This window comes from Eriocheir sinensis, unplaced genomic scaffold (genome assembly GCF_024679095.1).
Source record: "Eriocheir sinensis breed Jianghai 21 unplaced genomic scaffold, ASM2467909v1 Scaffold240, whole genome shotgun sequence".
Lineage (NCBI taxonomy): Eukaryota > Metazoa > Arthropoda > Malacostraca > Decapoda > Varunidae > Eriocheir > Eriocheir sinensis.
In genome coordinates, this window is record NW_026111544.1 from 47,655 (window position 1) to 191,833 (window position 144,179).

Genomic DNA, 144,179 nt, shown 5'->3' on the forward strand with positions numbered 1-144,179 from the left:
ATATTTATATTTATACAAATACACATTCTTCTATTGGTATTTTATTTATTTACTTTGATACGAATTTACATTATTTTATGTGTGTTTGTATACATTTTTTTATACGTATTTACTTAATTTTCTGTGTATTTTGTATATATATTTTTATAGAAATCTACGTTATTTTATATGTATTCGTATATATATTTTGAAACAAATTTACATTGTTTTATATGTATTTTGCATATCGATTTCAATACAAATCTTCCATATTGCATGTGCATTTTGTATATTTATTTTAACACAAATTCAAATATTTTATGTGTATATTGTTATATATATTTAAAAAAAATGCGTTATTTTATGGGTATTTTGCATCTTTATTTTCACAGAAATTTACATTATTTTATTAATTTTCTGTGTATTTATTTTGATACGATTTTACATTATTCTATTTGTGTTTTGTATATATATTTTTTATGCGTATTTACATTATTTAATATGTATTTTTTATATATATTTTTTACAAATTTACGTTATTTTAAGTGTATTTGTTTATATATTTTCATTCAAAATTACATTTTTTTATGTGTTTTGTATATGTATTTCAATACAAATTAACCTAATTTTATCTGTATTTTGTATATTTATTTTCATACAAATTTAAATTATTTTTGTGTATTTTTGTATATAGTTTTATACAAATTTATGTTATTTTATTTGTATTTTGTATATCTATTTTCATACAAATACACTTTCTTTTATCGATATTTTGTTTATTTATTTTGACACGAATTTACATTATTTAATGTGTATTTTGTATATATATTTTTATACGTATTTACATAATTTCATGTGTATTTTGGTTATGTATTTCTATAGAAATCTACGTTATTTTATGTATATTATATGTGTATTTTGTATATCTATTTTCATACAAATTGAAATTATTTTTGTGTATTTTTGTATATATTTTTATACAAATTTTCGTTATTTTATGTGTATTTTGTATATTTATTTTCTTCCAAATATACGTTCTTTTATCGGAATTTTGTTTATTTATTTTGATACAAATCTACATTATTTAAGGTGTATTTGGAATATATATATATTTATACTTATTTACATCATTTCATATGTATTTTGTATGTATATTTTCATAGAAATTTACTCTATTTTATGTGTATTCGTATATATATTTTGATACAAATTTACGTTATTGATGTGTATTTTGCATATCTATTTTAATACAAATTTACTTTATTGTATGTGCATTTTGTATATTTATTTTAATACAAATTTAATTATTTTATATGTATTTTTTTATATATTTTTTTATACGTATTTAATTCATTTTATGTGTATTTTGTATATATCTTTTTATAGAAATCTACGTTATTTTATGTGTATTCGTATATATATTTTGAAACAAATTTACGTTCTTTTAAATATATTTTGCATATCTATTTCAACACAAATTTACCTTATTGTATGAGCATTTTGTAAATTTATTTTAATACAAATTCAAATATTTTATGTGTGTCGTGGTATATATATTTTAAAAAAAAAGCGATATTTTATGGGTATTTTGCATCTTAATTTTCATACACATTTACACTATTTCATTAATATTCTGTGTATTTATTTTGATACGATTTTACATTATTCTATTTGTGCTTTGTATATATATATTTTTTTATACATATTTACATTATTTAATGTGTATTTTGTATATATATTTTATACAAATTTACGTTATTTTAGGTGTATTTGTTTATATATTTTCATTCAAATTTACATTATTTTATGTTTTGTTTGTATATGTATTTCAACACAAATTTACCTAATTTTATGTGTATTTTATATATTAATTTTCATACAAATTTAAATTATTTTTGTGTATTTTTTTATATAGTTTTTTACAAATTTAGGTTATTTTATGTGTATTTTGTATATCTATTTTCATACAAATACACATTCTTTTATTAATATTTTGTTTATTTATTTTGACGCTAATTTACTAATTTAATGTGTATTTTGTATATACATTTTTATACGTATTTACATCATTTCATGTATATTATATTTTTATTCGCATATATATTTTGATACAAATTTACATTATTGATGTGTATTTTGCATATCTATTTCAATACAAATTTACTTTATTTTGTGCATTTTGTATATTTATTTTAATATAGATTTAATTATTTTATGTATACTTTTGTATATATATTTTTTCCAATTTTACGTTATTTTATATTTATATTTTCATACAAATTTATATTATTTTATGTGTGTTTTGTATATGTATTTTAATACAAATTTGACTAATTTTATGTGTATTTTGCATATCTATTTTCAAACAAATTTAAATTATTTTTTGTGTATTTTTGTATATACTTTTATACAAATTTTAGTTATTTTATTTGTATTTTGTATATATATTTTCCTACAAATATACATCCTTTTATTGAGATTTTGTTTATTTATTTTGGTACGAATTTACATTATTTTATGTGTATTTTGTATATATATTTTTCTACGTATTTACATTATTTTATGTGTATTTTGTATACATATTTTCATAAAAATTTACGTTATTTTATTGTGTGTATTCGTATATAATATGATACAAATTTTATACAAATTCATATTATTTTATGTGTATTTGTATATATATTTTCATACAAATTTACATTATTTTATGTGTATTTTGTACATATATTTCATTTCAAATTTACCTTATTTTATGTTTATTTTGTATATTTATTTCATTCAATTTTAAATTATTTTATGTGAATATTTGTATTTGTATTTAGGTTATTTTATGTGTATTTTCTATATACATTTCTCTCCAAAATGACATTATTTTATTGGTATTTTGTTAATTTAATTCAATACGAGTTTAAATTATTTCATAGGTATTTTTTATACTTATTTTTATACGCATTTACATTATTTAATGTGTGTTTTGTATATATATTTTTATGCAAATTTACTTTATTTTATGTGCATTTTTGTACATATATTTTTATAGAAATATCCGTTATTTTCTGTTTATTTGTATATGTTTTCTCATACAAAATTTACATTATTTTATTGGTATTTTATTTATTTATTTTGATACGAAATACATGATTATATGTGTATTTTGTACATATTTTTTATACGTATTTACATTACTTCATTTGTATTTTGCTTATATATATTTAAACAAATTTGCGTTAGTATATGTATTTGTACAAATATTTTCATACAAATTTACATTATTTTATGTATTTTGTATATACATTTCAATTCAAATTTAGCTTATTTTATGTGTATTTTGTATATCTATTTTCATGCAAATTTAATTACTTCTGTGTATTTTTGTATATAGTTTTATACAAATATACGTTATTTTATGTGTATTGTTATATTTATATTTATACAAATACACATTCTTTTATTGGTATTTTGTTTATTTATTTTGATAAGAGTTTACATTATTTTATGTGTATTTTGAAGACATTTTTTTATACGCATTAACTTCATTTTATATGTATTTTGTATATATGTTTATAGAAATCTACGTTATTTTATGTGTATTCGTATATATATTTTGAAACAAGTTTACATTGTTTTATATGTATTTTGCATATCTATTTCAATACAAATTTACCCTATTTTATGTGCATTTTGTTTATTTATTTTAATAACAAATTTAATATTTTATGTGTATTTTGGTATATATATTTAAAAAAAAAGCGTTATTTTAAGGGTATTTTGCATCTTTATTTCATACAAATTTACATTATCTTATTAATATTCTGGGTATTTATTTTGATACTATTTTACATTATTCTATTTGTGTTTTGTATATATTTTTTTTTACATATTTACATTATTGATTGTGTATTTTGTATATATATATTTCAAACAAATTTACGTTATTTTATGTGTATTTTGTATATGTTTTTCAATACAAATTTACGTAATTTTATTTGTATTTTGTATATTTATTTTCGTACAAATTTAAATTATTTTTTGTCTATTTTTGTATAGAGTTTTAGACAAATTTACAATATTTTATGTGTATTTTGTATATCTATTTTCTTACAAATACACATTCTTTTATAGATATTTTGTTTATTTATTTTGACACGAATTTACATTATTTAATGTGTATTGTGTATATATATTTTTATACGTATATACATCATTTCATGTGTATTTTGTTTATACATTTCTTTAGAAATCTACGTTATTTTATGTGCATTCGTATATATATTTTGAAACAAATTTACATTGTTTTATGTGTATTTTGCATATTTTTCCAATACAAATTTACCTTATTGTATGTGCATTTTGTATATTAATTTTAATAAAAATTTAATTATTCTATGTGTATTTTTGTATATGTATTTTTATAAAAATATGCTTTGTTTTATGGGTATTTTGCATCTTTATTTTCATACAAATTTACATTATTTTATTGATATTCTGTGTATTTATTTTGATACGAAAATATATAAACAAATACACTTAAAAAAACGTAAATTTCTATGAAATATATATATAAAATACACATTAAATAATGTAAATATGTATAAAAAAATACATACAAAAGACAAATAGAATAATGTAAAATAGTATCAAAATAAATACACAGAATATTAATAAAATAGTGTAAATTTGTATGAAAATAAAGATGCAAAATACCCATAAAACAACGCATTTTTTATGAAAATATATATACCAAAATACACATAAAATATTTAAATTTTTATTACAATAGATATACAAAATGAACATACAATAAGGTAAATTTGTATTGAAAGAGATATGCAAGATACATATAAAACAATGTAAATTTCTTTCAAAATATATATACGAATACACATAAAATAACGTAGATTTCTATAAAAATATATATACAAAATACACATAACATGAAGTAAATACGTATAAGAAAATGTATGCAAAATACACATAAAATAATGTAGATTCGTATCAAAATAAATAAACTAAATGCCAATAAAAGAATGTGCACTTGTATAAATATAAATATACAAAATACACATGAAATAACGTAAAATTGTATAAAACTATATACAAAAAAAAAAAAATTGTATGAAAACAAATATACAAAAGACACTTAAAATAAGCTAAATTTGAATTGAAATAAATGTAGAAAATTCATAAAATAATGTAAATTTGTATCAAAATATATATTCAAATACACATATAAAACGTAAATTTGTATAAATATATATAAACAAAATAGACATTAAATAATGTAAATACGTATAAAAGATATGTACGTAATGTAAAAATTTATAAAATTAAAGATGCAATATACCCATAAAATAACTCATATTAAAAAGAAAATATATACAAAAATACACATAAAATAATTAAATTTGTATTAAAATAAATATACAAAATACACATACAATTAGGTAGATTTTTATTGAAATATATATGCAAAAAACATAAAATAAAGTAAATTTGTATCAAAATATATACGAATACACACAATAAAATAACGTAAATTTTATGAAAATATATATACAAAATACACATTAAATAATGTAAACACATAGAAAAATATATATACAAAATACACATAAAATAATGTAAATTCGTATCAAAATAAATAAACAAAATTTCCTCTAAAAGAATGTATATTTGTAGGAAAATATATATACAAAATACAAATAAAATAACAAAATTTGTATAAAAATATATACAAAAATACACAATTTTTTTTTTATTTGTTTGAAAATAGATATGCAAAGTACATATGAAATTAGGCAAATTTTTATTGAAATACATATACAAAATATACATAAAATAATGTAAATTTGTATGAAACTATATAAACAAATACACATAAGATAACGTAAATTTCCTTAAAATATATGTACAAAATAAACATTAAATAATGTAAATATGTCTAAAAATATGTATACAAAATACACAGAATAACGTAAAATCGTATCAAAATAAATAAACAGACTATCAATAAAATAATGTAAATCTGTATGAAAATAAAGATGCAAAATACCCATATAATAACGCATATTTGTTTAAAAATATATATACAAAAATACACATAAAATATTTAAATTTGTATCAAAATAAATATACAAAAGGCACATACAATAAAGAAAATTTGTATTGAAACAGATATGCGAAATACATATAAATAATGTAAATTTGTATCAAAATATATATACGAATACACATAAAATAGAGTAAATTTCTATAAAAATATATATTTAAAATACATATAAAATTATGTAAATAAGTATAAAAATATATATATATATATATATATATATATATATATATATATATATATATATATATATATATATATATATATATATATATATATATATATATATATATATATATATATATATATATATATATATATATATATATATATATATATATCAAATACACCTAAAATAATGAAAATTCGTATCAAAATCAATAAACAAAATTCCGATAAAAGAACGTACAAATTTACATTATTTTATGTGTATTTTGTACATGTATTTATATATTTTGAAACAAATTTACATTGTTTATATGTATTTTGCATATCTATTTTTGTGTATTGTGTATTTATTTTTGTTATATATAGAATAATGTAAAATCGTATCAAAATAAGTACACAGAATATCAATAAAATAATTTAAATTTGTATGAAAATAAAGATGCAAAATACCCATAAAATAAAGCATATTTTTTTTTAAAATACATATACAAAAATACACTTAGAATAATTAAATTCGTATTAAAATTAATATACAAAATGCACATACAATAAGGTAAATTTGTATTGAAAAAAAAAAACGCAAAATACACATAAAACAGTGTAAATTTGTTTCAAAATATATATACGAATACACATAAAATAACGTTGATATCTTCAGGAATATATATACAAAATACACATGAAATGATGTAAATACGTATAAAAATATATATACAAAATACACATTAAATACTCTAAATTCGCGTCAAAATAAATAAACAAAATATCAATAAAAGAATGTGTATTTGTATGAAAATAGATATACAAAATACACATAAAATAACCTAAATTTGTATCAAACTATATACAAAAATACACAAAAATATTTTAAATTTGTATGAAAATAAATATACAAAATACACATAAAATTAGGTAAATTTGTATTGAAATACATATACAAAATACACATAAAATAATGTAAATTTGAATGAAAAGACATAAACAAATACACTTAAAATAACGTATATTTGTATAAAAAAATATATACAAAACACAAATAGAATAATGTAAAATCGTATCAAAATAAATACACAGAATATTAATAAAATAATGTAAATTTGTATGAAAATAAAGAGGCAAAATACCCATAAAATAACGCATTTTTATTTATTTATAAAAATATATATACAAAAATACACATAAAAAAATTAAATTTGTATTAAAATAAATATATAAAAACACATACAATAAGGTAAATTTGTATTGAAATAGATATGCAAAATACATATAAAACAATGTAAATTTGTTTCAAAATATATATACGAATACACATAAAATAACGTAGATTTCTACAAAAATATATACAAAATACATAAAATGAAGTAAATACGTATAAAAATGTATACAAAATACACATAAAATAATGTAAATTCGTATCAAAATAAATATACATCATACCAATAAAAGAATGTGTATTTGTATAAATATAAATATACAAAATACATAAAATAACGTAAATTTATATAAAGCTATATACAAAAATACACAAGTATTTTAATTTGTATGAAAATAGATATACAAAATAAGTAAATTCTTTTCAAATTCAATAAACAAAATTCAGATAAAGAACGTATATTTGTAGAAAAATAAATATACAAAATACACATAAAATAACGAAAATTTGTATGAAAATATATAAAAAAATAAACAAAAATAATTTCAATTTGTATGAAAATAAATATACAAAATACACATGTATTTTGTATATCTATTTTCACACAAATTTAATTACTTCTGTGTATTTTTGCATATAGTTTTATATAAATTTACGTTATTTTATTTGTATTTTTTATATTTATATTTATACAATACACATTCTTTTATTAGTATTTTGTTTATTTATTTTGATACGAGTTTACATTATTTTATGTGTATTTTGTATTCCTTTTTTTTATACGTATTTACTTCATTTTATGTGTATTTTGTATATTTATTTTCATAGAAATCTACGTTATTTTATGTGTATTCGTATATATATTTTGAAAAAAACTTACATGGTTTTATACGTATTTTGCATATCTATTTCAATACAAATTTACCTTATTGTATGTGCATTTTGTATATTTATTTTAATACAAATTCAAATATTTTATGTGTATATATATTTTGAAACAAATTTACATTGTTTTATATGTATTTTGCATATCTATTTCAATACAGATTTTTTTTTTTTTTTTTTTTTTTTTTTAACAGCAAAGGAGACAGTTCAAGGGCACACAAAAAGCAAATATTAATAAAAAAAAAGCCCGCTACTCACTGCTCCTAAAAAGAATCCAAAGAGGTGGCCGAAAGATAGGTCAGTTTCGGGAGGAGAGATGTCCTAATACCCTCCTCTTGAAAGAGTTTAAGTCGTAGGCAGGAGGAAATACAGATGAAGGAAGATTGTTCCAGAGTTTACCAGCGTGAGGGATGAAAGAGTGAAGATGCTGGTTAACTCTTGCATAAGGGGTTTGGACAGTATAGGGATGAGCATGAGTAGAAAGTCGAGTGCAGCGGGGCCGCGGGAGGGGGGGAGGCATGCAGTTAGCAAGTTCAGAAGAGCAGTCAGCGTGGAAATATCGATAGAAGATATAAAGAGAGGCAACATTGCGGTGGAATTTAAGAGGTAGAAGACTATCAGTATGAGGAGGAGAGCTGATGAGACGAAGAGCCTTAGCCTCCACTCTGTCCAGAAGAGCTGTGTGAGTGGAGCCCCCCCACACGAGATGCATACTCCATACGAGGGCGGACAAGGCCCCTGTATATGGACAGCAACTGTGCAGGGGAGAAGAACTGGCGGAGACGGTACAGAACGCCCAGCCTCGAGGAAGCTGATTTAGTAAGAGATGAGATATGAAGTTTCCAGTTGAGATTTTGAGTTAAGGATAGACCGAGAATGTTTAGTGTTGAGGAAGGTGATAGCTGAGTGTTGTCAAAGAATAGGGGATAGTTGTTTGGAAGATTGTGTCGAGTGGATAGGTGGAGAAACTGTGTTTTTGAGTCGTTGAAGGACACCAGGTTCTTCTTGCCCCAATCGGAAATAATAGTAAGGTCTGAGGCTAAGCGTTCTGCAGTCTCCAGCCTTGAGTCGTTAAGTTCCTGAAGGGTGGGTCTTCTATTAAAAGAAGTTGAATAATGCAGAGTGGAATCATCGGCGTAGGAATGGATAGGACAGTTCGTTTTGGAAAGAAGATCATCAAAAGAGTGGGAGATAGGACAGAGCCCTGTGGGACACCACTGTTAATAGATTTAGGGGAAGAACAGTGACCGTCTACCACGGCAGAAATAGAACGGTCAGAAAGGAAACTGGAGATAAAGGTGCAGAGAGAAGGATACCTTATTGTATGTGTATTTTGTATATTTATTTTAATACAAATTAATTTTTTTATGTGTATTTTGGTATATATATTTTTATAAAAAAAATGCGTTATTTTATGGGTATTTTGCTTCTTTATTTTCATACAAATTTACATTATTTTATTAATATTCTGTGTATTTATTTTGATATGATTTTACATTATTCTATTTGTGTTTTGTATATATTTTTTTAATACAAATTTACGTTATTTTAAGTGTATTTGTTTATGTATTTTCATTCAAATTCACATTATTTTATGTGTATTTTGTATATGTATTTCAATACAAATTTACCTAATTTTATGTGTATTTTGTATATTTATTTTCATACAAATTTAAATTATTTTTGTGTATTTTTGTATATAATTTTATACAAATTTATGTTATTTTATGTGAATTTTGTATATTTATTTTCATACAAATACACATTCTTTTATTGATATTTTGTTTATTTATTTTGACGCGAATTTACATTATTTAATGTGTATTTTGTATATATATATTTATACGTATTTACATCCTTTCATGTGTATTTTGTATATTTATAAAAAATGCGTTATTTTATGGGTATTTTGCATCTTTATTTTCATACAAATTTACATTATTTTATTTACATTCTGTGTATTTATTATGATACGATTTTACATTATTCTATTTGTGTTTTGTATATATATTTTTTATACATATTTACATTATTTAATGAGTATTTTGTATATATATTTTATACAAATTTACGTTAAGTGTATTTGTTTATATATTTTCATTCAAATTTACATTATTTTATGTGTATTTTGTATATGTATTTCTATACAAATTTACCTAATTTTATGTGTATTTTGTATATTTATTTTCATACAAAGTTAATTTATTTTTGTATTTATATATGTAGTTTTATACAAATTTACGTTATTTTATGTGCATTTTGTATATGTATCTTCATACAAATACACATTCTTTTATTGATATTTTCCTTATTTATTTTGACACGAATTTACATTATTTAATGTGTATTTTGTATATATATTTTTATACGTATTTACATCATTTCATGTGTATTTTGTATATATATTTCTATAGAAATCTACGTTATTTTATGTGTATTCGTATATATATTTTGAAACAAATTTACATTGTTTTATATGTATTTTGCATATCTATTTCAATACAAATTTACCTTATTGTATGTGTTTTTTATATATTTATTTTAATTCAAATTTAATTTTTTATGTGTATTTTGGTATATATATTTTTATAAATGAAAAAAATGCGTTATTTTATGGGTATTTTGCCTCTTTATTTTCAAAAAAAATTACATTATTTTATTAATATTCTGTGTATTTATTTTGATACGTTTTTACATTATTCTATTTGTGTTTTGTACATTTTTTTTTTATACAAAACTACGTAATTTTAAGTGTATTTGTTTATGTATTTTCACTCAAATTTACATTATTTTATGTGTATTTTGTATATTTATTTCCATACAAATTAAAAATATTTTTTGTGTATTTTTGTATATAGTTTGATACAAATTTAGATTATTTTATGTGTATTTTGTATATCTATTTTCATACAAAAACACATTCTTTTATTGATATTTTGTTTATTTATTTTGACGCGAATGATGTAAATACGTATAAAAATATATATACAAAATACACATTAAATAATGTAAGTTCGCGTCAAAATAAATAAACAAAATATCAATAAAAGAATGTGTATTTGAATGAAAATAGATATACAAAATACACATAAAATAACCTAAATTTGTATCAAACTATATACAAAAATACACAAAAATATTTTAAATTTGTATGGAAATAAATATACAAAATACACATAAAATTAGGTAAATTTGTATTGAAATACATCCATAAAATACACATAAAATAATGTAAATATTTTTATACGATTTTATATTATACTATTTGTGTTTTGTATATATTTTTTTATACATATTTTTATATATATTTTATACAAATTAACGTTATTTTAAGTGTATTTGTTTATATAATTTCATTCAAATTTACATTATTTTAAGTGTTTTTTGTATATGTATTTAAATACAAATTTACCTAATTTTATGTGTATTTTGTATATTTATTTTCATACAAATTTAAATTATTTTTTGTGTTTTTTTGTATAAATATATAGAGTAAATTTCTATGAAAATATATATTCAAAATACATATAAAATTATGTAAATAAGTATAAAAAAAAAATATATATATATATATATATATATATATATATATATATATATATATATATATATATATATATATATATATGTCAAATACACCTAAAAAAATGAAAATTCGTATCAAAATAAATAAACAAAATTCCGATAAAAGAACGTATATTTGTAGGAAAATAAATATACAAAATACACATAAAATTGCGAAAATTTGGATAAAAATATATACAAAAAAACAAAAAAATAAATTTCAATTTGTATGAAAATAGATATACAAAATACATATATAATTAGTTAAATTTGTAATTAAATACATGTACAAAATACTCATAAAATAATGTAAATTTGTATGAAATGAAAACAAATTCATATAAAATAACGTACATTTGTATAAATAGATATACAAAATATACATAGAATAATGTAAAATCGTATCAAAATAAATACACAGAATATCAATAAAATAATAATAATTTTGTAAGAAAACAAAGATGCAAAATACCCATAAAATAAAGCATATTTTTTTAAAAATACATATACAAAAACACACATAGAATAGTTAAATTTGTATTAAAATTAATATACAAAATGCACGTACAATAAGGTAAATTTGTATTGAAAAAATATACAAAATGCACATAAAAGTGTAAATTTGTTTAAAAATCTATATACGAATACACATAAAATAACGTAGATTTCTATAAAAATATATCTACAAAATACACATAAAATTAAGTAAATACGAATAAAAATATATATACAAAATACACATAGAATAATGTAAAATTGTTTAAAAAAAAAAAACAGAATATAAATAAAATAATGTAAATTTGTATGAAAATAAAAATGCAAAATACCCATAAAATAAAGCATATTTTAAAAAAAAATACATATACAAAAATACACATAGCATAATTAAATTTGTATTAAAATTAATAGACAAAATGCATATACAATAAGGTAAATTTGTATTGAAAAAATAAGCAAAATACACATAAAACAGTGTAAATTTATTTCAAAATCTATATACGAATACTAATAAATCAACGTAGATTTCTATAGAAATATATATACAAAATACACATCAAATGATGTAAGCACGTATAAAAATATATATATAAAATACACATTATATAATGTAAATTCGCGTCAAAATAAATAAACAAAATATCAATAAAAGAATGTGTATTTGTATGAAAATAGATATACAATATACACATAAAATCACCTAAATTTGTATAAAACTATATACAAAAATACACAAAAATAATTTTAATTTGTATGAAAATAAATATACAAAATACACATAAAATTAGGTAAATTTGTATTGAAATACATTTACAAAATACGCATAAAATAATGTAAATTTGAATGAAAATATAAAGAAATACACTTAAAATAACGTAAAATTGAATAAAATATATATAAAAAATACACATTAAATAATGTAAATATGTATCAAAAAATATATACACAACACAAATAGAATAATATAAAATCGTATCAAAATAAATACACAGAATATTAATAAAATAATGTAAATTTGCATAAAAATTAAGATGCAAAATACCCATAAAATAACACATTTTTTATAAAAATATTTATACCAAGACACACATAAAATATTTGAATTTGTAATAAAATAAATATACAAAATGCACATACAATAAGGTAAATTTGTATTGAAATAGATATGCAAAATACATATAAAACCATGTAAATTTTTTTCAAAATATATATACGAATACACATAAAATAACGTAGATTTCTATGAAAATAAATATACAAAATACACATAAAATGAAGTAAATACGTATAAAAAAAGGTATACAAAATACACAAAAAATAATGTAAACTCGTATCAAAATAAATAAACAAAATACTAATAAAAGAATGTGTATTGTATACATATAAATATTCAAAATACAAATAAAATAACGTAAATTTTTATAAAACTATATGCAAAAATACACAAAAGTAATTAAATTTGTGTGAAAATAGATATACAAAATACATGTGTATTTTGTATATTTATTTTCATACAAATTGAAATTATTTTCGTTTATTTTTTTATATATTTTCATACAAATTTTTGTAAAATACACATTAAATAATTTAAATTCTTGTCAAAATAAATAAACAAAATATCAATAAAAGAATGTGTATTTGTATGAAAATAGATATACCAAATACTCATAAAATAACCTAAGTTTGTATAAAACTATATACAAAAATACACAAAAATAATTTAAATTTGTATGAAAATAAATATACAAAATACACAAAAAATTAGGTAAATTTGTATTGAAATCCATATACAAAATACACATAAAATAATGGAAGTTTGAATGAAAATATATAAACATATACACTTAGAATAACGTAAATTTTTATCAAATATATATACAAAATACTAATTAAATAATGTAAATATGTATAAAAAAATATATACAAAACACAAATAGAATAATGTAAAATCGTATCAAAATAAATACACAGAATATTAATAAAATTATGTAAATTTGTATGAAAATAAAGATGCAAAATAGCCATAAAATAACGCATTTTTTTAAAAAAATATATATACCAAAATACACATAAAATATTAAAATTTGTATTAAAATAAATAAAAAAAATGCACATACTGTAAGGTAAATTTGTATTGAAATAGATATGCAAAATACATATAAAACAATGTAAATTTGTTTCAAAATATATATACGAATACACATAAAATAACGTTGGTTTCTATAAAAATATATACAAAATACACATAAAATGAAGTAAATACGTATAAAAAAATGAATACAAAATACACATAAAAATCGTATCAAAATAAATAAATAAAATACCAGTAAAAGAAAGTGTATTTGTGTAAATATAAATATACAAAATACACATAAAATATCGTAAATTTGTATAAAACTATATACAAAAATACACAGAAGTTATTAAATTTGTATGAAAATATATATACAAAATACAGCTAAAATAAGCTAAATTTGAATTGAAATGTACATACAAAATACATAAAATAGTGTAAATCTGTATCAAAATATTTATACAAATACATATAATAACGTAGATTTGTTTAAAAATATATAAACAAAATTCACATTAAGTAATGTAAATACGTATAAAAAATATGTACAAAATACACATATAATCATGTAATTCGTATCAAAATAAATAAACAAAATAGCAATAAAATAATATAAATTTGTATGAAAAAACATATACAAATAACGCAAATTTCTATAAAAATATATGTACAAAAATGCACACAAAATAAAGTAAATTTGCATAAAAATATATATACAAAACACACACTAAATAATGTAAAAGCGTACATAAAATAACCTAAATTTGTATAAAACTATATACAAAAATACACAAAAATAATTTAAATTTGTTTGAAAAGAAATATACAAAATACACATAAAATTAGGTAAATTTGTATTGAAATACATATACAAAATACACATCAAATAATGTAAATTTGAATGAAAATATATAAACAAATACACTTAAAATAACGTAAATTTGTATAAAATATATATGCAAGATACACATTAAATAATGTAAATGTATAAAATATATACAAAAAACAAATAGAATAATGTAAAATCGTATCAAAATAAATACACAGAATATCAATAAAATAATGTAAATTTGTATGAAAATAAAGATGTAAAATTCCCAAAAATTATCGCATTTTTTATAAAAATATATATACCAAAATACACATAAAATATTTAAATTTGTATTGAAATAAATATACAAGATGCATATACAGTAAGGTAAATTTGTATTAAAAGAGATATTCAAAAATACATATAAAACAATGTAAATTTGTTTCAAAATATATATACGAATACACATAAAATAAAGTAGATTTCAATAGAAATATATAAACAAAATACATATGAAATTATGTAAATACGTATAAAAACATATATACAAAATACATATCAAGTAATGTAAATTCCTGTCAAAATAATTAAACAAAATATCATGAAAAGAATGTGTATTTGTATGAAAATAGATAATAGATAATAAATTTGTATAAAATATATATGCAAGATACACATTAAATAATGGAAATATGTATAAAAAAGTATATACAAAAAACAAATAGAATAATGTAAAATCGTATCAAAATAAATACACCGAATATTAATAAAATAATGTAAATTTGTATGAAAATAAAGATCCAAAATTCCCTTAAAATAGCGCATTTCTTATATAAATATATATACCAAAATACACATAAAATATCTAAATTTGTATTGAAATAAATATGCAAAATGCACATACAATAAGGTAAATTTGTATTGAAAGAGATATGCAAAAATACATATAAAACAATGTAAATTTGTTTTAAAATATATATACGAATACAAATAAAAAAACGTAGATTTTTATAAAGATATATATACGAATACACATAAAATAACGTAGATTTCTATGAAAATAAATATACTAAATACACATAAAATGAAGTAAATACGTATAAAAAAAGGTATACAAAATACACATAAAATAATGTAAACTCGTATCAAAATAAATAAACAAAATACTAATAAAAGAATGTGTATTGTATAAATATAAATATACAAAATACAAATAAAATAACGTAAATTTATATAAAACTATATGTAAAAATACACAAAAGTAATTAAATTTGTGTGAAAATAGATATACAAAATACATGTGTATTTTGTATATTTATTTTCATACAAATTGAAATTATTTTTGTTTATTCTTATATATATTTTCATACAAATTTTCGTTATTTTATGTTTATTTTGTATATTTATTTTTTCTACAAATATACGTTCTTTTATCTAAATTTTGTTTATTGAATTTGAAACGAATTTACCTTATTTTGTATATCTATTTTCATTCAAATTAAAATACTTCTGTGTATTTTTGTATATAGTTTTATATAAATTTACGTTATTTTATGTGTATTTTGTATATTTATATTTATACAAATACACATTCTTTTATTGGTATTTTGTATATTTTTTTGATACGAATTTACATTATTTTATGTGTATTTTGTATAGATTTTTTTATACGTATCTAATTCATTTTATGTGTATTTTGTATATATATTTTTATAGAAATCTACGTTATTTTATGTGTATTCGTATATATATTTTGAAACAAATTTACATTGTTTTATATGTATTTTGCATATCTATTTCAATACAAATTTACCTTATTGTACGTGTTTTTTATATATTTATTTTAAATCAAATTTTTTTTTTATGTGTATTTTCGTATATATATTTTTATAAATAAAAAAAAAACGTTATTTTATGGGTATTTTGTCTCTTTATTTTCATACAAATTTACATTATTTTATTAATATTCTGTGTATTTATTTTGATACGATTTTACATTATTCTATTTGTGTTTTGTATACATTTTTTTATACAAATTTACGTTATTTTAATTGTATTTTTTTATGTCTTTTCATTCAAATTTACATTATTTTATGTGTATTTTGTATATGTATTTCAATACAAATTTACATAATTTTATGTGTATTTTTTATATTTATTTTCATTCAAATTTAAAATATTTTTGTGTATTTTTGTATATAGTTTGATACAAATTTAGGTTATTTTATGTGTATTTTGTATATCTATTTTCATTCAAATACACATTCTTTTATTGATATTTTGTTTATTTATTTTGACGCGAATTTACATTATTTAATGTGTATTTTGTATATATATTTTTATTCGTATTTACATCATTTCATGTGTATTTTGTATAGTTTTAAACAAATTTATATTATTTAATGTGTATTTTGTATATATATATTCATACAAATACACATTCTTTTATTGGTATTTTGTTTATTTATTTTGATACTAATTTACATTATTTTATGTGTATTTTGTATACATTTTTTTATACGTATTTACTTAATTTTATGTGTATTTTGTATATATATTTTTATAGAAATCTACCTTATTTCATGTGTGTTCGTATATATATTTTGAAACAAATTTACATTGTTTATATGTATAATTAAATTTGCATTAAAATTAATATACAAAATGCGTATATAATAAGGTAAATTTGTATTGAAAAAATACGTTAAACACGTTGCAACATACTCATCTAAATTTATATTATTTTATTGGTATTTTGTTTATTTATTTTGATACGAATTACATGATTATATGTGTATTTTGTACATATTTTTTTATACGTATTTACATTATTTAATGTGTATTTTGTTTATATATTTTCATACAAATTTACGTTATTATATGTGTATTTGAATAAATATTTTGATACAAATTTACTTTATTTCATGTATTTTGTATATATATTTCAATTCAAATTTAGCTTATTTTGTGTGCATTTTGTATATATTTTAATACAAATTTAATTACTTCTGTGCAATTTTGTATATAGTTTTATATAAATTTACGTTATTTTATGTGTATTTTGTATATTTATATTTATACAAATACACAATCTTTAATTGGTATTTTTGTTTATTTATTTTGATACGAATTTACATTATTTTATGTGTATTTTGTATACATTTTTTTATACGTATTTACTTCATTTCATGTGTATTTTGTATATATAATTTTATAGAAATCTACGTTATTTTATGTGTATTCGTATATATATTTTGAAACAAATTTACATTGTTTTATATGTATTTTGCATATCTATTTCAATACAAATTTACCTTATTGTATGTGTTTTTTGTATATTTATTTTAAAAGAAATTAAATTTTTTTTATGTGTATTTTGGTATATATATTTAAAAAAAAAAATGCGTTATTTTATGGGTATTTTGCTTCTTTATTTTCATACAAATCTACATATTTTTAGACATATTTACATTATTTAATGTATATTATGTACATATATTTTATGGAAATTTACGTTATGTTATGTGTATTTGTTTATATAGTTTCATACAAATTTACAATATTTTATGTGTATTTTGTATATGTATTTCAATAAAAATTTGCCTAATTTCATGTGTACTTTGCATATCTATTTTCAAACAGATTTAATTTTTTTTTGTGTATTTTTGTATATATTTTTATACAAATTTTGTTATTTTATTTGTATTTTGTATATGTATTTTCCTACAAATATACATTCTTTTAGAGGAAATTTTGTTTATTTATTTTGATACGAATTTACATTATTTTATGTGTATTTTGTATATATATTTTTCTATGTATTTACATTATTTAATGTGTATTTTGTATATATATTTTCATAAAATTTACGTTATTTTATTGTGTGTATTCGTATATATTTTGATACAAATTTACTTTATTTTAAGTTTTTTGCATATCTATTTCAATAAAAATCAACCTTATTGTATGTGTATTTTGTATATTTATTTTAATACAAATTTAATTATTTTATGTGAATTTTTTTATATATATATATTTTTTGATATGAGTTATTTTATGGGTATATTGCATCTTTAATTTTAAATTTTTTTACATTACGTACATATCTTTTATACGTATTTACATTATTTAATGTGTATTTTGTTTATATATTTTTATACAAATTTACGTTATTATATGTGTATTTGAATATATATTTTGATACAAATTTACATTATTTTATGTATTTTCTATGTTTATTTCAATTCAAATTTAGCTTATTTTAGTAAGTGTCTTTTGTTTATCTATTTTCATACAATTTATTTATTTTTTTGTATATAGTTTTATACAATTTTACGTTATTTTATGTGGATTTTGTATATTTATATTTATACAAGTGCACATTCTTTTATTGGCATTTAGTTTATTTATTTTGATACGAATTTACATTATTTTATGTGTATTTTGCATACAATTTCTTATACGTATTTACTTCATGTTATGTGTATTTTGTATATATATTTTTATAGAAATCTACGTTATTTTATGTGTATTCGTATATATATTTTGAAAGAAATTTACATTGTTTTATATATATTTTGCATATCTCTTTCAATACAAATTTCCCTTATTGTATGTTCGTTTTGTATATCTATTGTAATACAAATTTAAATATTTTATGTGTATTTTGGTATATATATTTTCATAAAAAATGCGTTGTTTTATGGGTATTTTGCATATTTTTTTTCATACAAATTTAAATTATTTTATTAATATTCTGTGTATTTATTTTGATACTATTTTACATTATTATATTTGTCTTTTGTATATATTTTTTTATACATATTTACATTATTTAATGTGTATTTTATATATATATATATATATATATATATATATATATATATATATATATATATATATATATATATATATATATATATATATATATATATATATATATTTCATACAAATTTACGTTTTTTTAAGTGTATTTGTTTATATATTTTCATTCAAATTTACATTATTTTATGTGTATTTTGAATGTATTTCAATACAAATTTACCTAATTTGATGTGTATTTTGTATGCAATTAGGTAAATTTATATTGAAATAGATATGCAAAATACATATAAAACAATGTAAAATTTGTTTCAAGATATATATACGAATACACCTAAAATAACGTAGATTTCTATAAAAATATATATACAAAATACACATAAAATGAAGTAAATATGTATCAAAAAATGTATACAAAATACACATAAAATAATGTAAATTCGTATCAAAATAAATAAACAAAATACCAATAAAAAAATATGTATTTGTATAAAAATAAATATACAAAATACACATAAAATATCGTAAATTTATATAAAACTATATACAAAAATACACAAAAGTAGTTAAATTTGTATGAAAATAGATATACAAAATACACATAAAATAAACTAAATTTGCGTATTTTTGTATATACTTTTATATCAATTTACGTTATTTTATGTGTATTTAGTATATTTATATTTATACAAAAACACATTGTTTTATTAGTATTTTGTTTATTTATTTCGATACGAGTTTACATTATTTTATGTGTAATTTGTACACATTTTTTTATACGTATTTACTTCATTTTATGTGTATTTTGTATATATATCTTTATAAAATATGCGTTATTTTATGTGTATTCGTATATATATTTTGAAACAAATTTACATTGTTTTATATGTATTTTGCATATCTATTTCAATACAAATTTACCTTATTGTGTGTGCATTTCGTATATTTATTTTAATACAAATTCAAATATTTTATGTGTGTTTTGGTATATATATTTAAAAAAAAAAAAGCGCTATTTTGGGGGTATTTTGCATCTTAATTTTCATACAAATTTACATTATTTTATTAATATTCTGTTTATTTATTTTGATACGATTTTACATTATTCTATTTGTGTTTTGTATATATTTTTGTATACATATTTACATTATTTAATGTGATTTTATATATATATTTTATACAAATTTAAGTGTATTTGTATATATATTTTAATTCAAATTTACACTATTTGATGTGTATTTTGTAAATGTATTTAAATACATTGTTTATATTTTTTCATATAGATTTACATTATTTTATGAGTGTTTTGTATATGTATTTCAATCCAAATTTGCCTAATTTTATGTGTATTTTGCCTATCTATTTTCAAACAAATTTAAATTATTTTTATACAAATTTTAGTTATTTTATTTGTATTTTGTATATATATTTTCCTACATATATACATTCTATTAATGCAATTTTGTTTATTTATTTTGATACGAATTTCCATTACTTTATGTGTATTTTGTATTTATATGTTTCTACGCATTTACATTATTTTATGTGTATTTTGGTTATATATTTTCATAAAAATTTACGTTATTTTATTGTGTGCTCTCGTATATGTTTTGATACAAATTTTATACAAATTCATGTTATTTTATGTGTATTTGAATACATATTTTCATACAAATTTAAATTATTTTATGTGTATTTTAACATATATTTCATTACAAATTTACCTTATTTTATGTTTGTTTCATATATTCATTTCATGCAATTTTAAATTATTTAATGTGTATATTTGTATTTGTATTTAGGTTATTTTATTTGTATTTTCTATATACATTTTCATCCAAAACTACATTATTTTATTGGTATTTTGTTAATTTAATTCGATACGAATTTAGATTATTTCAAAGGTATTTTTTATACATTTTTTAATACGCATTTACATTATTTAATGTGTGTTTTGTATATATATTTTGATGCAAATTTACTTTATTTGATGTGCATTTTTGTACATATATTTTTAAAGAAATTAGAGTTATTTTATATGTATTTTGTATATGTTTTCTCATACAAATTTACATTATATTATTGGTATTTTGTTTATTTATTTTGATACGAATTACATGATTATATGAGTATTTTCTACATATTTTTTATACGTATTTACATTATTTAATGTGTATTTTGTTTATGTGTTTTTATACAAATTTACGTTATTATATGTGTATTTGTATAAATATTTTGATACAAATTTACATTATTTGATGTATTTTGTATATATATATATATATATATATATATATATATATAAATATATATATATATAGATATATATATATATATATATATATATATATATATATATATATATATATATAGATATATATATATATATATATATATATTTCAATTCAAATTTAGTTTATTTTATGTGTATTTTGTATATCTATTTTCATACAAATTTAACTACTTTTGTGTATTTTTGTATATAGTTTTATATAAATTTACGATATTTTATGTGTATTTTGTATATTTATTTTTACACAAATACACATTTTTTATTGGTATTTTGTTTATTTATTTTGATACGAATTTACATTATTTTATGTGTATTTTGTGTACATTTTTTTATACGTATTTACTTCATTTTATGTGTATTTTGTATATATATTTTTATAGAAATCTACGTTATTTTATGTGTTTTCGCATATATATTTTGAAACAAATTTTACATTGTTTTATATGTATTTTGCATATCAATATAAATTTACCTTATTGTATGTGCATTTTGTATATTTATTTTAATAGAAATTTTAGTTTTTTATATGTCTTTTGGTATATATATTAAAAAAAAAAAAGCGTTATTTTATGGATATTTTGCTCCTTTATTTTCATACAAATTTACATTATTTTATTAATATTCTGTGTATTTATTTTGTTACGATTTTACATTATTCTATTTGGGTTTTGTATATATTTTTTTATACATATTTACATTACTTAATGTGTATTTTGTATATGTATTTTATACAAATTTACGTTATTTTAAGGGTATTTGTTTATATATTTTCATTCAAATTTACATTATTTTATGTGTATTTTGTAAATGTATTTCAATACAAATTTACCTAATTTTTTGTGTATTTTGTATACTTTTTTTCAAACAAATTTAAATTATTTCTGTGTATTTTTGTATATAGTTTTATACAAATTTACGTTATTTTATGTGTATTTTGTATATCTATTTTCATACAAATACAAATTCTTTTATTGATATTTTGTTTATTTATTTTGACACGAATTTACATTATTTAATGTCTATTTTGTATATATATTTTTATACGTATTTACAGCATCTCAAGTGTATTTTGTATATATATTTCTATAGAAATCTGCGTTATTTTATGTGTATTCGTATATATATTTTGAAACAAATTTACATTGTTTTATGTGTATTTTGCATATTTTTTAAATAAAAATTTACCTTATTGTATGTGCATTTTGTATATTAATTTTACTACAAATTTAATTATTGAATGTGTATTTATGTATATGTATTTTTATAAAAATATGCTTTATTTTTTTGGTATTTTGCATCTTTATTTTCATGCAAATTTACATTATTTTATTGATATTTTGTGTATTTATTTTGATACGATTTTACATTATTTTCTATGTGTATTTTGTATATATATTTAATACAAATGTACGTTATTTTATGTGTATTTGTTTTCATTTGATACAAATTTTCATTATTTTATGTGTATTTTGTACATGTACAAATTTGTACAAATTTAACTATTATATGTGTATTTTGTATATCAATTTTCATAAAAATTGAAATTATTTTTGTTTTTTTTTGTATATATTTTTATACAAATTTTCGTTATTTTATGTGTATTTTGTATATTTATTTTCCTACAAATATACGTTCTTTAACGGAATTTTGTTTGTTTATTTTGATACGAATTTACATTATTTTAGGTTTATTTGGTATATATATTTTTGTACTATTTCCATCATTTTATATGTATTTTGTATGTATATTTTCATAGAAATTTACTCTATTTTATGTGTATTCGTATATATATTTTTATACAAATTTACATTATTGATGTGTATTATGCATATGTATTTCAATACAAATTTACTTTATTGTATATGCATTTTGTATATTTATTTCAATACAAATTTAATTATTTCATGTGTATTTTTGTATATATATTTTTATGCATATATGCATTATTATATGGGTATTTTGCATCTTTATTTTCATACAAATTTAAATTATTTTATTGATATTCTGTTTATTTATTTTGATACGATTTAACATTATTCTATGTGTATTTTGTATAACTATTTTCATACATATTTACATTATTTAATGTATATTTTGTATATATATTTTATCCAAATTTACGTTATCTTATGTGTATTTGTTTATATATTTTCATACAAATTTACATTATTTTATGTGTATTTTGTATATGTATTTCAATACAACTTTGCCTAAATTTATGTGTATTTTGTATATCTATTTTCAAACAAATTTAAATTATTTTTGTGTATATATAGTATATATATATATATATATATATATATATATATATATATATATATATATATATATATATATATATATATATATATATATATATATATATATATATATATATATATATATATATATATATATATATATATATATATATATATATATATATATATATATATATAATATATATAAAAATATATACAAAATACACTTATAATCAGGTAATTCGTATCAAAATAAATAAACAAAATACCAATAAAATAATGTAAATTTTTATGAGAAAACATATACAAAATACACATAAAATAAGTAAATTTCTATAAAAATATATGTTCAAAAATGGACATAAAATAAATTTGCATTAAAAAATATATCCAAAACACACATTACATAATGTAAATGAGTATAAACATATGTATACAAAATACCTATGAAAAAATATAAATTCTTATCGAGTTAAATAAAGAAAATACCAATAAAATAATGTAATTTTTGATGAAAATATATATAGAAAATACACATAAAATTACGTAAATACAAATACAAATATACACTTAAAATAATTTAAAATTGAATGAAATAAATATACAAAATAATCATAAAATAAGGTAAATTTGTAATTCTTTTTAGGAGCAGCGAGTAGCGGGCTTTTTTTTTTTTTTTATTAATGTTTACTTTTTTGTGCCCTTGAGCTGTCTCCTTGCTGTAAAAAAAAAAAAAAAAAAAAAAAATATGTAAAAATACCCGTAAAATAATAAAAATTTGTATGAAAATATATATACAAATACACATAAAATAACATGAATTTGTATAAAATTTTTATCAAAATAAATAGGAATACACACAATAAAATAATGTAAATTTTTATTAAAATATCTATAAAAAATACACATAAAATAATGTAAATACGTAGAAAAATATATATATATATACAAAATACACATAAAATAATGTAAACTCGTATCAAAATAAATAAACAAAATTAAAATAAAAGATTGTATATTTGTAGGAAAATATATATACAAAATACAAATAAAATAACAAAAATTTGTATAAAAATATATACAAAAATATACAAAGATTTTTTAATTTTGTTTGAAAATAGATATGCAAAATACACATGAAATTAGGTAAATTTTTATTGAAATACATATACAAAATACACATAAAATAATGTAAATTTGTATGAAACTATATAAACAAATACACATAAGATAACGTAAATTTCCATAAAATATATGTACAAAATATACATTAAATAATGTAAATATGTCTAAAAATATGTATACAAAATACACAGAATAACGTAAAATCGTATCCAAATAAATAAACAGACTATCAATAAAATAATGTAAATTTGTATGAAAATAAAGATGCAAAATACCCATATAATAACGCATATTTGTTTAAAAATATATATACAAAAATACACATAAAATAATTAAATTTGTATAAAAAAAATATACAAAAGGCACATATAATAAAGAAAATTTGTATTGAAATAGATATGCGAAATACACATAAATAATGTAAATTTGTATCAAAATATATATACGAATACACAAAAAATAGAGTAAATTTCTATGAAAATATATATATAAAAAATACATATAAAATTATGTAAATAAGTATAAATATATATATATATATATATATATATATATATATATATATATATATATATATACATATATATATATATATATATATATATATATATATATATATATATATTTATAATATATATATATTTATATATATTACTACAAAAATTCCGATAAAGAACGTACAAATTTACATTATTTTATGTGTATTTTGTACATGTATTTAAATATAAATTTAACTAATTTTATGTGTATTTTGTATATCTATTTTCATACAAATTGAAATTTTTTAGGTTTATATGTATATATATTTTTATACTTATTTACATAATTTTATATGTATTTTGAATATATATTTTCATAGAAATTTACTCTATATTTATATACAAAAAATATACAAAAAACACAATTTTTTTTATTTTGTATAAATATATATACAAATACACATATAAATATTTGAATTTGTATGAAAATAAAGATGCAAAATGCACATACAATAACGTAAATTTGTATTGAAATAGATATGCAAATACATATAAATCAATGTAAATTTGTTTCAAAATATATATACGAATACACATAAAATAACGTAGATTTCTATAAAAATATATACAAAATACACATAAAATTAAGTAAATACGTATAAAATGTATACATACAAATAAAATAAATAAAATCGTATAAATATAAATAAACAAAATACCAATAAGGGAATGTGTATTTGTATAAATATAAATATACAAATGCACATAAAATAACGTAAATTTGTAAAACTATATACAAAATACACAGAAGTATTAATTTGTATGAAAATAGATATACAAAATACACACAAAATAAGCTAAATTTGAATTGAAATATATATACAAAATCCTTATTTCATGTGTATTCGTAAATATATTTTGAAACAAATTTTCATTGTTTATATGTATTTTGCATATCTATTTTTGTGTATTCTGTATTTATTTTTGTTATACATAGAATAATGTAAAATCGTATCAAAATAAGTACACAGAATATCAATAAAATAATTTAAATTTGTATGTAAATAAAGATGCAAAATACCCATAAAATAAAGCAATTTTTTTTAAATACATATACAAAAATACACATAGAATAATTAAATTTGTATTAAAATTAATATACAAAATGCACATACAATAAGGTAAGTTTGTATTGAAAAAAAAAAACGCAAAATACACATAGTGTAAATTTGCTTCAAAATATACAGACGAATACTCATAAAATAACGTTGATTTCTAAAGGAATATATATACAAAATACACATGAAATGATGTAAATACGTATAAAAAAATATATATATACAAAATACACATTAAATACTGTAAACTCACGTCAAAATAAATAAACAAAATATCAATAAAAGAATGTGTATTTGTATGAAAATAGATATACAAAATACACATCAAATAACCAAAATTTGTATCAAAATATATACAAAAATACACAAAAATATTTTAAATTTGTATGAAATTAAATATACAAAATACACATAAAATTAGGTAAAATTGTATTGAAATACATATACAAAATACACATAAAATAATGTAAATATGAATGAAAAGACATAAACAAATACACTTAAAATAACGTAAATTTGTATAAAAAATATATACAAAACACAAATAAAATAATGTAAAATCGTATCAAAATAAATACACAGAATATTAATAAAATAATGTAAATTTGTATGAAAATAAAGAGGCAAAATACCCATAAAATAACGCATTTTTTTTTATTTATAAAAATATATATTCCAAAATAAACATAAAAAAATTAAATTTGAATTAAAATAAATATATAAAAAACACATACAATAAGGTAAATTTGTATTGAAATAGATATGCAAAATACATATAAAACAATGTAAATTTGTTTCAAAATATATATACGAATACACATAAAATAACGTAGATTTCTATAAAAATATATATACAAAATACACATAAAATGAAGTAAATACGTATAAAAAAATGTATACAAAATACATATAAAATAATGTGAACTCGTATCAAAATAAATATACAAAATACCAATAAATGAATGTGTATTTGTATAAATATAAATATACAAAATACACATAAAATAACGTAAATTTATATAAGACTATATACAAAAATACACAGAAGTATTTTAATTTGTATGAAAATAGATATATAAAATAAGGTAAATTCGTTTCAAATTCAATAAACAAATTTCAGATATAAGAACGTATATTTGTAGAAAAAATAAATATACAAAATACACATAAAATAACGAAAATTTGTATGAAAATATATAAAAAAATAAACAAAAATAATTTCAATTTGTATGAAAATAAATATACAAAATACACATGTATTTTGTATATCTATTTTCACACAAATTTAATTACTTTTGTGTATTCTTGCATATAGTTTTATATAAATTTACGTTATTTTATTTGTATTTTGTACGTTTATATTTATACAATACACATTCTTTTATTAGTATTTTGTTTATTTATTTTCATACGAGTTTACATTATTCTATGTGTATTTTGTATACCTTTTTTTATACGTATTTACTTCATTTTATGTGTATTTTGTATATTTATTTTCATAGAAATCTACGTTATTTTATGTGTATTCGTATATATATTTTGAAAAAAAATTACATGGTTTTATATGTATTTTGCATATCTATTTCAATCCAAATTTACCTTATTGTATGTGCATTTTGTATATTTATTTTAATACAAATTCAAATATTTTATGTGTCTTGGTATATATATTTTTATAAAAAATACGTTATTTTATGGGTGTTTTGCATCTTAATTTTCATACAAATTTACATTATTTTATTAATATTCTGTGTATTTATTTTGATACGATTTTATATTATTCTATTTGTGTTTTGTATATATTTTTTTATACATATTTACATTCTTTAATGTGTATTTTTTATATATATTTTATACAAATTAACGTTATTTTAAGTGTATTTCTTTATATATTTTCATTCAAATTTACATTATTTTATGTGTATTTTGTAAATGTATTTCAATACAAATTTACCTAATTTTATGTGTATTTTGTATATTTATTTTCATACAAATTAAAATTATTTTTGTGTATTTTTGTATATAGTTTTATACAAATTTAGGTGATTTTATGTGTATATTGTATATCTATTTTCATACAAATACACAGTCTTTTATTGATATTGTGTTTATTTATTTTGACGCGAATTCACATTATTTAATGTGTATTTTAAAAAATATTTTTATACGTGTTTACATCATTTGATGTGTATTTTGTATATATATTTCTATAGAAATCTACGTTGATTTATGAGTATTCGTATATAGATTTTGAAATAAATTTACACTGTTTTATGTGTGTTTTGCATATTTTTTCAATACAAATTTACCTTATTGTATATGCATTTTGTCTATTAATTTTAATACAAATTTAATTATGCTATGTGTATTTTTGTATATGTATTTTTATAAAAATATGCTTTATTTTATGGGTATTTTGCATTTTTATTTTCATACAAATTTACATTATTTTATTTATATTCTGTTTATTTTTTTAAACAATTTTACATTATTCTATGTGTATTTTGTATATCTATTTTTATACGTATTTACTTAATTTTATGTGTATTTTGTATATATATTTTTATAGAAATCTACGTTATTTTATGTGTATTCGTATATATATTTTGAAACAAATTTACATTTTTTATATGTATTTTTGCATATCTCTTTCAATACAAATTTACCTTATTGTATGTGCATTTTGTATATTTATTTCAATACAAATTTAAATATTTTATGTATATTTTGGTATATATATATTGTTATAAGAAATGCGCTATTTGATGGGAATTTTGCATCTTTATTTTCATACAAATTTACATAATTTTATTAATATTCGGTGTATTTATTTTGTTACGATTTCACATTATTCTATTTGTTTTTTGTTTATATTTTTTTTATACATATTTACATTATTTAATGTGTATCTTGCATATATATTTCATACAAATTTATTATCTATTATTTATTTTCATGCAAATACACATTCTTTTCATGATATTTTGTTTATTTATTTTGACGCGAGTTTACCTAAATATGTATTTTGTATATATATTTTTATACGTATTTACATAATTTCATGTGTATTTTGTATATATATTTCTATAGAAATCTACGTTATTTTATGTGTATTCGTATATATATTTTGAAACAAATTAACTTTGTTTTATATGTATTTTTGAATATCTCTTTCAATACATATTTACCTTACTGTATATGCATTTTGTATATTTATTTCAATACAAATTTAAATATTTTATGTGTATTTTGGTATATATATTTTTATAAAAAATGCGCTATTTTATGGGAATTTTGCATCTTTCTTTTCATACAAATTTACATTATTTTAATGATATTCTTTGTATTTATATTGATAGGATTTTACATTATTCTATTTCTTTTTTATATATATTTTTTTATACACATTTACATTATTTAATGTGTATCTTGCATATATATTTTATACAAATTTACGTTATTTTAAGTGTATTTGTCTATATATTTTCATTCAAATTTACATTATTTTATGTGTATTTTGTATATGTATTTCAATACAAATTTACCTAATTTTATGTGTATTTTGTATATATCTTTTCATACAAATTTTAAATATTTTTGTGTATTTTTGTATATAGTTTTATACAAATTTAGGTTATTTTATGTACGCATTTACATTATTTAATGTGTATCTTGCATATATATTTTATACAAATTTACGTTATTTTAAGTGTATTTGTCTATATATTTTCATTCAAATTTACATTATTTTATGTGTATTTTGTATATGTATTTCAATACAAATTTACCTAATTTTATGTGTATTTTGTATATATCTTTTCATACAAATTTTAAATATTTTTGTGTATTTTTGTATATAGTTTTATACAAATCTAGGTTTTGTATATATATTTTTATGCAAATTTACTTTATTTTATGTGCATTTTTGTACATATATTTTTTTAGAAATTTGCGTTATTTTATGTGTATTTGTATATGTTTTCTCATACAAATTTACATTATTTTATTGCTATTTTGTTTATTTATTTTGATACGAATGAAAATAGATATACAAAATATACATAAAATAAACTAAATTTGTATTGAAATATATATACAAAATACACAAAATAATGTAAATTTGTATCAAAATATTTTAACAGATGCGCATAAAATAACGTAAATTTGTTTTAAAATATACAAAATACACATTAAATAATGTAAATATGTATAAAAAAATATATACAAAACACAAATAGAATAATGTAAAATCGTATCAAAATAAATACACAGAATATTATTAAAACAATGTAAATTTGTATGAAAATAAAGATGCAAAATACCCATTAAATAACGCATTTTTTTTAAATATATATACCAAATACACATGAAAAAATTAATTTGTATTAAAATAAATATAGAAAAGACACATACAATAAGGTAAATCTGTATTGAAATAGATATGCAAAATACATATAAAACATTGTAAATTTGTTTCAAACGTAGATTTGTATAAAAATATATATACAAAATACATGTGCATTTTGTATATTAATTTTAATACAAATTTGATTAATCTATGTGTATTTTTGTGTATGTATTTTTATAAAAATATGCTTTATTTTATGGGTATTTTGCATCTTTATTTTCATACAAATTTACATTATTTTATTGATATTCTGTGTATTTATTTTGATATGATTTTACATTATTCTATGTGTATTTTGTATATATATTTTATATAAAATGTATTTGTTTTCATTTCATACAAATCTACATTATTGTATGTGTTTTTTGTACATGTATTTAAATACAAATTTAACTAGTTATATGTGTATTTTGTATATCTATTTTGTATGTATATTTTCATAGAAATTTACTCTATTTTATGAGCATTCGTATATATATTTTGATACAAATTTACATTATTAATGTGTATTTTGCATATCTATTTCAATACAAATTTACTTTATTGTACGTGCATTTTGTATATTTATTTTAATACAAATTTAATTATTTTATATGTATTTTTGTATATATATTTTTATGCAAATATGCGTTATTATATGGATATTTTGCATCTTTATTTTCACACAAATTTACATTATTTTATTGATATTCTCTTTATTTTTTTTGATACGATTTAACATTATTCTATGTGTTTTTTGTATATATTTTTTTTATATATATTTACATTATTTAATGTTCATTTTGTATATATATTTTTTCCAAATTTACGTTATTTTATGTGTATTTGTTTATATATTTTCATACATATTTACATTATTTTATGTGTTTTTTGTATATATATTTTTCTACGTATTTAAATTATTTTATGTGTATTTCGTATATACATTTTCATAAAAAAATTACGTTATTTTATTGTGTATATAAGTATATATTTTGATACAAATTCATACATTTATACAAATTCATGTTATTTAATGTGTATTTGTATATATATTTTCATACAAATTTATATTATTTTATGTGTATTTTTTCATATATTTCATTACAAATTTACCTTATTTTATGTTTATTTTGTATATTTATTTCATTCAATTTTAAATTATTTTATGTGTATATTTGTATTTGTATTTAGGCTATTTTATGTGTATTTTGTATATATATTTTCATCCAAAATTACATTATTTTATTGGTATTTCTTAATTTAATTCGATACGAATTTAGATTATTTCATAGGTATTTTGTATACATATTTTTATACTCATTTACATTATCTAATGTGTGTTTTGTATATATATTTTTATGCAAATTTATCTAATGTTCATTTTTGTACATATATTTTTATTGAAATTTGCGTTATTTTATGTATATAGTTTTATATAAATTTTCGTTATTTTATGTGCATTTTGTATATTTATATTTATACAAATACACATTCTTTTATTGGTATATTGTTTATTTACATTTATACGAATTTACATTATTTTATGAGTATTTTGTATACATTTTTTTATACGTATTTAACTAATTTTATGTGTATTTTGTATATGTATTTTTATAGAAATCTACGTTATTTTATGTGTATTCGTATATATATTTTGAAACAAATTTATATTATTTTATATGTATTTTGCATATCTATTTCAATACAAATTTACCTTATTGTACGTGCATTTTGTATATTTATTTTAATACAAGTTCAAATATTTTATGTGTATTTTGGATCAATAATTTTATAAAAAATGCGTTATTTTATAGGTATTTTGCATCTTAATTTTCATTTTATATGTACTTTGTATATATATTTTTATACGCTCTTACATTATTTAATATTTATTTTGAACATATATTTTTATACAAATTCATGGTATTTTATGTGTATTTGTATATATATTTTCATATAAATTTACATTATTGTATGTGTATTTTGTACATATATTTTATTACAAATCTACCTTATTTTAAGTTTATTTTGTATGTGTATTTTGTATGTTTATATTTATCCAAATACACATTCTTTTATTGGTATTTTGTTTATTTATTTTAATTCGAATTTACATTATTTTATGTGTATTTTGTATACATTATTTTATACGTATTTACTTAATTTTATGTGTATTTTGTATATATATTTTTATAGAAATCTACGTTTTTTTATTTGTATTCGTATATATATTTTGAAACAAATTTACATTGTTTTATATGCATTTTTGCATATCTCTTTCAATACAAATTTACCTTATTGTATGTGCATTTTGTATATTTATTTCAATACAAATTTAAAAATTTTATGTGTATTTTGGTATATATAGTTTTATAAGAAATGCGCTATTTTATGGGAATTTTGCATCTTTATTTTCATAAAAAATTACATATTTTTTTAATATTCGGTTTTTTTATTTTGATACGATTTTACATTATTCTATTTGTTTTTTGTATATACTTTTTTTATACATATTTACATTATTTAATGTGTATCTTGCATATATATTTTATACAAATTTATTATCTATTATCTATTTTCATACAAATACACATTCTTTTCATGATATTTTGTTTATTTATTTTGACACGAATTTACATTATTTCATATGTATTTTGTATATATATTTTTATACGTATTTACATAATTTCATATGTATTTTGTATATATATTTAATAGATATTCAAAATACACATAAGATAACCTAAAATTGTATCAAACTATATACAAAAATACACAAAAATATTTTAAATTTGTATGAAAATAAATATACAAAATACACATAAAATTAGGTAAATTTGTATGGAAATACATATACAAAATTCACATAAAATAATGTAAATTTGATTGAAAATACATAAACAAATACACTTAAAATAACGTAAATTTGTATAAAAAAATACATACAAAACACAAATAGAATAATGTAAAATCGTATCAAAATAAATACACAGAATATTAATAAAATAACGTAAATTTGTATGAAAATAAAGAGGCAAAATACCCATAAAATAACGCATTTTTTTTATTTATAAAAATATATATACCAAAATACACATAAAAAATTTGATTTGTATTAAAATAAATATATAAAAAACACATACAATAAGGTAAATTTGTATTGAAATAGATATGCAAAATACATATAAAGCAATGTAAATTTGTTTCAAAATATGTATACGAATACACATAAAATAACGTAGATTTCTATAAATATATATATACAAAATACATAAATGAAGTAAATACGTATAAAAAATGTATACAAAATACATAAAATAATGTAAACTCGTATCAAAATAAATAAACAAAATACCAATAAAAGAATGTGTATTTGTATAAATATAAATATACAAAATACACATAAAATAACGTAAATTTATATAAAACTATATACAAAAATACACAGAAGTAATTAAATTTGTATGAAAATATATACAAAATACACACAAAATAAGTTAAATTTGAATGGAAATATATATACAAAATACATGAAATAAAGTAAATTTGTATCAAAATATTTATACAAATACACATATAATAACGTAAATTTGTATGAAAATATATAAACAAAATACACATTAAATAATGTAAATACGTATAAAAAAATGTGTACAAAATACGCATATAATCATGTAATTCGTATCAAAATAAATAAACAAAATACCAATAAAATAATTTAAATTTGTATGAGTAAACGTGTATGTTGCATATTTTTTCAATACAAATTTATCTTATTATATACGCATTTTGTATATTAATTTTAATACAAATTTAATTATTCGATATGTATTTTTGTATCTATTTTTATAAACATTTGCTTTATTTTTTGGTTATTTTGCATCTTTATTTTCATACAAATTTACATTATTTTATTGATATTTTGTTCATTCATTTTGATACGAATTGACATTATTCTATGTGTATTTTGGATATATTTTTCATACAAATTTACGTTATTTTATGTGTATTTGTTTATATATTTTGACACAAATTTACAATATTTTATGGCTATTTTGTATATACATTTCAAAAGAAATTTACCTAGTTCTATGTGTATTTTGTATATCTATTTTCATACAAACTCAAATTATTTCTATGTATTTTTGTATATATCTTAATACAAATTTTAGTTATGTTATGTGTATTTTGTAAATTTATTTTCATTCAAATATATATTATTTTATTGGTGTTTTGTTGATTTATATTGATACGAATTTACATTATTTTATATGTACTTTGTATATATATTTTTATACGCTTTTATATTATTTAGTATTTATTTTGAATATATATTTTTACACAAATTCATGGTATTTTATGTGTATTTGTATATATATTTTCATATAAATTTACATTATTTTATGTGTATTTTGTACATATATTTTATTACAAATCTACCTTATTTTATGTTTATTTTGTATATGTATTTTGTATATTTATATTTATCCAAACACACATTCTTTTATTGGTATTTTGTTTATTTATTTTAAATCGAATTTACATTAGTTTATGTGTATTTTGTATACATTTTTTTATACGTATTTACTTAATTTTATGTGTATTTTGTATATATATTTTTATAGAAATCTACGTTTTTTTATTTGTATTCGTATATATATTTTGAAACAAATTTACATTGATTTATATGTATTTTTGCATATCTCTTTCAATACAAATTTACCTTATTGTATGTGCCTTTTGTATATTTATTTCAATACAAATTTAAATATTTTATGTGTATTTTGGTATATATATTTTTATAAGAAATGCGCTATTTTATGGGAATTTTGCATCTTTATTTTCATACAAATTTACATTATTTTAATAATATTCGGTGTATTTATTTTGATACGATTTTACATTATTCTATTTGTTTTTTGTATATACTTTTTTATACATATTTACATTATTTAATGTGTATCTTGCATATATATTTTATACAAATTTATTATCTATTATCTATTTTCATACAAATACACATTCTTTTCATGATATTTTGTTAATTTATTTTGACACGAATTTACATTATTTGATATGTATTTTGTATATATTTTTATACGTATTTACATAATTTCATATGTATTTTGTATATATATTTCAATAGAAATCTACTTTATTTTATGTGTATTCGTATATATATTTAGAAACAAATTTACATTGTTTTATATGTATTTTTGAATATCTCTTTTAATACAAATTTACCTTACTGTATATGCATTTTGTATATTTATTTCAATACAAATTTAAATATTTTATGTGTATTTTGGTATATATATTTTTATAAAAAATGCGATAACTTTTGGGAATTTTGCATCTTTATTTTCATACAAATTTACATTATTTTATTGACATTCTGTGTATTTATTTTGATACGATTTTACATTATTCTATTTGTTTTTTGTATATATTTTTTTTATACACATTTACATTATTTAATGTGTATCTTGCATATATATTTTATACAAATTTACGTTATTTTAAGTGTATTTGTTTATATATTTTCATTCAAATTTACACTTATTTTAATTCGAAATTACATTATTTTATGTGTATTTTGTATACATTTTTTTATACGTACTTACTTAATTTTATGTGTATTTTGTATATATATTTTTATAGAAATCTACGTTTTTTTATTTGTATTCGTATATATATTTTGAAACAAATTTACATTGTTTTATATGTATTTTTGCATATCTCTTTCAATACAAATTTACCTTATTGTATGTGCATTTTGTATATTTATTTCAATGCAAATTTAAATATTTTATGTGTATTTTGGTATATGTATTTTTATAAGAAATGCGCTATTTTATGGGAATTTTGCATCTTTATTTTCATACAAATTTACATTATTTTATTAATATTCGGTGTATTTATTTTGATACGATGTTACATTATTCTCTTTGTTTTTTGTATATACTTTTTTATACATATTTACATTATTTAATGTGTATCTTGCATATATATTTCATACAAATTTATTATGTATTATCTATTTTCATACAAATACACATTCTTTTCATTATATTTTGTTTATTTATTTTGACACGAATTTACATTATTTGATATGTATTTTGTATATATATTTTTATACGTATTTACATAATTTCATATGTATTTTGTATATATATTTCTATAGAAATCTACTTTATTTTATGTGTATTCGTATATATATTTTGAAACAAATTTACATTGTTTTATATGTATTTTTGAATATCTCTTTCAATACAAATTTACCTTACTGTATATGCATTTTGCATATTTATTTCAATACAAATTTAAATATTTTATGTGTATTTTGGTAAATATATTTTATAAAAAAATGCGATAATTTTTGGGAATTTTGCATCCCTATTTTCATACAAATTTACATTATTTTATTGATATTCTGTGTATTTATTTTGATACGATTTTACATTATTCTATTTGTTTTTTGTATATATATTTTTTATACACATTTACATTATTTAGTTTGTATCTTGCTTATATATTTTATACAAATTTACGTTATTTTAAGTGTATTTGTTTATATATTTTCATTCAAATTTACATTATTTGACGTGTATTCAGTATATGTATTTCAATACAAATTTACCTAATTTTATGTGTATTTTGTATATTTCCTTTCAAACAAATTTAAATTATTTTTATGTATTTATGTATATAGTTTTATACAAATTTAGGTTATTTTATGTACGCATTTACATTATTTAGTGTGTGTTTTGTATATATATTTTTTTGCAAATTTACTTTATTTGATGTGCATTTTTGTACATATATTTTTATAGAAATTTGCGTTATTTGTATATGTTTTCTCATACAAATTTACATTATTTTATTGCTATTTTGTTTATTTATTTTGATACGAATTACATGATTATATGTGTATTTTTTACATATTTTTTATACGTATTTACATTACTTAATGTTTATTTTGTTTATATATTTTTAAACAAATCTACGTTATTATATGTATTTGTATAAATATTTTGATACAGATTTACATTATTTCATGTATTTTGTATGTACATTTCAATTCAAATTTAGCTTATTTTAGCTGTATTTTGTATATATATTCTCATACAAATTTAATTACTTCTGTTTATTTTTGTATATAGTTTTATACAAATTTACGATATTTTATGTGTATTTTGTATATATATATATATATATATATATATATATATATATATATATATATATATATATATATATATATATATATATATATATATATATATAGATATATATATATATACAAATACACATTCTTTTACTGGTATTTTGTTTATTTATTTTGATACGATTTTTCTGTATATTTTGTATTCATTTTTTTATACGTATTTACTTCATTTTATGTGTATTTTGTATATATTTTTTATAGAAATCTACGTTATTTTATGTGTATTCGTATATATATTTTGAAACAAATTTACATTGTTTTATATGTATTTTGCATATCTATTTCAATACAAATTTACCTTATAGTATGTGCAATTTTTTTATTTATTTTAATACAAATTTTAATATTTTATGTGTATTTTGGAATATATATTTTTATAAAAAATGCGTTATTTTATGGCTATTTTACATCTTTATTTTCATACAAATTTACATTATTTTATTAATATTCTGTGTATTTATTGTTGATACGATTTTACATTATTTTATTTGTGTTTTGTATATATTTTTTTATACATATTTACATTATTTAATATGTATTTTGTATATATATTTGATACAAATTTCCGCTATTTTAAGTTTATATGTTTATATATTTTCATTCAAAATTCCATTATTTTATGTGTATTTTGTATATGTATTTCAATACAAATTTACTTAATTTTATGTGTATTTTGTATATTTATTTTCATACAAATTTAAATTATTTTTGTGTATTTTTGTATATAGTTTTATACAAACTTAGGGTATTTTATGAGTATTTAGTATATCTAATTTCATACAAATACACATTCTTTTATTGATATTTTGTTTATTTATTTTGACGAGAATTAAAATTATTTAATGTGTATTTTGTATATATATATTCTTATACGTATTTACATCATTTCATGTGTATTTTGTATATATATTTCTATAGAAATCTACGTTATTTTATGTGTATTCGTATATAGATTTTTAAACAAATTTACACTTTTATGTGCATTTTGTATATTTTTCAATACAAATTTACCTTATTGTACGTGCATTTTGTATATTAATTTTAATACACATTTAATTATTCTATGTGTATTTTTGTATATGTATTTTTAAAAAAATATGCTTTATTTTTTGGGTATTTTGCATCTTTATTTTCATACAAAATTACATTATTTTATTGATATTCTGTGTATTTATTTTGATACGATTTTACATTATTCTATGTACATTTTGTATATCTATTTTATACAAATGTACGTTATTTTATGTGAATGTGTTTTCATTTCATACAAATTTACATTATTTTATGTGTATTTTGTACATGTATTTAAATACAAATTTAACTAATTATATGTGTATTTTGTAAATCTATTTTCATACAAATTGAATTTTTTTTTTTTTTTTGAATATATTTTTATTTCAATTTTCGTAATTTTATGTGTATTTTGTATATTTATTTTCCTACAAATATACGTTCTTTTATCGGAATTTTGTTTATTTATTTTGATACGAATTTTATTTTTTTTAGGTGTATTTGATATATATTTTTTTATACTTATTTACATAATTTTATATGTATTTTGAATATATATTATCATAGAAATTTACTCTTTATGTTTTTACAAAAAAACACAAAAATAATTTAAATTTGTATGAAAATAAATATACAAAATACACATAAAATTAGGTAAATTTGTATTTAAATACATATACAAAATACACTCAAAATAATGTAAATTTGAATGAAATTATATAAACAAATACACTTAAAATAACGTTAATTTGTATAAAATATATACAAAAAATACACATTAAATAATAAAAATATGTATAAAAAAATATATACGAAACACAAATAGTATAATATAAAATCGTATAAAAATATATACACAGAATATTAATAAAATAATTTACATTTGTATGAAAATTAAGATGCAAAATACCTATAAAATATCGCATTTTTTATAAAATTATATATACCAAAATACACATAAAATATTTGAATTTGTATTAAAATAAATATACAAAATGCAAATACAATAAGGTAAATTTGTATTGAAATAGATATTCAAAATACGTATAAAACAATGTAAATTTGTTTCAAAATATATATACGAATACACATAAAATAACGTAGATTTCTATAAATATATATATACAAAATACAAATAAAATTAAGTAAATACGAATCAAAAATGTATACAAAATACAAATAAAATAATGTAAATTCGTATAAATATAAATAAACAAAATACCAATAAGAGAGTGTGTATTTGTATAAATATAGATATACAAAATGCGCATAAAATAACGTAAATTTATGTAAAACTATATACAAAAATACACAGAAGTAATTAAATTTGTATGAAAATAGATATACAAAATACACACAAAATAAGCTAAATTTGAATTGAAATATATATACAAAATACATAAAATAAAGTAAATTCGTTTCAAAATATTTTTAACAAATAGACATATAATAACGTAAATTTGAAAAAAAATATATAAACAAAATACACATTAAGTAATGTAAATACGTATAAAAAAAATATTTACAAAATACACAAATAATCAAGTCATTCGTATCAAAATAAATAAACAAAAAACTAATTAAATAATGTAAATTTGTATGAGAAAACATATACAAAATACACATAAAATAACGTTTTAAGTTTCTATAAAAATATGTACAAAAATGCACATAAAATTAGTTTGCATAAAAAAATATATACAAAACACACATTAGATAATGTAAATGAGTATAAAAATATGTATACAAAATACCTATGAAATAATCTAAATTCGTATCGAGTTAAATTAAGAAAATAACAATAAAATAATGTAATTTTGGATGAAAATATATATAGAAAACACACATAAAATAACCTAAATACAAATACAAATATACACATTAAATAATTTAAAATTGAATGAAATAAATATACAAAATAAACATAAAAAAATGCACATAAAATAACGTAAATTTATATAAAACTATATACATAAAATAACGCAAATTTCTATAAAAATATATGCACAAAAATGAGCATAAAATAAATTTGCATAAAAATATATATACAAAACACACATTAGATAATGTAAATGAGTATAAAAATATGTATAGAAAAACCTATGAAATAATCTAAATTCGTATCGAATTAAATTAAGAAAATACCAATAAAATAATGTAATTTTGGATAAAAATATATATACAAAATACACATAAAATAACCTAAATTCAAATACAAATATACACATAAAATATTGTATTTTGTATATACATTTCAATTCCAATTTAGCTTAATTTATCTGTATTTTGTATATCTATTTTCATACTAATTTAATTACTTCTGTGTATTTTTGTATATAGTTTTATACAAATTTACGTTATTTTATGTGTATTTTGTATATTTATATTTATACAAATACACATTCTTTTATTGGTATTTTGTTTATTTATTTTGATACGAATTTACATTATTTTATGTGTATTTTGTATACATTTTCTTATACGTATTTACTTCATTTTATGTGTATTTTGTATATATATTTTTATACAAATCTACTTTATTTTATGTGTATTCGTATATATATTTTGAAACAAATTTACATTGTTTTATATGTATTTTGCATATCTATTTCAATACAGATTTACCTTATGGTATGTGTATTTTGTATATTTATTTTGATACAAATTCATTTTTTCATGTGTATTTTGGTATATATATTTAAAAAAAAAATGCGTTATTTAATGGGTATTTTGCATCTTTATTTTCATACAAATTTACATTGTTTTATTAATATTCTGTGTATTTATTTTGATACGATTTTACATTATTCTATTTGTTTTTGTATATAATTTTTTATACATATTTAAATTATTTAATGTGTATTTTATATATTTTAAAACAAATTTACGTTATTTTATGCGCATCTGTTAAAATATTTTGATACAAATTTACATTATTTTATGTATTTTGTATATATATATTTCAATACAAATTTAGTTTATTTTATGAATATTTTGTATATCTATTTTCATTCGTATCAAAATAAATAAACAAAATAGCAATAAAATAATGTAAATTTGTATGAGAAAACATTTACAAATACATATTAAATAACGCAAATTTCTAAAAAAATAAATGTACAAAAATGCACTTAAAATAAAGTAAATTTGCATAAAAATACATATACAAAACACACATTAAATAATGTAAATGCGTATGGCTTATGGACCTGATGGAGTGCCTCCTATTGTCCTTAAAAACTGTGCCTCCGTGCTGTCACCCTGCCTGGTCAAACTCTTTCGCCTCTGCCTGTCAACATCTACCTTTCCTTCTTGCTGGAAGTATGCCTTCACACAGCCTGTACCTAAGAAGGGTGACCGCTCCAATCCCTCAAACTACCGTCCTATTGCTTTACTTTCTTGTCTATCTAAAGCTTTTGAATCAATCCTTAACCGTAAGATTCAAAAGCACCTTTCCACTTCTGACCTTCTATCTGATCGCCAGTATGGGTTCCGCAAGGGGCGTTCTACTGGTGATCTCCTAGCCTTCTTAACTGACTCTTGGTCATCCTCTCTTAGCCGTTTCGGTGAAACTTTTGCTATTGCGCTGGACATATCAAAAGCTTTTGATAGGGTCTGGCACAAATCTTTGCTTTCTAAACTACCCTCCTACGGTTTCTATCCTTCTCTCTGTACCTTTATCTCCAGTTTCCTTTCTGACCGTTCTATTTCTGCCGTGGTAGACGGTCACTGTTCTTCCCTAAATCTATTAACAGTGGTGTCCCACAGGGTTCTGTCCTATCTCCCACTCTTTTTCTGTTGTTCATTGATGATCTTCTTTCCAAAACGAACTGTCCTATCCATTCCTACGCCGATGATTCCACTCTGCATTATTCAACTTCTTTTAATAGAAGACCCACCCTTCAGGAACTTAACGACTCAAGGCTGGAGGCTGCAGAACGCTTAGCCTCAGACCTTACTATTATTTCCGATTGGGGCAAGAAGAACCTGGTGTCCTTCAACGCCACAAAAACACAGTTTCTCCACCTATCCACTCGACACAATCTTCCAAACAACTATCCCCTATTCTTTGACAACACCCAGCTATCCCCTTCCTCAACACTAAACATCCTCGGTCTATCCTTAACTCAAAATCTCAACTGGAAACTTCATATCTCATCTCTTACTAAATCAGCTTCCTCGAGGCTGGGCGTTCTGTACCGTCTCCGCCAGTTCTTCTCCCCTGCACAGTTGCTGTCCATATACAGGGGCCTTGTCCGCCCTCGTATGGAGTATGCATCTCATGTGTGGGGGGGCTCCACTCACACAGCTCTTCTGGACAGAGTGGAGGCAAAGGCTCTTCGTCTCATCAGCTCTCCTCCTCATACTGATAGTCTTCTACCTCTTAAATTCCGCCGCAATGTTGCCTCTCTTTCTATCTTCTATCGATATTTCCACGCTGACTGCTCTTCTGAACTTGCTAACTGCATGCCTCCCCCCCTCCCGCGGCCCCGCTGCACTCTACTTTCTACTCATGCTCATCCCTATACTGTCCAAACCCCTTATGCAAGAGTTAACCAGCATCTTCACTCTTTCATCCCTCACGCTGGTAAACTCTGGAACAATCTTCCTTCATCTGTATTTCCTCCTGCCTACGACTTGAACTCTTTCAAGAGGAGGGTATCAGGACACCTCTCCTCCCGAAACTGACTTATCTTTCGGCCACCTCTTTGGATTCTTTTTAGGAGCAGCGAGTAGCGGGCTTTTTTTTTTATTAATTTTTAATTTTTTTTGCCCTTGTGCTGTCTACTTTGGTGTAAAAAAAAAAAAAAAAAAAAAAAAAAAACATAAAATAACCTAAATTTGTATAAAACTATATACAAAAATACACAAAAATATTTAAAATTTGTATGAAAAGAAATATACAAAATACACATAAAATTAGGTAAATTTGTATTGAAATACATATACAAAATACACATAAAATAATGTAAATTTAAATGAAAACATATAAACAAATACACTTAAAATAACGTAAATTTGTATAAAATATATATGCAAGATACACATTAAATAATGTAAATGTGTATAAAAAAAATATATACAAAAATGAAATAGAATAATGTAAAATCCAATCAATATAAATACACAGAATATCAATAAAATAATGTAAATTTGTATGAAAAGAAAGATGCAAAATTCCCATGAAATATCGCATTTTTTATAAAAATATATTATAACAAAATACACATAAAATATTTAAATTTTTATTGAAATAAATATACAAAATGCATATACAGTAAGGTAAATATGTATTGAAAGAGATATTCAAAAATACATATCAAACAAAGTAAATTTGTTTCAAAATATATATACGAATACACATAAAATTACGTAGATTTCTATAGAAATATATATACAAAATACACATGAAATTATGTAAATACGTATAAAAATATATATACAAAATACATATCTTGGTAAATTCGTGTCAAAATAAATAAACAAAATATCATGAAAAGAATGTGTATTTGTATGAAAATAAATAATAGATAATAAATTTGTATGAAATATATATGCAAGATACACATTAAATAATGTAAATATGTATAAAAAAATATATAAAAAAACAAATAGAATAATGTGAAATCGTATCAAAATAAATACATGAATATTAATAAAATACATATTATACAAATACATTCTTTTATTGGTATTTTGTTTATTTATTTTGATACGAATTTACATTATTTATGTATTTTGTATATTTTTTATACGTATTTACTTCATTTTATGTGTATTTTGTATATATTTTATACAAATCTACGTTATTTTATGTGTATTCGTATATATATTTTGAAACAAATTTACATTGTTTTATATGTATTTTGCATATCTATTTCAATACAGATTTACCTTATTGTATGTGTATTTTGTATATTTATTTTAATACAAATTAATTTTTTCATGTGTATTTTGGTATATATATTTTTATAAAAAATGCGTTATTTAATGGGTATTTTGCATCTTTATTTTCATACAAATTTACATTGTTTTATTAATATTCTCTGTATTTATTTTGATTCGATTTTACATTATTTTATTTGTGTTTTGTATATATTTTTTTTATACATATTTACATTATTTAATGTGTATTTTGTATGTTTTAAAACAAATTTACGTTATTTTATGCGCATCTGTTAAAATATTTTGATACAAATTTACATTATTTTATGTATTTGTATATACATTTCAATACAAATTTAGTTTATTTTATGTATATTTTGTATATCTATTTTCATTCGTATCAAAATAAATAAACAAAATAGCAATAAAATAATGTAAATTTGTATGAGAAAACATATACAAATACACATAAATTAACACAAATTTCTAAAAAATATATGAACAAAAATGCACATAAAATAAAGTAAAATTGCATAAAAATATATATACAAAACACTCATTAAATAATGTAAATATGTACATAAAATAACGTAAATTTGTATAAAACTATATACAAAAATACACAAAAATATTTAAAATTTGTATGAAAAGAAATATACAAAATACAAATAAAATTAGGTAAATTTGTATTGAAATACATATACAAAATACACATAGAATAATGTAAATTTGAATGAAAATATATAAACAAATACACTTAAAATAACGTAAATTTGTATAAAATATATATGCAAGATACACATTAAATAATGTAAATGTGTATAAAAAAATATATACAAAAAACAAATAGAATAATGTAAAATCCTATCAATATAAATACACAGAATATCAATAAAATAATGTAAATTTGTATGAAAAGAAAGATGCAAAATTCCCATAAAATAGCGCATTTTTTTTAAATATATATATACAAAATACATATAAAATATTTAAATTTGTATTGAAATAAATATACAAAATGCATATACAGTAAGGTAAATATGTATTGAAAGAGATATTCAAAAATACATATAAAACAAAGTAAATTTGTTTCAAAATATATATACGAATACACATAAAATAACGTAGATTTCTATAGAAATATATATACAAAATACACATGAAATTATGTAAATACGTATAAAAATATATATACAAAATACATATCTAGGTAAATTCGTGTCAAAATAAATAAACAAAATATAATGAAAGAAATGTATTTGTATGAAAATAAATAATAGATAATAAATTTGTATGAAATATATATGCAAGATACACATTAAATAATGTAAATATGTATAAGAAAAATATATACAAAAAACAAATGGAATAATGTGAAATCGTATCAAAATAAATACACCGAATATTAATACAATAATGTAAATTTGTATGAAAATAAAGATGCAAAATTCCTATCAAATAGCGCATTTCTTATAAAAATACATATACAGAAATACACATAGCATAATCAAATTTGTATTAAAATTAATATACAAAATGCCAATACAATAACGTAAATTTGTATTGAAAAAATAAGCAAAATACACATAAAACAGTTTAAATTTATTTTAAAATCTATATACGAATATTCATAAATCAACGTAGATTTCTATAGAAATATATATACAAAATACACATCAAATGATGTAAACACGTATAAAAATATATATATAAAATACACATCAAATAATGTAAACTCGCGTCAAAATAAATAAACAAAATTTCAATAAAAGAATGTGTATTTGTATGAAAATAGATATACAATATACACATAAAATCACCTAAATTTGTATAAAACTATATACAAAAATTCACAAAAATAATTTTAATTTGTATGAAAATAAATATACAAAATACACATAAAATTAGGTAAATTTGTATTGAAATACATTTACAAAATACACATAAAATAATGTAAATTTGAATGAAAATATATAAACAAATACTCTTAAAATAACGTAAATTTGTATAAAATATATATAAAAAATACACATTAAATAATGTAAATATGTATAAAAAAATATATACAAAACACAAATAGAATAATATAAAATCGTATCAAAATAAATACACAGAATATTAATAAAATAATGTAAATTTGTATGAAAATAAAGATGCAAAATACCCATAAAATAACGCATTTTTTATAAAAATATATATACCAAGACACACATAAAATATTTGAATTTGTATTAAAATAAATATACAAAATGCACATACAATAAGGTAAACTTGTATTGAAATAGATATGCAAAATACATATAAAACCATGTAAATTTTTTTCAAAATATATATACGAATACACATAAAATAACGTAGATTTCTATGAAAATAAATATACAAAATACACATAAAATGAAGTAAATACGTATAAAAAAAGGTATACAAAATGCATATAAAATAATGTAAACTCGTTTGAAAATAAATAAACAAAATACTAATAAAAGAATGTGTATTGTATCAATATAAACGTACAAAATACAAATAAAATAACGTAAATTTATATAAAACTATATGCAAAAATACACAGAAGTAATTAAATTTGTGTGAAAATAGATATACAAAATACATATGTATTTTGTATATTTATTTTCATACAAATTGAAATTATTTTTGTTTATTTTTTTATATATTTTCATACAAATTTTCGTTATTTTATGTGTATTTTGTATATTTATTTTTTCTACAAATATACGTTCTTTTATCTGAATTTTGTTTATTGAATTTGAAACGAGTCTACCTTATTTTGTATATCTATTTTCATACAAATTAAAATACTTCTGTGTATTTTTGTATATAGTTTTATATAAATTTACGATATTTTATGTGTATTTTGTATATTTATATTTATACAAATACACATTCTTTTATTGGTATTTTGTATATTTATTTTGATACGAGTTTACATTATTTTATGTGTATTTTGTATACATTTTTTTATACGTGTTTACTTCATTTTATGTGTATTTTGTATATATATATTTATAGAAATCTACGTTATTTTATGTGTATTCGTATATATATTTTGAAACAAATTTACATTGTTTTATATGTATTTTGCATATCTATTTCAGTACAAATTTACCTTATTGTAAGTGCATTTTGTATATTTATTTTAATACAAATTCAAATATTTTATGTGTATTTTGGTATATATAATTTTATAAAAAATTCGTTATTTTATAGGTATTTTGCATCTTAGTTTTCATACAAATGTACATTATTTTATTAATATTCTGTGTATATATTTTGATACGATTTTATATTATACTATTTGTGTTTTGTATATATTTTTTTATACATATTTTCATTATTTAATGTGTTTTTTTATATATATTTTATACAAATTAACGTTATTTTAAGTGTATTTGTTTATATAATTTCATTCAAATTTACATTATTTTAAGTGTATTTTGTATATGTATTTCAATACAAATTTACCTAATTTTATGTGTATTTTGTATATTTATTTTCATACAAATTTAAATTATTTTTGTGTATTTTTGCATACACATATAGAGTAAATTTCTATGAAAATATATATTCAAAATACATATAAAATTATGTAAATAAGTATAAAAATATATTTATCAAATACACCTAAAAAAATGAAAATTCGTATCAAAATAAATAAACAAAATTCCGATAAAAGAACGCATATTTGTAGGAAAATAAATATACAAAATACACATAAAATTACGAAAATTTGAATAAAAATATATACAAAAAAACAAAAAAATATATTTCAATTTGTATGAAAATAGATATACAAAATACACATATAATTAGTTAAATTTATATTTAAATACAAGTACAAAATACATATAAAATAATTTAAATTTGTACGTTCTTTTATCGGAATTTTGTTTATTGATTTTCATACGAATTTTCATTATTTTAGGTGTATTTGATATATATATTTATATATATATATATATATATATATATATATATATATATATATATATATATATATATATATATATATATATATATATATATATATATATATATATATATATATATATATGTATATATTTTTATATATTTTTATATTTATTTTAATATATATTTTCATAGAAATTTACTCTATTTATGTGTATTCGTATATATTTTGATACAAATTTACATTATTTATGTGTATTTGCATATCTATTTCAATACAAATTTTCTTATTGTATGTGCCTTTGTATATTTATTTTGATACAAATTTAATTATTTTATGTGTATTTTTGTATATATATATTTTTAAACAAATATGCGTTATTATATGGGTATTTTGCATCTTTATTTTCATACAAATTTACATTATTTTATTGATAGTCTGTTTATTTATTTTGATACGATTTTACGTTATTCTGTGTATTTTGTATACATATTTTTAGACATATTTACATTATTTAATGTATATTTTGTACATATATTTTATGGAAATTTACGTTATCTTATGTGTATTTGTTTATATAGTTTCATACAAATTTACATTATTTTATGTGTATTTTGTATATGTATTTCAATAAAAATTTGCCTAATTTCATGTGTATTTTGCATATCTATTTTCAAACAAAATAAAAAAAAAATTGTGTATTTTTGTATATATTTTTATACAAATTTTTGTTATTTTATTTGTATTTTGTATATATATTTTCCTACAAATATACATTCTTTTAGAGGAAATTTTGTTTATTTATTTTGATACGAATTTACATTATTTTATATGTATTTTGTATATATATTTTTCTATATATTTACATTATTTAATGTGTATTTTGTATATATGTTTTCATAAAAATTTACGTTATTTTATTGTGTGTATTCGTATATATTTTGATACAAATTTGCTTTATTTTATGTGTTTTTTGCATATCTATTTCAATAAAAATCTACCTTATTGTATGTGTATTTTGTATATTTATTTTAATACAAATTTAATTATTTCATGTGTATTTTTGTTTATATTTTTTTTTAAATATGAGTTTTTTTTATGGTTATATTGCATCTTTAATTTTATAAATTTTTACATTACGTACATATCTTTTATACGTATTTACATTATTTAATGTGTATTTTGTTTATATATTTTTATACAAATTTACGTTATTATAATATTATGTGTATTTGAATATATATTTTGATACAAATTTACATTATTTTATGTATTTTCTATATTTATTTAAATTCAAATTTAGCTTATTTTATGTGTCTTTTGTATATCTATTTTCATAAAAAAAAAATTTTTTTGTTTATTTTTGTATATAGTTTTATAGAATTTTACGTTATTTTATGTGTATTTTGTATATTTATATTTATACAAGTGCACATTCTTTTATTGGCATTTAGTTTATTTATTTTGATACGAATTTACATTATTTTATGTGTATTTTGTATACATTTTCTCATACGTATTTACTTCATTTTATGTGTATTTTGTATATATATTTTTATAGAAATCTACGTTATTTTATGTGTATTCGTATATATATTTTGAAAGAAATTTACATTGTTTTATATGTATTTTGCATATCTATTTCAATACAAATTTACCTTATTTTATGTTCATTTTGTATATCTATTGTAATACAAATTTAAATATTTTATGTGTATTTTGGTATATATATTTTCATAAAAAATGCGTTGTTTTATGGGCATTTTGCATCTTTATTTTCATACAAATTTACATTATTTTATTAATATTCTGTGTATTTATTTTGATACTATTTTAAATTATTCTATTTAAACATAATTACATTATTTAATGTGTATTTTATATATATATTTCATACAAATTTACGTTTTTTTAAGTGTATTTGTTTATATATTTTCATTCAAATTTACATTATTTTATGTGTATTTTGTATATGTATTTCAATACAAATTTACCTAATTTTATGTGTATTTTGTATATTAATTTTCATATAAATTTAAATTTTTTGTGTATTTTTGTATAGAGTTTTATACAAATTTACAATATTTAATGTGTATTTTGTATATCTATTTTCATACAAATACACATTCTTTTATTGATATTTTGTTTATTTATTTTGACACGAATTTACATTATTTAATGTGTATTGTGTATATATATTTTTATAAGTATTTACGTCATTTCATCTATTTTTTGTATATATATTTCTATAGAAATCTACGTTATTTTATGTGTATTCGTATATATATTTTGAAACAAATATACATTGTTTTATGTGTATTTTGCATATTCTTTCAATACAATTTATATATATATATATATATATATATATATATATATATATATATATATATATATATATATATATATATATATATATATATATATATATATATATATATATATATATATATATATATATATATATATATATATATATATATATATATATATATATATATATATATATATATATATATATATATATACATTCTTTTATTGGAATTTTGATTATTTATTTTGATACGAATTTACATTATTTTATGTGTATTTTGTATATGTATTTTTCTACGTATTTACATTATTTTATGTGTATTTTGTATATATATTTTCATAAAAATTTACGTTATTTTATTGTGTGTATTTGTATCTATTTTGATACAAATTTACATTATTTTATGTGTATTTTGCATTTCTATTTCATTACAAATTTGCCTTATAGTATGTGTATTTTGTATATTTATTTTAATACAAATTTAATTATTTTATGTGTATTTTTGTATAATTTTTTTTTAAATATGAGTTATTTTATGTGTATTTTGTATATCTATTTTCATACAAATTTAATTACTTTTGTGTATTTTTGTATATACTTTTATATCAATTTACGTTATTTTATGTGTATTTTGTATATTTATAATTATATAAATACACATTCTTTTATTAGTATTTTCTTTATTTATTTCGATACGAGTTTACATTATTTTATGTGTATTTTGTACACATTTTTTTATACGTATTTACTTCATTTTATGTGTATTTTGTATATATATCTTTATAGAAATCTGCGTTATTTTATGTGTTTTCGTATATATATTTTGAAACAAATTTACATTGTTTTATATGTATTTTGCAAATCTATTTCAATACAAATTTACCTTATTGTGTGTGCATTTCGTATATTTATTTTAATACAAATTCAAATATTTATGTGTGTTTTGGTATATATATCTTTATAAAAAATGCGTTATTTTATGGGTATTTTGCATCTTTATTTTCATGCAAATTTATATTATTTTATTAATATTCTGTGTATTTATTTTGATACGATTTTACATTATTCTATTTGTGTTTTGTATATATTTTTTATACATATTTACATTATTTAATGTGTATTTTGTATATATATTTCATACAATTTTACGTTATTTTAAGTGTATTTGTTTATATATTTTCTTTCAAACTTACATTATTTTATGTGTATTTTGTATATGTATTTCAATACAAATTTGCCTAATTTTATGTGTATTTTGCATATCTATTTTCAAACAAATTTAAATAATTTTTATGTGTTTTTGTATATATTTTTATACAAATTTTAGTTATTTTATTTGTATTTTCTATATATATTTTCCTACAAATATACATTCTTTTATTGGAATTTTATATATTTATTCTGATACGAATTTACTTTATTTTATGTGTATTTTGTATATATATTTTTCTACGTATTTACATTATTTTATGTGTATTTTGTATATATATTTTAATAAAAATTTACATTATTTTATTGTGTGTATTCCTATTTATTTTGATAAAAATTTTATACAAATTCATGTTATTTTATGTGTATTTGTAAATATATTTTAATACAAATCTACATTATTTTATGTGCATTTTTATATATATTTCATTACAAATTTACATTATTTTATGTTTATTTTTGAATATTTATTTTCTTCAATTTTAAATTTATTTAGGTGTATATATGTATTTGTATTTAGGTTATTTTATGTGTATTTTCTATATATATTTTCATCAAAAATTACATTATTTTATTGGTATTTTGTTAGTTTAATTCGATACGAATTTAGATTATTTCATAGGTATTTTGTATACATATTTTTATACGCATTTACATTATTTAATGTGTGTTTTGTATATTTATTTTTATGCAAATCTACTTTATTTTATGTGTATTTGTATAAATATGAATATACAAAATGCACATAAAATAAGGTAAATTTATGTAAAACAATATATAAAGATACACAAAAGTAATTAAATTTGTATGAAAATAGATATACAAAATACACACAAAATAAGATTAATTTGAATTGAAATATATGTACAAAATACATAAAATAAAGTAAATTTGTATCAAAATATTTTTACAAATACACATATAATTACGTAAATTTTATATAAATATATATAAACAAAATACACATTAAATAATGTATTTACGTATAAAAAAATATATATACAAAATACACATATAATCATGTAATTCGTATCAAAATAAATAAACAAAATACCAATAAAATAATGTAAGTTTTTATGAGAAAACATATACAAAATACACATAAAATAAATAAATTTCTATAAAATATATGTACAAAATGGACATAAAATAAATTTGCATTAAAAAATATATACAAAACACATTACATAATGTAAATGAGTATAAACATATGTATACAAAATACCTATGAAAAAATCTAAATTCGTATCGAGTTAAATAAAGAAAAAAATAATGTAATTTTTGATGAAAATATATTGAAAATACACATAAAATTACGTAAATGCAAATACAAATATACACATAAAATAATTTAAAATTGAATGAAATAAATATACAAAATAATCATAAAATAAGGTAAATTTGTAATGAAAAATATGTAAAAATACACGTAAAATAATATAAATTTGTATGAAAATATATATACAAATACACATAAAATAACATGAATTTGTATAAAATTTTTATCAAAATAAATAGGAATACACGCAATAAAATAATGTAAATTTTTTATTAAAATATATTTACAAAATACACATAAAATAATGTAAATACGTAGAAAAATATATATACAAAATATATATACAAAATACACATAAAATAATATAAGATCGTATCAAAATAAATAAACAAAATTATAATAAAAGATTGTATATTTGTAGGAAAATATATATATACAAAATACAAATAAAATAACTAAAATTTGTATAAAAATAAATACAAAAATACACAAAAATAATTTAAATTTGTTTGAAAATAGATATGCAAAATACACATAAAGTTAGGCAAATTTGTATTGAAATACATATACAAAATACATAAAATAATGTAAATTTGTATGAAAATATATAAACAAATACACATAAAATAACGTAAATTTGGATAAAATATATATACAAAATATACATTAAATAATGTAAATATGTATAAAATATATATACAAAATACACATAGAATAATGTTAAATCGTATCAAAATAAATAAACAGAATATCAATAAAATAATTTAAATTTGTATGAAAATAAAGATGCAAAATACCCATATAATAACGCATATATGCATAAAAATATATATACAAAATACACATGAAATAATTAAATTTGTATTGAAATAAATATACAAAATGCATATACAATAAAGTATGTATTGAAATACATATGCAAAATACACATCAATAATGTAAATTTGTATCAAAATATATATACGAATACACATAAAATAGAGTAAATTTCTATGAAAATATACATACAAAATACATATAAAATGATGTAAATAGTATAAAAATATATATACCAAATACACCTAAAATAATGTAAATTCGTATCAAAATAAACAAACAAAATTCCGTTAAAGAACGTATATTTGTAGGAAAATAAATATACAAAATACACATAAAATAACGAAAATTTGTATAAAAATATATACAAAAAAAAAAAAAAATTTGAATTTTTATGAAAATTGATATACAAAATACACATATAATTAGTTAAATTTGTACAAATTTGTACATGTACAAAATACACAAAATAATGAAAATTTGTATGAAATGAAAACAAATACACATAAAATAACGTACATTTGTATTAAATATATATACAAAATACACATAGAAAATAATGTAAAATCGTATCAAAATAAATACACAAAATATCAATAAAATAATGTAAATTTGTATGAAAATAAAGATGCAAAATACCAATAAAATAAAGCATATTTTTATAAAAATACATATACATAAATACACATTCAATAATTAAATTTGTAGTAAAATTAATATACAAAATGCACATACAATAAGGTAAATTTTTATTAAAAAAATATGCAAAATACACATAAAACAATGTAAATTTGTTTCAAAATATATATACGAATACACATAAAATAACGCAGATTTCTATAGAAATATATATACAAAATACACTTGAGATGCTGTAAATACGTATAAAAATATATATACAAAATAGACATTAAATAATGTAAATTCGTGTCAAAATAAATAAACAAAATATCAATAAAAGAATGTGTATTTGTATGAAAATAGATATACAAAATACACATAAAATAACGTAAATTTGTATAAAACTATATAAAAAATACACAAAAATAATTTAAATTTGTTTGAAAATAAGTATACAAAATACACATAAAATTAGGTAAATTTGTATTGAAATACATTTACAAAATACACATAAAATAATGTAAATTTGAATGAAAATATATAAACAAATACACTTAAAATAACGTAAATTTGTATGAAATATATATATATATATATATATATATATATATATATATATATATATATATATATATATATATATATATATATATAAAATACACATTAAGTAATGTAAATATGTATAAAAAAATATATATACAAAACCCAAATAGAATAATGTAAAATCGTAACAAAATAAATAAACAGAATATTAATAAAATAATGTAAATTTGTATGAAAATAAAGGAGCAAAATACCCATAAAATAACGCTTTTTTTTAAATATATATACCAAAATACATATAAAAAATTTAAATTTGTATTAAAATAAATATACAAAATACACATACAATAAGGTAAATTTATATTGAAATAGATATGCAAAATACATATAAAACAATGTAAAATTTGTTTCAAAATATATATACGAATACACATAAAATAACGTAGATTTCTATAAAAATATATATACAAAATACACATAAAATGAAGTAAATACGTATAAAAAATGTATACAAAATACACATAAAATAATGTAAATTCGTATCAAAATAAATAAACAAAATTCCAATAAAAAAATGTGTATTTGTATAAAAATAAATATACAAAATACACATAAAATATCGTAAATTTATATAAAACTATATACAAAAATACACAAAAGTAGTTAAATTTGTATGAAAATAGATATACAAAATACACATAAAATAAACTAAATTTGAATTGAAATATATATATATATATATATATATATATATATATATATATATATATATATATATATATATATATATATATATATATATATATATATATATATATATAAATATATATATCTATATATATATATATATATATATATATATATATATATATATATATATATATATATATATATATATATATATATATATATATATATATACACATTAAATAATGTATATATATATGTATATATATATAATATATACAAAATACATATAAACATGTAATTCGTATCAAAATAAATAAACAAAATACCAATAATATAATGTAAATTTGTATGAGAAAACATATACAAAATACATATAAAATAACGCTAATTTCTTTAAAATATATGTTCAAAAATGCACATCAAATAAAGTAAATTTGCATCAAAATATATATACAAAACACACATTAAATAATGTAAATGCGTATAAAAAAATGTATAAAAAATACCTTTGAAATAATCTAAATTCGTATCGAATTAAATTAACAAAATACCAATAAAATAATGTAGTTTTGGATGAAAATGTATATAGAAAATACAAATAAAATAACCTAAATACAAATACAAATATACACATAAAATAATTTAAAATTGCATGAAATGAATATATGAAACAAACATAAAATAAGGTAAATTTGTAATGAAATATATGGAAAATACACATAAAATAATTTAAATTTGTATGAAAATATGTATTCAAATACACATAAAATAACATGAATTTGTATAAAATTTGTATCAAAATATATACGAGAGCACACAATAAAATAACGTAAATTTTTATGAAAATATATATCCAAAATACACATAAAGTAATGGAAATTCGTATCAAAATAAATAAACAAAATTGCAATAATAGAATGTATATATGTAGGAAAATATATATACAAAATACAAATAAAATAACTAAAATTTGTATAAAATCTATACAAAAATACGCAAAAATAATTTAAATTTGTTTGAAAATAGATAGGCAAAATACACATAAAATTAGGCAAATTTGGATTGAAATACATATACAAAACACTCATAAAATAATGTAAATCTGTATGAAAATATATAAACAATGTATTGAAATACATTTACAAAATACACATCAAATAGTGTAAATTTGAATTAAAATATATATACAAATACACTTAAATTAACGTAAATTTGTATAAAGTATATATATATATATATATATATATATATATATATATATATATATATATATATATATATATATATATATATATATATATATATATATATATATATATATATATATATGTATATATATATATAAAATCATATTAAATAATGTAAATATGTATACAAAAATATATACAAAACACAAATAGAATAATGTAAAATCGTATCAAAATAAATAAACAGAATATTAAAAAAATAATATAAATTTGTATGAAAATTAAGATACAAAATACCCCCAAAATAGCGCATTTTTTTTAAATATATATATACCAAAACACACATAAAATATTTGAATTTGTATTAAAATAAATATACGAAATGCACACACAATAAGGTAAATTTGTATTGAAATATATATGCAAAATACATATAAAACTTTGTAAATTTGTTTCAAAATATATATACGAATACACATAAAATAACACATATTTCTAAAAAAATATTTATACAAAATATATACAAATACACATATAATAACGTAAATTTGTATGACAATATATAAACAAAATACACATTAAATAATGTAAATACGTATAAAAAAATTGTACAAAATACACATATAATCATGTAATTCGTATCAAAATAAATAAACAAAATACCAATAAAATAATATAAATTTGTATGAGTAAACGTGTATGTTGCATATTTTTTTTAATACAAATTTACCTTATTATATACGCATTTTGTATATTAATTTTAATACAAATTTAATTATTCGATGTGTATTTTTGTATCTGTATTTTTATAAACATATGCTTTATTTTTTGGGTATTTTGCATCTTTATTTTCATACAAATTTACATTATTTTATTGATATTCTGCTCATTCATTTTGATACGAATTGACATTATTCTATGTGTATTTTGTATATATTTTCATAAAATTTACGTTATTTTATGTGTATTTGTTTATATATTTTGACACAAATTTACAATATTTTATGGGTATTTTGTATATATTTCAAAAGAAATTTACCTAGTTTTATGTATTTTGTATATCTATTTTCATACAAACTCAAATTGTTTCTATGTATTTTTTGTATATATTTTAATACAAATTTAGTTATGTTATGTGTATTTTGTAATTTATTTTCATTCAAATATATATTATTTTATTGGTGTTTTGTTGATTTATATTGATACAATTTACATTATTTTATATGTACTTTGTATATATATATATATATATATATATATATATATATATATATATATATATATATATATATATATATATATATATATATATATATATATTTTATATATATATTTTATATATATATTTATATAAATTTACATTATTTTATGTGTATTTGTATATATATTTTTATACAAATCTACATTATTTTATGTATTTGTATATATATTTTATTACAAATTTTATTTTATGTATTTTGTATATTTATATTTATATTTATCCAAATACACATTCTTTTATTGGTATTTTGTTTATTTATTTTAATTCAATTTACATTATTTTATGTATTTTGTATATTTTTTTATACGTATTTACTTAATTTTATGTGTATTTTGTATATATATTTTATAGAAATCTACGTTTTTTTATTTGTATTCGTATATATATTTTTGAAACAAATTTACATTGTTTATTTTATGTGCATTTTGTATATTTATTTATAAATTTAAATTTATTTATGTATTTTGTATATTTATTTTCATACAAATTTACATTATTTTATTAATATTCGGTGTATTTATTTTGATACGATTTTACATTATTCTATTTGTTTTTTGTATATACTTTTTTATACATATTTACATTATTTAATGTTTATCTTGCATATATATTTTATACAAATTTATTATCTATTATTATTTATTTTGACACGAATTTACATTATTTGATATGTATTTTGTATATATATTTTTATACGTATTTACATTATTTCATATGTATTTTGTATATATATATTTCTATAGAAATCTACTTTATTTTATGTGTATTCGTATATATATTTTGAAACAAATTTACATTGTTTTATATGTATTTTTGAATATCTCTTTCAATACAAATTTACCTTACTGTATATGCATTTTGTATATTTATTTCAATACAAATTTAAATATTTTATGTGTATTTTGGTAAATATATTTTTATAAAAAATGCGATAATTTTGGGGAATTTTGCATCTTTATTTTCATACAAATTTACATTATTTTATTGATATTCTGTGTATTTATATTGATAGGATTTTACATTATTCTATTTGTTTTTTGTATATATTTTTTTATACACATTTACATTATTTAATGTGTATCTTGCATATATATTTTATACAAATTTACGTTATTTTAAGTGTATTTGTTTATATATTTTCATTCAAATTTACATTATTTTATGTGTATTTTGTGTACATTTTCTTATACGTATTTACTTCATTTTATGTGTATTTTGTATATCTATTTTTATACAAATCTACGTTATTTTATGTGTATTCGTATATATATTTTGAAACAAATTTACACTGTTTTATATGTATTTTGCATATCTATTTCAATACAGATTTACCTTATTGTATGTGTATTTTGTATATTTATTATACAAATTAATTTTTCATGTGTATTTTGGTATGTATATTTTATAAAAATGCTTTTATTTAATGGGTATTTGCATCTTTTATTTTCATACAAATTTACATTGTTTTATTAATATTCTGTGTATTTATTTTGATACGATTTTACATTATTCTATTTGTGTTTTTTATATTTTAAAACAAATTTACGTTATTTTATGCGCATCTGTTAAAATATTTTGATACAAATTTACATTATTTTATGTATCGTGTATATATATGTCAATACAAATATAGTTTATTTTATGTATATTTTGTATATCTATTTTTCATTCATCAAAATAAATAAACAAAATAGCAATAAAATAATATAAATTTTATGAAAACTATACACATAAATTAACATAATTTCTAAAAAAAAATATATGCAAAATACACAATAAAATATTTAAATTTGCATAAACATATAAACAAAATGCATATACAGTAAGGTAAATATGTATTGAAAGAGATATTCAAAATACATATAAATAAGTAAAATTTGTATAAAACTATATACAAAAATACACAAAATATTTAAAATTTGTATGAAAAGAAATATACAAAATACACATAAAATAACGTAGATTTCTATAAAATATATATACAAAATACACATAAAATAATGTAAATTTGAATGAAAATATATAAACAAATACACTTAAAATAACGTAAATTTGTATAAAATATATATGCAAGATACACATTAAATAATGTAAATATGTATAAAAAAAATATATACAAAAAACAAATAGAATAATGTAGCATCGTATCAAAATAAATACACCGAATATTAATAAAATAATGTAAATTTGTATGAAAATAAAGATGCAAAATTCCCATCAAATAGCGCATTTCTTATAAAAAATATATATACCAAAATACACATAAAATATTTAAATTTGTATTGAAATAAATATACAAAATGCGCATAAAATAAGGTAAATTTGTATTGAAAGAGATATGTAAAAATACATATCAAACAATGTAATTTTTTTTCAAAATATATATACGAATACACATAAAATAACGTAGATTTCTATAAAAATATATATACAAAATACACCTAAAAATAATTCTATGTTATTTTATGTGTATTTTGTATAGCTATTTTCATACAAATACACATTCTTTTATTGATATTTTGTTTATTTATTTTGACGCGAATTTACATTATTTAATGTGTATTTTGTATATATATTTTCATACGTATTTACATCATTTCATGTGTATTTTGTATATATATTTCTATAGAAATCTACGTTATTTTATGTGTATTCGTATATATATTTTGAAACAAATTTACACTGTTTTATGTGTATTTTGCATATTTTTTCAATACAAATTGATCTTATTGTATCTGCATTTTGTATATTAATTTTAATACAAATTTAATTATTCTATGTGTATTTTTTTTTTTTTTTTTTTATAAAAATATGGTTAATTTTATGGTTATTTTGCATCTTTATTTTTATACAAATTTATATTATTTTATTGATATTCTGTGTATATATTTTGATGCGATTTTCCATTATTCTATGTGTATTTTGTTTATATATTTCATACAAATGTACGTTATTTTATGTGTATTTGTGTTCATTTCATATAAATTTTCATTATTTTATGTGTATTTTGTACATGTATTTAATTACAAATTTAACTAATTATATGTGTATTTTGTATATCTATTTTCATACAAATTGAAATTATTGTTGTGTTTTTTTTTTGTATATATTTTTATACAAATTTTCGGTATTTTATGTGTATTTTCTATATTTATTTTCCAAGACATATACGTTCTTTCATCGGAATTTTGCTTATTTATTTTGATACGAATTTAAATTATTTTAGGTGTATTTGGTATATATATTTTTTTACTTTTTTACATCATTTTATATGTATTTTTTACGTATATTTTCATAGAAATCTACTCTATTTTATGTGTATTCCTATATATATTTTGATACAAATTTACATTATTTATGTGTATTTTGCATATCTATTTCAATACAAATTTACCTTATTGTATATGCATTTTGTATATTAATTTTAATACAAATTTAATTATTCTATGTTTATTTTTGTATATGTATTTTTATTAAAATATCCTTTATTTTATATGTTTTTGCATCTTTATTTTCATACAAATTTACATTATTATATTGATATTCTGTTTATTTTTTTTTAAACGATTTTACATTATTCTATGTGTATTTTGTATGTTTATTTTATACAAATGTACTTTATTTTATGTTTATATGTTTTCTTTTCATAAAAATTTACATTATTTTATATGTATTTTGTACATGTATTTAAAGACAAATTTAACTAATTATATGTGTATTTTGTATATCTATTTTCAAACAAATTGAAATTATTATTTTTTTTTTAATTTTTATACAAATTTTCGTTATTTTATGTATAAAACAATGTAAAATTTGTTTCAAAATATAAATACGAATACATATAAAATAACGTAGATTTCTATAAAAATATATATACAAAGTACACATAAAATGAAGTAAATACGTATAAAAAAATGTATACAAAAAACACATAAAATAATGTAAATTCGTATCAAAATAAATAAACAAAATACCAATAAAAAAATGTGTATTTGTATAAAAATAAATATACAAAATACACATAATATATCGTAAATTTATATAAAACTATATACAAAAATACACTATAGTAGTTAAATTTGTATGAAAATAGATATACAAAATACACATAAAATAAACTAAATTTGTGTATTTTTGTATATACTTTTATATCAATTTACGTTATTTTATGTGTATTTTGTATATATATATTTATTCAGATACAAATTCTTTTATTAGTATTTTGTTATTTATCTCGATACGAGTTTACGTTATTTTATGTGTATTCGTATATATATTTTGAAACAAATTTTACATTGTTTTATATGTATTTTGCATATCTATTTCAATATAAATTTACCTTATTGTATACAAAAATACACAAAAATAATTTAAATTTGTATGAAAAGAAATATACAATATACACGTAAAATTAGGTAAATTTATATTGAAATACATATACAAAATACACATCAAATAATGTAAATTTGAATGAAAATATATAAACAAACACACTTAAAATAACGTAAATTTGTATTAAATATATATGCAAGATACACATTAAATAATGTAAATGTGTATAAAAAAAATATATACAAAAAACAAATAGAATAATGTAAAATCGTATGAAAATAAATACACAGAATATCAATAAAATAATGTAAATTTGTATGAAAATAAAGATGCAAAATTCCCAAAAAATATCGCATTTTTTTAAAAATATATATATAGCAAAATACACATAAAATATTTAAATTTGTATTGAAATAAATATACAAAATGCATATACAGTAAGGTAAATTTGTATTGAAAGAGATATTCAAAAATACATATAAAACAATGTAAATTTGTTTCAAAATATATATACGAATACACATAAAATAACGTAGATTTCTATAAAAAATATATACAAAATACACATAAAATGAAATAAATACGTATAAAAAAATGAATACAAAATACACATAAAAATCGTATCAAAATAAATAAACAAAATACCAGTAAAAGAATGTGTATTTGTATAAATATAAATATACAAAATACACATAAAATATCGTAAATTTGTATAAAACTATATACAAAAATACACAGAAGTTATTAAATTTGTATGAAAATATATATACAAAATACAGCTAAAATAAGCTAAATTTGAATTGAAATGTACATACAAAATACATAAAATAATGTAAATCTGTATCAAAATATTTATACAAATACATATAATAACGTTGATTTGTTTAAAAATATATAAACAAAATACACATTAAGTAATGTAAATACGTATAAAAAATATATACAAAATACACATATGATCATGTAATTCGTATAAAAATAAATAAACAAAATAGCAATAAAATAATGTAAATTTGTATGAGAAAACATATACAAATAACACAAATTTCTATATAAATATATGTACAAAAATGCACATAAAATGAAGTAAATTTCCATAAAAATATATATACAAAACACACACTAAATAATGTAAATGCTTACATAAAATAACCTAAATTTGTATAAAACTATATACAAAAATAAACATAAATAATTTAAATTTGTTTAAAAAGAAATATACAAAATACACATAAAATTAGGTAAATTTGTATTGAAATACATATACAAAATACACATCAAATAATGTAAATTTGAATGAAAATATATAAACAAATACACTTAAAATAACGTAAATTTGTATAAAATATATATGCAAGATACACATTAAATAATGTAAATGTGTATAAAAAAATATATACAAAAATCAAATAGAATAATGTAAAATCGTATCAAAATAAATACACAGAATATCAATAAAATAATGTAAATTTGTATGAAAATAAAGATGCAAAATTCCCAAATGCATATACAGTAAGGTAAATTTGCATTGAAAGAGATATTAAAAAAATACATATAAAACAATGTAAATTTGTTTCAAAATATATATACGAATACACATAAAATAAAGTAGATTTCTATAGAAATATATATACAAAATACATATGAAATTATGTAAATACGTATAAAAATATATATATACAAAATACATCTCAAATAATGTAAATTCGTGTCAAAATAAATAAACAAAATATCATGAAAAGAATGTGTATTTGTATGAAAATAGATAATAGATAATAAATTTGTATAAAATATATATGCAAGATACACATTAGATAATGTAAATATGTATAAGAAAGCATATACAAAAAACAAATAGAATAATGTAAAATCGTATCAAAATAAATACACCGAATATTATTAAAATAATGTAAATTTGTATGAAAATAAAGATGCAAAATTCCCATAAAATAGCGCATTTCTTATAAAAATATATATACCAAAAAACACATAAAATATTTAAATTTGCATTGAAATAAATATACAAAATGCACATACAATAAGGTAAATTTGTATTGAAAGAGATATGCAAAAATATATATAAAACAATGTAAATTTGTTTCAAAATATATATACGAATACAAAAAAAAAAAACACGTAGATTTCTATAAAAATATATATACAAAATACACATAAAATTAAGTAAATACGTATAAAAAAATGTATACAAAATACACATAAAATAATGTAAATTCGAATTAAAATAAATAAAAAATAAATATAAAGAATATATATTTGGATAAATATATATATATATATATATATATATATATATATATATATATATATATATATATATATATATATATATATATATATATATATATATATATATATATATACAAAATACACATAAAATAAATGTAAATTTGTAATAAAATATATGTACAAAATACACATTAAATAATGTAAATTATATATATATATATACAAATACATATATATATATATATATATATATATATATATATATATATATATATATATATATTTATATATATATATATATATATATATATATATATATATATATATATATATATATATATATATATATATATATATATATATATTTATATATATATATATATATATATATATATATATATATATATATATATATATATATATATATAAATATATATATATATATATATATATATATATAAACAATACAAAATAACATAAATTTATATATATCTGAAAAATATACAAAATACATATATAATATTAAATTTGTATCAAATATATACAAAATACAGATAAAACAACGTAAATTTGTATGAAAAATATATACAAAATACACATAGAATAATGTCAATTCGTATCAAAATGAATGAGCAGAATATCAATAAAATAATGTAAATTTGTATGAAAATAAAGATGCAAAATACACATAAAATAAAGCATATGTTTATAAAAGTATATACAAAAATACACATCGAATAATTAAATTTGTATTAAAATTAATATACAAAATGCGTATATAATAAGGTAAATTTGTATTGAAAAAATATGCAACATACACGTTTACTCATACAAATTTATATTATTTTATTGGTATTTTGTTTATTTATTTTGATACGAATTACATGATTATATGTGTATTTTGTACATATTTTTTTATACGTATTTACATTATTTAATGTGTATTTTGTTTATATATTTTCATACAAATTTACGTTATTATATGTGTATTTTGTATATATATCTTTATAGAAATATGTGTTATTTTATGTGTATTCGTATATATATTTTGAAACAAATTTACATTGTTTTATATGTATTTTGCATATATATTTCAATACAAATTTACCTTATTGTGTGTGCATTTCGTATATTTATTTTAATACAAATTCAAATATTTTATGTGTGTTTTGGTATATATATATTTTTATAAAAAATGCGCTATTTTTGTGGTATTTTATCTTAATTTTCATACAAATTTATATTATTTTATTAATATTCTGTTTATTTATTTTGATACGATTTTACATTATTCTATTTGTGTTTTGTATATATTTTGTATACATATTTACGTATATATATATATATATATATATATATATATATATATATATATATATATATATATATATATATATATATATATATATATATATATATATATATATATATATATATATATATATATATATATATACGTTAATTTATATATATATATATATTTTAATTCAAATACACTATTTGATGTGCATTTTTGTAAATGTATTTCAATACATTGTTTATATATTTTCATACAGATTTTCATTATTTTATGAGTGTTTTGTATATGTATTTCAATCCAAATTTGCCTAATTTTATGTGTATTTTGCCTATCTATTTTCAAACAAATTTAAATTATTTTTGCGTATTTTTTTATAAATTTTTATACAAGTTTTAGTTATTTTATGTGTATTTTGTATATATATTTTCCTACGTATATACATTCTATTACTGCAATTTTGTTTATTTATTTTGATACGAGTTTCCATTACTTTATGTGTATTTTGTATATATATGTTTCTACGTATTTACATTATTTTATGTGAATTTTGGATATATATTTTCATAAAAATTTAATTTATTTTATTGTGTGCTCTCGTATATATTTTGATACAAATTTTATACAAATTCATGTTATTTTATGTGTATTTGAATACATATTTTCAAACAAATTTAAATTATTTTATGTGTATTTTTACATATATTTCATTACAAATTTACCTTTTTTTATGTTTGTTTCATATATTCATTTCATGCAATTTTAAATTATTTTATGTGTATATTTGTATTTGTATTTAGGTTATTTTATTTGTATTTTCTATATACATTCTCTTCCAAAACTCCATTATTTTATTGGTATTTTGTTAATTTAATTCGATACGAATTTAGATTATTTCAAAGGTATTTTTTATACATTTTTTTATACGCATTTACATTATTTAATGTGTGTTTTGTCTATATATTTTGATGCAAATTTACTTTATTTGATGTGCATTTTTGTACATATATTTTTAAAGAAATTAGCGTTATTTTATATGTATTTTGTATATGTTTTCTCATACAAATTTACATTATATTATTGGTATTTTGTTTATTTATTTTGATACGAATTACATGATTATATGTGTATTTTGTATATATTTTTTATACGTATTTACATTATTTAATGTGTATTTTGTTTATGTGTTTTTATACAAATTTACGTTATTATATGTGTATTTGTATAAATATTTTGATACAAATTTACATTATTTCATGTATTTTGTATATATATATATATATATATATATATATATATATATATATATATATATATATATATATATATATATATATATATATATATATATATATATATATATATATATATATATATATATATATATATATATATATATATATATATATATATATATATATATATATATATATATATATATATATATATATATATATATATTTCAATTCAAATTTCTTTTATTTGATGTGGATTTTGTATATCTATTTTCATACAAATTGAACTACTTCTGTTTATTTTTGTATATAGCTTTATATAAATTTACGATATTTTATGTGTATTTTGTATATTTATTTTTATACAAATACACATTTTTTTATTGGAATTTTGTTTATTTATTTTGATACGAATTTACATTATTTTATGTGTATTTTGTATACATTTTTTTATACGTATTTACTTCATTTTATGTGTATTTTGTATATATATTTTTATAGAAATCTACGTTATTTTATGTGTATTCGTATATATATTTTGAAACAAATTTTACATTGTTTTATATGTATTTTGCATATCTATTTCAATATAAATTTACCTTATTGTATGTGCATTTTGTATATTTATTTTAATACAAATTTAAATTTTTTATATGTATTTTGGTATATATATTTAAAAAAAAGCGTTATTTTATGGGTATTTTGCTCCTTTATTTTCATACAAATTTACATTATTTTATTAATATTCTGTTTATTTATTTTGTTACGATTTTACATTATTCTATTTGGGTTTTGTATATATATTTTTTTATACATATTTACATTACTTAATGTGTATTTTATATATATATATATATATATATATATATATATATATATATATATATATATATATATATATATATATATATATATATATATATATATATATATATATATATATATATATATATATATATATATATATATATTATATATTTTCATTCAAATTTACATTATTTTATGTTTATTTTGTAAATGTATTTCAATACAAATTTACCTAATTTTATGTGTATTTTGTATACTTATTTTCAAACAAATTTAAACTATTTTTGTGTATTTTTTATATAGTTTTATACAAATTTACGTTATTTTATGTGTATTTTGTATATCTATTTTCATACAAATACACATTCTTTTATTGATATTTTGTTTATTTATTTTGACACGAATTTACATTATTTAATGTCTATTTTGTATATATATTTTTATACGTATTTACAGCATCTCAAGTGTATTTTGTATATATATTTCTATAGAAATCTGCGTTATTTTATGTGCATTCGTATATATATTTTGAAAGAAATTTACATTGTTTTATGTGTATTTTGCATATTTTTTTAATAAAAATTTACCTTATTGTATGTGCATTTTGTATATTAATTTTACTACAAATTTAATTATTGAATGTGTATTTATGTATATGTATTTTTATAAAAATATGCTTTATTTTATTGGTATTTTGCATCTTTATTTTCATACAAATTTACTTTATTTTATTGATATTTTGTGTATTTATTTTGATACGATTTTACATTATTTTCTATGTGTATTTTGTATATATATTTAATACAAATGTACGTTATTTTATGTGTATTTGTTTTCATTTCATACAAATTTTCATTATTTTGTGTATTCTGTACATGTACAAATTTGTACAAATTTAACTAATTATATGTGTATATTGTATATTAATTTTCATAAAAATTTAAATTATTTTTGTTTTTTTTGTATATATTTTTATACAAATTTTCGTTATTTTATGTGTATTTTGTATATTTATTTTCCTACAAATATACGTTCTTTTATCGGAATTTTGTTTGTTTATTTTGATACGAATTTACATTATTTTAGGTGTATTTGGTATATATATTTTTATACTATTTACATCAATTTATATGTATTTTATACGTATATTTTCATAGAAATTTACTCTATTTTATGTGTATTCGTATATATATTTTGATACAAATTTACATTATTGATCTGTATTTTGCATATGTATTTCAATAAAAATTTACTTTATTCTATATGCATTTTGTATATTTATTTCAATACAAATTTAATTATTTCATGTGTATTTTTGAATATATATTTTTATGCAAATATGCGTTATTATATGGGTATTTTGCATCTTTATTTTCATACAAATTTAAATTATTTTATTGATATTCTGTTTATTTATTTTGATACGATTTAACATTATTTTATGTGTATTTTGTATATATATTTTATACATATTTACATTATTTAATGTATATTTTGTATATATATTTTATCCAAATTTACGTTATTTTGTGTGTATTTGTTTATATATTTTCATACAAATTTACATTATTTGATGTGTATTTTGTATATGTATTTCAATACAAATTTGCATAATTTTATGTGTATTTTGCATATCTATTTTCAAACAAATTTAAACTATTTTTGTGTATTTTTGTATTTATTTTTATACAAATTTTAGTTATTTTATTTGTATTTTGTATATATATATTTTCCTACAAATATACAATCTTTTATTATAATTTTGTTTATTTATTTTGATACGAGTTTACATTATTTTATGTGTATTTTGTATATATATTTTTCTACGTATTTACATTATTTTATGTGTATTTTGTATATATATTTTTCTACGTATTTACATTATTTTATGTGTATTTTGTATATATATTTTAATAAAAATTTACATTATTTTATTGTGAGTATTCCTATTTATTTTGATACAAATTTTATACAAATTCATGTTATTTTATGTGTATTTGTATATATATTTTCATACAAATTTATATTATTTTACGTGTATTTTTACATATTTTTCATTACAAATTTACCTTATTTTATGATTATTTTGTATATTTATTTCATTCAATTTTAAATTATTTTATGTGTATATTTGTATTTGTATTTACGTAATTTTATGTGTATTTTCTCTATATATTTTCATCCAAAATTACATTATTTTATTGGTATTTTCTTTATTTAACTCGATACGAATTTAGATTTTTCATAGGTATTTTGTATACATATGTTTATACTCATTTACATTATGTAATGTGTGTTTTGTATATATTTTTTAATGCAAATTTATTTTATGTGCATTTTTGTACATATATTTTTATAGAAATTTATTTATTTTGTGTATTTTGTATGTTTTCTCATAAAAATTTACATTATTTTATTGGTATTTTGTTTATTTATATTGATACGAATTACATGATTATATATGTATTTTGTATATATTTTTTTATACGTAATTACATTATTTAATGTGTATTTTGTTTATATAATTTTATATAAAATTTACGTAATTATATGTGTATTTGTAAAAATATTTTGATACAAATTTACTTTATTTTATGTATTTTGTACATATATCTCAATTCAAATTAAGCTTATTTTGTGTGTATTTTGTATATCTATTTTCATACAAATTTAATTACTTTTGTGTATCTTTGTATATTGTTTTATATAAATTTACCTTATTTTATGTGCATTTTGTATATTTATATTTATACAAATACACATAAAATAAAGTATATTTGCATAAAAATAAATATACAAAACACACATTAAATAATGTAAATGCGTATAAAAATATGTATACAAAATACCTATGAAATAATTTAAATTCGTATCGAATTAAACTAACAAAATACCATTAAACAATGTAATTTTTGATGAAAATTTATATAGAAAATACACATAAAATAACCTAAATACAAATATATATATATATATATATATATATATATATATATATATATATATATATATATATATATATATATATATATATATATATATATATATATATATATATATACAGAAAAATTAAAATTGAAATAAGTATTCAAAATAAATATAAAATAAGGTAAATTTGTAATGAAATATATGTAAAAATGCACATAAAATAATGTAGATTTGTATGAAAATATATATACATATACACATAAAATAACATGAATTTGTCTAAAATTTGTATCAAATTATATACGAATACACACAATAAAATAAAGTAAATTTTTATGAAAATATATATCCAAAATACACATAAAATAATGTAAATACGTAGAAAAATATATATACAAAATACACATAAAATAAAGTAAACTCGTATCAGAATAAATAGATAAAATTCCAATAAAAAAATGTATATTTGTAAGAAAATATATATAGAAAATACAAATAAAATAACTAAAATTTGTATAAAAATATATACAAAAACACACAAAAACTATTTAAATTTGTTTGAAAATAGATATGCAAAATACACATAAAATTAGGCAAATTTGTATTGAAATACATATACAAAATACACATAAAATAATGCAAGTTTGAATGAAAATATATACAAATACACATAAAATAACGTAAATTATATGAAATATATATACAAAATACACATTAAATAATGTAAATATGTATAAAAAATATACAAAACAGAAATAGAATAATGTAAATCGTATCAAAATAAATACAGAATATTAATAAAATAATATAAATTTATGAAAATAAAGATACAAAATACCCATAAAATAACTTTTTTATAAAATATATATACAAAACACACATAAAATATTTGAATTTGTATTAAAATAAATATTTAAAAAACACATATAATAAGGTAAATTTGTATTGAAATAGATATGCAAAATACATATAAAACAATGTAAATTTGTTTAAATATAAATTATACAAAATACACATAAAATAATGTAAATTTATATAAAACTATATACAAAATACATATATATAAAATATATATATATATATATATATATATATATATATATATATATATATATATATATATATATATATATATATATTTATATATATATATATATATATATATATATATATATATATATATATACAAAATGCACATACAATAAGGTAAATTTGTATTGAAAGAATATGCAAAATACACATAAAACAATGTATATTTGTTTCAAAATATATATACGAATACATAGGTAAATTCGTGTCAAAATAAATAAACAAAATATCATGAAAAGAATGTGTATTTGTATGAAAATAAATAATAGATAATAAATTTGTATAAAATATATATGCAAGATACACATTAAATAATGTAAATATGTATAAAAAAAATATATACAAAAAACAAATAGAATAATGTGAAATCGTATCAAAATAAATACACCGAATATTAATAAAATAATGTAAATTTGTATGAAAATAAAGATGCAAAATTCCCATCAAATAGCGCATTTCTTATAAAAATATATATACCAAAATACACATTTCTTATAAAAATATATATACCAAAATACATATAAAATATTTAAATTTGTATTGAAATAAATATACTAAATGCACATACAATAAGGTAAATTTGTATTGAAAGAGATATGCAAAAATACATATAAAACAATGTAAATTTGTTTCAAAATATATATACGAATACACATAAAATCACGTAGATTTCTATAAAAATATATATATATACAAAATACACATAAAATTAAGTAAATTAAAGTAAATTAAATTAAGTAAATACACATAGAATAATGTAAAATTGTTTTAATAAAAAATAAACAGAATATAAATTATTTAATGTGTTTTTTGTATATATATTTGATACATATTTACGTTATTTTAAGTTATTTTATATGTATTTGTTTATATATTTTGACACAAATTTACATTGTTTTATATGTATTTTGCATATCTATTTCAATACAGATTTACCTTATTGTATGTGTATTTTGTATATTTATTTTAATACAAATTAATTTTTTCATGTGTATTTTGGTATATATATTTTTATAAAAAATGCGTTATTTAATGGGTATTTTGCATCTTTATTTTCATACAAAACAAAAAACTCATAAAATTAGGTAAATTTGTATTGAAATACATACACAAAATACACATAAAATAATGTAAATTTGAATGAAAATACATAAACAAATACACTTAAAATAACGTAAATTTGTATAAAAAATATGTACAAGACACGAATAGAATAATGTAAAATCGTATCAAAATAAATACACAGAATATTAATAAAATAATGTAAATTAGTATGAAAATAAAGAAGCAAAATACCCATAAAATAACGCATTTTTTTTATTTATAAAAATATATATATAAAAATACACTTCAAAAAATTAAATTTGTATTAAAATAAATATACAAAAAACACATACAATAAGGTAAATTTGTATTGAAATAGATATGCAAAATACATATAAAACATTGTAAATTTGTTTCAAAATATATATGCGAATACACATAAAATAACGTTAATTTCTATAAAATATATATACAAAATACACATAAAATGAAGTAAATACGTATAAAAAAAATGTATACAAAATACACATAAAATAATGTAAATTCGTATCAAAATAAATAAACAAAATACCAATAAAAGAATGTGTAAATATTAATATACAAAATAACGTAAATTTACATAAAACTATATACAAAAATACACAGAAGTAGTTAAATTTGTATGAAAATATATACAAAATACACACAAAATAAGCTAAATTTGAATTGAAATATATATAAAATACATGAAATAAAGTAAATTTGTATCAAAATATTTATACAAATACACATATAATAACGTAAATTTGTATGAAAATATATAAACAAAATACACATTAAATAATGTAAATACGTATAAAAAATATGTACAAAATACACATATAATCATGTAATTCGTATCAAAATAAATAAACAAAATACCAATAAAATAATATAAATTTGTATGAGTAAACGTGTATGTTGCATATTTTTTCAATACAAATTTAACTTATTATATACGCATTTGGTATATTAATTTTAATACAAATTTAATTATTCGATGTGTATTTTTTATCTACTTTATAAACATATGCTTTATTTTTTGGGTATTTTGCATCTTTATTTTCATACAAATTTACATTATTTTATTGATATTCTGCTCATTCATTTTGATACGAATTGACATTATTCTATGTGTATTTTGTATATATTTTTCATACAAATTTACAATATTTTATGCGTATTTTGTATATACATTTCAAAAAAAATTCACCTAGTTTTATGTGTATTTTGTATATCTATTTTCATACAAACTTTCTATGTATATGTATTTTTGTATATATTTTAATGCAAATTTTAGTTATGTTATGTGTATTTTGTAAATTTATTTTCATTCAAATATATATTAATTTAATTTAAATTTGCATGAAAAGAAATACCCATAATACACATAAAATAAAGTAAATTTGATAGAAAATATATAAACAAATACACATATAATAACGTAAATTTGTATGATATATATATATATCTATATATATATATATATATATATATATATATATAGATATATATATATATATATATATATATATATATATATATATATATATATATATATATATATATATATATATATATATATATATATATATATATATATATATATATATATATATATATATATATATATATATATATATATATATATATATATATATATATATATATAATGTATAATAATGTGTATATAAGTAAAAAAATATATAAAAACACAAAATAGAATAATGTAAAATCGTATCAAAATATATACACAGAATATTAATAAAATAATGTAAATTTGTATGAAAATTAAGATGCAAAATACTTATAAAATAACGCATTTTTTAAAAATTATTGATACCAAAATACACATAAAATATTTGAATTTGTATTAAAATAAATATACAAAATGCACATACAATAAGGTAAATTTGTATTGAAATAGATACGCAAAATACATATAAAATAATGTAAATTTGTTTCAAAATATATATACGAATACACATAAAAAACGTAGATTTCTATAAAAATACATATACAAAATACATAATATTAAGTAAATACGAATAAAAAAAATGTATACAAAATACACATAAAATAATGTAAATTCGTATAAATGTAAATAAACAATATACCATTAAAAGAATGTGTATTTGTATAAATATAAATATACAAAATGCACATAAAATAACGTAAATTTATATAAAACTATATACATAAAATGAACATAAAATAAATTTGCATAAAAAAATATATACAAAACACACTTTAGATAATGTAAATGAGTATAAAAATATGTATACAAAATACCTATGAAATAATCTAAATTCGTATCGAATTAAATTAAGAAAATACCAATAAAATAATGTAATTTTGGATGAAAATATATATGCAAAATACACATAAAATAACCTAAATACAAATACAAGTATACACATAAAATAATTTAAAATTGAATGAAATAAATATACAAAATAAACAAAAAAAAAGGTAACCTAAAGATAACCTAAGATAACCTAAATACAAATGCAAAAATACACATTAAATAATTTAAAATTGAATGAAATAAATATACAAAATAAACATAAAATAAGGTAAATTTGTAATAAAATATATGTAAGAATACATATAAAATAATATAAAGTTGTTTGAAAATATATATACAAATACACATAAAATAACATGAATTTGTATAAAATTTGTTTCAAAATATATACGAATACACACAATAAAATAACGTAAATTTTTATGAAAATGTATATATAAAATACACATAAAATAATTTTAATACGTAGAAAAATATATATACAAAATACACATAAAATAATGTAAATTCGTAAAAAATTAAATACACAAAATTCTAATAAAAGAATGTATATTTGTAGGAAAATATATATACAAAAAACAAATAAAATAACTAAAATTTGTATAAAAATATATACAAAAATACACAAAAATAATTTAAATTTGTTTGAAAATAGATATGCAAAATACACATAAAGTTAGGCAAATTTGTATTGAAATACATATACAAAACTCACATAAAATAATGTAAATTTGTATGAAAATATATAAACAAATACATATAAAATAACGTAAATTTGGATAAAATATATATACAAAATATAAAAATATATTATATTATATATATTTTAATTGATATTTGCGTTATTTATGTATTTTGTATATATTTTCTCATAGAAATTTACATTATTTTATATTATTGTCTATTTATTTTGATACGAATTACATGATTATTGTGTATTTTGTACATTTTTATACGTATTTACATTATTTAATGTGTATTTGTTTATATATTTTATACAAATTACGTTATTATATGTGTATTTGTATAAGTATTTTGATACAAATTTACATTATTTTATGTATTTTGTATATATATTTCAATTCAAATTTAGCTTATTTTAAGTGTATTTTGTATATCTATTTATTTTAATACAAAATCAAATATTTAATGTTTTTTCGTATATATATTTTTATAAAAAATGCGTTATTTTATGGGTATTTTGCATCTTAATTTTCATACAAATTTACATTATTTTATTAATATTTTCTGTATTTATTTTGATACGATTTTACATTATTTTATTTGTGTTTTGTATGTATTTTTTATACATATTTACATTATTTAATGTGTTTTTTGTATATATATTTGATACATATTTACGTTATTTTAAGTTATTTTATGTGTATTTGTTTATATATTTTGACACAAATTTACAATATTTTATGGGTATTTTGTATATATATTTCAAAAGAAATTTACCTAGTTTTATGTGTATTTTGAATATCTATTTTCATACAGACTCAAATTATTTTTATGTATTTTTGTATATATTTCAATACAAATTTTAGTTATGTTATGTGTATTTTGTAAATCTCTTTTCATTCAAATATATATTATTTTATTGGTATTTTGTTGATTTATATTGATACGAATTTATTTTATTTTATATGTACTTTGTATATATATTTTTATACGCATTTACATTATTTAATATTTATTTTGAATATATAATTTTATACAAATTCATGGTATTTTATGTGTATTTGTATATATATTTTCATATAAATTTACATTATTTTATGTGTATTTTGTATATATATTTCATTACAAATTTACCTTATTTTATGTTTATTTTGTATGTGTATTTTGTACATTTATATTTATACAAATACACATTCTTTTATTGGTATTTTGTTTATTTATTTTGTTTCGAATTTACATTATTTTATGTGTATTTTGTTTACATTTTTTTATACGTATTTACTTAATACTATATGTATTTTGTATATATATTTTTATAGAAATCTACGTTATTTTATGTGTATTCGTATATATATTTTGAAACAAATTTACATTGTTTTATATGTATTTTTGCATATCTCTTTCAAATAACGTAGATTTCTATAGAAATATATATACAAAATATACATGAAATTATGTAAATACATATAAAAATATATATACAAAATACATATCTAGGTAAATTCGTGTCAAAATAAATAAACAAAATATCATGAAAAGAATGTGTATTTGCATGAAAATAAATAATAGATAATAAATTTGAATGAAATATATATGCAAGATACACTTTAAATAATGTAAATATGTATAAAAAAAATATATACAAAAAACAAATAGAATAATATGAAATCGTAACAAAATAAATACACCGAATATTAATAAAATAATGTAAATTTGTATTGAAATAAATATACAAAATGCGCATACAATAAGGTAAACTTGTATTGAAAGAGATATGTAAAAATACATATAAAACAATGTAAATTTGTTTCAAAATATATATACGAATACACTTAAAATAACGCAGATTTCTATAAATATATATATATATATATATATATATATATATATATATATATATATATATATATATATATATATATATATATATATATATATATATATATATATATATATATATATATATATATATACAAAATACACATAAAATTAAGTAAATACGTATAAAAATAGATATACAAAAAACACATAGAATAATGTAAAATTGTTTTAAAAAAATAAACAGAATATAAATAAAATAATGTAAATTTGTATGAAAATAAAAATGCAAAATACCAATAAAATAAAGCATATTTTTAAAAAAATACATACGGTATACAAAAATACACATAGAATAATTAAATTTGTATTAAAATTAATATACAAAATGCATAACAATAAGGTAAATTTGTATTGAAAAAATATGTAAAATACACATAAAACAGTGTAAATTTATTTCAAAATTTATATACGAATACTCATAAATCAACGTAGATTTCTATAGAAATATATATACAAAATACACATCAAATGATGTAAACACGTATAAAAAAAAAATATATATATATCTATATATATATATATATATATATATATATATATATATATATATATATATATATATATATATATATATATATATATATACACATTAAATAATGTAAATTCGCGTCAAAATAAATAAACAAAATATCAATAAAAGAATGTGTATTTGTATGAAAATAGATAAACAATATACACATAAAATCACCTAAATTTGTATAAAACTACAGAAATACACAAAAATAATTTTAATTTGTATGAAAATAAATATACAAAATACACATAAAATTAGGTAGATTTGTATTGAAACACATTTTCAAAATACACATAAAATAATGTAAATTTGAATAAAAATATATAAACAAATACACTCAAAATAACGTAAATTTGTATAAAATATATATAAAAAATACACATTAAATAATGTAAATATGTATACAAAAATATATACAAAACACAAATAGAATAATATAAAATCGTATCAAAATAAATACACAGAATATTAATAAAATAATGTAAATTTGCATGAAAATTAAGATGCAAAATACCCATAAAATAACGCATTTTTTTATAAAAATATATATACCAAGACACACATAAGATATTTGATTTTGTATTAAAATTAATATACAAAATGCACATACAATAAGGTAAATTTGTATTGAAATAGATATGCAAAATATGTATAAAACCATGTAAATTTTTTTCAAAATATATATACGAATACACATAAAATAGCATAGTTTTTTTATGAAAATAAATATACAAAATACACATAAAATGATGTAAATACGTATAAATAAAGGTATACAAAATACACATAAAATATTGTAAACTCGTATCAAAATAAATAAACAAAATACTAATAAAAGAATGTGTATTGTATAAATATAAATATACAAAATACAAATAAAATAACGTAAATTTATATAATTTTTGTGAAAATAGATATACAAAATACATGTTTGTTTTCCATATTTATTTTCATACAAATTGAAATTATTTTTGTTTATTTTTTTATATATTTTCATACAAATTTTCGTTATTTTATGTGTATTTTGTATATTTATTTTTTCTACAAATATACGTTCTTTTATCTGAATTTTGTTTATTGAATTTGAAACGAATTTACCTTATTTTGTATATCTATTTTCATACAAATTAAAATACTTCTGTGTATTTTTGTATATAGTTTTATATAAATTTACGTTATTTTATGTGTATTTTGTATATTTATATTTATACAAATACATTCTTTTATTGGTATTTTGTATATTTATTTTCATACAATTTACATTATTTATGTGTATTTTGTATACATTTTTTTTATACGTATTTACTTCATTTATGTGTATTTTGTATATATATTTATAGAAATCTACGTTATTTTATGTATTCGTATATATTTTGAAACAAATTTACATTGTTTTATATGTATTTTGCATATCTATTTCAATACAAATTTACCTTATTGTATGTGTTTTTTGTATATTTATTTTAATACAAATTTAATTTTTTGATGTGTATTTTGGTATATATATTTTTATAAAAAAAATGCGTTATTTTATGGGTATTTTTATAAATATTTTGATACAAATCTACATTATTTTATGTATTTTGTATATACATTTCAATTCAAATTTAGCTTATTTTATCTGTATTTTGTATAACTATTTTCATACGAATTTAATTACTTCTGTGGATTTTTGAATATAGTTTTATACAAATTTACGTTATTTTATGTGTATTTTGTATATTTATATTTATACAAATACACATTCTTTTATTGGTATTTTGTTTATTTATTTTGATACGAATTTACATTATTTTATGTGTATTTTGTATACATTTTCTTATACGTATTTACTTCATTTTATGTGTATTTTGTATATATATTTTTATACAAATCTACGTTATTTTATGTGTATTCATATATATATTTTGAAACAAATTTACCTTGTTTTATATGTATTTTGCATATCTATTTCAATACAGATTTACCTTATTGTATGTGTATTTTGTATATTTATTTTAATACAAATTAATTTTTTCATGTTTATTTTGGTATATATATTTTTATAAAAAATGCGTTATTTAATGGGTATTTTGCATCTTTATTTTCATACAAATTTACATTGTTTTATTAATATTCTGTGTATTTATTTTGATACGATTTTACATTATTGTATTTGTGTTTTGTATATATTTTTTTATACATATTTACATTATTTAATGTGTATTTTGTATATTTTAAAACAAATTTACGTTATTATATGCGGATCTGTTAAAATATGTTGATACAAATATACATTACATTTTGTATATATATTTCAATACAAATTTAGTTTATTTTATGTATATTTTGTATATCTATTCTCATTTGTATCAAAATAAATAAACAAAATAGCAATAAAATAATGTAAATTTGTATGAGAAAACATATACAAATACACATAAAATAACGTAGATTTCTATAAAAATATATATACACATAAAATAACGTAGATTTCTATAAAAATATATATACAAAATACACATAAAATTAAATAAATACGTATAAAAAAATGTAAACAAAATACACATAAAATAATGTAAATTTGAAACAAAATAAATAAACAAAATACCAATAAAAGAATGTATATCTATTTATTTTAATACAAAATCAAATATTTTATGTTTTTTTGTATATATATTTTTATAAAAAATGCGTTATTTTATGGGTATTTTGCATCTTAATTTTCATATAAATTTACATTATTTTATTAATATTTTCTGTATTTATTTTGATACGATTTTACATTATTTTTTTTGTGTTTTGTATATATATTTTTTATACATATTTGCATTATTTAATGTGTTTTTTGTATATATATTTGATACATATTTACGTTATTTTAAGTTATTTTATGTGTATTTGTTTATATATTTTGACACAAATTTACAATATCTTATGGGTATTTTGTATATATATTTCAAAAGAAATTTACCTAGTTTTATATGTATTTTGAATATGTATTTTCATACAAACTCAAATTATTTTTATGTATTTTTGTATATATTTCAATACAAATTTTAGTTATGTTATGTGTATTTTGTAAATCTTTTTTCATTCAAATATATATTACTTTATTGGTATTTTGTTGATTTATATTGATACTAATTTACATTATTTAATATGTACTTTGTATATATATTTTTATACGCATTTACATTATTTAATATTTATTTTGAATATATAATTTTATACAAATTCATGGTATTTTATGTGTATCTGTATATATATTTTCATATAAATTTACATTATTTGATGTGTATTTTGTACATATTTTTCATTACAAATTTACCTTATTTTATGTTTATTTTGTATGTGTATTTTGTACATTTATATTTATACAAATACAAATTCTTTTATTGGTATTTTGTTTATTTATTTTGTTTCGAATTTACATTTTTTTATTATAAATATTTTGATACAAATTTACATTATTTTATGTATTTTGTACAAACATTTCAATTCAAATTCAGTTTATTTTAGCTGTATTTTATATATCTATTTTCCTACAAATTTAATTACTTCTCTGTATTTTTGTATATAGTTTTATACAAATTTACGATATTTTATTTGTATTTTGTATATTTATATTTATACAAATACACATTCTTTTATTGGTATTTTGTTTATTTATTTTGATACGATTTTACATTATTTTATGTGTATTTTTTATTCATTTTTTTATACGTGTTTATTTCATTTTATGTGTATTTTGTATATATTTTTATAGAAATCTACGTTATTTTATGTGTATTCGTTATATATTTTGAAACAAATTTACATTGTTTTATATGTATTTTGCATATCTATTTCAATACAAACTTACAAAAATGCACATAAAATAAAGTAAATTTGCATAAAAATATATATACAAAACACACATTAAATAATGTAAATGCGTACATAAAATAACCTAAATTTGTATAAAACTATACACAAAAATACATAAAAATAATTAAAATTTGTATGAAAAGAAATATACAAAATACACATAAAATTAGGTAAATTTGTATTGAAATACATATACAAAATACACATAAAATAATGTAAATTTGAATGAAAATATATAAATAAATGCACTTAAATAACGTAAATTTGTATAAAATATATATGCAAGATACACATTAAATAATGTAAATGTATATAAAAAAATATATGCAAAAAGGAAATAGAATAATGTAAAATCGTATCAAAATAAATACAGAGAATATCAACAAAATAATGTAAATTTGTTTGAAAAGAAAGATGCAAAATTCCCATAAAATAGCGCATTTTTTCTAAAAAATATATATACCAAAATACACATAAAATAATTGAATTTGTATTGAAATAAATATACAAAATGCATATACAATAAGGTAAACTTATATTGAAAGAGATATGCAAAAATACATATAAAACAATGTAAATTTGTTTCAAAATATATATACGAATACACATAAAATAACGTAGATTTCTATAAAAATATATATACAAAATACACATAAAATTAAGTAAATACGTATAAAAAAATGTAAACAAAATACACATAAAATAATGTAAATTTGAAACAAAATAAATAAACAAAATGCCAATAAAAGAATGTATATCTATTTATTTTAATACAAAATCAAATATTTTATGTTTTTTTGTATATTTATTTTTATAAAAAATGCGTTATTTTATGGGTATTTTGCATCTTAATTTTCATACAAATTTACATTATTTTATTAATATTTTCTGTATTTATTTTGATACGATTTTACATTATTTTTTTGTGTTTTGTATATATTTTTTTATACATATTTACATTATTTAATGTGTTTTTTGTATATATATTTGAAACATATTTACGTTATTTTAAGTTATTTTATGTGTATTTGTTTATATATTTTGACACAAATTTACAATATTTTATGGGTATTTTGTATATATATTTCAAAAGAAATTTACCTAGTTTTATATGTATTTTGAATATCTATTTTCATACAAACTCAAATTATTTTTATGTATTTTTGTATATATTTCAATACAAATTTTAGTTATGTTATGTGTATTTTGTAAATCTATTTTCATTCAAATATATATTATTTTATTGGTATTTTGTTGATTTATATTGATACGAATTTACATTATTTTATATGTACTTTGTATATATTTTTATACGCATTTACATTATTTAATATTTATTTTGAATATATAATTTTATACAAATTCATGGTATTTTATTTGTATCTGTATATATATTTTCATATAAATTTACATTATTTGATGTGTATTTTGTATATATATTTCATTACAAATTTACCTTATTTTATGTTTATTTTGTATGTGTATTTTGTACATTTATATTTATACAAATACAAATTCTTTTATTAGTATTTTGTTTATTTATTTTGTTTCGAATTTACATTATTTTATTATAAATATTTTGATACAAATTTACATTATTTTATGTATTTTGTACAAACATTTCAATTCAAATTCAGTTTATTTTAGCTGTATTTTATATATCTATTTTCCTACAAATTTAATTACTTCTCTGTATTTTTGTATATAGTTTTATACAAATTTACGATATTTTATTTGTATTTTGTATATTTATATTTATACAAATACACATTCTTTTATTGGTATTTTGTTTATTTATTTTGATACCATTTTACATTATTTTATGTGTATTTTGTATTCATTTTTTTATACGTGTTTATTTCATTTTATGTGTGTTTTGTATATATTTTTATAGAAATCTACGTTATTTTATGTGTATTCGTTATATATTTTGAAACAAATTTACATTGTTTTATATGTATTTTGCATATCTATTTCAATACAAACTTACAAAAATGCACATAAAATAAAGTAAATTTGCATAAAAATATATATACAAAACACACATTAAATAATGTAAATGCGTACATAAAATAAATTAAATTTGTATAAAACTATACACAAAAATACATAAAAATAATTAAAATTTTTATGAAAAGAAATATACAAAATACACATAAAATTAGGTAAATTTGTATTGAAATACATATACAAAATACACATAAAATAATGTAAATTTGAATGAAAATATATAAACAAATGCACTTAAATAACGTAAATTTGTATAAAATATATATGCAAGATACACATTAAATAATGTAAATGTGTATAAAAAAAATATATGCAAAAAGGAAATAGAATAATGTAAAATCGTATCAAAATAAATACAGAGAATATCAACAAAATAATGTAAATTTGTTTGAAAAGAAAGATGCAAAATTCCCATAAAATAGCGCATTTTTTCTAAAAAATATATATACCAAAATACACATAAAATAATTGAATTTGTATTGAAATAAATATACAAAATGCATATACAGTAAGGTAAATTTGTATTGAAAGAGATATTCAAAAATACATATAAAACAAAGTAAATTTGTTTCAAAATATATATACGAATACACATAAAATAACGTAGATTTCTATAGAAATATATATATATATATATATATATATATATATATATATATATATATATAGATATATATATATATATATATATATATATATATATATATACAAAATACACATGAAATTATGTAAATACGTATAAAAATATATATACAAAATACATATTAAGTAATGTAAATTCTTGTCAAAATAAATAAACAAAATATCATGAAAAGAATGTGTATTTGTATGAAAATAAATTTGTATGAAATATATATGCAACATACACATTAAATAATGTAAATATGTATAAAAAAATATAAACAAAAAATAAATAGAATAATGTATAATCGTATCAAAATAAATACACCATATATTAATAAAATAATGTAAATTTATATGAAAATAAAGATGCAAAATTCCCATCAAATAGCGCATTTCTTATAAAAATATATATACCAAAATACACATAAAATATTTAAATTTGTATTGAAATTAATATACAAAATGCACATACAATAAGGTAAACTTCTATTGAAAGAGATATGCAAAAATACATATAAAACAATGTAAATTTGTTTCAAAATATATATACGAATACACATAAAATAACGTAGATTTCTATGAAAATAAATATACAAAACACACATAAAATGAAGTAAATACGTATAAAAAAAAGGTATACAAAATACACATAAAATAATGTAAACTCGTATGAAAAAAAAAATAAAGAAAATACTAATAAAAGAATGTGTATTGTATAAATATAGATATAAAATAACGTAAATTTATATAAAACTATATGCAAAAATACACAAAAGTAATTAAATTTGTGTGAAAATAGATATACAAAATACATGTGTATTTTGTATATTTATTTTCATACAAATTGAAATTATTTTTTGTTTATTTTTTTATATATTTTCATACAAATTTTCGTTATCTTATGTGTATTTTGTATATTTATTTTTTCTACAAATATACGTTCTTTTATCTGAATTTCGTTTATTGAATTTGAAACGAATTTACCTTATTTTGTATATCTATTTTCATACAAATTAAAATACTTTTGTGTATTTTTGTATATAGTTTTATGTAAATTTACGTTATTTTATGTGTATTTTGTATATTTATATTTATACAAATACACATTCTTTTATTGTTTTTTTTATACGAATTTACATTATTTTATGTGTATTTTGTATACATTTTTTTATACGTATTTACTTCATTTTATGTGTATTTTGTATATATATTTTTATAGAAATCTACGTTATTTTATGTGTATTCGTATATATATTTTGAAACAAATTTACATTGTTTTATATGTATTTTGCATATCTATTTCAATACAAATTTACCTTATTGTATGTGTTTTTTATATATTTATTTTAATACAAATTTAATTTTTTTATGTGTATTTTGGTATATATGGTAAGGTAAATTTGTATTAAAAGAGATATTCAAAAATACATATAAAACAATGTAAATTTGTTTCAAAATATATATACGAATACACATAAAATAACGTAGATTTCTATAAATATATATACAAAATACACATAAAATGAAGTAAATACGTATAAAAAAATGAATACAAAATACACATAAAAATCGTATCAAAATAAATAAACAAAATACCAGTAAAAGAATGTGTATTTGTATAATTATAAATATACAGAATACACAAAAAATATCGTAAATTTGTATAAAACTATATACAAAAATACACAGAAGTTATTAAATTTGTATTGAAAATATATATAGAAAATACAGCTAAAATAAGCTAAATTTGAATTGAAATGTACATACAAAATATATAAAATAATGTAAATCTGTATCAAAATATTTATTCAAATACATATAATAACGTAGATTTGTTTAAAAATATATAAACAAAATACACATTAAGTAATGTAAATATGTATAAAAATTATGTACAAAATACACATATAATCATGTAATTCATATTAAAATAAATAAACAAAATAGCAATAAAATAATGTAAATTTGTATGAGAAAGCATATACAAATAACGCAAATTTCTATAAAAATATATATACAAAACACACACTAAATAATGTAAATCCGTACATAAAATAACCTAAATTTGTATAAAACTATATACAAAAATACACAAAAATAATTTAAATTTGTTTGAAAAGAAATATATAAAATACACATAAAATTTGGTAAATTTGTATTGAAATACATATACAAAATACACATCAAATAATGTAAATTTGAATAAAAATATATAAACAAATACACTTAAAATTTGTATGAAATATATATGCAAGATACACATTAAATAATGTAAATGTGTGTAAAAAAAAATATACAAAAAACAAATAGAATAATGTAAAATCGTTTCAAAATAAATACACAGAATATCAATAAAATAATGTAAACTTGTATGAAAATATATATACAAAACACACATTAAATAATGTAAATGCGTACATAAAATAACCTAAATTTGTATTAAACCATATACAAAAATACACAAAAATATTTAAAATTTGTATGAAAAGAAATATACAAAATACTCATAAAATTAGGTAAATTTGTATTGAAATAAATATACAAAATACACATAAAATAATGTAAATTTGAATGAAAATATATAAATAAATACACTTAAAATAACGTAAATGTTTATAAAATATATATGCAAGATACACATTAAATAATGTAAATGTGTATAAAAAAAATATATACAAAAAAGAAATAGAATAATGTTAAATCCTATCAATATAAATACACAGAATATCAATAAAATAATGTAAATTTGTAAATTTGCATTTTTTATGAAAATATATATACGAAAATACACATAAAATATTTAAATTTGTATTGAAATAAATATACAAAATGCATATACAGTAAGGTAAATATGTATTGAAAGAGATATTCAAAAATACATATAAAACAATGTAAATTTGTTTAAAAATATATATACGAATACACATAAAATAAAGTAGATTTCTATAGAAATATATATACAAAATACATATGAAATTATGTAAATACGTATAAAATATATATACAAAATACATATCAAATAATGTAAATTCGTGCCAAAATAAATAAACAAAATATCATGAAAAGAATGTGTATTTGTATGAAAATAGATAATAGATAATAAATCTGTATAAAATATATATGCAAGATACACATTAAATAATGTAAATATGTATAAAAAAGTATATACAAAAAACAAATGGAATAATGTAACATCGTATCAAAATAAATACACCGAATATTAATAAAATAATGTAAATTTGTATGAAAATAAAGATGCAAAATACATATAAAATAGCGCATTTCTTATAAAAATATATATACCAAAATACACATAAAATATTTAAATTTGCATTGAAATAAATATACAAAATGCACATACAATAAGGTAAATTTGTATTAAAAGAGATATGCAAAACTACATATAAAACAATGTAAATTTGTTTCAAAATATATATACGAATACAAATAAAAAAACCTAGATTTCTATAAAAAATACATAAAAATACACATAAAATTAAGTAAATACGTATAAAAAAATGTATACAAAATACACATAAATTAATGTAAATTCGAATTAAAATAAATAAACAAAATACCAATAAAAGAATGTGTATTTGGATAAATATAAATATACAAAATACACATACAAAATAAACATAAAATAAGGTAGATTTGTAATCAAATATATGTACAAAATACACATAAAATAATGTATGTTAATGTGTATTCGCATATATATTTTGAAACAAATTTAGATTATTTTATATGTATTTTGCATATCTATTTCAATACAAATTTACCTTATTGTATGTGCATTGTGTATATTTATTTTGATACAGATTCAAATATTTTATGTGTATTTTGGTTTCAATAATTTTATAAAAAATGCAATATTTTATAGGTATTTTGCATCTTAGTTTTCATACAAATTTACATTATTTTATTAATATTCTGTGTATATATTTTGATACGATTTTACATTATTCTATTTATGTTTTGCATATATTTTTTTAAACATATTTACATTATTTAATGTGTATTTTGTTTATATATTTCATTCAAATTTACGTTATTATATGTGTATTTCTTTATATATTTTTTTTCAAATATACATTATTTTATGTGTATTTTGTATATGTATTTCAATAGAAATTAACCTAATTTTATGTGTATTTTGTTTATTTCTTTTCATACAAATTTAAATTATTTTTGTGTAATTTTGTATATAGTTTTATACAAATTTAGGTTATTTTATGTACGCATTTACATTATTTAATGTGTGTTTTGTATATATATTTTTATCCAAAGTTACTTTATTTTACGTTCAATTTTGGACATATATTTTTATAGAAATTAGCTTTATTTTATATGTATTTCTGTGTGTTATCTCATACAAATTTACATTATTTTATTGCTATTTTGTTTATTTAGTTTGATACGAATTACATGATTATATGTGTATTTTGTACATATTTTTTATACGTATTTACATTACTTAAAGTGTCTTTTGTTTATATATTTTTAAACAAATTTACTTTATTATATATATTTTTATAAATATTTTGATACATATTTACATTATTTTATGTATTTTGTATATACATTTCAATTCAAATTTAGCTTATTTTATCTGTATTTTTTATAACTATTTTCATACGAATTTAATTATTTTTGTGTATTTTTGTATATAGTTTTATACAAATTTACGTTATTTTATATGTATTTTCTATATTTATATTTATACAAATACACATTCTTTTATTGGTATTTTGTTTATTTATTTTGATACGAATTTACATTATTTTATGTGTATTTTGTATACATTTTTTATACATATTTACTTCATTTTATGTGTATTTTGTATATATATTTTTATACAAATCTACGTTATTTTATTTGTATTCGTATATATATTTTGAAACAAATTTACATTGTTTTATATGTATTTTGCATATCAATTTCAATACAGATTTACCTTATTGTATGTGTATTTTGTATATTTATTTTAATACAAATAAAAAAAATTATGTGTATTTTTGTATATATATTTTTATAAAAAAAATGCGTTATTTTATGGGTATTTTGCTTCTTTATTTTCATACAAATTTACATTATTTTATTAATATTCTGTGTATTTATTTTGATACGATTTTACATTATTCTATTTGTGTTTTGTATATATTTTTTTATACAAATTTACATTATTTTAAGTGTATTAGTTTATGTATTTTCATTAAAATTTACTGTATTTTACGTGTATTTTGTATATGTATTTCAATACAAAATTACCTAATTTTATGTGTATTTTGTATTTTTATTTTCATACAAATTTAAATTATTTTTGTGTATTTTTGTATAAAGTTTTATACTAATTTATGTTATCTTATGTGTATTTTGTATATTTATTTTCATACAAATACACATTCTTTTATTGATATTTTGTTTATTTATTTTGACGCGAATTAACATGATTTAATGTGTATTTTGCATATATATTTTTGTACGTATTTACATCCTTTCATGTGTATTTTGTATATTTATAAAAAAATGCGTTATTTTATGGGTATTTTGCATCTTTGTTTTCATACAAATTTACATTATTTTATTTCCATTATGTGTATTTATTTTGATACGATTTTACATTATTCTATTTGTGTTTTGTATATATATATTTTATACATATTTACATTATTTAATGAGTATTTTGTATGTATATTTTATACAAATTTACGTTAATTTAAGTGTATTTGTTTATATATTTTCATTCAAATTTACATTATTTTATGTGTATTTTGTATATGTATTTCTATACAAATTTACCTAATTTTATGTGTATTTTGTATATTTATTTATTTTCATACAAATTTAATTTAATTTTGTGTATTTTTATATAGTTTTATACAAATTTACATTATTTTATGTGTATTTTGTATTTTCATACAAATACAAATTATTTTATTGATATTTTAATTATTTATTTTGACACGAATTTACATTATTTAATGTGTATTTTGTATATATATTTTTAATACGTATTTACATAATTTCATGTGTATTTTGTATATATATTTTTATAGAAATCTACGTTATTTTATGTGTATTCGTATATATATTTTGAAACAAATCTACATTATTTTATATGTATTTTGTATATATATTTCATTACAAATTTGCCTTATTTTATGTTTATTTTTATATCTATTTTCATTCAAATTCAAATCATTTTATGTGTATATATTTATTTGTATTTACGTTATTTTATGTGAGTTTTCTATATATATTTTCATTCAAAATTACATTATTTTATCGGTATTTTGTTCATTTATTTCGATTCGAATTTAGATTATTTCATGTGTATTTTCTATACATATACATATAGAGTAAATTTCTATGAAAATATATATTCAAAATACATATAAAATTATGTAAATAAGTATAAAAATATATATATCATATACACCTAAAAAAAATGAAAATTCGTATCAAAATAAATATATAAAATTCCGATAAAAGAACGTATATTTGAAGGAAAATAAATATACAAAATACACATAAAATTACGAAAATTTGAATAAAAATATATACAAAAATACACAAAATTAATTTCAATTTGTATGAAAATAGATATACAAAATACACATATAATTAGTTAAATTTGTATTTAAATACATGTACAAAAAAAAACATAAAATAATGTAAATTTGTATGAAATGAAAACAAATTCACATAAAATAACGTTCATTTGTATGAAATATATATACAAAATATACATAGAATAATGTAAAATCGTATCAAAATAAATACACAGAATATCAATAAAATAATGTAAATTTGTATGAAAATAAAGATGCAAAATAACCATAAAATAAAGCATTTTTTTATGAAAAAACATATACAAAAATACACATAGAATAATTAAATTTGTATCAAAACTACTATACAAAATGCACGTACAATAAGGTAAATTTATATTGAAAAAATATGCAAAATGCACATAAAACAATGTATATTTGTTTCAAAATATATATACGAATACACATAAAATAACATATATTTCTATAGAAATATATATACAAAATACCCATGAAATGACGTAAATACGTATAAAAATATATATACACAATACACTTTAAATAATGTGAATTCGCGTCAAAATAAATAAGCAAAATATGAATAAAAAATGTATATTTGTATGAAAATGGATATACAAAATACACATAAAATATTTTAAATATATATAAAACTCTTTTTATAAAAATATATATACCAAAATAATAAAATATTTAAATTTGTATTACAATAAATATACAAAATGCACATACAATAAGGTAGATTTGTATTGAAATATATATGCTAAATACATATAAAACAATGTAAATTTGCTTCAAAATATATATACGAATACACATAAAATAACGTAGATTTCTATAAAAATATATATACAAAATACACATAAAATTAAGTAAATACGAATAGAAAAAGTACACAAAATACACATAAAATAATGTAAATTCGTATAAATATAAATAAACAAAATACCAATAAAAGAATGTGTTTTTGTATAAATATAAATATACAAAATCCACATAAAATAACGTAAATTTGAATACAACTATATACAAAAATACACAGAAGTAATTAAATTTGTATGAAAATAGATATACAAAATACACACAAAATAAGCTAAATTTGAATTGAAATATATATACAAAATACATAAAATAAAGTAAATTTGTTTCAAAATATTTTTAAGAAATACACATATAATAACGTAAATTTGTATAAAAATATATAAACAAAATACACATTAAGTAATGTAAATACGTATAAAAAAAAATATGTACAAAATACACAAATAATCATGTCATTCGTATCAAAATAAATAAACAAAAAACTAATTAAATAATGTAAATTTGTATGAGAAAACATATACAAAATACACATAAAATAACACAAATTTCTATAAAAAACATATGTACAAAAATGGACATAAGATTAATTTGCATGAAAAATATATACAAAACACACATTAGATAATGTAAATGAGTATAAAAATATGTATACAAAATACCCATGAAATAATCTAAACTCGTATCGAGTTAAATTAAGAAAATAACAATAAATTAATGTAATTCTGGATGAAAATATATATAGAAAACACACATAAAATAACCTAAATACAAATACAAATAAACACATTAAATAATTTAAAATTGAATGAAATAAATATTCAAAATAAACATAAAATAAGGTAAATTTGTAATAAAATATATGTAAAAATACACAAAAAATAATATAAATTTGTATGAAAATATATATACAAATACACATATAATAACATGAATTTGTATAAAATTTGTTTCAAAATATATGCGAATACACACAATAAAATAACGTAAATTTTTATGAAAATGTATCTATAAAATACACATAAAATAATTTAAATACGTAGAAAAATATATATACAAAATACACATAAAATAATGTAAACTCGTAACAAAATAAATACACAAAATTCCAATAAAAGAATGTATTTTTGTAGGAAAATATATATACAAAAAACAAATAAAATAACTAAGATTTGTATAAAAATATATACAAAAATACACAAAAATATTTTAAATTTCTTTGAAAATAGATATGCAAAATACACATGAAGTTAGGCATATTTGTATTGAAATACATATACAAAACTCACATAAAATAATGTAAATTTGTATAAAAATATATATACAAATACACATTAAATAGCGTAAATTTGGATAAAATATATACAAAAGATACATTAAATATTTTAAATATGTATAAAAATATATTATATTATATATATTTTTATTGACATTTGCGTTATTTATGTGTATTTTGTATATGTTTTCTCATAGAAATTTACATTATTTTATTGGTATTTTGTCTATTTATTTTGATACGAATTACATGATTGTTTGTGTATTTTGTACATTTTTTTTATACGTATTTACATTATTTAATGTGTATTTTGTTTATATATTTTTATACAAATTTACGTTATTATATGTGTATTTTTATAAGTATTTTGATAAAAATTTACATTATTTTATGTATTGTGTATATATATTTCAATTCAAATTTAGCTTATTTTATGTGTATTTTGAATATATATTTTAATACAAATTTAATTACTTCTATGTATTTTTGTATATAGTTTTATATAAATTTACGTTATTTTATGTGTATTTTGTATATTTATATTTATACAAACACACAATCTTTTATTAGTATTTTGTTTATTTATTTTGATACGAGTTTATATTATTTTATGTGTATTTTGTATACATTTTTTATACGTATTTACTTAATTATATGTGTAATTTGTATATATATATATATATATATATATATATATATATATATATATATATATATATATATATAAATATATATATATATATATATATATATATATATATATATATATATATATATATATATATATATATATATATATATATATATATATATATATATATATATATATATATATATATATATATACATATATATATATATATATATATATATATATATATATATATATATATATATATATATATATATATATATATATATATATTATAGAAATCTACGTTATTTTAGGTGTATTCCTTTATATATTTTGAAACAAATTTACATTGTTTTATATGTATTTTGCGTACCTATTTCAATACAAATTTACCTTATTGTATGTGCATTTTGTATACTTATTTTAATACAAAATCAGGTATTTTATGTGTTTTCGTATATATGTTTTTTATAAAAAATGAGTTATTTTATGGGTATTTTGCATCTTAATTTTCATACAAATTTACATTATTTTATTAATATTTTGTATATTTATTTTTAAAAGATTTTACATTATTCTATTTGTGTTTTGTATCTATTTTTTTTATACATATTTACATTATTTAATGTGTATGTGGTGCCCCGAGGGCTGCGACACCACTCGTGTCATCATCATCTTCACCGGCAATATTTTCCGATGACAACAGCGGTATCGACCGCTAAAACACAACACGGACTCCAACACATGATTGTCCCCACTGTTCATTTACCAACCTATACACAATTGTAATTGCCCATTAACGCACCCGCTTATCTCTCTAAGCCAAAACACAATCACCGCGGCCTAAAACACGATCAGCCGCGGAACAAAATGTTATGAAAACAAAGCTGCGTCACCGCGTGAATTAAGCATGTCGGTTAGGTAGATTATTGTATGAGCTCGGTGTGAGTTTGATGTATGACTCACACGCCTGACGTATTACCCTCACGATATCTGCCTATATAAGAAGCATTTTCTCCAGGCTTGACCTCAGATTAACCAGCACTCTGTTCGTGGCTGGACACTCAGTTGTCCTTCCCTAGACAACATGGGTAGAACATTCATCGTTGCTACTGTGAGTATGGAGTGAAGAATTACCATAGAGGAAAGCGTATCTAACATATCTATTGTGTTCTATTATCTTAGTTTTACTTAGGATTATATTTCTATGATACTTTATTGTGTGAGTTTTACTCAATATTATACCAGTGTTAACGTCAGTAACCAATAGTGAAAAACCTGAAGACTCATTGAGTCTAGTAAGCCAGTCGCTGGTTTAAACAATATTTTACCCTCTGTAATATTAAGTAGTATTAAGGTAGAATAAAATACATATAAGAAAGGCGACACCGTTTCATCACCCCATTTACGAACTCCTTTAAATACTCCTAAAAGTACCAGAATTTTAAGTCAAGTGTCACTAATACAAACAGTGTGTCGTCTCCCTGTGTAACCCGGATTACGGGTTACAACATTAGTGTCAGGTGTGGGGTGGTGAAACATGTGGTGAAACTTGTGGTGAAACATGTGGTGAAACTTGTGGTGAAACTTGCGATTTATATTGGTTTATATTGGTATTGTACTGGTGTATGTCCACATCCGAAAGCGAGGAGAAGACAGTTATTCTTGGAATTACGGAATAAGACTTTAGAGTTAAAAATGCCAGACGAAGGCAAGAACCCTCCCCAAAAGAAGATGGAAAATCGATCACCCTTGCCCATGATGATCTTGTCACGCTACTTAGCCGTCATACCTTGAATGATTTTAGTAGAGTGCAGGGACTCTTATATTTTTGTGGTGGAGAAGAAAAAAAGTAGCAAAGCACCAAACCTCCCATGCCATAAGCTAGCAAAGAAATGGATAGAGGATATTGAAAGCCGGACACAGGCAAATTGGGACACTACCGGAAAGATTGAGTTAGCCAAACAATATGCCCTGGGAGCAGCGCGCGATCATCTCCTCGGTTGTATCACTAGATGTGGACAGGATTGGGAAAAAGTAAAGGAAGACTTCCTACGTGTGTTTCCCACAGTAAGGACCTTTCGGTCCTCCAGAAAGAATTGGGAGAGGCAAAACGGCGGACAGGAGAAAACATCCGCACCTTCCTCATCCGCCTGGAGACATTGAGAGACGAGTTGATCGCTCTCAAGCCTGACAATGCCAGTTTCTAACTGAGATAACCGCTTTACGGCTCAGAGGCTTTCCTCCGGCCCTCTTACTCATCTTAACGGAGGAAGAAAGGGGACCACAGAAGGTATTAAAGAAAGGGTATGAGTATATTAAAGCTTATCCAGAGTCGAAGCTATCCGATGCCGATATCGCCAAAGAAATAAAAGTGCTGAACGTCTGTTCCACCCAGGCATCCGGACCCAAACATGTCTCACAAGCCCGTCCTCCACGCCCTCCAGGCCAGTCACGTTACCCGATACCCCAAAGGGAGGACGGCACGCCGCGCCACCTACACGCCCATATGGGAACGCGCCCACGCCACCTACATGTTATGCTTGTGGGTATGTAGGACACATGGCTCGCGATTGCACATATGGAAGGCAGTATGGGGTGCCTACCACCACCAACGGGCTCTCGGTACCCTCAGTACCAGCCCACTCGAAACAGGCGTCAGCCTGTCTCGCCTGCGCTGCCTGGCGCCCGGAGTACACGGCCTGTCCCTCACCCCGTAGCTCCTGGGTCAACCCTGACCACGAGAAGACCAAAAACAAAAAAACGACCCCAGAGTAGCTGCGGCAGTCCACGGCCCTACCAACGCCCTCACGTTGAGATTGTGCGTAGGCGCTAATGCATCAAAGGAGATGGTTTACGCAATGCTAGACACAGGAGCAGGAGCGTCCCTAATAGAAGAAGATTTATTTAGGAAGGTAGGCGGGAAGATGATAGTTACAGAACCTCTCTCCATACAAGGGGTAGATCGGACTCCAATCCCTAATAAAGGAATAGCCGAAGTAGTAGTAGACTTTGGGCACGGAGAAATTAAAGAAAAGTTTGTAGTAATATCACAAGGTATAGTGTTACCAACAGCAGTTTTGTTGGGCCTAGAATTTATGTGGAGACAAAATGTGGTAGCTGCACCGCTGGCCACACCTGGGCAGTTTAGTGTAATGGTGGGCGCCTGCAGTGGAAGTTCATTCCCTGGCTGCGGACGATATGAGCCCGTACCCAGAAGATCATAAACCTACTTTAGACGAGATGGAGGAAGTACCAGTGAAAGCATACGCTATTAACGTGGCGTCCTTGCTCCCAGGCACGGCAGGGTATGTCACTCTGGAGGCAGAGATTGGCAGAGCCCAGCAAGCCTTATTTCTCCCAAGGTCCAATGATATCCCTTCTTCATTTTTATTTCCCGGGTTAGTAACCTTAACTCCTAACGTCAAACAAACCAAAGGTAAATTCATCATTCCTATGCTAACCCAACTGAAGAAACTATTGAGATGCCAACAGGTGAAGTGATGGGACACATTTATTCTTGTCACTCAGAATACTATCAATCATCGACTAATGAATGTGTAGCGGCTGTCACAAAAACAACTACAAAGCCGCCTGTCACCCAGTCAAGTAAGCAGATGGTACTCGATAAGCTGATAGACGAGCTATTTTTACCGTCACAAATGGAAAATTGCTGTCTCAAGGGATTAACCCGCAAGTATCCTGATGTGTTTGCTCTAAAAATCGAGCCACTCACTATAACACCCTATTATGTTCAAACTTTAAGTCTAAAATATGACAAGCCTATATATAAAAAGCCATACCCAATACCAGTAAAATATCATAAAGAAATAGAGATTCAGCTCAAGGACCTTGAGGCCCAGGGTATTATACGCCCTAGTGCGTCACCCTACAGCGCACCTCTAGTCCCTGTTGCTAAAAAGGATGGTGGAGTCAGACTTTGTCTCGACTTCCGCGCTCTGAACGATGAATTGATTGATGACAAACATCCACTCCCTAACATTAACCTCATTTTGCAACAGTTAGGGGAAAGTAAAGTATTCAACTCACTTGATTTGCGCCAGGGCTACCACCAAGTACCATTGGCAGAGGAATCTAAACACTTGACAGCCTTCACGACACCTTATGGCCTCTATGAATTCACTACAGTCCCCTTTGGATTAAAACAGCACCTGCAGCCTATCAACGGATCATGAATCAAGTTCTCATAGGTCTGACAGGAAGAATTGTACATGTATACCTTGATGATTTGATAGTACAAGGGAAAGACATGGACCATCACCTAAAGAACCTCCATGCCGTCTTGGACAGACTGCAGAAGGCTCACCTGTCCTTAAGACTAGATAAGTGTTCCTTTTTCAAAGAGCAAGTAGATTATCTGGGTCACATTGTTAGTGCTTCTGGCTTGAAGCCTCAGCCCTCAAAGGTACAGGCAGTGCAACAACTCACTCCTCCGAAAACAGTCAAAGAACTTCAAGGTTTCCTGGGATTGGTTAACTTTTATAGGAAATTCATTAAAGACTTTGCCAAGATAGCATCCCCACTTAATAATTTACTCAAAGGGAGGAAAGTAACCAAGAATGATAAGACACATCTGGAGTGGAATGAAGAGGCATTGCATGCATTTAGCACACTAAAGAACAGTCTAACGACTGACATTGTTTTAGCCTTTCCGGATTTCCGGAAGCCCTTCAATCTCACCACAGATGCGTCAGATAAGGCAATAGGTGGTGTGTTGCAACAAAAGGATGAAAATGGTAATTTACGTCCCATAGCATATTTTAGTAGAACCCTGAATGGAGCAGAACGTAACTACTCAGCGGTAGAGAGAAGCTTTAGCAGTCATCTATGGCCTCAGTACTAACCGACCCTTATCTTGGGTTATAGGATACACATCCTGTCGGACCATAGACCACTGACTTGGCTGTTAAAAGCACAGTACCTAGCAGCAGGATTGCACGCTGGCAGACACTTCTAGGAGAATTTGACTTTAGTATTGATTATCTCCCAGGCTCCAGCAACATGGTAGCAGATTTTTGTCAAGGATTAGGAATCAGGAGAGTGACGTGATAGAAGGCGAATTGGATGCTCGAATTATGTCTGTCACCCTTACGGGTGGACAGGACATGTCTGTCGCCTCTCCGGAGGACATGACAAACAGGATAAGTTTCTCCATTGGAGTCTTGCTGGACTCATGGAGCACCAGGATCGCGATCCTGAACTGAGAGAATTGAAGCATGCTTTTGAACAAACCACCGGTGGTAACGTACATGAGAGAGATGAGAGAAAGGTTGCAGAGAGGAGCAATGTAACGTTAAATGCAGCTAAGAGGCACTTCAAAAACTGCCTCTTAGTGAAGTGTGTGTGAGAACGGCATTCTCTACCGCGATGTTTGCGATGAATACAACAAGCAGAAAAGACTGGTTATCGTTCCACCAAGCTACATTCCTAACGCGTTAGCTTTGGCGCATTCCATGCTACCTGCAGGGCATGGAGGCACTAAGGTTACGTTGGCACGCTGTCGCAAGTTTGCGTACTGGCCGGGAATGAAGGCGGACGTGGAGCAATATGTCAGATCTTGTCCTGTCTGTTGTCGGTTTAAGAAGAGGGATCCCCGCCAGCTCCACTTATGAGGTATCCAGAGGTTGGCCAACCGTTTGACAGAGTCCATATGGATATTGTCGGACCTTTGTCTGTTTCAGACGAAGGCTATAGGTATGTACTGACAGTGATAGACGTCCTGTCACGCTTCTTGGTAGCAACCCCCCTTCGTACGAAGGCAGCCAAGGAAGTGGCAGCTGCGTTCTACAAGAACGTAGTCTGTGTACACAGCATCCCGCCGATTCTAGTCACGGATCAAGGAAAGGAGTTCGTCAACACTCTCTTACGAGAGTTGACTCAGTTGTTACAGATTGATCATCTAAGGACAACTCCTTATCACCCGTCTGCAAACGGGGTGATAGAAAGGCCTAATGGCACCTTAATAAATATCTTGAGAACTTTGTGCGAGGACAATCGCGGTATCTGGGACCAAATGCTTCCGGTTGCAACACACGCCTACAACACTGCCTACCATCGTGTTCTGAAAGATTCACCATTTTTCTTGCTTTTCTCTATGTTCCCAAATGTTTCTTTTGAAGTGCTTGAGATTAAACTCCATAGTTGTTATGATATTTACATCTATAAATAATTTACTTCTAGTGTATCGCATATGACCTATAAACTATGTCAGACCAATTTAGATATATGATGGCAGGAGTCAGAAAGAATGTTTAGGAAATCCAAACCCAAACAGGTGGTAGTAGGAGATCGGGTCTACTTAAGGCATGTATGTACAAAGGGCGAACCAAAGCTCCAGCCCTTGTTCAATGGACCTTTAGGGTGCTAGAAAAATAAGCCCTGTAGTCTTACGACTGCGTCATGTTAGAGGTGGTAAGATCAAGACAGTTCACACAAATAATGTTCAGGTCGTTCACGAGGACTCTCTTGGCTTCCATGACTCTCCCTAATGTCAGGCGTGCATACCCTCTCCCTGATCAAGTAGTAGAAGTGGACCCACTCCCCATGACTTATTCCCCCGAGGAGCCGCTGCCATTGTCCTTTCCAGCTCCTTCCGAGCTCTCCTCACCGGCTCCTGTCTCCTCAGATGCTTCAGAGGTCCCCTCATTGGTTCCCTCAGCTCCTTCAGAGCCCTGTGTCAGTCGCTCATTACGATCCAATACGGTACCCCCTTCTCTCCCCAATGTGATGGACCGCCCTCTTGAGTATCGCCAACGACCAACGACCGGATGCCCCCTATACTGACAGATCCGGGGTGTTGCCCTCGCCTGGTCTACCCTTGATCCCTCCAGGAGCAACCCATTCGTCCCGCCTCGTCTTCTCCCCAGTCTTTAAGATGCTGTTGACAGGACGGTACTATGTTGTCCCCGTCGTCATCAAGACGGACGACATCCAACGTCCTCTCATCAACGTGGCAAATCTAACAGCGGAAGTTTCATGGTCGATTGAACATATGAATCAATCGTTCCCCACTGTTGGTCTGCTCAGGCGCACTCTAGACTCTTTTCACATTGAGTTTGAGAAGTTATTCAAAGATCTTAACAGCTTTCTGTCGGCTATGAGTGGTAGAGATGGAAGCCCGTTTCGGACTCGCCAGAAGCGAGGAGCCGTGGATTTCCTTGGCTCGGTAGCAAACCTCCTTTTCGGTACGGCCACTCAGGCCCAAATAGATGTGATACACGGGAAGCTCTCCCAGCTCTACACTCTGTCCACAGAAGAGACGTCAACAACCTCCATCAGGAAGTCCTCAACGCCACAGTTCGGGACCTCCGTCATATTCATTCTGCCATCTCCCGTCTAGAGTCCGCCTCGGCTTTGGCCTCAGCTATTATCCGTCAGTTCTCACTAAAAACCTTGCAAATTGAAGGGGAAATGCGTATTTTGGAGACTATCCTTCTCATTCAGTTGGCACTTAGTGACCTAAATCATGATACTCTGAATCTCAAGCTTGGCCTTCAGCAGCTGTCCCAAACGCAGGTTTCCCCTCTCCTCCTTCCAAATGATGTACTATTTCGTGTGCTCAGCAATGCGTCACTCCATTACCCAGGCTTACTTTTCCCTGCAGCACATGAATATTTAGCATTGTATAGAGATGTCTCTAGGGTTATTTCTAAAGGTACGCTTTCCTCAGGAACCCTTCACTTCTACTTACAAATCCCCATGAAAGGGGATCCCTCTGACGTGTTCGATGTGTTTAAAATGGACGCGTTGCCTTTTCATCTTGATGGCACGCCATATTTTCTGCACACCGACACGCTTTCCACTTACCTTGCGGTTTCTGAAGACCGCACTCACTATATGCTCTTAGACTCCTTGGACCGCTGTACTAAACACCACCTGCTCTATGTATGTCCCCCTGTCGCCCCTGTCTACTCGACTTCTGTCCAGCGCTAGTCTTAAGGACTAGCGAGATCGCTCTCTTTCTCGATCGCCCAGACGCCCTCTCGCTGTGTTCTAAGTCTCTCCTCAGAGTCTTCCCCCCGGTCTTCATCCCGTCTCCTGCGGGCTGGGTCTTCGCTACCGATACTCCCCAGATGGTCACCATGGTCTGCCCGGACAGCCCGGTCTCCAAATACAGGCAGACCATCAACGGGACGGGTCTCCTCCGCCTCGGTATGGGCTGTAGTGCCCACTCCGACGCCTTCAGCCTCCCTGCCTCTGCTACTATGGACGGTGACGCCCCGCTGACGGTTCATCGCGCCCCCTTCCACATCGGACGTGACGTGGTCTCATCGCTCCTGGCCAAGACTCCCCTTGGCCCCTTCCCTCCGCCGCCGTCGACCGGGTCGTCTCTGGCGACCCCGCTGGACCTCCCTCCAGCACTTCCCGCGCTCCAGGAATCCGTCTCTCCGGTCCCCGCCTTCGACCCCTTCCTCCCTTGGTGGGGGTGGCTGCTCCTCCTCGGCGTCGTCTTCGTCGCCGGTGGGGTGGCCTTCTTCTGTCTCTTCAGGTCCCGTCTCTCGCGGGCCTCCTCCCCCACGATCCCGCCATCCCCGTCTTGGCCCTCCATGGTCGTCCGCCGGGCGGACCGCTTCGTGCCACGAGGACGTGGCGTGGTTTTAACGGGGGGGGTATGTGGTGCCCCGAGGGCTGCGACACCACTCGTGTCATCATCATCTTCACCGGCAATATTTTCCGATGACAACAGCGGTATCGACCGCTAAAACACAACACGGACTCCAACACATGATTGTCCCCACTGTTCATTTACCAACCTATACACAATTGTAATTGCCCATTAACGCACCCGCTTATCTCTCTAAGCCAAAACACAATCACCGCGGCCTAAAAACACGATCAGCCGCGGAACAAAATGTTATGAAAACAAAGCTGCGTCACCGCGTGAATTAAGCATGTCGGTTAGGTAGATTATTGTATGAGCTCGGTGTGAGTTTGATGTATGACTCACACGCCTGACGTATTACCCTCACGATATCTGCCTATATAAGAAGCATTTTCTCCAGGCTTGACCTCAGATTAACCAGCACTCTGTTCGTGGCTGGACACTCAGTTGTCCTTCCCTAGACAACATGGGTAGAACATTCATCGTTGCTACTGTGAGTATGGAGTGAAGAATTACCATAGAGGAAAGCGTATCTAACATATCTATTGTGTTCTATTATCTTAGTTTTACTTAGGATTATATTTCTATGATACTTTATTGTGTGAGTTTTTACTCAATATTATACCAGTGTTAACGTCAGTAACCAATAGTGAAAGAAAACCTGAAGACTCATTGAGTCTAGTAAGCCAGTCGCTGGTTTAAACAATATTTTTACCCTCTGTAATATTAAGTAGTATTAAGGTAGAATAAAATACATATAAGAAAGGCGACACCGTTTCATCACCCCATTTACGAACTCCTTTAAATACTCCTAAAAGTACCAGAATTTTAAGTCAAGTGTCACTAATACAAACAGTGTGTCGTCTCCCCTGTGTGACCCGGATTACGGGTTACAACATGTATTTGTATATATATTTTATACAAATTTACGTTATTTTAAGTGTATATGTTTATATATTTTCATTCAAATTTACATTATTTTATGTGTATTTGGTATATGTATTTCAAAACAATACTACCTAATTTCATGTGTTTTTTGTATATTTATTTTCATACAAGTTTAAATTATTTTTGTGTATTTTTGTATATAGTTTTATACAAATTTAGGTTATTTTATTTGTATTTTGTATATCTATTTTCATACAAATACACATTCTTTTCATGATATTTTGTTTATTTATTTTGACACGAATTTACATTATTTAATGTGTATTTTGTATATATATTTGTATACGTATTTACATCATTTCATGTGTATTTTGTATATATATTTCTATAGAAATCTACGTTATTTTATGAGTATTTGTTTATATATTTTGAAACAGATTTACATTGTTTCATGTGTATTTTGCATATTTTTTCAATACAAATTTACCTTATTGTATGTGCATTTTGTATATTAATTTTAATACAAATTTGATTATTCTATGTTTATTTTTGTATATATATTTTTATGCAAATATGCGTTATTATATGTGTATTTTGTATCTTTATTTTCATACAAATTTACATCATTTAATTGATATTCTGTTTATTTATTTTGATACGATTTAACATTATTTTATGTGTATTTTGTATATATATTTTTATACATATTTATATTATTGAATGTATATATTGTATATATAATTTATCCAAATTTACGTTATTTTATGTGTATTTGTTTATATATTTTAATACAAATTTACAGAGTTTTATACAAATTTATGTTATTTTATGTGTATTTTGTATATGTATTTTCATACAAATACACATTCTTTTATTGATATTTTACTTATTTATTTTGACACGAGATTTACATTATTTAATGTCTATTTTGTATATATATTTTTAAACGTATTTACAGCATCTCAAGTGCATTTTGTATATGTTTCTATAAAAATCTACGTTATTTTATGTGTATTCGTATATATATTTTGAAACAAATTTACATTGTTTTATGAGTATTTTGCATATTTAAAAAAAATTTACCTTATTGTATGTGCATTTTGTATATTACTTTTAATACAAATTTAATTATTGAATGTGTATTTTTGAATATATATTTTTATAAAAATATGCTTAATTTTATGGGTATTTTGCACCTTTATTTTCATACAAATTTACGTTATTTTATTGATATTCTGTGTATTTATTTTGATACGATTTTACATTATTCTATTTGTATTTTTTATATATATTTTATACAAATGTACGTTATTTTATGTGTATTTGTTTTCATTTCATACAAATTTACATTATTTTATGTGTATTTTGTACATGTATTTAAAGACAAATTTAACTAATTATCAGTGTATTTTGAATATCTATTTTCATACAAATTGAAACTATTTTTGTTTATTTTTGTATATTTTCATACAAATTTTCGTTATTTTATGTGTATTTTGTATATTTATTTTTCTACAAATATACGTTCTTTTATCTGAATTTTGTTTATTGAATTTGATACAAATTTACCTTATTTTCTATATCTATTTTCATACAAATTTAATTACTTCTGTGTATTTTTGTATATATTTTTATATAAATTTACGTTATTTTATGTGTATTTTGTATATTTATATTTATACAAATACACATTCTTTTATTGGTATTTTGTTTATTTATTTTGATACGAATTTACATTAATTTATGTGTATTTTGTATACATTTTTTTATAAGTATTTACTTCATTTTATGTGTATTTTGTATATATATTTTTATAGAAATCTACGTTATTTTATGTGTATTCGTATATATATTTTGAAACAAATTTACATTGTTTTATATGTATTTTGCATATCTATTTCAATACAAATTTACCTTATTGTGTGTGTTTTTTATATATTTATTTTAATATTAATTTTTTTTTTATGTGTATTTTTGTATATATAATTTTATAAAAAATGCGTTATTTTATAGGTATGTTGCATCTTAGTTTTCATACAAATTTATATTATTTTATTAATATTCTGTGTATATATTTTGATACGATTTTATATTATACTATTTGTGTTTTGTATATATTTTTTATACATATTTTCATTATTTAATGTGTATTTTTTATATATATTATATACAAATTTACGTTATTTTAAATGTATTTGTTTATATAATTTCATTCAAATTTACATTATTTTAAGTGTATTTTGTATATGTATTTCAATACCAATTTACCTAATTTTATGTGTATTTTATATATTTATTTTCATACAAATTTAAATTATTTCTGTGTTTTTTTGTATATAGTTTTATACAAAATTAGGTTATTTTATATGTATTTTCTATATCTATTTTCATACAAATACACATTCTTTTATTGATATTTTGTTTATTTATTTTGACGCGAGTTTACATTATTTAATGGCTTCCTACAAATGAATAGACCATTCATTATTATTATTGTTATTTTATTTGCTATTTTGTTTATTTATTTTGATACGATTGACATGATTATATGTGTATTTTGTACATGTTTTTTATACGTGTTTACATTATTTAATGTGTATTTTGTTTATATATTTTTAAAGAAATTAACGTTATTAAATGTGTATTTGTGTAAATATTTTGATACAAATTTACATTATTTTATGGATTTTGAATATACATTTCAATTCAAATTTAGCTAATTTTATTTTTATTTTGTATATATATTTTCATACAAATTTAATTACTTCTGTGTATTTTTGTATATAGTTTTATACAAATTTACGTTATTCTATGTGTATTTTGTATATTTATATTTATAGAAATACACATTCTTTTATTGGTGTTTTGTTTACTTATTTTGATACGAATTTACATTATTTTATGTGTATTTTGTATACATTTGTTTATACACATAAAATAATGTAAATACGTAGAAAAATATATATACAAAATACACATAAAATAATGTAAATATGTAAGGAAAATATATACAAAATACACCTAGAATAATGTAAAATTGTATCAATATAAATGTACAGAATATCAATAAATTAATGTAAAAATGAAAACAAAGATGTAAAATACCCATAAAATTACTCATATTTAAAAAAATATATATACAATACACATTAAATAATGTAAATATGTATAAAAAAAATATATACAAAACACAAATAGAATAATGTAAAATCGTATCAAAATATTTACACAGAATATTAATAAAATAATTTAAATTTTTATGAAAATTAAGATGCAAAATACCTATAAAATGACGCATTTTTTATAAAGCTATAAATACCAAAATACACATAAAATATTTGAATTTGTATTAATATAAATATACAAAAAGCATATACAATAAGGTGAATTTGTATTGAAATAGATATGCAAAATACATATAAAATAATGTAATTTTTTTTCAAAATATATATACGAATACACATATAATAACGTAGATTTCTATAAAAATTCATATACGTAATACACATAAAATTAAGTAAATACGTATAAAAAAATGTATACAAAATACACATAAAATAATGTAAATTCGTATAAATATAAATAAACAAAATACCAATAAAAGAATGTGTATATTCAAAATGCTCATAAAATAACGTAAATCTATGTAAAACTATATACAAAAATACACAGAAGTAATTAAATTTGTGTGAAAATAGATATATAAAATACACACAAAATAAGCTTAATTTGAATTGAAATATATGTACAAAACACATAAAATAAATTTGTATAAAAATATTTTTACAAATACACATATAATTACGTAAACTTTATATAAAAATATATAAACAAAATACACATTAAATAATGTAAATACGTATAAAAAAATATGTACAAAATATAAAAATAATCATATAATTCGTATCAAAATAAATAAAAAAATACCAATAAAATAATGTAAATTTATATGAGAAAACATATAAAAATACACATAAAATAACGCAAATTAAAAAAAAAATATATGTACAAAAATGCACATAAATTAAATTAAATTTGCATAAAAATAGATATACAAAACACACAATAAATAATGTAAATGCGTTTAAAAATATGTATACAAAATACCTATGAAATGATCTAAAATCGTATCGAATTAAATTAACAAAATACCTATAAAATAATGTAATTTTGAATGTAAATATATATAGAAAATACACATAAAATAACTTAAATATAAAAACAAATATACACATTAAATAATTTGAAGTTGAATGAAATAAATATTAAAAAAAACATAAAATAAGGTAAATTTCTAATGAAATATATGTAAAAATGCACATAAAATAATGTAAATTTGTATGAAAATATATTTACAAATACACATAAAATAACACGAATTTGTATGAAATTTGTAACAAATTATATACGAATACACACAATAAAATAAGGTAAATTTTTATGAAAATATATTTACAAAATACACATAAAATAATGTAAATACGTAGAAAAATATATATACAAAATACACATAAATTAATGTAAATTCGTATCAAAATAAATAAACAAAATTCCAATAAGAGAATGTATATCTGTAGGAAAATATATATACAAAATACAAATGAAATAACTAAAATTTGTATAAAAAATATATACAAATATACACAAAAATATTTTAATTTATTTTGAAAATAGATATAGAAAATACACATAAAATTAGGCATATTTGTATTGAAATACATATACAAAACCCACATAAAATAATATAAATTTGTATGAAAATATATAAACAAATACACATAAAATAACGTAAATTTGGAAAAAATATAGATACAAAATATACATTAAATAATTTAAATATGTATAAAAATATATATACAAAATACACATAGAATAAAGTAAAATCGTATCAAAATAAATAAACAGAATATCAATAAAATAATGTAAATTTGTATGAGAATAAAGATTCAAAATACTCATATAATAACGGATATTTGTATAAAAATATATATACAAAAATACATATAAAATAATTATTTTTTTATTAAAATAAATATACAAAATGCATATAGAATAAAGTAAATTTGTATTGAAATAGATATGCAAAATACACATCAATAAAGTAAATTTGTATCAAAATATATATACGAATATTCATAAAATAGAGTAAATTTCTATGAAAATATACATACAAAATACATATAAAATGATGTAAATAAGTATAAAGATATATATACCAAATATACCTTATATAATGTAAATTCGTATGAAAATAAATAATGAAAATTCCGATAAAAGAACGTATATTTGTAGGAAAATAAATATACAAAATACACATTTAAATACATGTATGAAAATACACATAAAATAATGAAAATTTGTATGAAATGAAAACAAATACACATAAAATAACGTATATTTGTATAAAATATGTATACAAAATACACATAGAATAATGTAAAATCGAATTAAAATAAATACACAGAATATCAATAAAATAATGTAAATTTGTATGAAAATAAAGATGCAAAATACTCATAAAATAATTAAATTTGTGTATTTTGTATATTTATTTTATTACAAATTTTTTTTTTTATGTGTATTTTGGTATATATATTTTTATAAAAAAAATGCGCTATTTTATTGGTATCTTGCTTCTATATTTTCATACAAATTTACATTATTTTATTAATATTCTGTGTATTTATTTTGATACGATTTTACATTATTCTATTTGTGTTTTGTATATTTTTTTTTATACAAATTTACGTTATTTTAAGTGTATTTGTTTATGTATTTTCATTCAAATTTACATTATTTTATGTGTATTTTGTAGATGTATTTAAATACAAATTTACCTAATTTTATGTGTATTTTGTATATTTATTTTCCTACAAATATAAATTATTTTTATGTATTTTTGTATATAGTTTCATACAAATTTAGGTTATTTTATGTGTATTTTGTATTTCTATTTTCATACAAATACACATTCTTTTATTGATATTTTTTTTATTTATTTTGACGCAAAGTTCTATAAAAATATATGTACAAAAATGCACATAAAATAATTTAAATTTGTATGAAAATAAATAAACAAAATACACATAAATAAGTCAAATTTGTTGTAAAATAAATACAAAATAAACTTAAAATAATGTTAATTTATATAAAAAAACAAATGCACATAAAATTAAGCAAAATTGTATAAAAAATATATATACAAAACACACATTAAATAATGTAAATGCGAATAAATATATGTATAGAAAATACACGTGAAATAATCTAAATTTGAATAGAAATAATGAACAAAATACCGATAAAATAATGTAATTTTGAATGAATATATATTTATATTCAAATTTAAATCATTGATGTGTATTTTGCATATCTATTTCAATACAAATGTACATTATTGTATGTGCATTTTGTATATTTATTTTAATACAAATTTAATTATTTATATGTATTTTAGTATATATATTTTTACACAAATATGCGTTATTATATGGGTATTTTGCATCTTTATTTTCATACAAATTTACATTATTTTATTGATATTCTGTTTATTTATTTTGATACGATTTAACAAATTTATATTATTTTATGTGTATTTTTACATAAATTTCATTACAAATTTACCTTATTTTATGTTTATTTTGTATATTTTTTTCATTCAATTTTAAGTTATTTTATGTGTATATTTGTATTTGTATTTAGGTTATTTTATTATTTAACTAATATTTTGTATATCTATTTTCATATAAATTGAAATTATTTTTGTGTATTTTTGAATATATTTTTATATAAATTCTCGTTACTTTATGTGTGTTTTGTATATTTATTTTCCTTCAAATATACGTTCTTTTATCGGAATTTTGTTTATTTATTTCGATACAAAATTCCAATAAAAGAATGTATATTTGTAGGAAAATATATATACAAAAAACAAATAAAATAAGTAAAATTTTTATAAAAATATATTCAAAAATACACAAAAATAATTTTAATTTGTTTGAAAATATATATGCGAAATACACATAAAATTAGGCAAATTGGTATTGAAATACATATAAAAAATTCACATAAAATAATGTAAATTTGTATGAAAATATATAAACAAATACACATAAAATAACGTAAATATGGATAAAATATATATACAAAATAAACATTAAATAATGTAAATATGTATAAAAAAAATATATGAAAAATACACATAGAATAATGTTAAATCGTTTCAAAATAAATAAACAGAATATCAATAAAATAATGTAAATTTGTATGAAAATAAAGATGCAAAATACCCATATTATACGCATATTTGTATAAAAATATATATACAAAAATGCATATAAAATAATTTAATTTGTATTAAAATAAATATACAAAATGCACATACAATAAAGTAAATTTGTATTGAAATAGATATGCAAAATACACATAAATAATGTAAATTTGTATCAAAATATACATACGAATAAATATAAAATAGAGTAAATTTCTATGAAAATATACATACACAATACATATAAAATTATGTAAATAAGGCGGTGGCCGAAGTGGTAGCGTACTGGGCCCACATTCACCGCGTGATGGACGACGCGGGTCCGAATCCCCACGCTACCAATCGGATTTTTCAGTCACCGCCGAGTGGCTTAAAACTACCCACATGCTGTCCTGAAGACCACCCATCAACCCGGACTCTAGAGGAAGCCGTCCAAGCGAATCAAGAACGAGTTCCGGGGGGCAGCATGAGCCAATGCAAGATGGCGCCACTATAAACATTCGCCGGCGCCAGAACGGGCTGGGCCGACCATCGGGCCCCATCTGGAAGAAGCCTTGGGCCGACCATCAGGCCCCACCAGGAAGATGCCTACCGGCGCAACAGGCAGCGACGTAAAAAAAAAAAATATATATATATATATATATATATATATATATATATATATATATATATATATATATATATATATATATATATATACATACATATATATATATATATATATATATATATATATATATATATATATATATATATATATATATATATATATATATATATATATATATATATATATATATATATATATATATATATATATATATATATCAAATACACCTAAATAATGTAAATTCCTATCAAAATAAATAAACAAAATTCCCATAAAAATCATATATATGTTGGAAAATAAATATACAAAATAAAAATAAAATAACGAAAATTTGTATAAAAATATATACAAATAAAAAACACAAAAATAATATAAATTTGTATGAAAATAAATATACAAAATACACATATAATTAGTTAAATTTGTATTTAAATATATGTACAAAATACACATAAAATAATGTAAATTTGTATGAAATGGAAACTAATACACATAAAATAAGGTACATTTGTACAAAATATATATACAAAATACACATAGAATAATGTAAAATCGTATCAAAATATGTACACAGAATATCAATAAAATAATTTAAATTTGTATGAAAATAAAGATGCAAAATACCCATAAAATAAAGCATATTTTTTTAAAAAATACATATACAAAAATACACATAGAATAATTAAATTTGTATTAAAATTAATATACAAAATGCACATACAATAAGGTAAATTTGTATTAAAAAAATGTAAATTTGTTTCAAAATATATAAACGAATACACATAAAATAACGTAGATTTCTATAGGAATATATATACAAAATACACATGAAATTATGTAAATACGTATAAAAATATATATACAAAATACACAGTAAATAATGAAAATTCGCGTCGAAATAAAAAAAAAAATATCAATAAAAGAATGTGTATTTGTATGAAAATAGAAATACAAAATACACAAGATAACCTAAATTTGTATAAAACTATATACAAAAATACATAAAAATAATTTAAATTTGTATGAAAATAAATATACAAAATACACATAAAATTAGGTAAATTTGTATTTAAATACATCTACAAAATACACATAAAATAATGTAAATTTGAATGAAAATACATAAACAAATACACTTAAAATAACGTAAATTTGTATAAAAAAATATATACAAAACACAAATAGAATAATGTAAAATCGTATCAAAATAAATACACAGAATATTAATGAAATAATGTAAATTTGTATGAAAATATAGAGGCAAAATACCAATAAAATAATGCTTTTTTTTATAAAAATATATATACCAAAAAATACATAAAAAAATTGAATTTGTAATAAAATAAATATACAAAATTCACAAATTTAATTATTTTATGAGTATTTTGCATCTTTATTTTCAAACAAATTTACATTATTTTATTGATATTCTGTGTATTTATTTTAATTCGATTTTACATTATTCTATGTGTATTTTGTATATATATTTTATACAAATATACGTTATTTTATGTGTATTTGTTTTCATTTCATACAAATTTTCATTATTTTATGTATATTTTGTACATGTATTTAAATGTGTATTTTGTATATTTATTTTCCAACAAATATACGTTCTTTTATCAGAATTTTCTTTATTTATTTTGATACGAATTTACATTATTTGAGGTATATTTGGTATATATATTTTTATACTTATTTTCATCATTTTATATGTATTTTGTATGTATATTTTCATAGAAATTTACTCTATTTTATGAGTATTCGTATATATATTTTGATACAAATTTACTTTATTGATGTGTATTTTCCATATCTATTTCAATACAAATTTACTTTATTCTAAATGCATTTTGTATATTTATTTTAATAAAAAAATTATTATTTTATATGTATTTTTGTATATATATTTTTATACAAATATCCGTTATTATATGAGTATTTTGAATCTTTATTCTCATACAAATTTACATTATTTTATTGATATTCTGTTTATTTATTTTGATACGGTTTTACTTTATTCTATGTGTATTTTGTATATATATTTTTATTCATATAAAATTATTTAATGTATATTTTGTATCTATATTTTTTTCCAAATTTTCGTTATTTTATGTGTATTTGTTTATATATTTTCATACAAATTTATATTATTTTATGTGGGTTTTGTATATGTATTTGCCTAATTTTATGTGTATTTTCCATATCTATTTTTAAAAAAATTAAAATTATTTTTGTGTATATTTGTATATATTTTTTATTCAAATTTTAGTCATTTCATTTGTATTTTGTATATATATTTTCCTACAGATATATATTCTTTTATTGGAATTTTCTTTATTTTGATACGAATTTACATTATTTTATGTGTATTTTGTATATATATTTTTCTACGTATTTACATTATTTTATGTGTATTTTGTAAATATATTCTCATAAAAATTTACCTTATTTTATTGTGTGTATTCGTATATAATTTGTTAAAAAAAATTTACAAATTCATATTATTTTATGTGTATTTGTATATATAATTTCATACAAATTGACATTATTTTATGTGCATTTTTACATATATTTCATTAGAAATTTACCTTATTTTATGTTTTTTTTAATATTTATTTCATTCAATTTCAAATTATTTAATGTGTATATTTGTATTTGTATTTAAGTTATTTTATGTGAATTTCTATATATATTTACATCGAAAATTACATTATTTTATAGGTATTTTGTTAATTTAATTCGATACGATTTTAGATTATTTCATAGGTATTTTGTATACATATTTTTATACGCATTTACATTATTTAATGTGTGTTTTGTATATTTATTTTTATGGAAATTTAATTAAATTTATGTGCATTTTTGTACATATATTTTTTTTTTGAAATTTGCGTTATTTTATGTGCATTTTTAAATGTTTTCTCATATATATTTACATTATTTTATTGGTATTTCTTTTATTTATTTTGATACGAATTATATGACTATTTTTATATTTTGTACATATTTTTTTTATACGTATTTACATTATTTAATGTGTATTTTGTTTATATATTTTTATATAAAGTTTACGTAAATATATGTGTATTTGTAAAAATATTTTGATACAGATTTACTTTATTTTATGTGTTTTGTACATATATTTCAATTCAAATTAAGCTTATTTTGTGTGTATTTTATATATCTATTTTCATACAAATTTAATTACTTCTGTGTATTTTTGTATATAGTTTTATATAAATTTGCGTTATTTTATGAGCATTTTGTATATTTATATTTATACAAATACACATTTTTTTTATTGGTATTTTGTTTATTTATATTTATACGAATTTACATTATTTTATGTGTATTTTGTGTACATTTTTTTATACGTATTTACTTAATTTTATGTGTATTATGTATATGTATTTTTATAGAAATCTACGTTATTTTATGTGTATTCGTATTATATTTTGAAACAAATTTACATTATTTTATATGTATTTTGCATATCTATTTCCATACAAATTCACTTTATTGTATGTGCTTTTTGTATATTTATTTTAATACAAATTCAAATATTTTATGTGTATTTTGGTATTTATAGCTTTATAAAAAATGCGTCATTTTATAGGTATTTTGTATCTTAATTTTCATACAAATTTACATTATTTTATTAATATTCTGTGTAAATATTTTGATACGATTTTACATTATTCTATTTGTGTTTTGGATATATTTTTTTATACATATATACATTATTTAATGTGTATTGTATATATATATATATATATATATATATATATATATATATATATATATATATATATATATATATATATATATATATATATATATATATATATATATATATATATATATATATATATATATATATATATATATTAAATATGAGTAATTTTATGGGTATTTTACATCTTTGTTTTCATTTTTACATTACTTTATCGATATTCTGTACATTTATATTGATACAATTTTACATTATTCTAGGTGTATTTTGTATATATTTTCCTTACATATTTACATTATTTTATGTGTATTTTGTATATATATTTTTCTACGTATTTACATTATTTTATGTGTATAAACAAATGTATACAAAATACACATAAAATAATGTAAATTCGTATCAAAATAAATAAACAAAACACCAATAAAAGAATGTGTATTTTATAAATATAAATATACAAAATACACATAAAATAACGTAAATTTGTATAAAACTATATACAAAAATACACAGAAGTAATTAAATTTGTATGAAAATATATTTACAAAATAAAAATCAAATAAGCTAAATTTGAATTGAAATGTATATACAAAATCCATAAAATAATGTAAATTTGTATCAAAATATTTACACAAATACACATTTAATAACGTTAATTTCTTTAAAAATATATAAACAAAATACACATTAAATAATGTAAACACGTATAAAAAACATGTACAAAATACACATATAATCATGTAATTCGTATCAAAATAAATAAACAAAATAGCAATAAAATAATAATAATAATAATAATAATAATAATAATAATAATAATAATAATAATAATAATAATAAATGGTCTATTCATTTGTAGGAAGCCATTAAATAATGTAAACTCGCGTCAAAATAAATAAACAAAATATCAATAAAAGAATGTGTATTTGTATGAAAATAGATATAGAAAATACACATAAAATAACCTAAATTTGTATAAAACTATATACAAAAAAACAAAAAAATAATTTAAATTTGTATGAAAATAAATATACAAAATACACATAAAATTAAGTAAATTTGTATTGAAATACATATACAAAATACACTTAAAATAATGTAAATTTGAATGAAATTATTTAAATAAATACATATAAAATAACATAAATTTGTATAAAAAATATATAAAAAATACACATTAAATAATGAAAATATGTATAAAAAAATATATACAAAACACAAATAGTATAATATAAAATCGTATCAAAATATATACACAGAATATTAATAAAATAATGTAAATTTGTATGAAAAGTAAGAGGCAAAATACCCATAAAATAACGCATTTTTTATAAAATTATATATACCAAAATACACATAAAATATTTGAATTTGTATTAAAATAAATATACAAAATGCACATACAATAAGTTAAATTTGTATTGAAATAGATATGCAAAATACATATAAAACAATGTAAATTTGTTTCAAAATATATATACGAATACACATAAAATAACGTAGATTTCTATAAAAATATATATACAAAATACACATAAAATTAAGTAAATACGAATAGAAAATGTATACAAAATACACATAAAATAATGTAAATTCGTATATATATAAATAAAGAGAATACCAATAAAAGAATGTGTATTTGTATAAATATAAATATACAAAATGCACATAAAATAACGTAAATTTGTTTAAAACTATATACAAAAATACACAGAAGTAATTAAATTTGTATGAAAATAGATATACAAAATACACACAAAATAAGCTAAAATTGAATTGAAATATATATATACAAAATACATAAAATAAAGTAAATTTGTTTCAAAATATTTTTAACAAATCCACATATAATAATGTAAATTTGTATAAAAATATATAATCAAAATACACATTAAGTAATGTAAATACGTATAAAAAAAATATGTACAAAATACACAAATAATCATGTCATTCGTATCAAAATAAATAAACAAAAAACTAATTAAATAATGTAAATTTGTATGAGAAAACTTACAAAATACACATAAAATAACGCAAATTTCTATAAAAATATATGTACAAAAATGCACATAAAATTAATTTGCATAAAAAGATATATACAAAACACATTAGATAATGTACATGACTATAAAAATAAGTATACAAAATACCTATGAAATAATCTAAACTCGTATTGAGTTAAATTAAGAAAATATAAATAAAATAATATAGTTTTGTATGAAAATATATATAGAAAACACACAAAAATAACCTACATACAAATACAAATATACACATTAAATAATTTAAAATTGAATAAAACAAATATACAAAATAAACATAAAATAAGGTAAATTTGTAATGAAATATATGTAAGAATACACATAAAATAATATCAATTTGTATGAAAATATATATACAAACACACATAAAATAACATGAATTTGTATAAAATTTGTATCAAAATATATACGAATACACACAATAAAATAACGTAAATTTTTATGAAAATGTATATATAAAATACACATAGAATAATTTAAATACGTAGAAAAATATATATACAAAATACACATAAAATAATGTAAATTCGTAAAAAAATAAATACACAAAATTCCAATAAAAGAATGTATATTTGTAGGAAAATATATATACAAAATACAAATAAAATAACTAAAATTTGTACAAAAATATATACCAAAATACACAAAAATTATTTAAATTTGTTTGAAAATAGATATGCAAAATACACATACAATAAGTTAAATTTGTAAAGAAATATATATACAAAACTCACATAAAATAAAGTAAATTTGTATGAAAATATATAAACAAATACACATAAAATAACGTAAATTTGGATAAAATATATATACAAAATATACATTAGATATTTTAAATATATATAAAAATATATTATTTTATATATATTTTTATTGAAATTGCGTTATTTATGTATTTTTATATATGTTTTCTCATACAAATTTACATTATTTTATTGGTATTTTGTCTATTTATTTTGATAAGAATTACATGATTATTTGTGCATTTTGAACATATTTTTTATACGTATTTACATTATTTAATGTGTATTTTGTTTATATATTTTTATACAAATTTACGTTATTATATGTGTATTTGTATCAGTATTTTGATACAAATTTACATTAATTTATGTATTTTGTAAATATATTTCAATTCAAATTTAGCTTATTTTATGTGTATTTTGTATATCTATTTTCATACAAATTTAATTACTTTTATGCGTTTTTGTATATAGTTTTATATAAATTTACGTTATTTTATGTGTATTTTGTATATTTATATTTATACAAACACATTCTTTTTTTTAGTATTTTGTTTATTTATTTTGATACGAGTTTATATTATTTTATGTGTATTTTGTATACATTTTTTTATACGTATTTACTTAATTATATGTGTATTATATACACATAAAATAATTTAATATTAAATAAAATAATTATACAAAATAAACATAAAATAAGGTAAATTTGTAATGAAATATATATACAAATAAACATAAAATATTATGAATATATATATATATATATATATATATATGTATATATATATATATATTTATATATATATGTATATATATATATATATATATTTATATATATATATATATACATATATATATAAATATATATATATATATACATATATATATATCTATATATATATATATATATATATATATATATATATATATATATATAATAAATAAAAAATGTAATTGCGTATAAAAAATATATACAAAGTACATATAAAATAAAAATAATTGTATCAAAATAAATCAACAAAATACCAATAAAATAATATATATTTGAATAAAAAGAAATTTACATAATAAACAAAACATAACTAAAATTTGTATTAAAATATCCACAAAAATACATAGAAATAATTTGAATTTCTATAAAAATAGATATTCAAGATACGCGTAAAACTAGGTAAATTTCTTTTGAAATATATATACAAAATACCAATAAAATATTGTAAATTTGTGTCAAAATATAAACAAATACACATAAAATAATGTAAATTTGTATGAAAATAGTATACAAAATTCACATAGAATAAAGTCAAATCGTATCAGAATGAATAAGCAGAATATCAATAAAATAATGTAAATTTGTATGAAAATAAAGATGCAAAATACCTATGAAATAAAGCATATTTTTATAAAAATACATATACACAATTAAATAATGTAAATTCGCGTCAAAATAAATAAACAAAATATCAATAAAAGAATGTGTATTTATATGAAAATAGATATACAAAATTCACATGAAATAACATAAATTTGTATAAAATTATATACAAAAATACAAAAAAATAATTTAAATTTGTATGAAAATACATATACAAAATACACTTAAAATAATGTAAATTTGAATGAAAATATATAAACAAATACACTTAAAATAACGTAAAATTGTATAAAATATATATACAAAATACACATTAAATAATGTAAATATATATAAAAAAATATACAAAACACAAATAGAATAATGTAAAATCGTATCAAAATGAATACACAGAATGTTAATAAAATAATGTAAATTTGTATAAAAATTAAGATGCAAAATACCCATAAAAAACGCATTTTTGATATAAATATACATACCAAAATACACATAAAATAATTGAATTTGTATTAAAATAAATTTACAAAATGCACATACAATAAGGTAAATCTGTTTTTAAATAGATATACAAAATACATATAAACAATGTAAATTTGTTTCAAAATATATATACGAATACACATAAAATAAGGTAGATTTCTATAAAAATATATATACATAATACACGTAAAATTAAGTAAATACGTATAAGAAAATGTATACAAAATACATATAAAATAATGTAAATTCATATCAAAATAAATAAACAAAATACCAATACAAGAATGTGTCTTTGTATAAATATAAAAATGCAAAATACACATTAAATAACGTAAATTTGTACACAAAAATACACAAAAGTAACTAAATTTGTATGAAAATGGATATACAAAATACTCATAAAATAAGCTAAATTTGAATTGAGATATATATATACAAAGTACATAAAATAATGTAAATTTGTATCAAAATATTTATAAAAATACACTATTTGTGTTTTGTATATACTTTTTTATACATATTTACATTATTTAATTAGTATTTTGTATATATATTTATTTGATACAAATTTACGTTAAATGTATATGTTTATATATTTTCATTCAAACTTCCATTATTTTATGTGTATTTTGTATATGTATTTCAAAACAAATTTACCTAATTTTATGTGTAGATTGTATATTTATTTTCATACAAATTTAAATTATTTTTGTGTATTTTTGTATATAGTTTTATACAAACTTAGGTTATTTTATGAGTATTTTGTATATCTATTTTCATACAAATACACATTCTTTTATTGATATTTTGTTTATTTATTTTGACGAGAATTTAAATTATTTAATGTGTATTTTACGAAAATTTGTATGAAAATATATAAAAAAATAAACAAAAATAATTTCAATTTGTATGAAAATAAATATACAAAATACACATGTATTTTGTATATCTATTTTTACACAAATTTAATTACTTTTGTGTATTTTTCAATATAGTTTGATAAAAATTTACGTTATTTTATTTGTATTTTGTATATTTATATTTATACAATACACATTCTTTTATTAGTATTTTGTTCATTTATTTTGATACGAGTTTACATTATTTTATGTGTATTTTGTATACCTTTTTTTATACGTATTTACTTCATTTCATGTGTATTTTGTATATTTATTTTCATAGAAATCTACGTTATTTTATATGTATTCGTATATATATTTTGAAAAAAATTTACATGGTTTTATATGTATTTTGCATATCTTTTTCAATACAAATTTACCTTATTGTATGTTCATTTTGTATATTTATTTTAATACAAATTCAAATATTTTGTGTGTCTTGGTATAAATATTTTTATAAAAAATGCATTATTTTATGAGTATTTTGCATCTTAATTTTCATACAAATTTACATTATTTTATTAATATTCTGTGTATTTATTTTGATACGATTTTATATTATTCTATTTGTGTTTTGTATATATTTTTTTATACATATTTACATTATTTAATGTGTATTTTTTATATATATTTTATACAAATTTACGTTATTTTAAGTGTATTTCTTTATATATTTTCATTCAAATTTACATTATTTTATATGTATTTTGTAAATGTATTTCAATACAAATTTACCTAATTTTATGTGTATTTTGTATATTTATTTTCATACAAATTAAAATTATTTTTGTGCATTTTTGTATATAGTTTTATACAAATTTAGGTGATTTTATGTGTATAATGTATATCTATTTTAATACAAATACACATTCTTTTATTGATATTTTGTTTATTTATTTTGACGCGAATTTACATTATTTAATGTGTATTTTATATATATATATTTTTATACGTGTTTACATCATTTGATGTGTATTTTGTATATATATTTCTGTAGGAAATCTACGTTGATTTATGAGTATTCGTATATAGTTTTTGAAATAAATTTACACAGTTTTATGTGTATTTTGCTTATTTCTTCAATACAAATGTACCTTATTGTATATGCATTATGTATATTAATTTTAATACAAATTTAATTATGCTATTTGTATTTTTGTATATGTATTTTTATAAAAAAATATGCTTTATTTTATGGGTATTTTGCATTTTTATTTTCATACAAATTTACATTATTTTATTTATATTCTGTTTATTTTTTTTAAACAATTTTACATTATTCTATGTGTATTTTATATATCTATTTTTATACGTATTTACTTAATTTTATGTGTATTTTGTATTTATATTTTTTTAGAAATCTACGTTTTTTTATTTGTATTCGTAAATATATTTTGAAACAAATTTACATTGTTTTATATGTATTTTTGCATATCTCTTTCAATACAAATTTATCTTATTATATGTGCATTTTGTATATTTATTTCAATGCAAATTTAAATATTTTATGTGTATTTGGTATATATATTTTTATAAGAAATGCGCTATTTTAAGGGAATTTTGCATCTTTATTTTCATACAAATTTACATTATTTTATTAATATTCGGTGTATTTATTTTCATACGATGTTATATTATTCTATTTGTTTTTTGTATATACTTTTTTATACATATTTACATTATTTAATGTGTATCTTGCATATATATTTTATACAAATTTATTATCTATTATCTATTTTCATACAAATACACATTCTTTTCATGATATTTTGTTTATTTATTTTGACACGAATTTACATTATTTGAGATGTATTTTGTATATATATTTTTATACGTATTTACATAATTTCATATGTATTTTGTATATATATTTCTATAAAAATCTACTTTATTTTATGTGTATTCGTATATATATTTTGAAACAAATTTACATTGTTTTATATGTATTTTTGAATTTCTCTTTCAATACAAATTTACCTTACTGTATATGCATTTTGTATATTTATTTCAATACAAATTTAAATATTTTATGTGTATTTTGGTAAATATATTTTTATAAAAAATGCGATAATTTTTGGAAATTTTGCATCTTTATTTTCATACAAATTTACATTATTTTATTGATATTCTGTGTGTTTATTTTGATACTATTTTACATTATTCTATTTGTTTTTTGTATATATATTTTTTATACATATTTACATTATTTAATGTGTATCTTGCATATATATTTTATACAAATTTACGTTATTTTAAGAGTATTTGTTTATATATATTCATTCAAATTTACATTATTTGATGTGTATTTTGTATATGTATTTCAATACAAATTTACCTAATTTTATGTGTATTTTGTATATTTCTTTTCTAACAAAGTTAAATTATTTTTGTGTATTTTTGTATATAGTTTTATACAAATTTAGGTTATTTTATGTACGCATTTACATTATTTAGTGTGTTTTTTCTATATATATTTTTTTTCAAATTTACTTTATTTTATGTGCATTTTTGTACATATATTTTTATAGAAATTTGCGTTATTTGTATATGTTTTCTCATACAAATTTACACTATTTTATTGCTATTTTATTTATTTATTTTCATACGAATGACTTGATTATTTGTGTATTTTGTAAATATTTTTTTATACGTATTTACATTACTTAATGTGTATTTTGTTTATATATTTTTTTTTACAAATTTACGTTATTTTATGTGTATTTGATAAAAATATTTTGAAACGAATTTACTTTATTTTATGTATTTTGTATATATATTTCAATTCAAATTTAGCTTATTTTGTGTGTATTTTGTATATCTATTTTCATACAAATTTAATTACTTCTGTGTATTTTTGTATATAGTTTTATACAAATTTACGTTATTTTATGTGCATTTTGTATATTTATATTTATACAAATACACACTCTCTTATTGATATTTTATTTATTTATAATTATACGAATTTACATTAGTTTATGTGTATTTTCTATACATTTTTGATTCGTATTTACTTAATTTTATTTGTATTTTGTATATATATATATATATATATATATATATATATATATATATATATATATATATATATATATATATATGTATATATATATATATATATATATATATATATATATATATATATATATATATATATATATATATATATATATATATATATATATATATATATATATATATATATATATATATATATATATATATTTATAGAAATCTACGTTATTTTATGTGTATTCGAATATATATTTTGAAACAAATTTACATTGTTTTATATGTATTTTGCATATCTATTTCAATACAAATTTACCTTATTGTATTTGCATTTTGTATATTTATTTTAATACAAATTCAAATATTTTATGTGTATTTTGGTATATATAATTTTATAAAAAATGCGATATTTTATAGGTATTTTGCATCTTAGTTTTTATACAAATGTACATTATTTTATTAATATTCTGTGTATATGTTTTGATACGATTTTATATTATACTACTTGTTTTGTATATATTTTTTTATACATATTTTCATTATTTGATGTGTATTTTTTATATATATTTTATACAAATTAACGTTACTTTAAGTGTATTTGTTTATATAATTTCATTCAAATTTATTTATTTTGTATATGTATTTAAATACAAATTTACCTAATTTTATGTGTATTTTGAATAATGTAAATGAGTATAAAAATATGTATACAAAATACATATGAAATAATCTAGATTCGTATCGAGTTAAATTAAGAAAATAACAATAAAATAATGTAATTTTGGATGAAAATATATATAGAAAACACATAAAATAACCTAAATACAAATACAAATATACACATTAAATAATTTAAAATTGAATGAAATATATATACAAAATAAACATAAAATAAGGTAAATTTGTAATAAAATATATGTAAGAATACACATCAAATAATATCAATTTGTATGAAAATATATATACAAATACACATAAAATAACATGAATTTGTATAAAATATGTTTCAAAATATATACGAATACACACAATAAAATAACGTAAATTTTTATGAAAATGTATATATAAAATACACATAAAATAATTTAAATACGTAGAAAAATATATACACAAAATACACATAAAATAATGTAAATTCGTAAAAAATTAAATACACAAAATTCCAATAAAAGAATGTACATTTGTAGGAAAATATATATACAAAAAACAAATAAAATAACTATAATTTGTATAAAAAATATATACAAAAATACACAAAAATAATTTAAATTTGTTTGAAAATAGATATGCAAAATACACATAAAGTTAGGCAAATTTGTATTGAAATACATATACAAAACTCACATAAAATCATGTAAATGTGTATGAAAATATATAAACAAATACATATAAAATAACGTAAATTTGGATAAAATATATATACAAAATATACATTAAATATTTTAAATATGTATAAAAATATATTATATTATATATATTTTTATTGATATTTGCGTTATTTATGTGTATTTTGTATATGTTTTCTCATAGAAATTTGCATTATATTATTGGTATTTTGTCTATTTATTTTGATAAGAATTACATGATTATTTGTGTATTTTGTACATTTTTTTATACGTATTTACATTATTTAATGTGTGTATTTTGTTTATATATTTTTATACAAATTTACGTTATTATAAGTGTATTTGTATAAGTATTTTGATACAAATTTACATTATTTTATGTATTATGTATATATATTTCAATTCAAATTTAGCTTATTTTATGTGTATTTTGTATATCTATTTATTTTAATACAAAATCAAATATTTTATGTTTTTTCGTATATATATTTTTTTAAAAAATGCGTTATTTTATGGGTATTTTGCATCTTAATTTTCATACAAATTTACATTATTTTATTAATATTTTCTGTATTTATTTTGATACGATTTTACATTATTTTATTTGTGTTTTGTATATATTTTTTTTATACATATTTACATTATTTAATGTGTTTTTTGTATATATATTTGATACAAATTTACGTTATTTTAAGTCTATATGTTAATATATTTTCACTCAAATTTACATTATTTTATGTGTATTTTTTATATGTATTTCAATACAAATTTACCTAATTTTATATGTTTTTTGTATATTCATTTTCTTACAAGTTTAAATTATTTTTGTGTATTTTTTTTATAATTTTATACAAATTTAGGTTATTTTATGTGTATTTTGTATATTTATTTTCATACAAATACACATTCTTTTCATGATATTTTGTTTATTTATTTTGACACGAATTAACATTATTTAATGTGTATTTTGTATATATATTTTTATACGTATTTACATTATTTCAAGTGTATTTTGTATATATATTTCTATAGAAATCTGCGTTATTTTATGTGTATTCGTATATATATTTTGAAACAAATTTACATTGTTTTATGTGTATTTTGCATTTTTTTTTCAATACAAATTTACCTTATTGTATGTGCATTTTGTATATTAATTTTAATACAAATTTGATTAATCTATGTGTATTTTTGTATATGTATTTTTATAAAAATATTCTTTATTTGATGGGTATTTTGCATCTTTATTTTCATACAAATTTACATTATTTTGTTGATATTCTGTGTATTTATTTTGATATGATTTTACATTATTCTATGTGTATTTTGTATATATATTTTATATAAAATGTATTTGTTTTCATTGCATACAAATCTACATTATTTTATGTGTTTTTTGTACATATATTTAAATACAAATTTAACTAGTTATATGTGTATTTTGTATATCTATTTTGTATGTATATTTTCATAGAAATTTACTCTATTTTTTGAGTATTCGTATATATATTTTGATACAAATTTACATTATTAATGTATATTTTGCATATTTATTTCAATACAAATTTACTTTATTGTACGTGCATTTTGTATATTTATTTTAATACAAATTTAATTATTTTATATGTATTTTTGTATATATTTTTTTATGCAAATATGCGTTATTATATGGATATTTTGCATCTTTATTTTCATACAAATTTACATTATTTTATTGATATTCTCTTTATTTATTTTGATACGATTTAACATTATTCTATGTGTTTTTTGTATATATTTTTTATACATATTTACATTATTTAATGTTCATTTTGTATATATATTTTATCCAAATTTACATTATTTTATGTGTATTTGTTTATATATTTTCATACATATTAACATTTTATATTTGTATTTGTATTTAGGTTATTTTATGTGTATTTTGTATATATATTTTCATCCAAAATTATATTATTTTATTGGTATTTCTTAATTTAATTCGATACGAATTTAGATTATTTCATAGGTATTTTGTATACATATTTTTATACTCATTTACATTATCTAATGTGTGTTTTGTATATATATTTTTATGCAAATTTATTTAATGTTCATTTTCGTACATATATTTTTATAGAAATTTGCGTTATTTTATGTATATAGTTTTATATAAATTTACGCTATTTTATGTGCATTTTATATATTTATATTTATACAAATACACATTCTTTTATTGTTATATTGTTTATTTACATTTATACGAATTTACATTATTTTATGTGTATTTTTTTTACATTTTTTTATACGTATTTACTTAATTTTATGTGTATTTTGTATATGTATTTTTATAGAAATCTACGTTATTTTATGTGTATTCGTATATATTTTTTGAAACAAATTTACATTATTTTATATGTATTTTGCATATCTATTTCAATACAAATTTACCTTATTGTATGTGTATTTTGTATATTCATTTTAATACAAGTTCAAATATTTTATGTGTATTTTGGTATCAATAATTTTATAAAAAGTGCGTTATTTTATAGGTATTTTGCATCTAAATTTTCATTTTATATGTACTTTGTATATATATTTTTATACGCTTTTACATTATTTAATATTTATTTTGAATATATATTTTTATACAAATTCATGGTATTTTATGTGTATTTGTATATATATTTTCATATAAATTTACATTATTTTATGTGTATTTTGTACATATATTTTATTACAAATCTTCCTTATTTTATGTTTATTTTGTATGTGTATTTAGTATATTTATATTTCTCCAAATACACATTCTTTTATTGATATTTTGTTTATTTATTTTAATTCGAGTTTACATTATTTGATGTGTATTTTGTATACATTTTTTTATACGTATTTACTTAATTTGATGTGTATTTTGTATATATATTTTTATAGAAATCTACGTTTTTTTATTTGTATTCGTATATATATTTTGAAACAAATTTACATTGTTTTATATGTATTTTTGCATATCTCTTTCAATACAAATTTACATTATTGTATGTGCATTTTGTATATTTATTTCAATACATATTTAAATATTTTATGTGTATTTTGGTATATATATCTTTATAAGAAATGCGCTATTTTATGGGAATTTTGCATCTTTATTTTCATACAAATTTACATTATTTTATTAATATTCGGTGTATTTATTTTGATACGATGTTACATTATTCTATTTGTTTTTTGTATTTACTTTTTTATACATATTTATATTATTTAATGTGTATCTTGCATATATATTTTATACAAATTTATTATCTATTATCTATTTTCATACAAATACACATTCTTTTCATGATATTTTGTTTATTTATTTTGACACGAATTTACATTATTTAATATGTATTTTGTATATATATTTTTATACGTATTTACATAATTTCAAATGTATTTTGTATATATATTTCTATAGAAATCTACTTTATTTTATGTGCATTCGTATATATATTTTGAAACAAATTTACATTGTTTTATATGTATTTTTGAATATCTCTTTCAATACAAATTTTCCTTACTGTATATGCATTTTGTATATTTATTTCAATACAAATTTAAATATTTTATGTGTATTTTGGTATATATATTTTTATAAAAAATGCGATAATTTTTGGGAATTTTGCATCTTTATTTTCATACAAATTTACATTATTTTATTGATATTCTGTGTATTTATTTTGATACGATTTTACATTATTCTATTTGTTTTTTGTATATATTTTTTATACACATTTACATTATTTGATGTGTATCTTTCATATATATTTTATACAAATTTACGTTATTTTAAGTGTATTTGTTTATATATTTTCATTCAAATTTACATTATTTGATGTGTATTTTGTATATGTATTTCAATACAAATTTACGTAATTTTATGTGTATTTTGTATATTTCTTTTCAAACAAATTTAAATTATTTTTGTGTATTTTTGTATATAGTTTTATAGAAATTTAGGTTATTTTATGTACGCATTTACATTATTTAGTGTGTGTTTTGTATATATATTTTTATGCTAATTCACTTTATTTTATGTGCATTTTTGTACATATATTTTTATAGAAATTTGCGTTATTTGTATATGTTTTCTCATACATAAAATAATGTACATTTGTATCAAAATACTTATACAAATACACATATAATAACGTAAATTTGTATAAAAATATATAAACAGAATACACATTAAATAATGTAAATACGTATAAAAAAATGTACAAAATACACAAATAATCATGTAATTCGTATCAAAATAAATAGACAAAATACCAATAAAATAATGTAAATTTCTATGAGAAAACATATACAAAATACACATAAATAACGCAAATATCAATAAAAATATATATAATATAATATATTTTCATACATATTTAAAATTTTTAATGTATATTTTGTATATTTATTTTATCCAAATTTACGTTATTTTATATGTATTTGTTTATATATTTTCATACAAATTTACATTATTTTATGTGAGTTTTGTATATGTATTTCAATAAAAATTTGACTAACTTTATATTTATTTTGCATATCTGTTTACAAACAAATTTAAATTATTTTTGTGTATTTTTTTATATATTTTTACACAAATTTTAGTTATTTTATTTGTTTTTTATATATATATTTTCCTACAAATATACATTCTTTTATTGGAATTTTGTGTATTGAATTTTTTACGAATTTACATTATTTTATGTGTATTTTGTATATATTTTTTTCTACGTATTTAAATTATTTTATATGTATTTTATATATACATTTTCATGAAAAATTACGTTATTTTATTGCGTGTATTCGTATATATTTTGAAACAAAGCTTATACAAATTCAAGTTATTTTATGTGTATTTGTATCTATATTTTCATACAAATTTATATTATTTTATGTGTATTCTTGCATATATTTTATTACAAATTTACCTTATTTCATGTTTATTTTGTATATTTATTTCATTCAATTTTATATTATTTAATGTGTATATTTGTATTTGTATTTAGGTTATTTTATGTGTGTTTTCTATATATATTTTCATCCAAAATAACATTATTTTATTGTTATTTTCTTAATTTAACTCGACACGAATTTAGATTATTTCATAGGTATTTTGTATACATATTTTTATACTCATTTACATTATCTAATGTGTGTTTTGTATATATTTTTTTATGCAAACTAATTTTATGTGCATTTTTGTACATATATTTTTATATACGAATACAAATAAAAAAAACGTAGATTTCTATAAAAATATATTTACAGAATACAAATAAAATTAAGTAAATAAGTATAAAAAAATGTATACAAAATACACATAAAATAATGTAATTTCGAATAAAATAAATGTAAATTTGAATGAAAATATAAAAACAAATACACTTAAAATAACGTAAATTTGTATAAAAAATATATGAAAGATACACATTAAATAATGTATATGTGTATAAAAAAATATTACAAAAAACAAATAGAATAATGTAAAATCGTATCAAAATAAATACACAGAATATCAATAAAATAATGTAAATTTGTATGAAAATAAAGATGCTAAATTCCCAAAAATTATCGCATTTTTTATCAAAATATATATACCAAAATACACATAAAATATTTAAATTTGTATTGAAATAAATATACAAAATGCATATACAGTAAGGTAAATCTGTATTAAAAGAGATATTAAAAAATACATATAAAACAATGTAAATTTGTTTCAAAATATATATACGAATACAATTCTATAGAAATATATATACAAAATACATATGAAATTATGTAAATACGTATAAAAATATATATACAAAATACATATCAAATAATGTAAATTCGTGTCAAAATAAATAAAGTATCTTGAAAAGATTGTGTATTTGTATGAAAATAGGTAATAGGTAATAAATTTGTATAAAATATATATGCAAGATACACATTAAATAATGTAAATATGTATAAAAAAGTATTTACAAAAAACAAATAGAGTAAAGTAAAATCGTATCAAAATAAATACACCGAATATTAATAAAATAATGTAAATTTCTATGAAAATAAAGATGCAAAATTCCCATAAAATAGCGCATTTCTTATAAAAATATATATACCAAAATACACATAAAATTTTTAAATTTGTATTGAAATAAATATACAAAATGCATATACCATAAGGCAAATTTGTATTAAAAGAGATATGCAAAAATACATATATAACAATGTAAATTTGTTTAAAAATATATATATACGAATACAAATAAAAAAACGTAGATTTCTATAAAAATATATATACAAAATACACATAAAATTAAGTAAATACGTATAAAAAAATGTATACAAAATACACATAAAATAATGTAAATTCGAATTAAAATAAATAAACAAAATACAAATAAAAGAATGAGTATTTAGTTAAATATAAATATACAAAATACACCTACAAAATAAACATAAAATAAGGTAGATTTGTAATAAAATATATGTACAAAATACACATAAAATAATGTAAATTTATATGAAAATATATATACAAATACATTTTATAAAATTTATAAAATATATATTCAAAATAAATATTAAATAATAATGTAAGAGCGTATCAAAATATATATACAAAGTACATAAATAATGTAAATTTGTATGAAAATAAAGATGCAAATTACTCATTAAATAAAGCATATTTTTATAAAAATACATATACAAAAATACACATAGATTAATCAAATTTGTATTAAAATTAATATACAAAATGCACATACAAAAAGGTAAATTTGTATTGAAAAAATATGCAAAATACACATAAAACAATGTAAATTTGTTTCAAAATATATACACGAGTACACATAAAATAACGTAGATTTCTATAGAAATATACAAAATACACTTGAAATAATGTAAATACGTATAAAAATATATATACAAAATACTCATTAAATAATGTTAATTCGTGTCAAAATAAATAAACAAAAAATCATGAAAAGAATGTGTATTTGTATGAAAATAGATATACAAAATACACATAAAATAACCTAAATTTGTATAAAACTGTAAACAAAAATACACAAAAATAATTTAAACTTGTATGAAAATAAATATGCAAAAAACATATAAAATTAGGTAAATTTGTAATGAAATACATATACAAAATACACATAAAATAATGTAAATTTGAATGAAAATATATAAACATATAGACTTTAAATAACGTAAATTTGTATCAAATATATATACAAAAAAAACATTAAATAATGTAAATATGTATAAAAAATATATATACAAAACACAAATAAAATAATGAAAAATCGTATGAAAATAAATACAGAAAATATTAATAAAATAATGTAAATTTGTATGAAAATTAAGATGCAAAATACCCATAAAATAACGCATTTTTTATAAAAATATATATACGAAAAAACATAAAAAATTTGATTTTAAAAAAAATATATATATACAAAATACACATAAAATAAGCTAAATTTGAATTGAAATATATATACAAAATACATAAAATGATGTAAATTTGTATCAAAATACCTATACAAATACACATATAATAACGTAAATTTGTAAAAAAATATATAAACAATATACACATTAAATAATGTAAATACGTATAAAAAAAAGTAAAAAATACACAAATAATCATGTAATTCGTATCAAAATAAATAGACAAAATACCAATAAAATAATGTAAATTTCTATGAGAAAACATATACAAAATACACATAAATATCGCAAATATCAATAAAAATATATATAATATAATATATTTTTATACATATTTAAAATATTTAATGTATATTTTGTAAATATATATTTTATCCAAAATTACGTGATTTTATATGCATTTGTTTATATATTTTCATACAAATTTACATTATTTATGTGAGTTTTGTATATATATTTCAATACAAATTTGCCTAAATTTATGTGTATTTTGCATATCTATTTTCAAACAAATTTTAATTATTTTTGTGTATTTTTGTATATATTTTTATACAAATTTTAGTTATTTTATTTGTTTTTTGTATATATATTTTCCTACAAATATACATTATTTTATTTGAATTTTGTGTATTTATTTTTTTACGAATTTACATTATTTTATGTGTATTTTGTATATATATTTTTCTACGTATTTAAACTATTTAATGTGTATTTTATATATACATTTTCATAAAAAAATTACGTTATTTTATTGTGTGTATTCGTATATATTTAGAAACAAATTTTATACAAATTCATATTATTTTATGTGTATTTGTATATATATTTTCATACAAATTTATATTATTTTATGTGTATTCTTTCATATATTTTATTACAAATTTACCTTATTTTATGTTTATTTGTATATTTATTTCAGTCAATTTTAAATTATTTAATGTGTATATTTGTATTTGTATTTAGGCTACTTTATGTGTATTTTCTATATATATTTTCATCCAAAATTACATTATTTTATTGTTATTTTCTTAATTAACTCGATACGAATTTAGATTTTTTCATAGGTATTTTGTATGCATATTTTTATACGATGATATCTAATGTATTTCATGTTATATATGTATTTTAATGTTTTGTATATATTTTAATAAAACCAATTTATATTTTTATTATAGAAAGACTTAAACGTTATTTTATGTGTATTTGTATATGTTTTTCATACAAATTTACATTATTTAATTAGTTTTTGTTTATTTATTTTTGATACGAATGACTTGATTATTTGTGTATTTTGTACATATTTTTTATACGTACATTACTTAATGTGTATTTTTATATATATTTTTTACAAATATTATATGTGTAGTTGTTAAAAACATTTTGAAACGAATTTACTTTATTTTATGTATTTTATATATATATATATATATATATATATATATATATATATATATATATATATATATATATATATATATATATATATATATATATATATATATATATATATATATATATATATATATATATATATATATATATATATATATATATATATATATATATATATATATTATTTCAATTAAATTTTAGTTATTATGTGTATTTTGTATATCTATTTTCATACAAATTTAATTACTTCTGTGTATTTCTGTATATAGTTTTATACAAATTTACGTTATTTTATGTGCATTTTGTATATTTATATTTATACAAATACACATTCTCTTATTATTTTTTTGTTTATTTATATTTATACGAATTTACATTATTTTAAGTGTATTTTGTGTATGTATTTCAATACAAATTTACCTAATTTTATGTGTATTTTGTATATTTATTTTCATAAAAATTTAAATTATTTTTGTGTTTTTTTCTATATACAGTTGGAGTAAATTTTTATGAAATAATATATTCAAAATACATATAAAATTATGTAAATAAGTATAAAAATATATATATCAAATACACCTAAAAAATTAAAATTCGTATCAAAATAAATAAACAAAACTCCGATACAAGAACGTATATTTGTAGGAAAATAAATATACAAAATATACATAAAATTACGAAAATTTGAATAAAAATATATACAAAAAAACTAAAAAGTAAATTTCAATTTGTATGAAAATAGATATACAAAATACACATATAATTAGTTAAATTTGTATTTAAATACATTTAAACACAAATAGAATAATGTAAAATCGTATCAAAATAAATACACAGAATATTAATAATACAATGTAAATTTGTATGAAAATAAAGATGCAAAATACCCAATAAATAACGCATTTTTTATTAAAATATAGATACCAAAATACACATGAAAAAATTAATTTGTATTAAAATAAATACACAAAATACACATACAATAAGGTAAATCTGTATTGAAATAGATATGCAAAATACATATAAAACAATGTAAATTTGATTCAAAATATATATACGAATACATAAAATAACGTAGATTTGCATAAAATATATATACAAAATACACGTAAATACGTATAAAATATATATACAAAATACATATCAAATAATGTAAATTCGTGTCAAAATAAATAAACAAAATATCATGAACAGAATGTGTATTTGTATGAAAATAGATAATAGATAATAAATTTGTATCAAATATATATGCAAGATACACATTAAATAATGTAAATATGTATAAATAAGTATATACAAAAAACAAATAGAATAATGTAACATCGTATCAAAATCAATACACCGAATATTAATAAAACAATGTAAATTTGTATGAAAATAAAGATGCAAAATTCCCATAAAATAGCGCATTTCTTATAAAAATATATATACCAAAATACACATAAAATATTTAAATTTGCATTGAAATAAATATACAAAATGCACATACAATAAGGTAAATTTGTATTGAAGAGATATGCAAAATACATATAAAACAAAGTAAATTTTTTCAAAATATATATACGAATACAAATAAAAAAACGTAGATTTCTATAAAAATATATATACAAAATACACATAAAATTAAGTAAATACGTATAAAAAAAATGTATACAAAATAGACATAAAATAACTTAATTTCGAATTAAAATAAATGCAAATTTGAATGAAAATATATAAACAAATACACTTAAAATAGCGTAAATTTGTATAAAATATATATGCAAGATACACATTAAATAATGTAAATGCGTATAAAAAAATATATACAAAAAACAAATAGAATAATGTAAAATCGTATCAAAATAAATACACAGAATATCAATAAAATAATGTAAATTTGTATGAAAATAAAGATTCAAAATTCCCCAAAACTATCGCATTTTTTATAAAAATATATATACCAAAATACACATAAAATATTTAAATTTGTATTGAAATAAATATACAAAATACATATAGAGTAAGGTAAATTTGTATTAAAAGAGATATTAAAAAAAAATATAAAACAATGTAAATTTGTTTCAAAATATATATACGAATACACATCAAATAAAGTAGATTTCTATAGAAATATATATACAAAATACATATGAAATTAAGTAAATACGTATAAAAATATATATACAAAATACATATCAAATAATGTAAATTCGTGTCAAAATAAATAAACAAAATATCATGAAAAGAATGTGTATTTGTATGAAAATAGATAATAGATAACAAATTTGTATAAAATATATATGCAGGATACACATTAAATAATGTAAATATGTATGAAAAAAAGTATATACAAAAAACAAATAGAATAATGTAAAATCGTATCAAAATAAATACACCAAATATTAATAAAATAATGTAAATTTGTATGAAAATAAAGATGCAAAATTCCCATAAAATAGCGCATTTCTCATAAAAATATATATACCAAAATACACATAAAATATTTAAATTTGTATTGAAATAAATATACAAAATGCACATACAATAAGGTAAATTTGTATTGAAAGAGATATGCAAAAATACATATAAAACAATGTAAATTTGTTTCAAAATATATATACGAATACAAATAAAAAAACGTAGATTTCTATAAAAATGTATATACAAAATACACATAAAATTAAGTACATACGTATAAAAAAATGTATACAAAATACACATATAATAATGTAAATTCGATTTAAAATAAATAAACAAAATACCAATAAAAGAATGTGTATTTGGATAAATATAAATATACAATATACATATACAAAATAAACATAAAATAAGGTAGATTTGTAATAAAATATATGTACAAAATACACATAAAACAATGTAAATTTATATGAAAATATGTACAAATACACATAAAATACCATGAATTAGTATAAAAATATATATTCATAATAAATATTAAATAATGTAAAAGCGTATAAAATTTATATACAAAGTATATAAAATAATGTATATTCGTATCAATATAAATCAACAAAACACCAATAAAATAATATATATTTGAATGAAAATAAATTTACAAAATACACATAACATAACTAAAATTTGTATTAAAATATATACAAAAATACATAGAAATAATTTGAGTTTGTGAAAATAGATATACAAAATACATCAAACAGGTAAATTTCTTTTGAAATGTATATACAAAATAGCCATAAAATATTGTAAATTTGTGTCAAAATATATAAAAAATACACATAAAATAACGTAAATTTGTATGAAAAATATACAAAATACACATAGAATAATGTCAATTCGTATCAAAATTAATGAGCAGAATATCAATAAAATAACGTAAATTTGTATGAAAATAAAGATGCAAAATACCCAAAAAATAAAGCATATGTTTATAAAAATACAGATAAAAAATACACATCGAATAATTAAATTTGTATTAAAATTACTATACAAAATGCATATACAATAAAGTAAATTTGTAATGAAAAAATATGCAAAATGCGTATATAGTTTTATATAAATTTACGTTATTTTATGTGTATATTTATATTTACAAATACACATTCTTTTATTGGTATCTGTATTTTGTTTCCATTTTTTTATACGTATTTACTTAATTTTATGTGTATTTTGTATATATATTTTTATAGAAATCTACGTTATTTTTTGTGTATTCGTATACATATTTTGAAACAAATTTACATTCCTTTATATGTATTTTGCATATCTATTTCAATACAAATTTACCTTATTGTACATATAAAACAATGTAAATTTGTTTCAAAATATATGACGAATACACATAAAATAACGTAGATTTCTATAAAAATATATATACAAAATACACATAAAATTAAGTAAATACGTATAAAAAAATGGAAACAAAATACACATAAAATAATGTAAATTCGAAACAAAATAGATAAACAAAATACCAATAAAAGAGTGTGTATTTGTATAAATATACATGTACAAAATACACATACAAAATAAACATAAAATAAGGTAAATTTGTAATGAAATATATGTACAAAATACACATAAAATAATGTAAATTTATATGAAAATATATATACAAATACACATAAAATACCATTTATTTGTATAAAATTATATATTAAAAATAAATATTAAATAATGTAAATGCGTATAAAAATATATATACAAAGTACATATAAAATAATGTAAATTCGTATCAATATAAATCAACAAAATACCAATAAAATATTATATATTTGAATGAAAATAGATTTACAAAATACACATAACCTAACTAAAATTTGTATTGAAATATATACAAAAATACATAAAAATAATTTGAGTTTGTATGAAAAGAGATATTCAAAATATACATAAAACTAGGTAAATTTCTTTTGAAATATATATACAAAATACCCATAAAATATTGTAAATTTGTGTCTAAATATATAAACAAATACTCATAAAATAACGTAAATTTGTATGAAAAATATATACAAAATACACATAGAATAATGTCAAATCGTATCAAAATGAATGAGCAGAATATCAATAAAATAACGTAAATTTGTATGAAAATAAAGATGCAAAATATCCATAAAATAAAGCATATTTTTATAAAAATACATATAGAAAAATACACATACAATAATTAAATTTGTATTAAAATTAAAATACAAAATGCATATACAATAAATTTAAATTTGATTATATTAAATGAAATAAATATACAAAATAAACATAAAATAAGGTAAATTTGTAATAAAATATATGTAAGAATACACATAAAATGATATAAATTTGTGTGAAAATATATATACAAATACACATAAAATAACATGAATTTTTATAAAATTTGTTTCAAAATAAAATAACGTAAATTTTTATGAAAATGTATATATAAAATACACATAAAATAATTTTAATACGTAGAAAAATATATATACAAAATACACATAAAATAATGTAAATTCGTAAAAAAATAAATACACAAAATTCCAATAAAAGAATGTATATTTGTAGGAAAATATATATACAAAAAACAAATAAAATAACTAAAATTTGTATAAAAATATATACAAAAATACTCAAAAATAATTTAAATTTGTTTGAAAATATATATGCAAAATACACATAAAGTTAGGCAAATTTGTATAGAAATACATATACAAAACTCACATAAAATAATGTAAATTTGTTTGAAAATATATAAACAAATACATATAAAATAACGTAAATTTGGATAAAATATATATACAAAATATACATTAAATATTTTAAATATGTATAAGATTATATTATATTATATATATTTTTATTAATATTTGCGTTATTTATGTGTATTTTGTATATGTTTTCTCATAGAAATTTACATTATTTTATTGGTATTTTGTCTATTTATTTTGATACGAATTACATGATTATTTGTGTATTTTCTACATTTTTTTATACGTATTTACATTATACGTATTTACATAATTTCATATGTATTTTGTATATATATTTCTATAGAAATCTACTTTATTTTATGTGTATTCGTATATATATTTTGAAACAAATTTACATTGTTTTATCTGTATTTTTTAACATCTCTTTTAATACAAATTTACCTTACTGTATATGCATTTTGTATATTTATTTCAATACAAATTTAAATATTTTACGTGTATTTTGGTATATATATTTTTATAAAAAAATGCGATAATTTTTGGGAATTTTGCATCTTTATTTTCATACAAATTTACATTATTTTATTGATATTCTGTGTATTTATTTTGATACGATTTTACATTATTCTATTTGTTTTTTGTATATATTTTTTTATACACATTTACATTATTTAAGGTGTATCTTGCATATATATTTTATACAAATTTACGTTATTTTAAGTGTATTTGTTTTTATATTTTCATTCAAATTTACATTTATTTTAATTCGAAATTACATTATTTTATGTGTATTTTGTATACATTTTTTATACGTATTTAGTTAATTTTATGTGTATTTTGTATATATATTTTTATAGAAATCTACGTTTTTTTATTTGTATTCGTATATATATTTTGAAACAAATTTACATTGTTTTATATGTATTTTTGCATATCTCTTTCAATACAAATTTACCTTATTGTATGTGCATTTTGTATATTTATTTCAATGCAAATTTTAAAAAATTATGTGTATTTTGGTATATATATTTTTATAAGAAATGCGCTATTTTATGGGAATTTTGCATCTTTATTTTCGTACAAATTTACATTATTTTATTAATATTCGGTGTATTTATTTTTATACGATGTTACATTATTCTATTTTTTTTGTATATACTTTTTTAGACATATTTACATTATTTAATGTGTATCTTGTATCTTTTATCGTAATTTTGTTTATTTATTTTTATACGAATTTACATTATTTTATACAAATTTAATTACTTCTGTGTATTTTTGTATATAGTTTTATACAAATTTACGATATTTTGTGTATTTTGTATATTGATATTTTTACAAATACACATTCTTTTACTGGTATTTTGTTTATTTATTTTGATACGATTTTTATGTATTTTTTGTATTCATTTTTTATACGTATTTAATTCATTTTATGTGTATTTTGTATATATTTTTATAGAAATCTACGTTATTTTATGTGTATTCGTATATATATTTTGAAACAAATTTACATTGTTTTATATGTATTTTGCATATCTATTTCAATACAAATTTGCAAATTTACTTTATTTTATGTGCATTTTTGTACATATATTTGCGTTATTTTATGTGTATTTGTATATGTTTTCTCATACAAATTTACATTATTTTATTGCTATTTTGTTCATTTATTTTGATACAAATGAAAATAGATATACAAAATATACATAAAATAAACTAAATTTGTATTGAAATATATATACAAAATACATAAAATTATGTAAATTTGTATCAAAATATTTTAGCAGATGCGCATAAAATAACGTAAATTTGTTTTAAAATATACAAAATACACATTAAATAATGTAAATATGTATAAAAAAATATATACAAAACACAAATAGAATAATGTAAAATCGTATCAAAATAAATACACAGAATATTAATAAAACAATGTAAATTTGTATGAAAATAAAGATGCAAAATACCTATTAAATAACGCATTTTTTATAAAAATATATATACCAAAATACACATGAAAAAACTAATTTGTATTAAAAAAAATATGCAAAATAAACATACAATAAGGTAAATCTGTATTGAAATAGATATGCAAAATACATATAAAACAATGTAAATTTGTTTCAAAATATATATACGAATACACATAACATAACGTAGATTTGTATAAAAATATATATACAAAATACACGTAAAATGAAGTAAATACGTATAAAAAAAATGTATACAAAATACACATAAAATAATGTAAATTCGTATCAAAATAAATAAACAAAATGCCAATAAAAGAATGTGTATTTGTCTAAATATAAATATACAAAATACACATAAAATAACGTAAATTTGTATAAAACTATATACAAAAATACTCAGAAGTAATTAAATTCGTATGAAAATAGATACACAAAATACAGATAAAATAAGCTAAATTTGAATTGAAATGTATATACAAAATACATAAAATAATGTAAATTTGTATCAAAATATTTATAAAAATACATATAATAACGTAAATTTGTTTAAAAATATATAAACAAAATACACATTAAGTAATGTAAATACGTTAAAAAAAATATGTACAAAATACACATATAATCATGTAATTCGTATCAAACTAAATAAACAAAATAGCAATAAAATAATGTAAACTTGTATGAGAAAACATATACAAATACATATAAAATAACGCTAATTTCTATAAAAATATATGTCCAAAAATGAACGCAAAATAAATTAACTTTCGATAAAAATATATATACAAAACACACATTAAATAATGTAAATGCGTATATAAAATAACCTAAATTTGTACAAAACTATATACAAAAATCCACAAAAATAATTTAAATTTGTATGAAAAGAAATATACAAAATACACTTAAAATTAGGTTAATTTCTATTGAAATACATATACAAAATACACATAAAATAATGTAAATTTGAAAGAAAATATATAAACAAATACACATATATTAACGTAGATTTGAATGAAATATATATGTGTATTTTTTAAAATATATTTTATACAAATTAACGTCATTTTAAGTGTATTTGTTTATATAATTTCATTCAAATTTACCTTATTTTAAGTGTATTTTGTATATGTATTTCAATACAAATTTACCTAATTTTATGTGTATTTTGTACATTTATTTTCATACAAATTTAAATTATTTTTGTGTTTTTTTGTATATACATATAGAGTAAATTTCTATGAAAATATATATTCAAAATACGTATAAAATTATGTAAATAAGTATAAAAATATATATATCAAATACACCTAAAAAAATGAAAATTCGTATCAAAATAA